Below are 144,179 nucleotides of genomic sequence, written 5' to 3' on the forward strand. Positions count from 1 at the left end.
AACTATTTGAAAGTGAATTTTTGATTTCCGGTCGTGGAGCTTTGCCTAGGAGTGGCAGCCGACAGAGGTGCAAGCGCACACACACGCGCGCACACACACCTCGTACACCTCAGTGTTTCGGCTCCAGTTGCTCTCACACACAGCATGGATGATCAAAAGAGGCCAACGGCTGACGACCATTATGCCAATGACACTTTGAGTAAGAGTCCAGAGAGCGCAGCGACATGACAGCCATTAGGGATTGAAAGTGGGACTTTAAAGGAGGGCTGAAGGACAACTGTCAGTGCAGAATCAAAGGCAGAAAGTGAAATCTTCATAATGTATTGCACTGGAAAATTCCTGCTTTAGCTGACTCTCTCAACCACTCACGCAAAAGTATCCCATACACGGCCGTGGCATTCAACTCCCCTAAAAAACATGAAATAGCCAGGAACAAAGGGTTGATGAGGGGAGTTCAGGGATTGGCACTCTGTAAATGAAAGCGAACAGCAGTGTGGGCCATTGTGCGGGTGGTAGACAGATAGATCATTAAGGACTGGACTGGGTTACATTCACAGCAGAGGACTACTAGCTAGCAACTCCAGCACTGCACCTCTGTTTCCCCCCAGCTTAGATCCAGCTGACAAATGTGACTGAACCAGTACGGCAGCACAATTATAGCTAATGGATCACACTCAGAGACAGTTAGAAGAGGACTGAAACTTTTTTCAAAAGCACCAGCAGATGCTTTGTGACTACACGTCCAAAATATAGCTTATTGTGTTTAATATGCTGCAGTACTTGAAAATCAATAAACTAGGACAAGACAAACTCCCTGTTTTCCAACTTTGATTTTTCCACTCATTGTTAAAATTGACAAAACAGAGGGCGGCTCTGTGTGTTGCTTTATAGCTTTCCATTGGCTAAATCAAGGCCTGCTGCTGGCACTGACCAAACCCTCTGCTGTTCTCTCAGCTTGGCAGAAAACTGCCTCTAATGTGTCTCTCTGTCGCATAATCAAGGATTTCACACTCTAAATCTTTGATCTGGAAGAACCCTCTCTGATGGGAGAACCCTCCACCACACACACACAGTACACACACACCCCTCTCGGATGTGTGATCTCCCTCCAATTAATGATGTCAAATGAGTGTGTTTACAGGCTCATTAGATTACTGTTGCAGAAGTAGAGCACCGCCCTGCATCGCCCACCGCACACACACATACGCATGTATGCACATCCGCACCAAGACTCTCTCTGTCTTGACATGGCCCTTGGAGGGAAGCCTGATGGCAAAGCACCAAAGTACTTTTGCCACCACAGTCATAGCTGTGGCCCTGTGTGGTAACTGAGCCATGATGGCACAAGTCTCCACACACACACACACACACACACACACACACACTAGATGTCCAACCCAGCTGGACCAGTTTGGAGGCTGTTCAGGGCCAGTTAAGCCGCAGCCAAGCAAATTCCCTGAAGTTCTCCAAGAGCCAAGAGACACAGGTTGAGGCCAAGGCCTGGGGACAGCCTGACAGGTGTGTGAATCTTCGTGCAGTTACAAAATGAAAAAAAGCAGGCACATGCATGGATAGATGATAGAATAAATATCAAATATGATGAAAAAGCAGCAGAGCTCATCAATTCCATCCAACAATTCTTCATGTTTCATTTATCAACCATAAATCAGTTTTCCCTTCACAACAGCTTGTTACCATGCAAAGCGGCATGTAAAAAGACCTCATGTGCAGAGCTGTGGACACCATGCAGGCTGGGTTCAGTACATCTCCACTGCCCCCTACTGGTATGGAGGTCAGCCACAGCCCCCTGCTGAGAGCGCCACGGGCCACGGGCTCACCTTAACGCTCGCCAAGGGGCTCACTCCGGCCATCGCTTTTCAACCAGAAGTAATTATAACACTAATGAGAAGAGCGTGAATCACAGGGTGTGGACAGGAAGACGGCTTTGACACGCTGCTTCAATTACAGAGCAGTCTGTCTTTGTAGAGCCCAAAGACGAAAGGGTTTGAGAGGAATTAGGAGGATGAGAGAGTGAGGGGGTGCAGATACGGCCTCTGTAATTCATATTTAATATCTGCATCTGTGTTTCACAGCACCTACCAGGCCACCGGTGACGTAATCACTTCCTTAATTGGGAAGTGATGATAGTTAATGCATGAGTCATGTGCAGCAACATTTCCCATTAGAAAGAAAACAGTGAAGTGAATCCACCAATAGCACAAACTATATGACTAAAACTATATGTTGTTTAAAAAAATAAAATAAAATCTGTTGTTAAATGCAGACTATGAGCATTATTTATTGATGCAGTGGACATATTTCACTAAGCTCTGTGAGTCTGGTAGTGTTTCTTCTTGAGGAATTTTGCTAAAGAAAGCATTATCATTTCCAGTGTGTGTGACATTGTGACCTCAGCTGGAGTGACATAACCTGTGGCAGAGAGTGCTGGCTCAGCAAACATCGCTCTAAACAGTCACTCAAAACATCACAACACTCAGACACCCCCGAGGACACTCAAGCTCACACATACACACAAACATACACACACATTCACAAACCAAGAAGTGACACTGACAGTGACAAATACCTCTTTCAGATATCATGCTCAGCCGGTCTGCAATTTCTCACACACACATACACACACACACCAGTAGGAAGTACACAAACAGGGGAGAAGTGGCACACACACACACAACGGCCGGGGCTGGCACATTACTATTCTATTGAGGTTTAGCAGCACTACCTTCTCCTCCCACTGGGAATTCGATAAGCAGGAAAATCACTGCATTTTTCACACACACATCCATGAATTTCCTCTTCAGCAACCTTCCATTTTCCAGTCCTTTCCCCCAAACTTTTCCCCATCCTGTTAAGAAAAAAAATTACTGGTGGCAAGAGTCCTCTCAGGCTTGATCATATTAGAGACATTTTTTTTTCTGGGCCTGTATGTTTTAGCCCGGGAATCTTTTTTCTATCCTCTGGTCCTCTCTTATCTCGTTACACACTCTTCAGGCTTTGTGGTTAAATTATGTATTAAGGTCAATGTCAAAACACGGAAGATGTGTAATCTGCAGGGAGTTTCCTTTTATTCATTATTACAGTGAAGGCTGAGCACAACTGTCAGCCAGCCACGGTTGTGCTCAGCATGGAAGCTTATGTGCTCAGCGGGGCCCCACCAAGCCTCTCTCCCTCGCCCTCCTCTCCCCCTTCTCCACCGATCCCCTGGCTCCCCTCCCCACACATACAACCCTTCTCCCCCTTCTCCTCCTCCTCCTGGATGGACCCCTGATAGATTTACCCAGCTAACCCATCTCACTTTGGGATCTCCCTCTTCTACAGCACCAATCTGAGAGCTGTCAAGTGCACCTATATGCCAATGTCATAAGTCTGAAGGAGAGAAATGTGCACGCCGGAGACCAAGGGGAGAGAGGAGGTAGAGGAGGGGAGCACAGAGAGAGGGGGGTTGCTGGGGAAGAGGAGGGTGTCATGCCATCCGTTGTAGTTTAGGGAATTTGTCTAATCTGGAATCATGTCAGGATACATGCAAGGCACTCCCTCTCCCCTCCCATGTGTATCCGCGCTTGTACGAGTGAACGAGAAGAAGAAAAACAAGAAGATAGAAAGAAATAGAGAAGCAGAGAGGGGTTGCCAATGTCTTATGCTCTTTGTTTCAATTCAAGGTAAACTGACGTTATGTGTTGACAGGACAGGCTATCATCTCCTTGGATTCTGCTGTCCTCCACAGGGATTTGGATCTGGGGGGTTCGAGCCTTCCTCTCTCCTGTCTCACGACAGCTCAACACTTGACCCCTTGTTTTCTCAATTGCTGTCAGTCAACGTCAAAGCCCCTTCTCTGTGTCAGATATGTAGTGACAGCTGTGGCACAGCTAGCTTTGAATTGTGCCGGACGCCGTTAACCTTACCGGGCTTACAGGTCTCTTCCTTTAATGGCTCATGGGGGCAGGAAACGGTTTGATAAATCTGGTCCAGCTTTGTTCCAGCCAGTGTAATTATCTTCCGATTAGATTAATTCAGTTAGGCCTCAGTCGCATTTACAATACTAACAGCATTCCTCGGAGGCGACCACTCTGTCATGTTAACCATTACACAATTATGTCTGTAAGTGATAATAACTGCTGTTATTATCAACCGTCCAACATGCAAAGACCCATAAATAAACACATGCAACAAAGGCAAACACATTAGAATCAAACAAAAAAGCACACATATGCCTTCTGGAGAGGAGAGGAGAGGAGAGGAGAGGAGAGGAGAGGAGAGGAGAGGAGAGGAGAGGAGAGGAGAGGAGAGGAGAATGAAACAGAATAAGAGAAAGGGCACAAGACAAACAAAGCGGACAATCAAGGCTATCACACATTTTTACCACTGATAGAGTGAGTGATGGAGAGAGGTTATGGTACTCAACGGCACCCAGACAGGGGAGCAAGGAGGCCAAGGTTGGCTTTCTTTTGAAAACCCACACATCCTCTCTCAACCTCCCTCCTCCCTGTCTCTCTCTCTCTCTCTCTGCAGCCCCTCTCCTGGTGGTTGTATCTTCTCTCTCTCAACCTCACGTGCTATGCTTAGGAAAATGCCTCCTGACTGGTGGGCCTAATTACTGGCTCTTCGCTGACCTGCGCCGAGCCGAGGCCTCGTCAAAACACTGATTCAACATGAGCCCCGCACCGGCCAGCACCTCACACTAATGAATACTAATGAATAATTATCACTGGCTGGCTGGCATGCCGGCCCACTGCAGGGACACATGTTAACACGCCCACTTGTAGAGCGGTAGGAGAAGCAGAGGCAGAGGCCCTTACCAAGCAAACAGGCAACTAAGCCCGTGCACAAGGCTATGCAGGAATATGCAACTCTCCCTGAAGGGAAGGAAAGCACAGAAGACCTCAAGGTTAAACAAAAGTAACACTGAGAGGACTGGAGTGCACTGACCCCTGTGAGGACTGTTTTGATTGTCATGACCTGTATAAGGCTTAATGTATATCAGGGCATGCTGTGGCAGTTGATATAGGTAAACTCAGAAACTATGAGCAGCAGCTTGTTTTGGTGATATGATGAAACATGTCAGCTGAAGCGTAGTGTCAACAATCAGAGCAATGTAAACCTCTACTCTGCTTCTTCCAACTGTACTGTAGGAAAGCTATCCTTCAATATGACTGTGAAGGGCTGGCGATTGGATTTCAAACAGGGATAAAGTGGTGAATAAAAAGGCTGGCATCCTATGACCCCCAAGTCAGCGATCATCATAAAACATCACAACATCTTGCGTGAAAATATGTGTCAACACTTTTTACGCTGGAATGATGAAATAATTTGAGCAACTAATAAATGTGGTAAAAATTGTCAAAAAATATTTAATATGTTTTAATTTCATTTGAAAACAGTGTATGCAGTAAACTGATCAGCATTCAACTGACTATATGTGTATCCTGTATATTTCCTGATGGGGCATCACTCCAGTTGGCAGTGGAAAGTAACAAATTACATTTACTCAAGTGCTGTACTTAAGCACAATTTTGGGGTAGACCTACTTATTTTACTCAAGCATTTACTATTTATTTGGGGCCATTCTGCATTATGAGCACCTCTATTATTGATAACTTCACTGATAATACTTCAATACTATTACTTAAAACTGGAGTGCAGTACTTTTACATATAAATGAATGTAACATTGTAACAAGTTACATTCAAGCTCTTACCAAACCAGTTCCCACAATGCTGATTAAGCCTATCACCACCAGCTAAATCTGTCTGTATTTCACAGTATACCGGAGTTTTAAATCTGGTGTCTGTGGTAACATTCCAATGCTGGCACACTGGTAATGATGCATTTTACAGCAACCAGCAATGAGTGGTTCGCCTGAACTGAACAGGGGAGTAAAACCTCGAATATACTTCAAAGCAGACGCATACATGGACAGCTGTGGACACCACCGTTGCAGACTACTTCTGTATTTTCTGGAGTCGGCTTGGTGGACTCGTTCAACACAAATGCACAATAGATCAGTAGGTGCCTTGGTGGCATAGTGGGAACATAAAACCGGGAGGCACGCGGATGTCCGCACACAGCCCACGCGTACACCCTCTGATGACGTATTTTCATTACGCGGATCCTAGTGGTCCCCTATATATATAATAAACAGTTTAACATTCTGTCCTCATTCTGTATGCCTTTGGTACTACTAACAACATTTAAAATCCATTTACATCATGAAGAAAGTTGAGGCTAAACTCTGCCCTGCATATAAAAAGCAGTAAGTAAGTTTAACCTCTATTACATTCCTGGTGTTAACTCATTGTCATAGCAGCGATATTTGTATCTGGCTGATTTTTGGATTAAATTACACTAAACTACCTCATACTGTGTGCCTGTGTGTGTGTGTGTGTGTGTGTGTGTGTGTATGAGTGTGTGTGGATGGGTGAGGGAGTGTGCACATGCTGGTTTTCCCCCTTGTGAGGAAATGTAAAACTTCTTGGTGTGTTATTTTTCTCCCCACCGTTTGTTCTTTTGATCTGTGTGTACATTATCTCCAGCTCTTTGAATTTCAATTTCACTGTCATGTAAGCTCTTTTCATCACAGCCGACGGTTGCAGCTCTAATAATATTCAACTTTTAGGTCACAGTGGAATGCTAATTAGATTGCTATTTTAATTAATATGTCCCTGCAGGTTTCCATATCAAATCAGTTTTAACACTGTATCGTGCACTTTGAGCCAATAAATTACAATGAAACCCCAAAATAAAACCACTTCAAAAAAGGAGGATTTTAAGGTGTACAGGAGCAGCGCTCGTTTGAACTGTGTTTACATAAATTTCTTATTGTTGCTTAATAAACAGCATAATATTAACCACATTGGGGTATGTTTGAAACTGTTTCAATAAGCCATAATGTATGTTTCTATTTTCTGCTAATAAATCCATACATGAACCTGCTCACAAGAAAAAAGCCTCAGCCCGTTATTTTCAAGGGCAGTACGGTGTTAAATGTGCTTTAAACAGAAGGCAATAAGTGTAGGTGTTGTAATATTACATCCTCTATGTGTGAATGCTGCTGCTGGTGGCATTTAAGGACTTAAAAGTGCTTCACTTTCCATCAGTGTGTCATTTGTCTGTCAGCATTTCTATGTGTGTGCATGTACATGTACATGCCTGTGTGTGTGTGTGTGTGTGTCACCCTGGATCCTTAAATGGCCGTTTTGTCCTGCAGCTCAGGGTATCCCATTTATCATGTTGAGAGGGAATGGAGAGGCCTGGGATATGAGCACCGCTGTATTCCTCTCATAATCAAAGGTCATACTGGGGTCCAGTGTTCAAATTGCTTTACTTCACTGCAAAGCAGATGCTCTCTCTCACACACACACACACACACACACACACACACACACACACACATTAGTTGTCATGCCAAAATTATGCCATGCCATATATGCTGCTTTGAAACTGGAATCAATCTATCCTGCTTTAGTTGTTCTATTTTTTCAGTGTGTAAGTTTTAGTGGCATCTAGTGGTGAGGGTTGCGAAATGCAACAAACAGCTAACTGTGCATTCACGTGATACTCCTATTTCCTGAGTTGTGAAGTTATTCTTCCGACTGTGGTTTGTTCGTGTGCTCTCAAAGGCTCATGCAGACTACACGATGTTCAGCATCGTTCACACTACACAACTTGCCTTCTTGTGACGCGAGTCTTGAAGTCGTTGTAGCGTTCACACTACGTGACTGATCGGGGACAGGGGGTCACATACTACACGAGCTGACAGCAGCTGTGTCACATGACGCTGGTCTCCAAACCACTTTTTGTCAAGAAAACACATGTGAAATGTGAAATGACACCAACCTACAGACGAAACAGCTGTTGTTTGTTATTATAAAGATAGCAATTATAAAGACAAAGAATCTGTGTGAAAGAATGGATTAGCACATGCAGGTATCAGGGATTGTCTGAGCTACAGAGAGAGCTGGAGGTGAGTAAAAAGTGTTTTGCAGAGAAAAAGTAGCTCCCTGCTCTGCCAGCTCCCTTCTCTCATAGGCTGGATGTGGATGCCAACTTAGCCAGATATTTGGCATGCTAGATATCTGGCAGATGTCGGCGATGTGGCAGTGATGTGTCGGGGAGCCGTTTTGATGCGTCATAGAGTAGTTCACACATAACGACTGGTGACCACCGATCGAACGCTGATTTATTCCCGATCACAGCCTGACGGTGGCCGAGCTCGCCGACCAGCAAATCGGGCTAAAAATCGTGTAGTGTGAACTAGGCTTAAGTCGGAATGTGAAATCAACATGGACACTACTACAAATATGTGTTGGATTAGCATTATCAGAGCTTTAATTTCTAAATCCAACAACCAAAAGGCTATGAAAACTTTCAACATATAGTCCTCTTTTAATATCTTTGCTAAATGGCTGTTGTGCTAAATACTACGTGTAGTCCTCTGTTTGTCCAAATTTCATGTCTCTTCTTACTTCTAATAAACCAGACTACTACTACTACTACTACTATTACTACTACTACTACTTCTTCTTCTTGTACATATTCAACGTAGTGACGAAACACGCTCTGTAGAGCAGTTTGTCCATTTGGGCTACTGTAGAAACATGGTGGCGCAACATGGCGACTTCCACAGTATATAGATAGAAATGTCTCATTCTAAGGTGTTAAAAACCTAACTGTTCATTATGTAAGGTCTTTATACACCACTGAAAACAGAGTTATGGATCTTGTATTGCATTTCTGTCGATAGATCCTCCTAAATATTACACACTGAACCTTTAAATTCCTTATAACAATGTGCTGTAACACAAAATAGCAAACACAACATCTTTCTGTGACCTCTGTGTATATACTTTATCTTTAATTCTTCTTATCTTTATGTTTTTTATAATTACCTTTGCTCCAAAATTATGATTAAAGTTAGGTTTTTGTCCAATGTTGTTAATTTCAATTACGCTCTTACTATGTCTCCGTTACTGTAAAAATTCTTTCTAGACCACATTCACAACCCTTTACCTTTTGCACAAGCTCCTTAAGAACAGGAGAACCAGGCTTTTTCACACTAACAAAAATTATATTCATGGATGGGGAGGGGGGGAGAAACTATTTGGATGTTTATTATACTTTAAAATGAAGTGATCCGCATTTCGCTGCCTGCGAGGTAATTAATGTGGGGAAATCTTGAATTAAAGATGTAAATCCTGACACTTTGGCAGGGGGGCCGGTAAGGGACAGTGGTCTCCAAGGTCTAGATTATTCTTAGCGTATACCAATTAACACCATGTATCTTCTTTTATGTTCACTTCAATTAAGAACCTTTACAATTTTTAAGTTCTTTTCTTCTCAGTAGTTAGAGAATGTCAGAGAGACTGATCAAAGGCATTAGCTGCCGTCCGCGCACCATAGGTAATGCTGCTTTGCATAAAGAAATCTGCATATTGCTAAGAAGGTTTTCATTTCATTTTGCATGAATTACAGAGCCAGAGATGCAGCACCAGATCGAGATGTGGAAGTGTGGACGCACACAAGATAAAGCATTGAGCACTGAATCATCAAACTTTTTTAAATCTGGGAGGATTTTGATTTTAGCATCATGGTGACAGCATCAACATGAAACAGGCTAAGACCAGTTGAATGAATAAATCAGATTTTTTTGTTATTTTCCTGTTGTTGTTCCAGCCGTTGGGATTGTTAAGGAGAGATCAGGGTTATGCAAGGCTTCTGTTACAAGCTGTCGCTCACTATTAAGAGTGTTAGTAATGTTAAAGAGTGAGCGCAGCAATGTTAGCACCCAATAACTCCAGCTCCTGAACTAATCACACCCTGATTTATGTGGGTGTTGGTACAACTACCTTACAAAGCTTTGCTTGTTTTCTAAAGCACCATCTTTTAATAGGTCTGCAAATCAGACTGGGTCTAATAGCCTTTTCCTCTAGTCCACTGCTTTTCGCATTTGTTTTTCAGCTCTTTCGTCCTTCTTTCTTTGCATTTCCTATTTTTTAGCCTCAGTTGCTTCTATCGTCAGAGGTGAGTCAGATGCAATCACATAATACATCCTGCACTTTTAAATAATTCAAAGTGACTTGTTTTATGTGCTTGTGTGTGAGTGCATTTGCATATTTGAATGTGTGTGCCTGTATCTGTATGTACATGTATTTGTCCACCTCTGCACAGCCAGTGTTGAAACTCTTTATACCACAGCGAATAGATGCGGGAAAAACAAACAAACAACCTGTTTGTTCGTGATAATCACTGCTACTTAATTCCATTACATTGTCAGCTACCAATAAATCAATGAGCAAATGAACTGACCGGCTATGAGGAATAGCCATTCAGTGAGCGTCTATATTGTTCTATTGATGTTCCACCAACGGTCGTCCCGGAGATATTGAATGCTCTTAAGCGAAGTGCTGACATCATAATAAAAGGCCACCACGAACTGGCCGGCTGTGCGGTTTGGGAGCTTCAGGCTAAAGAGATGGACGGCCTCTAAAGAAGAAGAAGAAAGGCAATCTTCAAAGTCAATACAGCAACCAAGTGCTCTATGTGGTCGCATTTATTGCACATAATGAAACTACAAATAGCCTCTTACAAAAAACATACACAGTGGATGTACTAATATAAAAGTAAGGCATGGAAATGGCACTATAGTCTGAATAATTATATGATAATGATAAATAATGTGTTCAGTGGTTTCGTTTGACACTAATAGTAGCCTTGACTTGTTTTGAAATCTGTCACTTTAAGTGAAGCCTTTCCTGATCCACAAGAAACTTTTTTTAATTTGTGGAATATATATTAAAATTGACATTGCATAGAGTTTATTTTTAAATCTACTCAAATGCACTTTCACCTCAGTGAGTGTGCATCTGTACCTGACTTTTCTGATGACTGTATATTTAATCCATTGTTCATGACTTCATAAAAAAATGAAGGGCTGGCAAATTCAAACATCAAAACATTAAGTTGGGCGCACTATGTCTGTGTAGCTGTGTGTTTTCATAACCCAAGTGTCTCAAAGCATTATTAACAAAAATCTTTTGCTCAGCCTTGCATTTCAGGGCAAATAAAAGAAGCATGAAGACGCTGCACTGGTGCTGATACAAAGCATACACAGCACAGACAGCCATCTAGTGTCAGAAAGAAGCAGATGCAGGAATCCAGTAAAAAGGGAAGGCACTTCATTTTAGCCTAGACACTGCGTTTACACCTTTATTTGGTTTTAAGGGCCACAAATTAGGGATGTTTAAGTTAGAGCAGATAAACAGAACAAAATATTAGAATCAACTAAGAGTTATTTGTTGTGTGTCATCATTACTCTCATGCGCTTTTGTACTCTGGAACCAGGCACACAAGGAACACTAATGGTCAGAACTTGTCTTTTCAGCCCACACAAAACACAGCGCACCCTGGTTTAGCCTAATAGCTAGCATGCTGCAAGAGCTTAACCCCTCCCAGGGATACTTGTTTTAAAATAACAAGGCATCGGCTCTTGGAGACTGTATCTACCTCTTTTCCAGGAAACCTTTCTTTGCTATTACCATTTGCCCCTTCTTGCATTACAAATGCAAAAAAGGTGTTTTCGTTAATGTATGCAACCCAAATAAACAAAAATTATAAACAAATGTGTGCTATTGTGTGCATATTGCGAGCATGAATATGTATTTGCTGAGCATTCAAACAAAGACACAAAGGGAGGCCCAACCTGTTGTCAGCTCAGCCCCTTTTTTCCCTGCTGTGAAAACCGTGCTCCCTTAATAATCACACATCATTATGACAATAGATGTTAGGCAAAACACATAAGCCATGCGCAAATCACACAAGAAGACAGAAGCACAAGCAGACAAACACACATAAATACTGTACACCATGCATTTCATCACAGCTTCATAGATTCCTTCACCTCATGTGTGAAGATCTAATTCTATCCTGTTTGAGATCTAAAAAACCTCTGACACATTTTTACAGTTTATCCCCTCGTCCTCCTTGCTCTTTTATAGGTCTCGCCCCCTGTAGTCATGCAGTGCTCCCTCAGACTTATCATCTAATTGCTTTTCATTGATTCTGTCTGATCAGGTGCTTAATGTTCATCCTTTCCCGCCACTGTCTCCAGAGCACTTCTGCCAGTCCTAATCTGGTAAATGTGCATTCTTTTCAGTGCTTATAAAACATCCAGACACAAAAACAGCGAGACAGCAGAGGATTGTTTTCATAACGTGTGAAAAGGTTCCATTGAAAAAAACCTCTGCAAAGGGAACACATGTAGTTGCATGAAACAGGATATCTCCTGGCCTGTTTTGTGTTCATATTGTAGCTTTAAATGTTTTAAATGCATTGTGGATGGGTTGCAACAGTGAGAGGCTTCATTACCTAAAGACAGAAAGGCAGTCTGTGTGTCTTGGACAAGTGGGAGTACAATAATGAGTCTGTTTATTTTGGAAGACAGACAGTGCGCTCATCTTGTAAGGTGAACCAGATCAAGGATTTGGGACAGAAACCCCAAGCTCCTCCTAAAGATTAAATGATGTCAGCATCAGAAGTGAAGGCCAATGTGTGTTGGCAGGCACTGATGGATAATACAGTTTGTATGACTATCAGCACATAACTCTGAATACATTTTCTTGGGCTTTATTTTTTTGTAATACCCGGAACCTGGACTACAGCCATGAGCCTGTGCACACACACACACACACACAAAATTCCTCCCATCTCTGAGGAGCTGTATCACAGCATCAGTTTAATATGCAGGCCAGTTCTTGGTGGTATCAGATCAATGGAGAGTTTCAAATCAGACAGCCGCTGAGATAGACAGAAGAGGCCCATCGTTGGCGCACATTAAGAGAACACTTTCTTTCCCCTCAAGAACACAGTTATTCCTTTTTGATGGAGCCATTGAGTAAGACCCAACTGTCTTGTGATACTCATTAAAAATATTAACTTTAAATGTGGAGAGGGTTTTTTCCCACAAATTGTGGGACTGGGTTACTTTGAAAATAATGGCCTAATTACAGAACTTAATGTATTATTATACTAAACCATCTCTTGAAAGATGTAAAATGGCAACTTTGACTGCTTTCTTTCTGATCCCTGTGCACGTCTTTCACAAAAACAAAGTCTGCTGTTAATATTTCCCCAAATCATTCAAGAGTAACCCTAAGTATCTGGCGTTATGGTACAAAATAGTGAGACATTTCCGTCACTTTTGAAGTGGATGTAAGGAGGCAGAACATGACAATAGAAGTCAAAGCTTTTATGGCTGTATTCAATCATTTCAAAGTGTTTTACCATATAAAACTAAATCATAATCAAGGAACCCTACAGTAGTGCCTAAAAACAACTCACCTACATTCTAGCTTACCTTGTAGTCTAGCGTTGCAAAATCCAAGAACTTGTATGATCTATTTCTCTCCCTTCATGTATACTCTAACCGTTTCATATGGTATAAGGAGACGCTCATCCGTGCTGTTGCCGACTCCCTTCAAGCCTTCCCCTGCCTTTTCCCGTGCATTATTCAGTCTTTTCCTGAAGTAACAGCCGCCCTCTACATGCAGGCACGCCGACCACTAACACACCACACTAATGTGATGTAAAAATGAATGATGAAATTCAAGGAAGCCAAATGAAAGAGAAACTGGTGTGTTTGTGTATGTGTGTGTGTGTGTGTGTGTGTGTGTGTGTGTGTGTGTGTGTGTGCGCATACGCAAATGCTGGCCCTGGTGTGAGCTTGTGTGTGTGTGTTCAAAGGTGAGGCCTTGGGTGATGGAGAATAGGATTCCCTTACCTCGTATAAGTACAGAGGAGGATAAAAGCCAGCTGTAATGACCTTGGTATAATGAAGGCCTTGCTGATTTCCATGATTTCCTTGCTTTCATGCCACAAACCTACTACTCCATAAGAGGGGCAAGAAGGAAAAAGAGGGAGCTTTGTCTGGCCAAACATTAGTAACCAACAACATTTGCCCAGAATCGAACACTAACTCTTGTTCCCATGTTCAAGTCATTATGTAAACGATTATTATCTTGAGGCAAATTAATAGATGAAACACATTTTTCTTAATGGGCTGGTCCTTTTTTTTAAGGTGACCAATTTACGTGCAATTTCCTTAATTCATGAAGTTATTTAGAAAGTGATGCAATGCTTGTTTCTTTTTATCTTGAAAGCAAAGGCAGCATGTTGTCTAGGGCTGCTCAGTGCAGCTAATATGGCACAACGAAATGAAAGGCTTCAAAAGAGCTTTTCCACTTGGAGCTGATGTAGTGCTGTGGCTGACCTCCAAATATGATTAGACTGCAGTAAACACAACAATAGCAAACAATAAACAACTGGTAATTGGTGTGATCCTCTGTTCCAACAAAATCTTTCTTGATTTGCTATGAATTATGAGCATTAATGTTTCTGCACGCCATGCCCCTCTGAGGATATCAAAAAGCTCCCGCTCCATCTTGATGGGTCTTTCTCATTAAAGGAGAAATGGAGGCCAATGTGGGAAACTGATTTACAGTACATTCATCAGTATAACTGGCATGAACTCACCTCTAATTCCTACTGTCTCTGTGCCTGATATAACATGATTATACTCAAATAAATGCTGTTTATGTGTGTGTGCATGTATCAGAAAGAGAGGGAGACTAGGAAAGGTGTAGCCCTGAAGCATCTCAAGTGAAGTGTGCCCTCTACAGGCAGCTGTTGTACATTCTACACGCGTGCCTATTTGTTGTATGTGTATCAATACTGGTGTGAGGAAAATGTGCAGAATTTGCAAAGCATGTCAAAGTTAAAGTTAAGATTTCTTGAGAAACAACATTTACCATATCACATACACACAACATATGAGTCTGTCATGTGTTTGTGAAGGCAGCTGTCGTTGACATGCTCACAACCAGGTTTTCCTGCATAAGCTATCCAGCTCCATACATGCTACCTCTTTCATTAATATGTGATGAGAGAGAAAATCTCCAAAGACCCCAAAAGGCAGAGGCATTGTTTCTCTTTTAAAGTCATCTCAGATGGAAGCAGCAAACTTCAGAGCATCAGTGAAGTGTCTAATGAAAGAAGTCTCCTCCTCTGCGGCTCCATTTCGTGCAGCGTATTAGGAATCTAAATGTTGACTGAAGACAGTTTGATTCTCTGTCTATGATTTTCTTAAGGAATAAAAACAGTGTAGCGTGTTTACAGTGTAGCCATGAAAGAGCTATGAGAAGGCTCATCACTACCCGATGCCATTTTGGGAGGCGGAAAGTGAGGTTCATACCACAGTTCATTTGAAAGCCATATCAAACAGAGAATATTTAAGACCAAGATCAAAGCAATTTCTGGTCAAAAATATCATGAGACCAGCTACATTCTTGTAAAATTGTTACTTTATGCTTACAGTTATTTCAACAATGTCTGGTTATTATTGGAAATCAGACACACAGAGAAATATCTACAAATCTATCCTGCCTCTTAACTTCAGAGTAGTAGTGTGCAATGTGCACAGTGGGTAGTGGCAAAGACACCTAAAGTGATATTTGAGGACCATCGCAGTGGCTCAGGTACATCATGTGTATAACATGCAACTGATGTCTGAAAGATTAAAACAGCCTAACAGCCAAACAGCATGTAATCCTTTTGTGCAACAAAGCAGAAAAATCCCTAAAAATAATCTAAAAGTACCTGGGAGGGTGTAATATTGTTAAAAATATTAAATTGCTTTTGGGATATCTTTGTGAGATGATTTTGAAAATAAGTATTAATATTTCTAATAAATTTCAAATGTCTTACATCAGCCTGCTTAAAAACACTTTCTACGCAATTATTCACTAATCACATTTTCAGTTTTACTTACATACCACGGGTGGCGATGGAGCAATGAGACCCAGGTTCGATTCCCACTGTGACCCAGCCACCATTGTGTCCCTGAGCAAGACACTTAACCCCTACTTGCTCCACAGGCGTGCAAACTCTGACATGCATACCAATTGTAAGTCGCTTTGGATAAAAGTGTCAGCTAAATGGAGATCTAATGTAATCACGTCTTTTATGGATAACAGCCAAAGTAAATATTATTTCCAGCTAAAACATTTAAAATTAAGTTAGCATTTTAGTGCAAAGCACAACATGCTGTAAATGAGATCTTTCACATTGATAAACAACTAGCTTTAAATTGGTTTTGGCCCTAATACTGGATCTCAGCGCAGTTTGGTATCTCTCACAGTTGTATGTTTTGTTCATTCAAAGGAGCTACAGACATTTATTTCTGCACAGTCTGGATAAGAGAAGCAGATGACTGGGGGAAGATGAAAACATCCATATAGCCCTAAATGCTCACTCATGACATGTAAGTTGTTGAGGGGGAGGTAAGGCAATGTCTGCATCAATAATACTTTGACATACATTCACAGTTTGCAGATTTTCAGCACAGATATTATACGTTTCAATTTGATCTTAAAAACAACAGTTAAGGTCATTTGCTGTAGTAGATTACACTGTTTTCCAAAGAACATTTCTTACTGTGTAGGAAATTTGACATGTGCAGTTGGCGAGGAGAACATTGCAGTTTATTGAATAGTTAACAAATTGTTAAAGTGATGAGGTATAAATACACCACAGACTACTTGATATACCCATGTTTTTATATTGTTCCTATCTATGTTTTTGTGTTTTTTTTTTAAAGAGGAATAACCCTTCTCTAAATGTACCAAAATGCTTATTCTCTCTAGGCTTCAAATAACCAAAATGTACTTAAAAGTATGAGCAGGTAAAGCATTAATTATCCATAAAACTTCATATTTGAATAAAACCATATAACTATAATCACAACTCAAAGTCTATTCTCCGTTTTTCTGCACTGAAACAACCGCCAACTGCATTTTGTCACATGAAAATATATATTCTCTACAAAGACATAAATCCCCAAATCACCACGCATTTTAAACTAAAATTAAATTTTACAATGATGTAACCTTTTGCTCCAGAACAGATGTCAAACCCTTGTGTGTACTTTTGATCTTTATTCTGTATTTATTTTACTTTTTAGTTTACAAAATTGGGAAAAATCTGTTAAAACTTTTAAAATTATGTCGGAATATTTGTAACAGATAATGGAGTTCATTTGTTCGGATGACAAAAATGTAACAACATTAGCTGTATAAAAGTTACTGCTGAACATCAGTTAAAAGATCAATTCAGATAAACATGGGAAAAAGAAGCTGAAACATATGTCACTGTGTTACTTTTATGTCCAATTTAAACAGGCGTTTAATTTGAAAAGTACCTATTAAATAAAACCAAAATTAGAGACAGGCTATTCAAAACTTTAAGTTTAGCACCACCAGAATCCCCAGGTTCACTTAAAGATATAAAGGCTGGAATCAGAGGATCTGCAACCTTTGCAATGACAACAATCTGGGAGTCGAGTATCACATTTTGTTTGAATGTTAGAGTGTAATAAGTAAAAGGAAAAGTAATTGGCAAAGTACTATTTAAACCATCCATCTATGTTTAAATTAATTTTGTTATTACACTTGGATAAGCCAAATGTTGTAGGTAAATGGTGCCTTCTTGAGGAATGTTGTTTAAGTAATTTATGTTGCTCCTCAAACGAATAAAATACAATACAAGAGAAAATACAAAAATCTCAAATCTGTATCTGAATCTGGAAACAAAATTTTTTTAAGAAACAAAGAGAGCAAAGTTGTATCTAAACTTATTCAATATAAAACAAACTTAACCATGGCTTATTGCCTATTCTACTCTGTGCATAGACTACGGTACTGTCCAAATAACTCTCTACAGCACATAGCTAAAAACACAACACTTTCAACTTTATTTACTCTCCTTATTAGAGAAGATTGCTTATTGCCTACTTCACAGAGCACCCATATAGCATAGCTGACAGCAGTAAGGGAGAGCTGTACGCATAAACTCCTCACTAACACTTTCCTACACTAACCAGCTGTCCCCCTGTGGTTTCAGCCTCGGCCAAACCTTTGAAATGTCCTTCAAGGCATGAAAAAACAACATGCACACTGCTTTGGGTAAAATTCTATTTGTATACTGTAATTACACTTTGAAAAGTTGCAAAGTTTAAAGTTTCAAGACCTTCACTTTTTCTCTTCTCATTTCTGATATTGATTAGGCTCTAAAACGCATGTTTCTAAAACACACTGTTCTAAAGAACAAAGAGGTTTCTCATTACGTGCTGCGCCTCAGACAACTTTGAATGTCTCAGATTTGATTCACTGGTGTTATCAAGGGAAGCAATCAGGAGAATTCAGTCAATAATTTTCACATGCATGCACATGCAAACACCATTCATTTGCTCTAAAAAAAAAAAGCTGCCAGCACTTTGAATGTGGTTATTAACAAAATAGAGGATTACGGTGATAGCTTTACCTAATGCCTTTCATGCTGAAAATACAGAGAAACATAACATATGGATAAAGTCCATGTCAGGTCAATTTTAGTAAGTCAACAGAAAACTGTTTGATGGTCTTCATCAAGAATAAACATTTTCATTCTTTGCTTCCAAAATGATCTTCAATGTATGCAATTCCATCCTTCATGTCACATGTCAGTCATAAAGTAAAACAAAATAGAAGCATTAGCAACAAATTATTACATAACAAATTAAACAAAAAAATTGATTGGAAAAAGTAGGAAAAAAGTAAGTTTTCCTCGGAGGTATAATTTGTCATTGCCAAAAGGGACAGATTAGTCTAGACAAAATTTGTTATGTTGCCTGCATCATGAGTATAATTACCCAGGAACACTGAATTCACAGAGACATAGAGTAATAAAGTTGTTGTTTTTGGTCACAATGCTTGTGTAGGGAAAGATAATCCAGGTGAAATTGTTATTGTACCATTATTGCCTGACCTTGTGATCATGAAATCTGTCTCAGTAATTTCCATGTTTCATATTAGCTACTCAAGTGCAACCAAAATGTGTTTCTTCATCTGGTAAATATGCATTAAATTAATAGTTGGTGGGTGAAGCCTGCTTTTTGGAGTTACAGAGTTGGAAAGTCCCATCCTGCTGAAAACAATCCACTCCATTTTTTGCCCCGGGTGACAAATATGGTGCATGTAATTTAAACTGACCTTTCCTTGTGTTGCTTGCCTTCTACACCGGGGATGCAGTGACGGAGCCATGATGTCTGGGACCACTCCTCCCTACAGTAATCAATAACAATGTCCAGCTTCATACACACCAGGTGCTCAGCCCAGCTGCTAGGAGGAGTAAGTGTACAAGGAGAGAAAAGAGAGTGGAATCAGGCACAGATGTGTCATTGTTATTCATGCAAAGACAGTCAGGATCAAATTCAGAAGAGGCTATATTGAACACACAGGACTAGTTTCCTGGAAATGAGTACTGCAATGATGACCAGTTCAAATTTGGATTGTGCATTGCAGAAAACAATCGATCATAAATTAACAAAGATAATGCAGATGATACTTATAAATGCAATTTATGAATATAATTGTGTTAAACAAAGTATGTCTCAATGCTAAAATCAAGAAGGCCCATTTCTGACTGGTACATGCAGAGGTGTCATGTAACTATCGGTAAGTACATTTAGTGTGCGGTACTTTTCCTTTTATTTCCATGTTCTGCTACTTTATACTTCTACTCCACTGTAGTTCAGAGGCAAATATTGCACTTTTTACTCCACTACATTTCTCTAATAGCCTACCTCTAGTGATTAGTTGTTATACAGATTCAGATTAACTATAAAAAATATAATCTACAAATAAATTACGATTTATTAGACGTTATGATTTTATTTATCCCTTACTGAAATTCATAACCTACCCACAATTATAGATAGTAAAAAAAAGCTGCAACATTAAAGCCATGTACACAATAATGCATCATTATTTATATATATTAATATACATGGCCATTCTGCATAATGAGTACTTGAGTAGGCTATATTTTGATGTTCTGTTACTTAAAATTGTGAATGCAGGACTTTTACTGTGATATTGCTATTTTTGCTAAAGTAAAAGATCTGAGTTATTCTGCCCCCACTGCTGATAATACAAACCTGCTTTTACCTAAGGAAGATTTCAGATAGAGGACTTGAAATAAGCCGCACTATTGCCACTTTTACTTGAGTAAACGCAATGAAAACTTCTTCGATACTGTTCAGTAAACGTGATAATGAAGTGGAGAGATATATTTGTACAATGAAGCGACGAATGAAGCGTTTTTAACAGGTGGGCAGTGAGTACAAGTTTCTGGAGGAGAAACGGTTGGGGAGCAGTCTGGAAGAGATTACCCTTTTTGCGGAAGATCTCGCTGAAGATCTCGCGTTAGCGCTTTGTGGTTACCAAGGGAACGCGAGCCTGAGAAGTTGACCAGCTAAATGAACACCGGAGATATACCGTTATTTTTGTAATTTACAGGTAAACAGACCAGCGTGCAACATTTTCGCATATGAAGGAAGTAATGTAGAGTCATATAAACTCATGTGGCATTACCGTCCATTCACTTCAAGGTTGGTACTCTTTAGCTAGTCAGCTAACGTTAGCTTGCTAAAGCTATCCTAGCTAACAAACTGCTGTTGCCTGCTCCTATCTAGTATTTTAATACCAACTTAACCAACTCTGTCGGCCTCTTTTCTAAGTAGTCCGGCAGCTTTAAGTGGCGCTAGCTATGTAAATACTGGCTTTAAGCAGCTGTGTTTCCGACAATGGAGTTAAAAATAGCTAACGCTTAGGGTCAAAGTGTGTTTACCACGTTTACTTTTGCCTGCGGACTAAGTCATTGACGTTTCGCGCTAAAATTCAATAACGTTAGTGAGTGTTGGGTATGTACTCAAAGCAAGGACGACTGAGCCATTGCACGCGTTGTTTTCTATCAATCACTGTATTTCTACTACGATGACCAGCTCCTCGATTGTACAGTGACCCCATTATTAATTGAGGTTGTGCTAGAGATACTGAACCGCTGTTGTGTAACTTTACTGTGATGTTAACGTTACTCTTATCTCTACACAGGTGTGTTTGTCAGAGAAGCCGATTAGTAATATTCTGTAAAAAATGCCGTCACCACAAGTCCTCCAGCCGGTTCTTAAAATGAAGGTGGACGAGCTCTTTCTCAACTGGTTGAGTGATCCTGCAACCCAGTTACTGCTCAAAGATTATCTTGACCTAATCAAAAGTGGACAACACAAGGATTTGAGCAGTGGGGACGCCCAGGAAAAAAGGTTGTTGACCTTCAATGAGAACAACAATGTGGCATCCCAGAAGAACCTGGCAGAGAAGAAGCCTGCTTCCTTAAGTACTCCCTCCAGCCCCCCATCTGCCAGTACCCTGCCTTCTGGCAGTAGCAGTAATACTAGACTGACCGGACCCAATGGCAGAGTACTACGGAGGTCTGTCAGCACAAAAAAGGTAAATTATCTATTGAGACAGTAAATTAATAGATCGAATAACATTTACATGGTAACTGAATGTAAAGCATTCTGCTCATTGCTCATGGCCATGGTTCGTGACACTCTTATACATATTCTTATGGAACAGTTTAACAGGTTTAAAAAAGATTTAATTTCTTAAAATATCATGCCACATGCATTTCATCCAAGGTTGCTGTTAATAAAATCAAAAACAAGGTGTGTCCTGCGGTTTCAGCCTTCTGAAGTACCCGTGACTTATGGGTGTGTTGCAAAATCATAGTCTCAGTGAGCTCTGTCTCTGTTTGATAGCAGGTATTTGGAGTAAATCTTAGGTGCAACTAGAGAGAGGTGGGATATATCATTATTTTGCAATGTATACGTAGAATATAATTAAATCCCAAATTCATAGAGATTTTAATGGTTATCTTGTGTTTTAGTAGACTTTACTCTTAATTACTAGTTTATCTGGCACACCTGTACAGTCTGATTCATTCCAATACAACGACCTGGAAGGAATTCCATATTTCTGAAGCAAGCACGATTAAACTGCTTGTTAACTTCATTTAAATCAAGGCGGTTACGATTTGTTACACCTGCACAAAGGAGGTGTCTTTTATTTATATAGGTTGAGTTAGCTGAGAACATTTCACTTTCAACCATAAAATTGAAACCTACCTTTTATATACATGTAAGGATGCACAAAGGCCTTTTCACAGAAAACATTTTATAGTAGAAAGAAGACGAGTGTAAATAATAAATTTAATGATGGCAGAATGCCTTTCAGCTGCTTTAGTTTCAGGATGAGGGTATAGTACATATTGGCAAACTGTCATGTCTCCCTGGGACACAGAGAACAGAGCCAACATTAATGTTATTAGAAACCTTTTGCTTTCCTTTTATGACAGGTCAAGCTTTCGGCTGTGAAAAAAAGCCTAAAAACGTAACAGCCGTTTCAGATTATGATAATGATAATTATGCTTTCATGGGTTTGATAACAAGTCTATGTTGTACCGGCACTGCAGTAAAGCCAAACATTGTACCTCTCTTAGCATAAATATCCAGTTGTAAATTGATTGAGTGGCTGACGTTATGGTTGATCTTTTTTGCTTTAACCCTGAGTTTGATTATACCATCTTTCATGATTGTAGCAACAATAACTGCTGTCCGCTGCAATGTTTTTTTTTTTTTTAAATACTAACACTAGAAGTACTCAAAGGTGAACATTTTTAAAATCCTGAACACAGCGGCTTTATTAATTTATTTAATACATCCTGAGTATTTATTTTAATTTCTAGTTTCACGATCTTGGCCCAAATGAATCCTCTGGGAACTTTAATTTCCTGCGCTGACCACAAGAGGCTGCTGAGTAGCCTACAGGATCAAAGGCATTGAAGGGCTGTCCACTCTGCATTATCATAGTGGAGCCTCCATGTCTGTAGGCATATGTAGTGATTATTAGTCAAATACTTTCCAAATGTTCAGGCCTCACCCATGAATTAGTGTGGTATGCGAGGTGGGAGTGTCTAAACCTAGCCTACCCCTGGCACCCTGGTTACTCATTTTAGCCTGTGTGTTATAGATGTTACTATGCTGTGACTGGGGACTCCACAGGTAAATTTTTTGATTTTTGATTTGCGCTGCTTTGATTATAGAAGAAATTAAGCCTCACAAAGCAGTTAGAAGACTCAAAGTGTTTTTGTGTGTTTTTTCAAGGACTCTCTCAAGATGAGATATTGTGAACATAGTGAGCGTGATGACAGTGAGACAGCAAGACAGCTGGGTGCACATGTTGTGTTAGAGACGCCACCTTCCGCATGTCATTGACATGCGAAAGACAGGCGCGAGGAGGCGTTCAAGTGGTCACTGGTGCGACATGTGTTCTCTCTCTGAAACACAAGGGCTGGAGAACTAGACCGAATGTTAGACTTAGAGCAAGGCAGTTGTGCCTTGAAGATGGTGATGAGGATTTTTATTTTTGCGTTATGGATATAATTATACCCAGCCCACATGAGCTTACAAGTCACCACAAATCAATATAAACCACATCCAGAATACATTTTCCAACACTACTACTACCAAGAGTCCAAAAATATAATGTTCTATAAACATAATCAGATTTTTATACCTTCGTGTCCATAGAAATATTTATGCATTACTTAAAAAGCATATATCATTTTAATCAACTAGAAAAGTAGAAGTAAAGACTAATTAGAAAGTCTATGCTTTCTTTTCCATTCATTTCAGACAAATGTAGCCAACAACAAAAAACGTTTGGAAATGAAACATCGGTTTTTGAGCTCAAGTACACCAGAATATCTCATGTCTAGGTGAAGATACAGACATAGTCTTACAACAGGCGTTTTGTGACCCGATGAGAAATGATTCATTGCTATAACTGAACACAGGAAGAAGGGGATGTAAGACAATAAGCTCTGCAGCAGAATGTTAGTTTCCTTTGGGGTTTTTAGATTTTAGTGTTTCTCATAAGAGTGATCAGTTGGCTTTGAATATTTACCAAGAGCTTTATATCTCTCTGTCTTGTCTGTTTAACACGAGCACTTAAGATGGAACAGTAAGAGGTTTAACAGAATGGATTTGAACTTTTGGATTTTCACATCCACGTCTCTTTCCTCCCAGTGACCTTTGGAGCAACTGTTGGACAGAATGTGTATTCTGTTATGATGTGTCATGGCATGTTGCCACACTGTGCCACACAATATTAAAGGGATTGTGAGATTGTATAAAGTAATACTTCTATTTTAAGACAACAAAATGAATTCCTGCATACAGATACATTCTTCAGAGGATTACTCAAAAATTCAATTTATGTCACACAGGTGCAGCCTGGAACAGCTGGTCTGACTTTGACATCAGACACTGATATAGATAGCCTTGGTTCTCTTGTGTTGGCATTAAATACCCAGAACTCTGCCAGTGAGATGAGGTGTGGCAGCACATTCATCCTGTGTTATTTAGTCTGAAACGGATTCTGTTAAATCCTGCAAATTGTCAGAATATGTGGTCGTAGATCTTTTATTTTCACTATGCACAGTAAATGTCAGCTCCCCTTGAAAGCTTGGCAGAAGTTTCAACATTTCCTTTGTGGTATGAGTTCAGTAGATCACACACACAGATACTCAATAGTTTTAGTAAAATAGAACAGTAGAAATGAATTTACTTTTGAGGGTTTGTTTTTTCTTCTGTTTTCAGCATCCACATTTAGGATCATAGGTTATTTCTCGACATGTATTTTTATAACATGCTTGGTTGGGCTCAGCAACATTGAAGCTATTTGAAGCAGGCATCTAAGGTCACGTTATGTTGCCTGAACTGTCAGAGAGAACCAGGTGTTGAACTGTTTCCCGCAAGTCCCTTTTATTTTGGAGTCCTGGAGACTTGCGAGTAGGGTTGTGCCAAAATATCGATACCATATCATTATACATTTTTCCATGATACTGTATCCATATTCCAGCCCATCATATCAATCCATAATTTATTTATTTTTTTTAAATAGCGCTTTGATGATTTGCTCAATGCTAACGTATAATGGGAATCTCCATTAATGTGCTAATGGACATTAGTATCGCGATAATATAATCTTAACATAAACAACACATTTTGCTTCACATGCTTAACATCCTGAGTGACATACTGTGCAAATTCTTAAAGTAGATATGGTTCCTGAGCTCTGTGTGAAATAAATAAGAGCTGCTACTCTGCTGCTTCAGCACTCTACACTGACTAGCTACAGCAACCCCAAAGGGTCAAAACTCAAACCCAGAATTTCCAGTGGTCTAAATATACAGCTAGATGGAGAAGGTATGTATTTGTATGTTGCATTTTCAAAAAATCTGTAAATTCAGTGAATTTACATTTTGATGTGCCTTTTATAAAGAAATGTTTATTATATTCATTTTTCATAGTTGCTCTAAGTTCTGTAATTTAATTTATAGACTGAAAAACATGTGCTGCAGAATTGTGCTGTTTTCTAACAGTTTGGATTTGCAGCAAAAAATTAAAGAAAACCTTTTTTACGGGCAATTTGTATTCATAGTTAGACAGAGATTGTGATGTATCATTTTAGGATTGTCTAGCAATATATCAATTTTCACAGAATTGCTGTATTATTGTTATCGTGAGCCGTGTATCGTATCATGAGGTACCCTGTGATTCCCACCCCTACTTACGAGTGTAAAATGTGTACAATTGCAAACCTTGGGTTTCGGCTAGAACTCAGCTGGTCTAGGCCTTATGTGAGATTGCACAAAGAAACATGTCTGTCATCCTATGCATTTTGAGAATATTTGGCATCTTCTACATTTATGAGATTTGAGCCAAATTGATGTTTGTTTTTTTTCACCTACCCTAGTTTTGTCATTAGTCTCAATTGACTGGGGGGGGTTGTACCAGGCTGTAAACATGTTTATTTCTGCTATAAACATGTTTATTTCTGCCAATCCCCCCATTTGAACATTGAACATTTTTTTGGAGCTATACTTAAGGGGCAGTTTGAGGAACTGCAGTTTTTGGCTTAATTTTTCTGCCCTGGAAGTTGCCACTTGGTTCTGACCCTTTGCTCCACTTCCTGTGCTATGTAAACTACAAAGATTTTTCAACAAACATCCATGATAATTGTCCAACTCTGCATTTGCATTATTACTCTTATGCAAGATAGCTGATCTGCTCACATCATGTTCTGCTTGCTGGCCTTCTCTGAGCCTACCATGTTGTTATTTAATCAGGGCCTATTTTTGGCCCACTTTCACATGAATCCCAAATCCCTGTCTGAAACATCTGATTGTGGTGGATTGAGCTGGAGCTTTCTGAATTTTAGTGCAGCATCGTTACTGTACCCATGCTGTAGTCACTTATGTGTGGATTCGCTGTGGTACATGTCACTGGTTCAATCATGTTAGTAATGCAGATACTGAAGCCCACATATTATTTGTGGGACACTATGAGTGCTTGTGTTGACAGTTTAGGGATGCCCTCTGGGAAGTTTTTATCGGTTTTGCCCCACCCTTCTGTAATATGTTTCACTCCATTGTGGTTGCCTGTCTGCTCTGCATGCTGTCTCTTGAATATCACAGTTTTAGAGCAATGAGAGAGTGCCTTTTTGTTAGAACAACTTCTGAATAGTCATCGGACAGCTGGAAATTCGAACATCTAGACAATAGTCACTAAATCCAGACAGTGTGTTTAATAATCTTACCTGTTACGTAATGAAGCGAACTTGACTGGACACATGTTTCTGTGTAAATGAGATTTATCAGTATACAGATTAGACATATTTGGGGTCAGCCTGAGTTGTCATGTTTTTTTGTTTGTCACAGTGACCCATTAAAGTATGTGGACACACTTTAGCAGCCTGTCTGACCGATAGTTGCCTCACAGGGTGATGGACAACCTGCTTGTAATGGCCTTAAGATGATTTTGGTTAGTGGTGATGCTCATCCATTCTAGTTCTTCTGTAAGAAGCCTACTTACAGAAACTGTGAATGTTGTTGCTGTTCACACCATGTGTGCCTGGATTGTAAAACACCAATGGGGCTGTTACCTCATATGTAAACCCCACATCATTATCCCTGCTGTGTTTATCTCTGTTTATGGAACACACTTTCAGATTCAGGGTTTGCTTGCTCCAACACAAAAACTGTCAGTTTTCCACAGTTTCATGTGATCTACCAGGTTTTATTTCGACCTTGGTGCTTTCCTTTCCATATTTGATTTGAATTGATGAGTATGAACAAAAAGCAGCCGGTGTGAAAAGCCATCATACATGCAACTTATCAAGCATGTACAGCATCCTGTGTGGAGGATAACAGGAACTGGGTTTGAGCAGAAACCAGTGGAAAACTGTGGACTTTGTGATCCTATCATCTAAAAATACTGTGGGTGTGCTTTCACTTTCTAACAACAACATCAACAAATACAGGTTTATTTATGTAGTCTACTGATGTGGACATCTCTGTACCGTTTCTGTTGAATTAACATTTACATCAGCAGGCGTATAGTAGGTAGGTGTGGGGCTTTCCCTGTGTACAGTCAGTGCAGTGAAGCTGTAGATCAGCATATTCATGGTGAATTGAGGTAATTGCCATCACTCCAGGACAGCAGCAGCCGGAAGCAGATGTTTGTTAGAGGACTAAAGATACACCCTTGTTTCTCCAGATCGAGTTTCTTGAATTACCGCAACAGTGCTTGCTGGTGCTTTTAATAGGTGCAGACTGGTTTGGTCATCATTCTTTGAATTTGACATGCCCAACCCCCTCTCTCTTTCCTGTCAACTATAATAAGACGTGGAATGGCTGGCAGTCCAAGCTTGCAAAGGGAAGGCAAAACAAACACCATCATTAATTGGAAAAACAAACTGCAGGAAAGTTGATTATATTTACAGTATGTCTTAGTTTTGTGTGTGTATCATCTTGTGATTTGACCTACACTCTTGTTATCTATTATTAAGTAGTCATACCTGGGTTTTATTTATTTGCCAATGCCTCAAGTGTCTGTCTGCTGTTTTTGTGATTTATACTTTCAGGCAGATTTAGTAACAGATGTAAGCAGATTTAGCAGAAGTAACATGTGGTTTTCATTATATTTCATCACTTCAGGGATTTTACTTTGAATTTTCCTATTAGCGTATCTATGTGCTGTCCAAAAGAGAGGGGGTCCAGTTTGCAGGGCTCAGAGCACAAGCAAAGATTCTCTGGTATTCGTCGTGTGGGAGCTTTTGAGAAAGTAAGCCAGTGAACATGAGCAGTGTGTCATTGTGGTATCGATGTGCATCCCTCAGTTGGCTTCTGTAGCTGCTGCAAGCTGCAACAACAGGTCTGCCTCTTTACATAACCTTCCATGAGTGCTGAAGGAATGCAAACTGGAAAGGGCAGATCCATTGCACACACACCCCTCCCATCCCACACATACACTAAGTGACTCCCATACACATACATCCCGTCACTTCTTATCTCACCAGCGGCTTTGAGGCAAGGGCTCCCTGACCCTGTGCAGTGTGGGTTTGTGTGTGCGTATGTGCGCATTGTATCGAGACTGGGACAGAGCAGCAGGCAGAGCTGAGATTGTGCGACTAGATCTGAAATGGGAGAGTGTGTCACAGTAGCAGCTGCTCCCTTGCATTAAGAGGCTCTCACTCTGACAGAGGACAATCACAGGGACACAAACGCAGAGGACTTCCACTGCCGCCACTGCCTTTTGCTTACATTGCTGACTGGTACTCAGTCATTTGTACAGTGAAGAGGATAACACTAGATTGAGTCTTGTGTTTGTGTATATGTGTTCCCCATCCTGTCTGGAGCGAGGATGAGGATGAGGGAGTTGTCTCTGCGTCAGGACCCTGACCTGAGGAAGGAGTTGGCTCTGCTGGCACGCGGCTGTGACTTTGTTCTGCCCTCTCGGTTCAAGAAGAGACTCAGAGCCTTCCAACAAGGACAGGCAGGTGTTTTTATGAGTATACACTGTACCACACAGGCTGTGCTGGCCTGTCAGCCAGTGAACATGTCTATTAATGTAGACTGGTATTTGTGGGCTTCATATCTTGGTATTCAGAGATGCGTTAGTACAAATTTGCTGTATTATAGGCTGCTCTTAAAGTAATGTACCTATTCCTCCCTGTTAACAATTATTCTTAACAAAGTGGAACTTTAGGTGTTGTTGGAGCCAGCTGCTCCTTGGATAAGTGAGGAAAAATGAGCGGTTACATGATTTTATTTAAAACTTTCATCAAAAAGCTTACACACACTAATGTGCCATATGAAATGCGATTGTTGTTCAATCATATACACTTTTGTTAGTGAACTACTTTTGCAGTTCTTACATTGTACAGAGAGATATGAAATGTGAGCCGTGGTTATTGGGTGATGTTTCATCTTGTGTTGTGGTATGTTTTGCTCAGCTGCTGTACTGTCGTCTTTAAGACCACATCATTGTGGATGTGCAAAATGTCATGAGGCTTAGCGGTTGTGCTCAAGAGCTCTGCTAGCGGTTAGCATGAAGCAAGAGAGAGAGGGGGACAGTGCTGGGCAGGGCAACAGGAGATGTTTATGTCCTTTTATAGCCATGGCTGACACCAATACATGGGACAGAGAAGAGCAGAGGATCAGCAGCATTTATCATTTATCAGGTTAAAATGAGCTGATTACCACTGGCAGAAAAAAGCAGCACATTTTCAATCAGTATTGACACATATACATGTAGAAGTTGACATGTCTAGATTTAGCCCCCTTATGTTATCATCTATAATTTTAAGGATTTAGATCATGTTTTCACCTGATGATTATATGTAGGCTTTGTGAAATCTAACTAGAGGTGAGAACAATGGGTAGAATGTGTTGGAATAAACAAACGACACAATGGTATTTTTATCTCTTAGCAGAGGACTGTGTGGGGTCTTTTTATGTGATTATTAAAGGCCATGGAGACTGATCCAGTTAGCAAATTCTTGAGTTATGTAAATAGTCTTTGGGTATGAGATGACGATTGAGAGTGAAGCATGCTCTGCTCAAGCTGTTTTTAGTAACACATTTGGATCCTAATGCATTCTGGCTATGAAAATATCTTCCTCTACAGCAAGACACCCAGGGTAGATGTTATCAATGAATATGATCTTCTCACAGTATGTCAGCTGTGCCCAGTTGGAAAATCATACTAGTTTGGAATCAAATATGTCATTACATTAAGGTGTGGGCCCAAAGTTGCATGACGTCATTGTTACTAGACTTTTATATATAGGTTTGGATACACTGGTTTCCAGTGCCATGATTAAAAAGCTTAATAGCATATGCTGTAAAGCCCTCACACATGTAGCTATTATTTTGGGTCATAGGCAAAAGTAGTTAAAAGGACACAGACACAGATGCTCAACCTCTGACATACAGGAAGGTTTCTGTATAAATGACAGGTGTGGCACTTTGGAATGAGTTGGTCAGGTACAGAGAGTAGAGATTTTACTCGAGCTAAGCCTTGTGTCCATTAATGACTTAAAGCTAACAGACCCTAAACCCCTACTGTAACACACACAATTCATCCATCACTGATGTTATTTGTAACACGTACAATTTATTGATATTTTTGATAGTATTGTCCCTCTCCAGAAAAATGCAGTCAATAAGACGGATGTGTTCAAATCTTTTACTAATTAAAGATCCAGTCAGTATTTGTTAAGCACATCATTTACACATATATTAACATGGATCATAACACTAAGAGTTTGATTTATGAATGAAATCTAAGCGTTCTGTGTTTTCTTGAACTGACTATTGAAAATATCTCCTTTAAAATGACTTTTAAAAATGTTTTTAAAAACTTTTGTGGTTGTCTGGTGTTTCCATATCTCATGTTGTTTAGAGCTACCATTTTGTTTACAGTTATTTTCAAGTAATGACTACTACTCATTTCCCATTAAGATACCAAAACAAAAAAGCCTTTACACCAATTAGTTGACATAACTTAGATGGTTAATTTATTTATGTATGTTCAAATGCTTGTGTGTATTATATAAAAAGAATTTGTGTGAAGGCATTAGCACATGCTGGAATGTGTGAGCTGTGAGGTGTTAGCTTTTGCTAGCATCAGTAGCTAACAGTTTATTTCTGTGTTTATCTCAGGCTCAGGTGAGGACGCAGGAGCCCGTCACCACAGCGTTGAGTGAAAGCATTCCAAAGTTTTACTTCCCACTGGGACGGCCGCAAGCCAACCTCAACATCGACAGCCTCATTTCCAAAATTGAGAAAATATTTTCCCAATTCCCAAATGAAAGGGCCACCATTGAGGACATGGGGCAGGTTGCCAAGGTGAGAATGTGATTTGTAGCATGGAGGTTTAGCTGCCACCCAGCAAATTATTTTCATTAGTGCCATTTAGTTACTGACTTTACGAATGTTTGCAGATTTTAAAACGCTCTGAAAATATTATCTCTCTCCCTGAGAAATGTGAGCAATGTCCTGGGGGGGAACCCAAGTGACGAGAGAAATGGCCGCTAGGTTTCCTCAGGGAAGTCTTTTAAAGGTACAATGTGTAAGAGATGGCCAGATGTTTTGTTTAAAACATTAAAAAAAGAAACTTGATCAATAGAATATGAAGAAGAAGATGTATTGTGTTGCAGATATATCTACTGAAGTTAGCAAGCTAACCAGCTAGCCCCAGCCACTCCTGTGTTAGAAAACCACTTGTGCCTCTGCGATCACTGTAGCGTCCAGTCTGCTCTCAGCCCAACATGAGAGGACAAAGAAGTAGTGCCCCAAGGGCTTGTCAATCAATGCTTCTGCACAAGCTGCTCTCCCTTGACCTCTCGTTCCTCTGCTACCTTTTTTTGTCTCTGTGCCACCATTTGAACTGTGGGAAGACTGGGTGTCCAATTGCTGTTGTCTGGGGACATACCGGAGGCGGGAGCGCCCTGAAGCGCTGCCCGCTTCTTTTTGGCACTCATGTTAACCAATTGGGCTGTTCAGACAGAGCTGTGTTGGTACAACCGCGAGCAAAACTGGCAAGAAAGCACACTGATAATTTATTAAACCATACAAATTATATATAATTTATGACATAAATGATCTGATTCTGATAAATCATGAAATATACGTCCCATGTTTGCCAATCCTTGATTTCTCTGACCTCTCTCACCGCCATTCTCCTGGAGTTTCAGTTCCCCTGATTCTTCCCCCTCCTCATGATGAAATAGCAAAGTCTTACCATCCACTATAACCATTGTGTTTTTAAATTTTATACTTGGGGTGTGATGAGAAACTGAGCCCACAAGATCGAGACAAAACAAGATTTTAAACATTATTTTCTACACCAATCCTATGGTAGAAATGTTTTATTTATTTAAAGGCAAACACACAATTCAGGTGGCAGGTGACAATGCAAAATCTAAAACTATAACAGAATATAATACACTAAGGCTGTCAGGCATTCTCACTTTCAGATATGTTTTCTCCTGTAGATCAACTTTTCTCATGTAATATCATCCCTGCTGAGTCAACACACATGCAGGCATGATTTAGTCTTCCCTCCTCTTTTGTGTTTTGTTTGGGGTAGTAACCTCTTTCAAGGTGCATGTGGCACCTTTTCACCTCAATGATAAACGAATTATATAAATTCATTTTAATTCAGTTATAAACTCTTGGACTTTAATTGCCCCTCTGGTTCAGCATGTTTTCTGCTCATGTTCAAAACTCTGTAAATTCAAAATTACAAGACTATAATTGAAAATTCATAATAATTGTTACTTATTATTATACTCTGCTGAGTATTAACGTTACTTTGTTGCTCTGCTGGTAGGAACGTAGACCCTTCAGACATTCTGGAAAAGAAAACTAACTGAAAACACTTCTGATGAGGCAGAAATCAACACATTCTCACAAATGTTAACTTCGGCACCTCTGATAAAGTGCAGCTCACAGTCCCAAACAGAGCAAGTTTGCGCCTCAGTTATTAGATGTTTATATTGCAAAAAATACCAGATACTTTACCACTCTGGCTGCAACTCCCAGCGCGAGAGCGAGTTCACTTGATTGTTATCACAGCGTACACCGGTGTCGCATCAGCTGGGCCGAGTTGATTTGCTCTGTGAGTCGTCGTTATCAGTTATAGATTTGTTTTTCACTGTGTGAGTCTCACAAGACAGTTTTTAACCTGATGAAAAATCTCGTCACATTTTAATCTCGTGGAACGACATCTTGTCACACGGCTACTTATTACACATATTATAGGGTATTATAAAGATCAGATTATAAGCTGTAATTATACATATGATTAGAAAAGAGCAGGGGAGCAGAATGACTTAAAGATCAGCCTGGCTGAGGGGGAGGAGGATGTGAAATGCCTCCTATTTGTTTGGAGCATGTGACCAGGAATTACACATTGTACCTTTTGTGATGCAACACTGCGCTACTTTTCATGTGTCATTAACAGTGTCGTGTGTTATTGTGTTGTTCCTTTCTGTACTAAAGATCACGTGTATCTTGGAAGTTTCAGAGCTTATTTAAAATGTTTCCCATCCCATCACACACTGCCCCATCTCTCCTGCTTCCTTGTCTCCCTAGGCCTGTGAGTGTCCCCTCTACTGGAAAATGCCATTGTTCTGCTCGGCTGGAGGCGACAGGACCGGCTTCGTGTCTGTTCACAAGTTTGTGGCTATGTGGAGAAAGTAAGACAATTGGTCCTTATTCTCACTGGACCAATGGTATACTCGCAGCTTAATGACTCATACAATGTCCTCCGAACAATGATGACCACTTGTTAAGATTGCTCTGCTGTCATGGCATTTTCCTTTTTCTTTTGTAAACAAAAATTATTGATCACAAGGGAATAGTTGCTGGCATATACAGTGGTTGAACGAAAACATCCATTCAGGGACTTTATGCGTGAAATTGAATAGAATACCATAGGGCTTTTGTAATGGTGGCTGGCGCTTAGCTGTGTGCTGTTGTATGCAATAGGCATGCTCTTGTATTAATGCTTGAGCCTCCAGAGAACTGGACAGATCTGGCCTTTGACTTGAGCTCATGACTGAGCCATTCTAAGATGAGAGGCCACAACAGACGCTTGCATTATTTCCCCGTTGCTACCATAACACTCAATGCTCGTAATCACCAGGCAGCGATTCAGAATCCTAATTTCAGAATGTATTATACCTTTGAGGGGAACAATTTCAAACGTATGCTCTTGAAAGAATGATAAAAAGGATAGCGAGAACATAAGGAGTGAAATGGGGAGTAACCTTGCAACCATCTGTTCTCTCTTTTCTTCTCCAGAACTCTGCAGACCTGTCACGATGACGCTTCTAAATTTGTGCACCTCTTGGCCAAGCCTGGCTGTAATTACCTGGAACAAGACGACTTTATTCCATTCCTGCAGGTACTGGCTGCAGCACACCCAGGGAGAGGGCTGTGCTTGGCAATGTGGGATGGCAAAATTGCATTGGCTTGGGCAGTGTGAACTGGAGTTAATTTTTGGATTGGCTTGCTGACGCAGTGCTTTTTCATGTGGCGGAGGACTAATTCAGGGACGTTACTATAAGCTGAAAATGTAGTGGAGGTGGGTGTACTTAAGGGAGGTTCCATTGGAGCAGACTCAAGCTGAGTAGAAATTCACCAGGGAGGATGGAGATGGATTTGGGTATCATACACACATAGCACCAAAATAATCCTAGAAAACATTGATCGATTTATCAAATTGTTTCATAAGAATAGTCTAATTGACTGTTTGGTTAGTCTTACCATGTGGACCTGCTGTGCTGGCAGTTTGTATTCTCATTTTCCCCTGACAAGCTGTTGGTGCTCCACACTAGCCCCGCCCTACACCTGATTCATTTTCATGCTGGCAGGAGCGGCAGGGCTGTAGTGAACACCCGTTAGCATACGAGCAGAGATGCCTTGTGGCACACACAGTTTAATTTGTATGGTTCCGCTCAGCAAATTGACTTTGACTGTTTTGATGAATGAAAGGCGGATTGCAGTGGAGTAGATTTGACTGTCCCCGCCTGTTTCCTGTGCCCTGTGATTTATGTGTTTCTCTATGATTTAATTTCTCACAGTAAGAGTCAAAGAGGCGCGACGGCTGCCCTGAAATAAGGCCTTTTAATTTCATTGCCGCCTTCGCATTTATGTCAACAATTTTTTTCCCCCAGCAGAAGGGAAGGGGTTTGAATAAAAAAAAGACATGGGCAAGCTTCTTGGCAAAAATATAGAATATATAGAGTTCATTTGGAGTACAGCACTCCCCCTGTGACTTTATGACATGTGGAAGGAGAGAAGGTTAAGAGCAGTCACTAGCAGACGTTTTTTCTCTGGCCTTCTCACAACTTTGCTGTCAAATCAGAAAAGCTTAAGCTCATCCCAAAACCGGTTGACCCAGTGTTTTCTGACTTCAAAGAAACATTTAAAATTGATGGCCTCTCCCAACAAGGCCTGGAGCCTTTTCTTTACATTTCAGAATTTATAAAGCATATGGCATGACAGTGATGTAGATAGAAACTGACAACTTCTGATGTTTGAATAAGTATGCATTTATATGCTTACTCTGAATGTCATGTGCTTTGTCTACCAAAAAAGAAAGACGTGTGGTTTGCCATTAAACTCACCTCTCAGAGTAACTGCAGAATTTAACTGAACATGTGTATTGAAATCTTTGAGTTGTTCTTTTGCATTTGTGTTTGTTAGTTTTGGGTTTTTTTTTTTATGGAAATGAGGCACAGACAATATGAGCTGACTTTACTTTATGTTTTCAGGATGTGGTGAACACACACGCAGGCCTGGCCTTTCTAAAGGAGGCACCGGACTTCCACTCACGATACATCACCACGGTATACTACCCTAACACAACTAGTAGCACATTACTATTGCAAAACTGAAAGTAGTGACACATTAAATAGCGCCGCATTAATTCATTTAGTTAGACATGACAACGCTGCCAACTGTTTTTCAGGTGATTCAGAGGATATTCTACAATGTGAATCGGTCATGGACTGGAAAAATAACAACTTCTGAGCTCAGAAAAAGTAACTTTCTTCAGGTAAGTGTCTCAAATTCATCTATTTTCTGTTACTATATGTCCCTGCTGGTCCTTTAAACATCTAAATCATACATCTCTTATGTTTTAAATACACTGGAATTTGAAAGTCATTAAAATTTCAGTCTTTATTTTCAGTTGCACAGTCACAGGTTTTAATAGAAACCTTAATGCCTTAATGCTGAACCTAATATAAATACTAACATTTAGTTATTATTAATTTATTTATTTTACAATAATCAGTTTGCTTGCTTTTTTCCAAAAGAGAAACCTGTGTTAATAAGAAATGACTTATTGGAAGAAAATTCCATTTCATATCAATTCAGGTCTTATTTTTTAATCATTTGACCAATCATTTCTATCTGTTTTGGTAACATTCTCGCCAATGTAATTGCTGGAATCTGGGAACGCGACAACGTTCATCTCCAACTGGACAAAACACATGTGTTGTCAGATAATGACGCAGGTTGTAAACAGTTTAACAGTTTACTCACATTATCTAAACCACTTTATTTGGAGGTAAAACTAAGAGAGAGGACACCTAAAATATTATAACTCCCCATTGCACTGAAACACTGTTTGCACGTACAACTCCACCAAGTGTAGTAGGTCTAAGGTGAACAAGGAAGTTGGTCTGTAAACTATAATAGAAGTTTACAATTTATAATATTAACAGTGTTTTGTTAAATAGTACATAAAAAAAACTTCTTTTTTTCTGTCCTAGAATGTGGCGTTGCTGGAGCAGGAAGAGGACGTGAACCAGTTGACAGAGTTCTTCTCCTATGAACATTTCTATGTTATCTACTGCAAGTTCTGGGAGCTGGACACTGACCATGACCTCTACATAGACCAGAAGGATCTGGCACAGCACAGTGACCAAGGTGCGGAAGCCAACTACACTAGAATGGACTCATTTTGAAATATGTTGCAGAATTTGTTGTATTTGGATAAAATGCATATCTTATAATGACATTCAGATTTGTTGGCACAGTCAGTAGGCTGAAACTCACACACAAACACATACTGGGGGGGGGGGGACATGTCTTTGACACGTCTACCCCACACACTCAACGCCACATGTTCTTGGTTGATGTACTATGAGTGAGACAGGGGAAATGAGACACAAGATCAATTGGAGAGCAGCGTATATACTCTGCTCCAATGACGCCATGTCTGGAACAATTTCTACTACTATATGGTCAAAATGATGACCAGAGGATTTATAGCATTGTCAAGATAAAAAAGAGCTTCCCTAGCAAGTCCGGATTTACAGTCTGCGAGAATGGATTACATGTGTTGTGAAAAAGCTGTACATTAAGTGAGAGCTTTTGTATAAGAGAGAACTTTTTGTGTCTGGATTGTAAGTAATCTTTTTCCTATATTTTTTCCAGCACTCTCCCATAAGATGATTGAGAGAATATTCTCAGGAACAGTAACAAGGTGAGTAAAAATGTAATAGAGTTTAAAGGATGCTTATCATAAGTAGTAAATAATTCTATTGAACAATGTTTTAGAAAAGATGCATTATATGGTTTTATTTCACCTCTGGTTTCAATTGTGTGGTTTATTCCATCAGAGACAGACGGGTGTATAAGGAAGGGCGTCTGAGTTATGCTGATTTTGTCTGGTTCCTCATCTCTGAGGAGGACAAGAAGACTGACACCAGGTAGCTGGACTCAAAGCCGCACTGATTGCATCTTCTGTTTCTTTACAGCCTTTGTGTCTTTTCTCACATGCACTTCTGCTCGCTGATCTTTCCCATTATCTGTGTGCAGTATAGAGTACTGGTTCCGCTGTATGGACATGGATGGGGATGGCGTGCTCAGCATGTACGAGCTGGAGTACTTCTATGAGGAGCAGTGCCAGAAGCTGGAGGCCATGGCTATTGAGCCCCTTCCCTTCGAGGACTGCCTCTGTCAAATGCTGGATCTTGTCAAGCCTGAGGTCGAAGGTCAGACCTGTTTTACATGAATACTCTCAAGAGTTCACACACCAGAGAGTCTTAATAGGTTAAATTTTTCTAACACACATACACATTTTCAGGCCGGGTCATTGATCATTAGCTGAGAGAACCGTTATAGATGAGAGACTGAATGCCTGATCTGGACTGCCTGCAGCCAGCTGTTAGTGTCATCTACACCATTAAATTCCCTCCAGCACTTAGCTTTTCCACTATGCCATTTAGAAGACAGTAGTCCATGGTGAGGGTATGCATATTTAGTATTGCTAGCCACAGCAAGAATGTGACTGTTAGTTGACCTGGTGGTATGCTGTACTAGTGGAGTTGTGATATAACGTAATGAGATGTAACAACCTGACTGTCTTTGAGGCAGCTGTGCCTCCTCCCATCAACACAACTTTTACAATGTTAACAGATTTAAAAAGGTCTGTTAAAATTTTACATTAAATGCCACATTCTTTTGGAGTTTTGAGGTCTGCGGTACAGGCAACAGGCCTACATTTGATGGCAAGGAACGTGACATAATATGCTGATCAGATGAGTCTGATTTTTATAAACAACACACAGAACGTCAAATCTTTTTTCTGCTCATTCAAAAGCAGAAAGTATGATCCATTTCAGACAGCGCATAATAAGTTATCTGTTGTGTTTAAAGTTAATTTTAAGATTTTATACTTTGAGAGCTCATTTACTGTATGTCTTATTGTAAGGTAAAACATCTTAAACTTTGAGCTAAGCAGCAGCATCTAAACAGCAGCCATGGCTCCTTTTCTGGAAGTTTCATTTGAAGGCTTAAAATTAAAGGTGATTGGGCTTTTGGTGTCAGTACCCCTGAGCTTTATAAGCAGTCACATGAGAAGGTTAGGCTGGCAACATCCGTGTGATGTTTAAAATCAGCCTTTCAGTTTATTTGACACAGGTTTGAAACAGATGAGGTTGATGACTTTTTTTCATTATGCAATTAATCATTTTATATCATTGATCTGATAAAAATCCAAACATTTGCTGGTAATAGATTATCAAATCTGAAAATGTTCTGTTTTCACATCTTTATAAATTGAATATGTTTTGTTTTTTAACCAAAACAATTTGAAGACTTCACATGGGGCTCAGACACAAGGATGATTCAGTTGGTGAAAAAAGTATTGAAAGATTCTTTGAATAAAAAAAAGAAAAACATAGTTGCACAAGTTTAATATACTGTGGCCCAGACAGTTTTTGGTTTGATCAGTAGGAAAAAGGCCACATCCTTAAACCCTACATCTAGAAAATGAGGGAGAGTGACTGACATTTACTGAGTCCGCCAAGTCTCAGGCCAATTTTGAAAGCTAGATTTGACGGCAAAGTCATGCTGAAAACCTTGAAGTGAGACCTCTTAAATACTTTAATAATACCCATGCCATAAATCATCTGTCACTAGTTAAGTTTGTGTGTGAAAACCTGTCTAAAGTGCATATTTTATCCCATCCAGGTAAGATCACTCTGCGGGACCTTAAAAGGTGCAAGTTGTCCCACATCTTCTTCGACACTTTTTTCAACATAGAGAAATACCTGGACCACGAGCAGAGGGACCCATTCTCTGTTATAAGGGTAAGGTTCAACTCTGATTGGATGTCACCAGATGTGAGATAGTATCAGGACTTGTTTTCCTGTCAGAGGTCAAGTGTATCATGAAACCTGTTGTGTTTTTAAGGAGGTGGAGACAGACGGCCAGGAGGTATCAGACTGGGAGAAATATGCTGCAGAAGAGTACGACATTCTAGTGGCTGAGGAGGCTGCCAACGATCCGTGCAACGAAGTGTAAGTCTGATTTGACCTGTGGGACTGTTCAATAAGGCTGAAGTTACCATCCTGGGGCCTTATTACAGAAACAAGCCACCTGTCTTAACTAAAGTTTCAAATACTATCTTTCTATTACAAAAGCACTTCCTTAATTCATCGTTGTGTCCTATCCTATCTCAAACCTTAACTTAAGAAATCCTAACTAGAGCTGTAAATTCGATTCTTGAATCGGCACTCGTCCTGTCATGCCTGTATCTGTGTTTAGAATATACACGAGGTTGCTTCTATCCATGACGGCTCGCTCACTTAACTTGTCACTGGCTAGCTAACTTGTTCTAATGGACAAGATGTCGATCAAATTCAAAATGAATCATTTTAGCAGTCGACCCATAAATATATAATTCCCGGGAAATTGTTGGGCTTCTGTAAATAACATCACAGAGTACGGTCTAGACCTGCTCTTTTATGAAAAGCGCTGTGAGATAACTGTTGTTGTGATTTGGCGCTATATATAAATAAAATTGAATTGAAAATTGAAAAATACATGATCAGGGAAATTTAAAGAATCGTCATACTGTTTGAAGTAGCCTTTCAGTCTTAATATTTTGGTGTTCATGTTGTTCCCCATCTTCAATGTAATGTAATTGCCATACAGACCTTGCTGCCATTTTGGCAGTTATTTTGAATTTAGGACAGGCTCTACATAATCTTAATTTATTATTCCTAATTTAGGCATTTCATCAGTTCAGGACGGTTCTTTAATAGCTAAAATACTATCCTAAGAGGAAGGATAGGATTTTTTTTCTTAAGTTAGCAGTTAGGAAACATGTTTGTGTAATACCAAAAATCCTAAATGTCATCCTAAACTGAGATAAGATGGGATTTCAGACTTAGGATGTTTCTGTAATGAGGCCTGAATTTATCATACTGCTAAAAGTATGAACTTCAAACTTGAGTGAAATAAAAATCTTTCACTTTGACTCTTACCCATAATCTTAAAAAAGCTATAACAGTTATTACATTTCTTAGAACTTAAAATTGCTCTTAAATTTAAGTGAGCTTGATGGCTGTAGTAATGGAACTTTCTATTGTACCTTGTCTTCCAGCTGCAGAATTTCTTTCCTGCTCCAGTTTAGTTTTCTTTTTTTATCAATTTCAGCCAATTTCTTATAATTTCATCTCCATTTGAATTCTATAAATATATTAAGATTGTTAATTTCTCATGGTAATTGCCAGTGGAGATAAAAAGGGATTCACACAAATAAAATTTACTTTTATGAATAATACAATTACATGTGTTTTTCCAGAATAATCACTGTGTAAAATGTATGGTCTTTTCGAAAGAATGAACAGCATGGCAGATGTAGGGTAAATCCTTGTCTCTGATTGACTCTTCCTGCTTGAAGCATACATATGATTAAACATTTGATCACTTAAAGTTTTCACTTAAAGCTTTTAAAGGTTATTCCGACACTTGGCAGCTGGTAGCAGCGAATAACTTTTTTACTCCTAAGTTTTTGCTATACAGCAAGTGTAAAAGTTTGATAAATAGGGGCCCTGATTATTGTATTAGCTATTATAATTACAAATATTTATCATGAATATGAATTCTGTATTAACAATATTGTATGGAGTCTATTGTGCAGTCAGACAGTGATGGTTTAGTACAAAGTTCAGTACTCAAAAAGAACATTGCAAACAATTTTCTGCCTAACTGGACAATGTAGTATAGCATATTGACCAAGCTTGATGTCCCGTTGCTAAGACTGGCCATTATGTCCAGCAGCAGAGCCCCTGTGAGAGTGAGTCAGGGGTAGATGAGGCTATTGACAGGTATGTTGTGTGGCGGTTTTAGGAACACCACTGACTTCTAAAAGCAGGCTGCTAACCAGAGCAGGTAAGACACTCAGGGTACTAGCAGGGTGTAAGTGTTCTCCTTCTCCTACTATTCCTCCTTCTCTCTAAGCAAGTCTAGGTCTAAACCCACTCCTAACTTCTACTCTCACCCCGGCAGTCTGAGCACACTGTTGACAGCAGATAGTTGTTTTGTCAGACAGCACAGTATCATGTATATGTAGTCATGTGTTAGAGCTGGGAGTCTGTTTTTGTACCAGACCATTTCTGTTTTTATCCTTCCTGCACTCTCTCTCCATGCCTTTATGTTTTGCTCCTTTGTCCTTTCCAGTCACACTGGTTTGTTGAAAATCTGTCTGTTTAGAGAAATAGTTCGACATTTTGGGAAATCTGCCTTTTGACTTTCTTGCCAAGAGTTAGATGAAAAAAAATCGACACCACTGTCATACCTGTACATGTTCAATGTAAATACGTTATATCTTGTTTGTTTAAAATGTAAAAAAAAAAAAAAATGTGAACATGACGTGGTTTTACAGGGGCTATCTGCCAGACTATTTCTTGGCCAGGGGCAGTAACTTTCTGGAGTCTTGTTGGTAGACTTGCAGAGACTTGTTTTTACACTTTGGTTTTTGTACAGATTAAACAAACACATTCATATATAACATCTTATTCAGTGTGTTTTAGAGGTGTTGGTAGGCTTATATTGTGTAACCTTTTGACAAAAACATGCTAGCAGTTTTACCTGTTTCCAGTCTTTGTGCGAAACTACGCTAAACGGCTTCTTGTGGTACCTTCATATTTACCATACAAACATTAGAGTTGTATTGATCTTCTCAACAAGAAAGAAGGAGAATAAATTATCCAAATGTCAAACAATTTCTTTAAAATGGGTATCATGTAGCACATTTAGAGTAAGTAGTACTGTTGGCTGTGTTGGACACACATATTTGAGTATATTGAAAAGCAAGCTCTCTCTCTGAGTGATATATTACTGATCTTTTCTCCATGTGTGTGTTTAGGTATGATAATCCTTTGAGCCCTATAGGGCAGCACATCTCCAGTGACCTGGGTCTAACAAAGAGACACTTCTTTGAGATCCCCAGTCCACACTGCAACCTGGACCTGGATGAATATGAATATGAAGATGACTTTGAATGACCCTCGGCCCTGTAGCGTTTTCTCACAAGCATGCTGAGCACCATGGCTAACACAGAGCGCAACCAGCAGTGTTAGTGGATGAATCGCATCAAGCCAGAGATTTACAGGTTCAGGCCCAGTACTCGTCTCGCGTAACAGGAAACACGTCAATAAACAGGGAGTGAAAACAAAACCAGAGGACACTGTCGGAGCACGGGTGGGTTCAGATGTGTTGGAGGAATTGACACAGTATCACATGTTTGACCAGGAAATGTGAAGCAGTCTGAGTAGAAGGAGGTTCTTCACATTACTACTATACTAGATGTTTTAATATTTTCACCAGCCGCACTTAAAGAAGTCATTACAACTGACTTCATGATGTCACAGGCAACAAATTTAGACCTTTGCTCCATTCCCACATGATAACACATCCATTTGCATGTAATGCTTTGTACAAATAATGTTTGGGGCAAGTGTTATTTCATCTTAACATCAGTACTGTGTAGTCACATGAGCTAAATCCCATTCATTACACACTGGAGCTCCCTGGATTTGTTGGACAGAAACTACGTTGATTAGATTCAGGTTTTGAACTAATTATCATCTGAAGTCATTGGCTAATGTTACATTCCAGTGATCATAACAGAAGGTTTTCTATACAACTGTAAATTCATTAATTTATGTTTGTTGAAATAAGAAGTTACCGTAAATGCCAAATCAGCCACCATTGAGCCTGCTGTGTACACACACACACACACACACACACATACACACAGAGTTCAGACTGCCACACACACTGTATATTGTACAGACCTGTATTCATTATGACATAGATTTACTGTATGTGTGAGTTGGGGTTATAAATTATTAGAGATGAATTTATAAATATCTGTAAATATTTATTCTGTGCTTGCTGTGTTGTAAATGATTGGGGAACGTGTTTTAGAATGTGTTATTTTCTATGTTATAAAGTACTTAATTTGAATGTGCTTTGACAGAACAAAAGGAACCAATTTTAAAAATGTTTTGCTTTTCTTTAAATTAATAAAGCCTTGGAAGAGTAAAGAGAATGGATTGTGCAATTTAATTTGATCTATCTAGTATCATATATTCACTGTTAGATTTTTAACACTATAGATGTTAGCTAAATACCACAGAAACAATCATATTTCCAGAATGTAAAAAGCACTGTGTTGGGGATTATGCTGTACGCAAACATAAATACAAATGTTGAAAGGTAATGAAACACTTTGAAATATCCCTCTTGTAAAATGTCTTCATGGGATTTAAGTGGAACATGGTGTAAAGGTATTAATGAAAACGTTCAGCAATACTACACCTTTGTACCATTGTTTTTATTTAGCTTATTTTACAATAATAGTATGTACTCTAACCTAACCATTTCCTATAAGGAGCAATAATAGGCAGGACAATAAAGCAGAATTCTTAATGTAGTGACATAATTAGACAAATTTTGGACCTCACACTTGGCCCTCAAATGAAAGTGGTCTGCATAAAATACTCTTGACGTTAGTCTGATAATATTTGAAGAATAAGATTGTGTTATTCTTTCTTTCTCACTGTTAACAAATCACATGAAAAGACATCTCCTTCCATTCCAATACTTCCATGCCCTGTATGTGGCCCCAAGCCTGTTGGTTTCTACTGAAAAAGTTAAATCTTTATTACCTGATCCCAAATATATAATGTTTTTTAATAAGTCAGTAATTTAATAAAACAGCTGGTTGGGGTTTTCAGCTGCAAATTAATACACATTTGGTGAGCTAGTCAGTATTTACAGCAGCATGACAGTGAATATGGGATGGAGTCACAGTAAACTAAAGTGCCCATGTGTTTTTGTACTGTAGGAAAATGTCATCACATTGTTGTGTTTGTAATCCTTTCTGGGTTATGGCATTCTCGCACCCGCAGCTGGTTGTCGCTAATCAGCTGCAGGTATAAGGAGCCCTCGAGGTTGGAGGAGAGGAGTGTCGGATCATGTTGGCATCGTGTGTGCTGTGCCGTATTGTGTCACCTGCTTGACTTTCCACCCCAGGAATTCAAATTAGCTGTTAGTCCCACATCCCCTGGATGCCACCGGGACGTAACAAGGCCTTGGATACACAGGTAAAAGGGTAACTAGTTGGACAAATTCTTGTTGGTTTTAGTCTTTCCATAGGATTTATTGACAGTAAGAAAAATTTTGAATATCACTAACTTATTCTTTAAAACTATGTCCTCATATTAAACATAGTATGCTGCATTTTCAACACACCTGGACGCTTGGATGTCTGCACATCAGAACAGAGAAAGACACAAAAAAAAAGGAACGTTTGTGATGGCCAGTGAGGTCGTGGCGTCTGGACAGAAGCACCAATTCTCCACAGCTCCCTCACGTTTAAAGTTCAACGTCCACAGTGTCATCATCCGCCTCGTTGCCCGTGCTGAGGACAGATCCCTCGAAGTTCAATCTTGTTACAGGATGTTCCACAGGGACAGCAAAAGGATCCACATCATTTGATTTTTCCTGTTGGCTGAGGAGTTGAGGTGTGTTTTTAATATGGACGAGGTGAAGATTTGCTGTATATCTGTCTTTTAAAATGAATATGAATCTGAACGTGAGAAAGGATTCCTGAGCCTCACCTTGGACTGAAGCTGGACCTGTGAACTTTACCAACTTTGGAGTCAGTGGGGCTGAACAGGCAAGGGGGCTTGCTTCCTGAAAAAGAAAACACGCGATGCAGCTGGTGCTTGGTGACAATAAGGAAATGAAAGGTATGTGCTTGATTTTGGTGTTTAGTGTTATACCATCCAGTTTTTGTTTGGAGAAAGGCAAGCGATTGGGCAGGTAGGGCTTCCTGTCAGAGCTAACATAGGACACGGCGTCCTCTCCTTCAGCAACAGCCAAGAGGGAAGCACGATAGTAGATAAGCGGCTGCCAGCACTCCTGCCTGAGGTCAATTATGTGCTCTACAGTGTGCTTTTGCAGGTATGAGAACCTGCACGTACAAGAACACTTTGTTTCAAGGTAAGGACATTTAAAAGCCTGTTTGTAACCTTGTACACTGTGTGCACCACTTACACTGTTTTCTTGTCTGGTTTGAGCAGTTTACTGGAGAACTCACTGAGGATGGTCAGGTAGGAGAGGTACAATGGAGTAGGTGTTTCTGGGGTCTGACTAAACTCTTGGAACACAAACTCTATGCCATTTCTGCACATTTTAAAACACAACACACGCAGACTTTAGGTACAAAAACCCACAAAAAACGACTCCCACGTAATGAGAAACAAGAGCCTGCGCTGACCTGTGGATCATGACGACGCACTCACGAAACTTGACAAGGTCCCCGAAGGTGAGGGCGAACCGCCTGGCCAACTCTTTGATGCTGGTGAAGGTCTGGACTCCTGGCTGAGCCCTACCACCGCTCTCCTGCTCTCGCTTGAGACGAACAAAAAGCTGAGGAAAGGGGAGGAAAAACACATCAGCATCATGCAGCTCGCAGATGCCAGTTTTTAAGATATGTATGGAGCAACTATACCTGCTGCAAACAAAGCACCAGTGTACGAGCACTCTCTATCTTATCTATCTGCCTGGTCCTGTACATGGTCTCCTTGATGATGTCTCCAAAGTTGTTATAGTACTGGGGACAAAGGGGGAGAAATAATATGGGTAGTATGTAGTACATACTAGCATTAAAGGAATACAAAATACGCTCATTTACTTTCTTGCAGAGAATTGGAAGAGACTGACGCCACTCTCATGTCTGTTCATCAAATATGAGCCAGCAGTCAGGTAGCTTAGCTTAGCATTAATGACTAGAAAGGGGTGTAAACAGCTAGCCTGGCTCTGTCCAAAGGTAACGAAATTCTACCAGCTCCTCTAAAGCTCACTAATAAATACATTTTATTTTAATCCATACAAAACTGTCCAAGTTCCAGTTTTATGACGGCCTATTTCTTTGTCGGGCGCAGTGACTTCCTGGAATCTTCTCTTGACCCATAACTAGTCCAGCACTCCTACTGCTCCTCATACAAACACAGCCTATACTTTACATTTTAGCTTTTGAGTGTATTAAACAAATGAGACACAACACGTTAATCAATGAGCTTTATTGTGTGTTCATAAAGAACACAAGGTGAATTTGAGAGGCAGCATGAATGCATAGACAGTCAATAGAAAGAGGCATTTGGACACTCCCACACACATTGCTAGATAGCTCACAGCTACTATCTCTACAGTCCGTTTATTGGCTGTTTGTGTCCAACACAAATGTGTTGCGCAAATGACGCAACACAGCTTTACAGGTGCTGGTAGGCTGATTTTGTCACCTTTGGACAGAGCCAGGCTAGCCATTTCCTCTGTTTCCAGTCTTTGTGCTAAGCTAAGCTAACCAGCTGCTGGCTATAGCTTCATATTTACCTTACAGTCATGATCAATCTTCTCATTTAACTTTTGGCAGGAAAGCTAATAAGCATAGTCCCCAAAATGTCAAACTATTCCTTTAAAGGAGTTAACCTTTACCTTCATGTAGTACATGAAGACCTCAGCTGCCATGCTCATCTCCAGCACCCCATGCACTATCAGCTTGCAGTAGGCAGCGAGCAGGTTTCTACGTTTGTGCAGGTCCTCCAGCCTCTCCACTTCAGAGTTTTCACTGACTGAGGGAGCCAGATGGAGTTGAAGCGTGGGGTTGTGCGATGTGAAGTGGTCGAGAACGAGAGAAGGGGAAGGGGGTGAAGTAAGAAGAGTGATTAATCATGAGAAATCATATAACAGAAAGAAAAGAACAAAGCAGAGGCGGGAAAGAGTGCTTTACTTAGTTTCAGAACAATGGCTTTAGCAGGTGGAAATCAAAGATAACATAAGACTAGAGTTATGGTTGTGACACCATGTGGCTTCAATCTTTCACAAGGCTAATAAAATAGGCTCCGAGGTGAGCCAGAGTTAATGGAATTTTCTCACGGAAAGAGATTGCCCTGATTTTATGATTTAACTCAGTGCCTTTGCCCTCCGAGTGATCTCTGATCCAGCAGCTAATAGAAAACACTGTCTATATAACAAAACCATTACCAGGCATATCCAATAAAACAATAGCTTTTCATTACATGTTCAAAAACCAATAATCCTGTATTGTATTTGGTTGAACATTTAAGAGATTCCCACCAGGGCAGCTATTGACGTCTCTGGACTATCCCATATTTGGACGCAATATGGCTCTGAGAGTAGAAGCTATTGTAAAGATAATGAAATATTTTAGTTACAGTCAGTCATGAATTAATTAATAACTTTACCTGCAGGACTTTATAAAGTGTATTTCAAACATGTCAATCTTGTTTTGCCCGTTTCAGAACAGACGGGAACATACTGCCGCCATCAATTTACAAGCTGCATCTCTTTGCATAACAAAGTCTTAACATCCTTTCATACAAATTAGTCAAGCCACTTTCAGTCTGAGGATATTAACAGGGCTTCCTTTGTAATTGAGGGTCAACTGTCAGGTCAGGTTGGAAATCAGACCCCATTTACAGTCAGCGAGCAGCTCTGCAGTGAGTTATTAAGCCATGTGTGGCCATGCATTTAACATCTGCATGTTTTTACCACGGGGAGCTGCTGCACTGAATCATTGCCTCTCTCAGAGCACCGAGAGGCCCGAGAAAAGATGCTGCGCTGCGACAGAGTGAGAGTGCCATCTGCTGTTTAGGACTGCAATGTGTTTACTCCTGGGTGTCCCACACACTGCCTGGGTACATGGATGTCAAACACACCACTACGAGAGCTGTGTGAGAGTGCAGTGGTGGAAAGTAATTAAGTACATTTATTCAAGTAGTTTACTGACGTACAATTTTTAGGTACTTGAGTATTTTCACTTTCTGCTACTTTATACTTCTACACTGCATGTCAGAGAAAAATACTGAACTTTTTATGCCGATACATTTAACAGCTGGAGTAACTTGCTACTTTTAAGATTCACTTAAAGTCCAGTCTCGGAAGGTTTTTAAGTTTCCACATCACACTTGTGTAGCCTAGCGACATGCGATATAACAAAATCCTGCACATATGTCCAAGAGTTAAACTGAGATTTAGCACAGTGACAACAGAGAAACCTTCCTCCTTCAGCAGATGAGTGTGAAAACAATCTTCTAGTTCTAATCAAACTCTGCACGAACATCATTCTGCAAAGTGAAGTTTAAACAGCCAAGTGAAGGAACAAAAAGTAAAACATATGTGCACATAGGTTAAGTAAACGAAAAAAATGATTCACATAAATTGAGGTCTCACCACTGCTCTGGCTGTCACAGTCTGCTCCAACAAAGACATGCATGCATACAAACGTCCACAGCGCCCTCTGCAGTTTGGGACTGGGTGTGTAAAGCAGTGGACCAAACGAGGTGGGATCCCACACGTGTAGCTGGTAGGAATGAGCCGTCAGAACGTCACAGACACCCAGAAAAGCCTAATATGGAAAAATGAGAGGACTTCAGAAATGCTAGAAGAGTAAACGGTGGCATTAATTGATCAAAACCTCAGTGTATGCTTCCCGTCTTACCTGCTGCCGCACACTGTGGTCAGAGTGGGAGAGACAGTTATGGCCCCTCTCACAGAAGAGACGCAGCTGGAGTCTCTGGACTACAGCTTTATCCTAAAACACACACACACACACTGTAAAGTGACAATAGAGCAGCATTCTGCCTGTAAATCTGTAAATGTAATGTACAAGCTTTGAAAGGGGAACATGGAGGCTAGTATTGTGCAGATATTCTTCAGAAATAATGGCCCTTAATATGAGCCGCTGTAGAAGTACAATCCCCCATAAAAACTCTGTTGGTGCACTTTGCACATCGACACACATTATCCTCTTGTTCATTACTCATCTCCTCATCTCTTTATTTGACAGTGTGTCGTCTGCGTCACCCGTTTTTTTGTCTATTTAATATTTTCTTTATCCATTAAGAAAGGGCTGCAACTAATTGTTTTCCTAATCTACTGATTATTTTATTGATTAACCGATAGACTACATTAGGTCAGCAATTAATAGAGGTGCTTATACAATCACACAAGTGACTTTTTTTTTTTTACAACTATAGTAAAAACATCAACATTATCTCTTTTCTAGACATTAACAAATGATTAATGTTTGCTCACCTGACACAGTTTTACATGGTATTTGTTTTAATTATATTTAGATAGAGATAATAGAGAAAGAACATGGACAGGACATCTTCAATTCTGCTTTTCATTCAAATTTCTTATTGTCCTATTCCTAACTCGTACTCGTTAAAAGCATCATCTTAGCGAGGGAAAAGTAAAGCAGATGTAACTCACTCTGGAGGTTAGAGTTTCACTACTTGTGTTGAGAGACCACAGCATGGAGTAACACAGACACTGAAGCACTTCCAGCAGGATCTTCAGACAAAGAAATGAAGAGAGAACGAGCCCGAGCTTTTAAATAAGTCCAAAAAACCTTGATTTTAAAGAAGCTAAAATATCAGGGCAGTATTGGTACCTCCAGCGGTGCTCCTCCCTGGCTGCTCTCCACTGACAGGAGAGGAGACAACAGCTCAAACAGGTTCCACCGCAGGAGGTCATGACAGCTAACAAAACATGAAGAGAAAAAGGTATGTACAGCCAATAAATACAAATTGCTGGCAGAATATTGTGGGCTCAAACTTCATCTTGAATGGCTCTCAAATCTCACTTGTGGAAAGCTCTGAGTTTCTTCAGTGTGGCTAAAATGTCAGCAGTTTTCTCCTCATCAGCAAAGAAACTGTCCCCCTACCACAGAGAAATAGGATATAAGTCACCTTGCGAAGTAAGAATTTTTGCATTCTTTGCATGCAACTGTTCCCAACCTTCTTTCTCTCATGACCTCTTAGATCAAAGCAATGTCTACTAACGTTAGTGACCAATCATCACTGTATTTGGCCTTTAGTGTGAACGTCATTATGAGCGGTTCAACCAAGGATTGATTTTTTTTTCGCAGATTGTTTAATTTAAAAATGTTTTTAGAGGTCTGAAGAAGTGAACGTATGTAGTATTTCATACCCCAAATAAAGAGAGAAATCTAAAATATAACATTATTTTGCAGTGTTTTCTAATTTAATAATTATAATAATAATAATAATCTGCTCCGCCATAGTTTCAAATGAACCGAAAATATTTTTACACATCTCATAATAACATTTCAGACCTCTAACGTTAAAGTTGTGTTTTTTGGGCGCTGCTGTGAGCTCGCACGCTAGCCGCCATTAAGCTAGCCGCGCCTAAATTTGGAGTGCACACGTATTCAAGCCTTTATGGTAAGTGAAGCGGCCCAGAACGATCTGACAGGCCGCTTCAGTGATTTTCTCTCTTCACAAAGACAAGTGTTGCAGTGTGAGAGTCCTACCTGAAGAGAGGCTGTGAAGTCTTGTTGCGCAATACGAGAACCACATACAACATTTATCAAACTGGGTCGGACTCATAGATTGTATATAAAAAGGTCGGACTGGATGAATTTAGCGCGAGGACACACATGTGACAACGTCCGGTTTTCAAAATAAGGCGTCTGTACAGGATGGAAATAAGATTAATTGGATTATATTCACAGAAAGTATAAAACATATTACATGTGTCCATTAAAAGTAAAACAATAAAATGTTAGGGAAATTACTTATTCTGTTTTCTATTCTTTGATTTAGGGTTTCTGGAAAAACTAAATTAAATACATTTGTTGACTTGTGTTGCTGTTTCATCACCATTTATAGCTCTAAAATGGGTTTATGATTAAATAGTTTATTAGAGCACAACATTGTTTACAAGCGTACAAAGTTCTTCTTAGATAGCCTCTTAATTTTGCACCAAATTAATGTATTTAACTTTAAAATGTACAAAATTTTCTAACGGGTGAGCATGCACCAAGGCCCACCCACCATAGTCTCTTAAAATCCTGTGGGAAACACTGTTTTGTGTAGTAGAAGTATCTGGTGATCCCTCTAATTTTTCTTGGGACCCTTTAGGGGTACCTGACCTCTAGGTTGGGAAACTAGCGCTGTGCATTTAGGCTCATTTTCAAATGTATGTCACAGTGAAGAGTGTTAAATTTCTTGGACACATCTATTTGTCACTTACCCAAATAAACAACTAAGAGAAAATAAAACAACCACAGGTCTAAATCCTGCATTCATGCATCAAAATGCTAGTACTGAATACTACAGAACAGTGTAACAGAACAGTGTAACAGCACCCCTTACCACGAGTGAATCGCCCAGCAGTGCTGTCAGTCGGTCCACCCAGAGCTGGACCAAGGAGTCTCTGGCAGCTCGGACCATATGGCGCCAGGCCGTCTCCTCCCCACACAGACTGAGGTACGTGCAAGCTGCAGCCTCCACAACAGCAGGGTCTGAGTGAATTTCAAGGACAGCGCTCATCTCCTCCATCAGGCGGGATACTGACTGAGGAAGAGGATGAGAACAAAGACTAGTTTTAAAATTTTGTGGCTCTACCCAACAGCTAATAATAATTTAGGCAAACAAAGACAGTATACACTACATTTTGTATAGATAAATAATTAATGTTATGATGTTTTGTTTTCAATTGATTGATATTCTTAAATCAGTTATTCATTAAAAATACCAAACATGCAGATTATAGCCACTCAGACTATTTGCTGCTAATCTCTGTTTTTATGTCTTTGCTTATTTGTTTTGCTTTTTGGATTTAACAAAACAAACAACTTCAAGATGTCACATTTTCATCATTTGGTATTGTTTTTGGAAATTTTATGGACTATATGATGTATAATCAAACGAGAAAAGAATTTGTAGATGAATCAATAATCAAAACAACAACAAAAACTGCCCAAATTAGAAAAGTTGGGATACTTTCTCTGTCCAACTTTGTGATTTTAGCTCAAATTAGCTTCATTTCACTATTAACACATCTAAAATTAAGAATTATTTACTTGGGTCAAACACTAAAGTGTTAATAGTGAAAACATTATCAATGATGAAGGGACTGTTCATTTTCATTTAATTCCTCATAATATTGTTTGTGTAAGATGGAAGGCTGAGATGCAGACCTGCGTGTTTTCAGCTTCAGGACACTTAGGGAGGAAATACTGAGGAATCTTCATCAGGGAGGCAGCAATGTCGCCGCTACTTGAAAACTGCACAAACAACATCATCAAAGAATAGACATTTTCAAATTGTTGTGCCTAGAATCTAATTCTGCAGCACAGAGATCTGAATGTTTTTAATACAGAATCAAACTGACTAATATATTGGCAATTATGTGTGGAATAAATACCTTGGACAGTAACTTAGGAATCACCACAAGGAGATGTTCAGTGAGCTTAGTACAGTCATCAATCTGAATCTTCTTTTCCCTGGCACTCATCACCTGAAACATTAAGACTTGTTTAGCAAAATATTAGAGATTCATGTGTCACCAGAAATGTCTCAGCTGGGGATGGATCTCCCACTAACCTTCTTTGCTCCGCTCCTTCCTGCCAGCACTGGTCCCTCTGAGGCCTGACGCACCGACGCAACCAGGATCTCCACAAGCACAGCTTGTTCTGCCTGAGTGAGACCTAAAAACACACACACAAACACACACACAATAATGACTGCTGTAGAATTAATGCATGTGACATGCTCTCTACAGAGATCCTTTTCCATAATGTTGTTAGACACTTAAAATACCCATCTGAGCCTGACAGTGGCAAAAACAAGCACTTTAGAGGACATATTGCCCTGTCTCGCTGCTGCCAACTGCAGAGCACTTGCCCAATACTGGACTAATTTCAACAAATGTTGTCCTAATTAGTCTCATAGACATAAAAATATGGGAAAATAGGATCCAGTTCGAAAAATACCAATGTTACCCTTTACAGACACTATTAAAAAAATATTTTAGTAAACAAATAAAGCTAGGTTCAGCAGCTTTGGAGAAACTAGCAAGAGACTTTTCCGATTTTATAAGTATCCCACTGAAAAAATCCCACCCCCTCCCTTCGAGCTTCCTTCCAAAGCCACTCCCCCAAAAAACATTTGGATAATGAGTGCAAGGGGAGCGTGCGCACAGGTAGGTATACAGGTGGGTAAGCGAGCCAGTCATTTCATTCGGTCTGTGCTAATTAAAGTCTTGCGACAGCCACATACCATATTTCTTTAATTTTTGTGTCAGTTGTTAGATTTATTGATTGCTATTGATAGATGTAAAGAGAATTTCAACAAATGCAACAAAAAATGCTTCTGAAATAAATTGCCTACCCCAGCTTTAAATTAAATTTTAAAAAGCTAGATTTGTTTAAAATGTTTTTTTAAAATGTAAACAAATTCATTTTTCATTAAATGGTGGCGTGCTCTGTTCTTTTTCACATCTAGGGCATCATAATAATATTCACAAATATGCTTAAGTCCTAAATAGGCACCAGGGGCCGTCTTACAGGAAGTTCCTATCTTAAGTTAAGATAGGAAGAGTCAAAGATAGATAAGATTTTTCTCAATTTGGTATTACAGAAGCAAATCCTAACTAACTTTAGGAATCCTATCTTATTTTACTTCATCTTATCTTATCTCAGGTTAGGAAATCCTAAATACTCAATCCAACATCGGTTATCAACTTTTTTGTCTGTTACCTAGCAACCGATGCCACTTTTCTCATCTCCCGATCTAAACGGCTTTTAATCGCTGTTTTTTGGGGGGGTTTAATGAAACAAACTGAAAAATGGAGCAGAAACAACAACTATCACTGGACTTAAACTCAGATGACTTAGAGGTGTCCGCCAAGAAAACCAAATTCACGTAACACTTATCTGGGGAGATTAAAGATAGAGAGTGGGCTAAAATTGCGGACACAGTCTCCGCCCCATATCAGGCATCCAGCGGAGCGTTGATGCTGTCAAAAAGAAAATAAGTCCATTGACAAGTGATACAAAGAGAAATTTAACAATCTCTTTCTATCAAAGACTTGAATTAGGATCATTTTGTTACATTAAGCCTTTACATGATGTTATATAATGAGACATTATCTAGCGTTACACTAGCCTACAGCCTTTCCACTAACGAGTGTTTTGTCATCAAACACATCGGTAGAATCAATTAAGTTCCACCTGTTGACATTTTGTTGATCTTTGTAAAAGCAATAAAAGAGCACCCATGTCGATTAAACGAGTTAACAAACACTACCTGGTGGAAAAGTAAAAGTTAGGACAGCTTAACAGTTCTCCTAAAGATAGGAGAGTTTATTTAAGATTTTCCGAAGTTGGATAATTCTGTAATACACTTTTCCTGTCTAAAGTTAGGAAAGGAACATTGACTTAGGAACTGTTAATCTGTAATGGCCTTTTTCCTAAATCAGTTCCTAACCGTTATGACCATGGTTACAAAGCAGTTAGGATAGGGTCTGCCGGTTATGAAGTTTCTGTAAAACGGCACCAGATCTAAAGAAATTCCTCTGGATATCCATTTTCAAATTTCCATCAAAACAACAAAGTTATTTTTCAAACTAATCCTTCGATGGTCTAAGAATTTTAAGGATACTTCAAATCACTTCTGCCTACTCCACCACAAATATCACATCACAGTTACCTGGACTGTGTGGGGAAGGATCCTGCAGCAGTATAGATGTGAGTGTGGACCAGTCCTTCAGCAGGGCTCCACCACAATCCCACAGACTGTCCACTAGGTACACCACATGCTTGTGCAGCTGAAAGCATATGCAGAGACTCGTGTTAGTCCTATGTCATGGAAGACGACACATAGCATCATGATCTGGTTATAAAGAGCCTTGAATTGAACCAGCAGGTGTATTTTCACCTCAGACTCCTGGTAGAACTGCAGTAGAGCCTTCAGCATGGCAAGGGTTTGTTGTTTATGTGCCTCCTCCTCATTTATTTGGTCCTGAGTATCAGATGCAGGGGCTACAGTGTTGAGAAGCCTGACAGAGACCAAAAATACCCAGGCAAACATTAATTAACAGCTTGTTTTGTTTTTTTTGTTTCTTTTTAAAGTGATGCAGGTCAACGTACCTTGAGAAGAGAAGCTCCCCTGCAGTGGCCGCAAGAGGGCGCTGTGAAGAGAAAACAAACTGGAGGAGCTGCTTGTAGTCCTCCGGGCTGAGCACATCGTCGGATGTTCTGAGGGGTCAGAAAGAGTTTGATGTAGGAAAATATTTATAAAATGAATCTAATATATTCATTATAAAATATATTGACTGACTTGGAGATGAGGAGCAGTAGTTTCATGGTCTGCACTGCCACTTCATTGTCCTTATCCAGGGTCATGGAGATCATCCGGTCCTGGAACAGTATCATGCATGAGAGCACACATTTATACAAACATGTCCGTGTAATTGTGCATTAATCATACTTTTGATCGTAACATTGAATCAACTCTGTGGAATGTGAAAAGGTTGTTTGTAGTTTCATTTGTAATGCCCGAAAAACACTGACTTCTCCTCAGAGCTTTTTAGCCTGTTTTTGTTGAGGTTTTTACAGGCTGCAAATTTTTGTCTCATCAACCGTATTTCCAGCTGCAAAAGACTGATTTTTGGCCACTTCGGACAATTTGTAAATACAACATTGATATATCATCACCTTTGATATGGCAAACTTAACATAACAGTTGCTTATTTACACATCCAGCAGTTACAGAGTGACGTTATCGTTCATTGGGAGTCGTGTTTCAGAACATAGGTCTAATTTTCACTCTCTTTAAGCTGTTTGGTATCTACCAGCTCCTGAGAGAAATATCTGTTTTTTTCACCAGCTAGTCACCGACTCTTTCTGTCTGACGTCTGGTGCTAAGCAGGTAGTGTACAGTGGGTTTTTAGAGCTTATTCACTGAAAACTGCTGCATGCTGTGACTGAAAATGACGCTATGAGAGCAGAGAGAGTGAACCACAACAGTAAAGTATTGGGCCAGACAGATGAGCTTAAACTCGCTATAAAGCCGACCCCTTTCACAGTCACATTGCTTTCAGAATGTGTGTGTGTGTTGAAACACTGCCATGAGAATTTTGATTAAATCCGCTTCAAGATTCATTTAGTAGCTAAAGAGCTGGATATTTTTTTCAGGAATTGTTGGAGACCAAAACAGAACTAAAAGAGACAGTAAATATTGGAGCTGAAACACGACTCCAAACTGTTGCTCTGTGTCTGCTGATTGTATGGGGCATAAACTGTTGATTTTTGATGGCTGTAAACCTGTCAACTTATTTTTATGTTTTTCTGCCCCCTAGTGGCCATATAGCATTTATGCAGCGTTAAGCAGAATCGTTTACCTTGAAGCGGCTGGTGAACAGGTCCAGTTTAGGGAGTAGCAGAGGATCTCCATACAAATCCTGTAGACCTAACACACACTTGAGACGCACATCTGGTATCTGAAAGATGATGTGCAGGTCAGTGCAGAGACAGTTTGTATGTACAGTATATTTTTTATGTTATGTCACACTATGATACATTACATGTTTGCTGTTGTTTACCTTGTCGTGCATCATCCAGCCAATGTATTTGAGGTAGCTATCATTGAGAAATACAGAACTGTAGAGCTTCATCCACAAACCCAACTCCTCCATGCAGATAGAGCGGATTTCTGGAAGCACATCGCTGCATGGACACACACCCCAAATCAGCTCCACACTAAATTAGATGATTGTTTAACACACATTGAAAGCTATGCTCATATCAACAATGCCAGAGAAACCTTTACCGATATCGTTTCAGAAAAACTCCTTTGAAGATGACGTCCATCATGCTCTCTATCTCCGTCCTCTTCTCCTGCAGCTTGAAGAGCATGTGAAAAGGCATACTATGAGTCAGAAATGACTTACTCACATAGAGCAAAGATAAAGTCCCTCCTCTCTACACAGCTAAAGTGACACTGGTCCTACCTCTGTGATCTTCTTCTGTATTCTGTCCAGTTGAAGCGTGCTTTTCTGTCTCATCGTCTTTGTCTTCTGCACCTCAAACAGTTTCTGGCTGTTTTCAATTCCAACGCTCAGGCTAAGAGCCACGCCCACCAGAGAGCTCAGCAGCTTCACCGCTTATCAGGGACGTTCACATCACAACCAAAAAGGACAGATTCGTTTATTGATCAGTGGTGGAATGTAACTAGCACATTTATTCAAGTACTGCATTTAAGTACCATTTTGAGGTACTTACACTTAATACTTCTACTCCACTAAATTTCTATGGGAAATATTGTACTTTTTACTCCACTACGTTTATCTGACAGCTTTAGTTACTAGTTACTTTTCAGATTAAGATTTTACATACAAAACAATTGATATGCTTATAAAATACAATAAACTTTAAACAGACACTTTTAAATATTAAACAAGTGGTTTTCAAACCCTTTTTTGCTTGTGACTACTCATATAAAAGAAGTGTCTTGCCATATATAGAGACATTTCCTCTCTAAACTTCTCTAATGAATTTCATTTAAATAATGTTCAAATTATCAAATATTTCACTTTTAAGTCCAAAAAAAAATTATATATCAGAACTTTGTTTTTTTTCTTCTTTCCTCCCCCATTAATCATCTCAAGACCTCTCAGATTTATCTTGTGATACCTTGGAGGGACCTGAACCCTAGGTTGGGAACCATTGGACAAAACTTGCTAACTTTATATTAAGTAGCTAAAATGAGCTTAATAAATAAAATATCAGCGACAAGGGCCCTTTCTTGCAGAAAACCTACTTTTACTTTTGATACTTTAAGTATATTTAGCAAATGCTACTTTTTACTTTCACTTTAATGAAGGACCTTTACTTGTAATTGAATACTTTTAGACCCTGTACTTGTACTTGTGCTTGAGTAAAGGATCTAAATACTTGTACCACCACCGGCGTTTATGTATCTCTGTGCGTGTATTTTCTCTTCCTTACCTGCTAGCGTGCAGGTGTGTCTGAAAGCCCGTACATAGGAGTTTGACAGCTCGGTGAGCAGTGAGATGAGGGTGTTCATCAGGTAACTGTCAAATATGACGCTGTGCTGACACTGAGCCACCAGCACCGACACAAAATCTTGGAACTCTGAGTGAAACCAGCGGCCGTACGGTCCAGATTGTATCAGAGGATACTCCACACTATCCTACAGTGGGGGGGGTCACATGTAAGTATGTGCATCAACATACTGTTTTCCTGAAAGAGACAGTTTTCCAACAAGCTCAGGCCCTCATTTCAGGATCTTCAGTAAAGTGAGACTGAGACACAGACTGTATGTTAAAGGGGTTGTTCCTGCAAAACAGGATTCATGCTTCCCAAATCAACCCTGAATAAATAAAAAGGTATTGCAACATCAGTGCTGAATCCAAAATCACTTCTAGTTTGCAACCTATCACTGAATGCAAAACAGGATTCATGCTTCCCAAATCAACCCTGAATAAATAAAAAGGTATTGCAACATCAGTGCTGAATCCAAAATCACTTCTAGTTTGCAACCTATCACTGAATGCAATACTATGCTTTTGTGCTAAAGATGTGTGACAGCTATGACACAACACATCCGCAAAATAATTATGAATCAAAACTGTCCAATATGTGAAATTATTACTCACTATTAGGTGAATTATTTTGAGAAAACCTAAGTGTGTATCTCTCTCTCTCTCCCTCTCTCTCTCTCTCTCTCTCTCTCTCTCTATATATATATATATAGCCACTTTTTCAAAACTCCTCACCTAGTCTGCATTACCAACATGCATCTCGGCCAAACACTTAATCTCACCTTCAAAAGTCACTCAAACCTCAAAATAAAGTCATTCAACCAAAACACTGGCAACAATACTCACTCAGAAAGCAAACATTGTCACTCATAACACACTGACCTCAAAACAACAGGAAGCATTATGTAAATATAATGAACTTTTATCTTCAAAATGTTATTGATTTTTTTCACATAAATCAGTATTTCATCAGAGAATACAGTTGTTCTCCGTCACTTTCTCAGATCAGAATTGAAATTCTACTTGTTCAACATCATCTAGTCACTTGTGCACATGATATGTAAAGGCAATTTCTCAGTCTTCTGAGAAATTGCACATGCTTTGGCACATTTATGCAAATGATTATATACAATTGTCTGCTGTAGACATAAGTTCATTGCGTAAGTCGATACTTGCAAAATGGTTGAACATGTCATAATCTGCATTTTTTCTACATATGTCTATTAGACTTTTTTTTGTAAATGTGTCCTACAGTAAATTGATGAAGATATCTGTTGCGCTGTGAATACAGTTTTTCTCTATTTCTTAAACACATTTCTTCTTTCTTTCTCAATGACCACATGATGTAGGCATTGAGAAATGAAGGGATTTGTGTGTAGAGTTTAGGTAAATGGGTGTGCTTTTTGAAAAATGATGTTATAATTTCAAAATTTAGGTCAAAAGCCTAATTATAGTGTTTAAGCAATGGAAAAAAACTGTAAGAATCTGTGGCCAATAGACAGGAACATCAACCTGAGGGGGTGTTTCCATGTTTCCATTTCTTATTTTGTAAATGTTCCGTTGTGCTATGCAGTGCTGTAAAATAGTCTCTTTTTTTTATTTTGTGCATCACAATGACATGGTGTCAACAAAACAGTAAAAGTGTAACTGTGAATCCTATCCCAATCCAACCCCTACAATGTTTAACTCTGTACTGCACAAGGCTGCACTTTTTCTGTATGGCATAGATCAATTTCAATCTATGCCATACAGAAAAAGTGCAGCCTTGTGCATTTTCAATCATTGTCATCCACACCTCAGCTATAGTTTACATACAAGTAGTTTTGCAAATGTTAAGGATGAATCTAGAAATGTACCAAAGCGATGGAGAGAAACTGTAAGAATAGCATATTTTTTTTTGAAAGTGCTTTTAACAGATTTTGACTCAGTGTGTTAGCATCTGAAAAATGTGCTGCAGATATATAGTGTTTTGCAGGTGGTAAGGTAGCAATGAGAAGAACATACACATACACTTCTGTTTCGCTGACTGTGTGAAGAGTTTTGACAGTGTGACTTTAGTTTTGACCAACACAGGTTAGCAATTGAAAAAAACTGTAATGAAAAGATCTGATATGTTGATCACTGTTCTAAACCTGATTAAATAAATTGTGGTGCAAAAACATTACTCTAATACAGGAAGGTGAAAGATGTAAATGTTCGGACAAATCTGTTAAACAGAGAGGTACTACTGACTGTATCCATGGGCCACGTGACTGTGAGGATCCACGGGAAGGCCAGAAACTTCTTATACTGCAGACCAGTGACCTGAAAAACACACAGTCACACATACAAATTTAGTTCAAAGTATAGGAACTGATGCAACACAGAATGACACGGGAAGAAACACAGACTGAGAAGACATCGTACCTCATCCAGCTCCTCGACCATCTTACTCATGACCTCACTGTCCTCTTTGCTCTGACACATCTCTGCTGTGACCACACCTGGGGCAGACAAGGAGGGGAACATGTTGAGGGGAACTGATTTTGTGTGTGTGTGTGTGTGTGTGTATGTGTGTGTGTGTGTGTGTGTGTGTGTGTGTGTGTTGTGCCTGCTTGCCTTTGCACCCAGAGCACTGGATGAAGAAGCTGATGAGATCGAGGAGAGAAGAGTCCCTGTCCATCATATAAGCCTCAATCCAATCATCAATCACCACCTGCTCAGACATCAAAGCATCAATTATTGTATTAAGCCCAAGGTGACATCCTCAAATGTCTTGTTTTGTCCACAACCCAAAGATATTCAGTTTACTGTGACAGAGGTGTAAAGAAACCAGAAAATATTCACACTTGAGAAGCTAAAATCAAAGAAGTTGGACATTTTATCTTAAAAATAAAGGACTCAAAGCGATTAATTGATTATGAAAATAGTTGGCGATTAATTTAATAGTTGACAACTAATCGATTAATCGACTAAACATTGCAGCATTACTGGACATATCACCTTTCTGTGCCAATACAGATGCTGGGCTCATTCTTGTTGTATTATTTGCATGCAACTGCTCATTAGCTGAATATTAATGTGCATGTAAACCTACCAACAGAATGATCGATCTTTCATTAATCAAAGGTGAACTACTGTTTTCTGTGTCTCTGACACTACTTCCGAGAAGAAAAAAAACTTTGACAAATGACATAAAATAAGTGACACTGAAGTAGAAGCAAATATATCACAATTGAGGGTTAGTTAGTCTCACCTGCATGGCACTCCTGCCCATGGTGACCACCTCGAACAGGGTGACGGCCTCCACCTGCCTCCGTTTACAGTGGCTGCCTCCTGCCCTGCCAGCACTGCTGCGGCTCGCTTTGGCACGTTTGCGCTTGACATTCTCAGAGCCCTTATGTGCTCTTTTCCTTCGTCTCTGTGGGTAAATAGAGATAAGTGCTAGTAACAATTTAGCTTCACATATGGTTGAGTTTACACCAGTGTGCCACATCCTAAACAGGCCAAATACAAATTTCTGAACACTCCTCCACCTGGGCACTAACGAGCTTAGTGAGCCGTCTTTCAACACACAATTAAATGGAAGATTTAGCTTTATCAATGAGAAACATTAACAATATTGATAAATATCTGGGGCTGCAATTAATAATTATACTCATGAATTGACTAATCCCCTAAATATATTCTGTCTTGTCTGTAAAATAGTAAATTATCTGTCAAACGGTCCAAAGCCCAAAAATATTCAATTTACAATCACTTACAATAGGATGAATAAATGCAGCAACTGACTAGATTATCAAAACAGTTGTTGAATAATGTTTTACTGATCGACAATCAACTAATCATTTCAGTTCTTATAAAATCCAATCAAACCCTGCAATAGGCTTTTTTCATTGTGACTTGTCAAAGTAGGAAAAGTACATGTGTTACTAATGAGTTAAACAACAATGGCTCTGTTCTGTTCAAGTGTCCCAGTATGGTAGGACAGTGTCAAATGTCTTCTGTGAAAAAGGTCAATAGTTTTGTTATAATAAAATACACAATATCACGCAGTAGGCATCATGCATTACCTGTACTTTCCTTGTTTCATCATTCTGCTCTTCTCCCAATACACTTTTATGGAGGAAACATTGCATGCTAAATGATCAGTAGAAAAATACCTACCACCCTCTTTTGTCTGTTCTCATTCCCTGACTCATCCTCTGAATGATTGACAGCCGCAGAGGAGTTTGCCTCATCGTGAGAGTTCTTACTGGAAAGTCAAAAACATGAAATTTCAGATTACATGACTGGAAAAAGAAAATTAGCATGCAAGGACGCAAACTATTACTTCTGCCTGGACGTAGCTGTGGGCTCTGGTATCATCTCCTCCTCAGACCTTCATACGGGGCTCAGGTGTGTCTGCATCTGGAAATACAGTATGCTCCGTGTTTGGTCTGAGAAGGAGAGAAAAAAAACAGGAGATATTTCAGTTTGTGCAACCAAAATTATGGAAACTTAATCAATATCCCTGCAGCTCCACAGACAGAGGCGGTTGCCATAATATGAATATCTGGTCACCATGTCCAGTGAGACGGGGATGCAGGGTGCCAGGCTTTTTCTAAGTTACTAATAATTCCCTGAACTAGACATGTGTTGTGTTAAAATAAATGTAACAAAGATTAAAACTGACCGACTGGTACAGACAAAGACGGCGACCGCTCCTAAACTTACCGTCTTTACATTGATTCATACTTCCTTGATGTTCATTGATGTATGATTCTAAATCCAAAGGCTGTCAAATTAATACAAACTCAAATATTTACTACGAATATCCTGCTTCTTTTCCCTCAGCTCTCATAGTCAAGTTGCCGGACAGCCTAACTCATCCTGATTCGCTGACGAACCGAAATTACCTCGTGTGATTGGTGATTCTAACACGTCACTCTCACGTTTGTCCCGCCCCTGGCGGTTGTGACAGACAGAAAGCGAACTGTCGGGTTTTCTGCATACCTCAGCGCTCTGCACACATCTGCAGGAAGAGACGCGTCAGACGCACCAGACGTGAGCTAATCGATTAGTTATTACAAAGTATTGATTTTATACAGCACCAATAAACAACAATACTGCTCACAGTATTGTACCTTTAATGCTGTTAGTTTGGTTTAAAATGTTTTAACCTAGCTCTCTGGTGTATTTTAATTACCCAGGCCAGTGGTGGTTAATTCAGAAGGGAGCTGTCGTGGTATTTTCTGATTTAACGTATTGCAAGAAATTGACAGCAGGGGGCGCCATTTACTCAATTCCCCACTGTGACCCATCCACCATTGTGTCCCTGAGCAACACACTTAACACCTTGTTGCTCCAGAGGCGTGTGACCTCTGACATAGCAATTGTAAGTCACTTTGGATAAAAGTGTCACCTAAATTAATAAGTGTGTAAATGTGTAAACAATACTTACTTAATAATTCTCATTATGCAGAATGTCTGTGTTATATTATTATAAAATAGCAACTCATTCTAACTGTTTTATTTACTTACAATATATTATATATTGTATTTGAGTCTTTGGCAAGGCATTATATTCTTAACTGCTTTTTTTATTATTTTTTTATTACTAACTTTATAACTTTATACTATATACTTTATATTATATTATATACTTTATAACTAAAATCTACTAATGCACTTACTGGAACTCTGTCAGTCAGATAAATATAGGGAAGTAAACAGTATAATATTTCCCTCTGAAATGTAGTGAAGTAATGAAGAAAATAAAGCAGAAAAGGAAATATGCATGTAAAGTATCTAATTTGTACTTCAGTTCTTACGTAAATGTATTTCTTGGCAATTAAAAGTTTTAAGGTCGATTCTGATGTGTTATCAAATCTAGAAGCCCTTGAACATTAAAATCTAGTTTGTGACACTGATACTGGGCTTACATAGTCTATGTTTCTTAATTAATTTGTGGTTCATTAAGTTACCACTGTGTACTTTCCAAAATAGGTATATACCATACATAATGCACAGAGAGGAGACACAAGGAGTTAATCAGGCCCCTCAGGACCGTGCTTACAGGCCTATCAGCCACAATTGAGGGCCAAAAGTGTCAAATACAGGTGAAACCTCGAAAAATTAGCATATTGTGCAAAAGTTCATTTATTTCTGTTATTCAACTTAAATGTGAAACTAACAGACTCATTACATGCAAAGTGAAATATTTCAAACCTTTATTTGATATGATTTCAATGATTATGGCTTACAGCTTATAAGACCCCCAAATTCAAAATCTCAGAAAATTAGAATATTGTGAAAAGCTTCAGTATTGTAGGCTCAAAGTGTCACACTCTAATCAGCTAATTAATCCAAAACACCTGCAAAGGGTTCCTGAGCCTTTAATTGGTCTCTCAGTCTGGGTCAGTTGAATTCACATTCATGGGGAAGACTGCTGAGCTGAGAGTGCAGAAAACCATCATTGACACCCTCCACAAGGAGGGAAAGCCTCAAAAGGTAATTGCAAAAGAAGTTGGATGTTCTCAAAGTGCTGTATCAAGGCACATTAATAGAAAGTTAAGTGGAAGGGAAAATTGTGGAAGAAAAAGGTGCTCTGTAGCTCCAGACCGTAGCTTGGAGAGGATTGTCAGGTAAAGGCCATTCAAATGTGTGGGGGAACTTCACAAGGAGTGGACTGAGGCTGGAGTTACTGCATCAAGAGCCACCACACACAGACGGGTCCTGGACATGGGCTTCAAATGTCGTATTCCTCTAGTCAAGCCGCTCCTGAACAACAAACAACGTCGGAAGCGTCTTACCTGGGCTAAAGAAAAAAGGGCCCAAACCAAGTACTGAGTACATATGCATGATTACACTTTTCAGAGGGCTGACATTTCTGTATTTAAAATCTGTATTTATTCAAAATGATTTCATCTAATTTTCTGAGATTTTGAATTTGAGGTTTTCATAAGCTGTATGCAATAATAATTGAAATTATATCAAATAAAGGCTTGAAATATCTCACTTTGCATGTAATGAGTCTATATAATATATTAGTTTCACCTTTTAAGTTGAATTACTGAAATAAATGAACTTTTGCACAATATGCAAAATTTTTGAGTTTCACTTGTAGATGTTTTAGTAGAACATGACATAAAATGTGGGTTACACTTTTTTTTTAATTAAGAACTTTTTGTTCATTATAGTTATGAAATCACAATTTGATTAAACATTGATTTATTTGGGAATATGCACCATAAAGACTATAAAAACAAAGGCCTTAAAACTTAACTTGGGTTCCCTCTACAAATGGGGCAGATTAGGTAACTTAAGTTTATACTGTACAAATTTATCTAAATCTTGATTTGTGCACAAAACCAAATTACATCATCTTTTTCCCAGCTGAGGCCGGTCCTTTTGACATACTGGTACTTTACTTGAGTGTATCCATTTTATTCTACTTTATACTTCTCCATTACATTTCAGAGGGAAATACTGTACTGTTTAGTACATGTATTTGACAGTTATAGTTACTAGTTACTTTTTACATAAAAAAAAAAAAAACTGATATGATGCAGTAATATACACTCACCTAAAGGATTATAAGGAACACCTGTTCAATTTCTCATTAATGCAATTATCTAATCAACCAATCACATGGCAGTTGCTTCAATGCATTTAGGGGTGTGGTCCTGGTCAAGACAAGCTCCTGAACTCCAAACTGAATGTCAGAATGGTAAAGAAAGGTGATTTAAGCAATTTTGAGCATGGCATGGTTTTTGGTGCCAGACGGGCCGGTCTGAGTATTTCACAATCTGCTCAGTTACTGGGATTTTCACGCACAACCATTTCTAGGGTTTACAAAGAATGGTGTGAAAAGGGAAAAACATCCAGTATGCGGCAGTCCTGTGGGCGAAAATGCCTTGTTGATGCTAGAGGTCAGAGGAGAATGGGCCGACCGATTCAAGCTGATAGAAGAGCAACTTTGACTGAAATAACCACTCGTTACAACCGAGGTATGCAGCAAAGCATTTGTGAAGCCACAACACGCACAACCTTGAGGCGGATGGGCTACAACAGCAGAAGACCCCACCGGGTACCACTCATCTCCACTACAAATAGGAAAAAGAGGCTACAATTTGCAAGAGCTCACCAAAATTGGACAGTTGAAGACTGGAAAAATGTTGCCTGGTCTGATGAGTCTCGATTTCTGTTGAGACATTCAGATGGTAGAGTAAACAGAATGAGAACATGGATCCATCATGCCTTGTTACCACTGTGCAGGCTGCTGGTGGTGGTGTAATGGTGTGCGGGATGTTTTCTTGGCACACTTTAGGCCCCTTAGTGCCAATTGGGCCTCGTTTAAATGCCACGGCCTACCTGAGCATTGTTTCTGACCATGTCCATCCCTTTATGGCCACCATGTACCCATCCTCTGATGGCTACTTCCAGCAGGATAATGCACCATGTCACAAAGCTCGAATCATTTCAAATTGGTTTCTTGAACATGACAATGAGTTCACTGTACTAAAATGGCCCCCACAGTCACCAGATCTCAACCCAATAGAGCATCTTTGGGATGTGGTGGAACGGGAGCTTCGTGCCCTGGATGTGCATCCCACAAATCTCCATCAACTGCAAGATGCTATCCTATCAATATGGGCCAACATTTCTAAAGAATGCTTTCAGCACCTTGTTGAATCAATGCCACGTAGAATTAAGGCAGTTCTGAAGGCGAAAGGGGGTCAAACACAGTATTAGTATGGTGTTCCTAATAATCCTTTAGGTGAGTGTACTTCTTAATTATTAATTAATTAATAGAAGTATACAAAGTGCCTAAAATTGGGTCCACATTGATGAATTACATTCGTTAGTGATAAAAACAGAATAATATTATATTCTGTAATAATGTAACACTGTGAAAGGAGCCATTCTGCATAATATGTACTTTGATTTTAAAAGTACCTTTTGCTTAAAATACTTTTAATTCAATACTTGTACTTGTAATGTAGTATTTTTAGACCATGGTATTTCTGCTTTCACTTAAGTAAAGGATCTGAGTACTTCTTTCACTACTGGCGTTCACTGATTTGACAACTAGCCTAAATCTCTGTGAATCCAGTGCTCTTTTAACTTAACATTTCATTTTTTATTATACCACAACATTTATTGGAAATGTGTCTAGTTTGCTGCATTGTTGTGTTCCTACACACATTGTGAGGGCAGAGGAGCCTTTGCAAGTAATTACACCCGTTAAAGGTGGGTTAGGCGATTCGGGAGAAATCCTACACCATGACATATACCATCATATAGAGCAAACGACGACACAGCAAGATAAGTTGTGGGTTAGTAAGCTGTTGTTAAAGCTGCTGCTGTGAAGCTAACATGCAGATATCCAACATCCCAACAGCAGCACATCTTGGCAAGCTACAAAGTAAGCTGAATGTCAGTGGGTAAGTCACTTGACGTTACCTGACACACAAATTGAGCCACTTTGTTTTACATTTACAGAGCCAGGGCTGTGTACAAACACTGGATTTGTTTTTTTCCAGCACACACAATGAAGGGATAGCTGGACCGTGACAAGATATTTGCTCAATTGGACAAAAAGACATGCATTGGATTAGAACCGCATATCCCACCTTTAAAAGTCTATTTTTGGATGTGATCACATACCTGAGATGTCTGAAGTGAGGACTGGAGAAAGCAAACACATTTTCCTATTGCATTCAATTTTATTATTCCACTTTAGCCTAAAAAAAATTATAACAGTAGTGCAAGGAGGGATTCAACAAGCTTACATTCATTTCCAAACAACTGACTCACCATGGGGACTAATATGGGCCACATCCAGGAGAACAACATAAAAACCTACGTGATCTGTAAATGAAGTAAGCTATCCAAAATCCCACCATCAATCAGTTAAATCAAATTGTGTAGCACCTTTTCATAGTAATAATAACGTCAGTTCGTTTAGAAGCAGAAGTCACTGCCTGGAGAAACCTGGTGCGTCAGGATTCATAGATACAGAGGCGTTGGTCCATGTGAGTCAGGACAGGAACTGTGACACGAAGGTCACGACCTGGTGAAGGTCTTCGGTCAGCTCCTCCGGTAGTGATAGCACCTCTGTTGTTATGCTTTGAGTTATTTCTAATATCCTACATAGAGAACAGTATATGGTTGTTATTGCTGCATTAACGATCATCTCTACCAACTGAACATTTGGATTTTAACTCACCAGTTGATGTAGTGAGCAGCCAGCTGAGGTTCATGCCTGGAGCCTTCCTCTACCGCTAGACACTGTTTCATCTGTTTGAAGTTGGCCTCGATGTCTTTCTTTATCTCAGAGAAAGCCTGAATCCCTCTAAAAGAGCTGGTGACTTGCTGCAAAACAGCAAGGTTAAAAGAAAGCACAAAATGTATAGTGGGTTAAAAACAGAGGTTTATGCATGATAGAAAATATGTTTTTTTTCCTCCTTACATATATAACAGAGAGCTGGTGGGCGATGTATTTATGACTCCCAAGGTGCCTGATATCCTCTTCTAGCTGTTGACTCAGCACCAGGAGCTGGTTCAGTTTGGCAATGTGGAAGAAATATTCTGCAAAAGAAGCATCGGCTCTCGTTAGTTGTGTTCATTTGGGAAACCAGGAGTGTGTTGTATTTGTGGTGTGATTAGAAAGCCCTCTTTTGAAAATTTTGTGGTCATGGTTTGGATTTTAAAAGTGCATATAGAGAACACACATTTTCACCTTGCTATCCCGGTGGTGAAATAAAATTTGTAAAAACACTTAATGACAAGTAAAAGTGGATTCAAAGACAATGAAACAGCTTTTTCATGTGTTTTGTTTTCCCCTTTTACGCGTCGTGTGTATTCTTTATGTAATGTCTTATGATGAAACCACAGGCAAATTTGAAATTTTCAAATTATGCAGAATAATGGCCCCTGTGAGTGTTTTCACTTGTTAATATTGATGCATTAACATGTAAGAAGCATTTAATGCCATCAAAAATCAAGCTGGAGCCCATTTGAGTGAGTTATTTAATCCACAACAATGCATAATTTTCTATAAACCAGAGGTGGGACCAAGTCATCATTTTCCGAGTCAAGTCTCAAGTCTCAGCACTCAAGTCCCAAGTCGAGTCCCAAGTCCAGACCGATCATGACTGGCAAGTCCGAGTCAAGTCTCAAGTCAAGAACCAACAAGTCCAAGTATTAAACTTTGAGTTTCAAGTCCCAAACAAGTCATTATGCGCTCTTCACCAAATTTAAAAACCATTTCAAAAGTTAAGTTAAAAATAAAAATAAATGTACTGAATGAAGCAGCCCTGTATCCTGTACGCAGGATAAGCAGTTGACAATGGATGGATGAAGCATTAGCCTGTAAAGAAGGCAGAGGTGCAGTTTCACACAACAGATGTTCTATAATTTCATAAATTAAATTAAATGTTCATGTAGGGCTGCAAATTATTTAGGTCAATGTTGAGATCAAACTTATTTAACAGGATTATTCATTGCCTGAGGAAACATTAAACTATTGAACTTCTAAAATGTAATACTTTCTTTTTAAAAACTATTATACATGCATTACTCCAAAATCTCATATAGCCCATGAAATAAGAAACAATAATCCAACATTATTAACTTTAAGCAGTATCTACAGTACAAGAGGACGACAGCAGCACAGTTTCCCCAAGTTGACAGCTTTGGGTGACAGATGGGTCACTGAGGGGGCTATGTGTATGTAGGTGTGTGTGTACACGGAGGGGAGCAGAGCAGGTGACAGGTGAACTACTCGAGTTGACGGAGAAATACAACCGTGGTGTTTTGTCTGGAGATGCAGTGACAGAAACCAGCGGTGAGAAAACTATATATCGCTATGACGTTAGAAGATGCAGACACCGTGGATATTTTACAAGCACCAATCAGGTAAAGCAACACTGAACACACCTCACACACCTAACCCAGCCTCAGCTGTAAAGGAAAGAGGTGCGCTGTCTTTATAAAACAAAACGAGTGTCGTTGTGAAACAGCACCCGGTGCTATTATCGTTTTATCTTAATTAGCCTAACTTGTTTTTATAATTGGTGGAAGCAGCTTCACACAACAGCTGCGGCAGTCTCTCTACACTGTTTCGACCTGACCTTTCTTTTCTCCATGAGATGGAGGAATTTAGAAAGTTGTGTGGCGCTGCGTCAGGGCCAAAGCTGTTGCGCATGATTTATGCGTAAAATTCATCCAGCCAGAGGGTCCGATCACGAACGGTTCACAGCGCGCCGGTAGTAGGCCTACTACACAACCCATTGTAGGTACCGGAGAGGGAGTGGCTCGCTGGGGCGTACAGGGCCAAGGACAAGAGATCGCGGAGCGGCTGGCCGTGCTTCGGATGGTCGGTGATTGTTCCCTCTTGCTGGAGGAAGCTACACGCTCCAGTCTAATTGAGCACCGCGCTATGTTGACGCGCTGCGCAGTTTTTTTTTATATCATAATTTTTATTTGGGCATGGGGAGTGTCAAGTCAGCTCAAGTCAAAAGGCTCAAGTCCAAGTGAAGTCACGAGTCATTGGTGTTAAAGTCAATAGTCGGGTCGCAAGTCCTCTTTGATTTTGTCAAGTCGAGTCTAACGTCATCATTTTTGTGACTGGAGTCTGAATCGAGGTCAAGTCATGTGACTCGAGTCCACACCTCTACTATAAACCATAAAATGTTTTCTATGTAAAATCGTAATCTGCAAAGTATCTTGTAAAGTAAAAGAAACTACAATATCTGCCATCAAAATGTAGTGGAGTTTCAGTATAAAGCAGCATAAATGGAAACAGGCTACTTAAGTAAAGTACAATTACCAAAAAAGTATGTGTCCTCAAATGAACTCCCTCTTTTCTGGGGATACATTTATATCCTCCTCAGCTGGATCTCTTACCGTCCATCAGCGGCCTCTCCAGCATGTCCACTGGGCTGCCTTGGATAAGGAACACCTCTACACGAGGAAACATTGCTGATAGACCCACCATGTCCAGGTAGTCCTGAGAAAACACATAAACCCACTGACCTCTGGAACAGCATGTAACAGTTAAAACAGTCTTCTTATTTCAACCACATTTAGGGGGGGAGCATGCAATTAATGTTCTGGTATTACATGACATGTCATAAAGTCAGGTTCCTATTTTATTTGGACAATAATTATTAGATGTGATACCTCCAGCTGTGGCATAGGCTTTGGTAGATGTTCAAGGCACTGCAGCATCTGGTCAAGAATCTCTGATCCTTTAAGAATGTAGCAGAAAAACATCAAACATATGGGAGCTATCCAAGTCCAATTAAAACATTATTTTGTCATACTGACCTTGAGCCTGGAAAGTGTCTGACTCCTCTGGGCTACAGCCTTGTCCTAACTGCTCCTGGAACTTCAACATACAAACTATGAATCACAGGATAAAAAGAGGAGCACCTATACAGAATCATGTAGGACAGACTCCACACTGGACCTGAAACCAGTTTATAAGTCCTATGATGTTGAGGCATCTCATGCTCATGCTGGCAATGACTTGTGTCAAATGCTGCTTTTGAGTGCTGTTGTAAATGTCACAATAAGGGACAGTCTCACAAGGGCATATCAAAGAATGGGAATTTGACACATGTTGAGGAAGGCAGAGCCTAAAACCTGCAAAGAAAATTTTGTTTTTTTGGCCTAAATATAAATTTTCAGGACCTGGCTGGTGGCACCAACTAAAATTAAAGGCAACAAGTAGAGTAGTTTCCCTAATTTGTTTTGCTGAAGTGGTAATGTTCTGATGGATTTCCATTCAATGATGTAAATTATGGCGTAAAACATTTTAGGAGCAGCTTTATTTTGTATAAAACTAAAGAACAACTGCTGAAAAACAAATGATGGAAACTGTAAGTGTGTCCTAATTGTCGTAGTATGGACATTCATTTGTACATCAGCCCACATACATACAGTCATCCAGCATGATGCATGGCCAACGTTAGGTGATGTAATGAAGATACTGCAAACCCAATGCTAATTGACTTTTGACATTGTGCATTAGTTAATGCATTATACTTCCAAGATGCACGTTCATTTACATTGGTTGAGCTGATGGAGATGCACATGGGGCTAAATCATTTTTGGGACATTTACTTAAATGTCACAAAAACACTAGGGAGAAAGTGGAGGAGATATATGTGAACTTTTGTCAACAATGGTGGGAAGTATTGCATTTAGTGCTCAAGTCATCCTACCTGCTGCATCTGCGCCCTGATGAGGAGGTCCAGCTGCCCACAAAGACACAACATCTCCAGGCCCACCTGCTCTGGACTCAGCTGGACAGGCATCAGAGGTCTCTTCACCTGTAGCTCCACTGACCACACAGCAACCAAATCAGTAGGCCTTTCTGAGCCCCCTAGCCCCGTTTTCCCTCACCCCTTCTAAAACGCAAACAAACAGGGGCACCACCACGTCTATGAAACAACGTGCACAAGTCATCTGTCCTACAGGTCCCCGGGAGGAGGATGGAGATTAAGGACTGAAGAGGAGTGGGCAGTGTGTTGAGACGGGCCAGTCCCTGCAGGGCGCATTCCTCCAAGGTGCTATTTAATTTTAACGCCTAACGATGCCACAACCCCAAATTAAAACGAGTGTGTATAATGCTGGGACTTACCTTTGAATGCTTCGTGATAAACGCACGGCTGACAGATCGGCTCTGATGTTCTTACTGCCATTTCTGACCGCTGCGATTATCTCACTATTCTCCTAAATGCGTCCCGCTGATAAAAAGCCATATGAAGCTCACGAGACCTATGACAAAGGCCAGGTTAAGGCTACAGAAATATATTTTAGCGTTTATTTAACTATCTATCGTAAGGTGTTCGGGTGCCAATCGTTGAGGCAGGGTGAATAAAAGCCGACACAATGTTTCTTCATCCGTAATTCTTGGTTTCCTTGCAGGTGACGACGCTCACACGCAACCGCAAGGTGAAGAATACATCCTCTACTCCCGAAAGATCCATGTATGAGGAAGCTTGACGTAATAATAATAATAATAACAAACAGTGCCCACGCCCTTGCAACAACAGCCGTGCAGTCACAGTCTGTGATTTGCAGTTTTTAACGCCCCCCCCCCCCCCACCACACACACACACACACACACACACACACACACACAGACTGAGGAACTGCCTTTCTGAACGATGATGTCATGTTTTAGGGACGAGGATGCTGGAGATGCAGCCTGCTGTGTTTAACCCAGGACCACAGACACACCTGACTTAAGTGGTGGAAATGAACCTAGTACAGTAGTTAAGTGCAATCTTTTACTCAAATATTTCTGAAAAAATTATACACGCAACACTTTTGAGTGTATAATTTTTTATAAAATAAAAATATTGTAAAATAACCATCACAGTCCAAAAGCCAAAGATAATGACTTTACAATCAAATAAGGGAACAAAGAACTCAAATCCTCACAATTATTGAGAAGCTGGAATTGGGAAAAATATTGGTATTTGTACAGGAGAATTTCTTCAGCTTATCAACATAGCTGCTGATTCATTTTCTGCTGACTATTTACTTAATTGTAGCTCTATTTCTTATTTTATTTCTTATATTTATGTTAGTTATGGGATTAAGACCATGTAATAAAATAGGATGCATTATCACAAATTAAATTGCAAAAAAAAGATATGAAGCAACTACAATTCGCTCTTCCTCCACCCACTACAATACTGAAGCACATTTACATAATAATGCATCAATAACAATCTGAAATAACAAAAAACCCCACAAAATTTTCACAAGAAAATTAAATGTGGTTGCTGCTAATAGGTGTGCAGTAGAAATGGCATTAAATGAAAAGTGGCATTTCATAAACTAGAGCTGAAAGAAGTTCGTTTTAAATGTAAATACTGAATGAAGAAGAGTTCATTCAGGTGGAGCTGGGAGAACAGTGTGAAGTTAGAGTATGAGTTCAAGTCTACAGAGCTGAAGAGGAAGCAGTTCAATGTATAAGAATAAAGTATAGCACTCTGGGGCTGATCTGCATGAGTATTTACTTTTGATAAACTATGTATACATTTTGTTGCCATTACTTCTGCAATTTCAAAAATAGGACATTTACACTTTAACGTATTTAAAGTATTTTTAAAGTGTGGTGTTGCTACTTTTACTTAAGTAAAATATTTGAGCACTGCCAGTGGAAGATTCTCAAAGCAGAAACCAACTCTGGGCTTGATTTATTAAATAGCAAAGTCAGACAGGATGTCTCAAATCCTTCAATCAGGACTCAAAATGGGTCTTAATAAAATACAACTGGCTTATAAAGTTTGTCACAGTTTTACAGTATCCAAAGTGAAAGTTTGAAATAAAAATGCAGAGGTCTTGACAAAGTAAAGGCAAGAAGACATTTAAATAGTGTGCTAAGGGATATATCTCCTGATACTATAATAATATCAGTCTGGCGTTATTAAAAAAACAAAAAAAACAAAACTGAAGACAATTCTCTAGCAAAACTAACTGACCTGATTCTTTTCAACACTCAAATATACAACAATGTACATATTTTCGTAAACAACCTTAATTTCAATAGATAATCTTGTTTACAAGTGCACCTGGAGGAAAAAATAACATTTATATCCTTTTGCATTGTAATGCCCCCCCCTCGTCCATGATCTACCTTAATGGCAAATTTTGTTTGTACACTTCTATCAAGAATAAAGAATGTGGTCCACAGCTGTACATAATTTCACTCCCTTTCATAACAGCAATTATACATAAGGTCAACAGTCCAGTGGCTAAAGCAGAGAAGACACATGCTGGATTTTTGACATCTTGGAACCACAGGTGTTACTCCGTTTTCTTCTTATCTCAGGGATGGACCCATCCTCGGTCTGAAAGGGACTCTGTCTGAGTTCCAGTGCTGGCTCGCAATATGTTGTTTCTACTGACGAGTGCCGGGGGGTAGAGTGAGGTTGGCCATTAGCTCATGAACAGAAGCAAATATGGTACATTCACCTGAAAGATAAAATACCCAGTGTTAGCAAAGGCATTTTGCATCAAGTATAGATAACATAACTGAATATTCAGTTGATACCAGTTTCAGTTTAGCAAATTTGATACCACTTTTTCAGTGTAGTAAATTATTCAGTGTTCAACAGCACGCGAGTCTCACCCGGTCTGGCAGGGTGCAGTTCATTGAACCTCTTAAGGATATTAGAGACCATGAGCGCTGCTGCTCCCGAGGAGCTGTGCTGTCTGGGGATGTCGGCCTGCTGAGTGAGGCCTGTGGCCATGTCGTACACAATGGGAACGATAATGCTCACTGGCTCCTGGGGCACTGGGATACGCTGGGTCAGCTGAAGCTGTGAGGCAGAACAGACCAAACACACAGGGTCAGGTTGGTCAAATTATGCTACACAGGTAAATGACTTGAGTCCTGCTTGTGGAGAGCTAATGGTGAAGCTCTGCTAAAACTTACAAAGAAGAGCATCTTGGACTTCAGCACCACAGCAATGGTTCCAGGAGGGGCAATGGGGGGAGCACTGGGAGGGATGGTGAGACAGAACTGGACATTCCACTTCAGCTGTGCAGCCTGGTCAGGGAACTGCAGAGAAAGCCAACATATTATATAGTACTTTTCAAATACAGAAGCTATTCCAAGTGGTTTATATCAAAGGTAAATCAATATATTAGACCACAGCTGGAGTATCTGCAAGTGTAATGTGTGCATCACATCTTCACAAAAATTACACAGCAGTACAAAAGGCCATTTATAAGGGGTGTATGGTGTACTAAAGTGGAGGGGACCTTATTCAGTTTACATATTCAGATAATCATAAAGTGTAGTAACATTTAGGAAAAAAATACAAAGGGCATATTTAATAGATTGAAATACATAAAACTGACGAGGCTCATACACATTTATGACTCAATACATGTAACACAACCCCTCTACTGTTTAAAAGAAACAGCTACCCACCAGTTCGAGCTTCATGATGCGCACACAGTCCCTGAGGATGTTCGTGGGTGCCCCCAGCAGCTTTGTGAAAGCATTCAGAGTGTTGTACTTAAAGGGAGGACCAGCAACCTACAAAGAGGACAGAAGAAGATGGATCAATGGGATAACAACATGAGCACAGGCAAGAGTTCCTATGAGTTGCTTAAATTCTTTTAATTGAAGCAATACATGCTTAAAGTTTTTTGCGATGTAGTATAGTAGGTTTTTGCATGTATAGGTCAAACTCAACTCTGCATGTACATATGCCTCAAAGGTATGTTTTCAATAATGTAGGAATTTAAGTGGATGCTGCTGATACTTACCCGTGTCTCAAAGAACTTCTCCAGCACCTGAAGCTCCTCCTGGGACCAGGGTCCTGTATTTTCTGGAGTGACTTTGAGCTGCAGTGTCTGGTAGTTCTTTGGGTTGAGAGCCACACGGCACTTGAGCACGTCCGTCTTGAACATGATCACCCCCGGCTCATTAGAGTTCACAATAGATAACTGGAAGAGAGTTGACAGAGTGATGAAAGTAAGGGGTGTGCAGAACACATAATGTAATTTGAGGTGGTGAGGGGGACACCCCAAAGAATAATCTCTCCAAATTATCATCATGACTTGTGCAACACTTACGTTGGATTCCTGCTGGATGATCCTCTGTAGGTGCCGTCTCATGATAACTGAACCCAGAAAGCGTTCCAGAGGCGAGCAGAGGTAGCTTCCCGCCAGGCCTGGCACCAGGCAGGGAGTGACCGAGGGGAGCAGAAGCACATGCAAGGCATTGTGGGAGAGGATGGTAGGAATGGAGGCAGCCCAGGGGCGCTGAGGTAGCTTGCGGGGTGGAGGCATACTGGAAGGCATGACTTGTGAACCTAAACCAAAGAAAGAGAGGGAGAGAGAAGTAAAGAAACACTTAGTAAGTATTAATAGAGATAGACTAGTATACTTATAGCAAATGTATTCATGTCTGTGTTTATGCCGACCCATAAGTAACAAGAAATTGCAGTATAGAAGGACCAAACTAGGTTTAAGACACTGTCACCTAGTTTGTGTTACATAGGTTCATTTCTCAACTGTAATATGTCCCACTCAGTATGTATCATGGTCACAATAACCAATAAATAAACAAATATAAGGGATCAGTATCAAGATTGTTTACTTATGTTATTTGTTTGTTAAAAAAAATTTAATAAAAGAAAGAAATCAGCGTTACATGCTTCTTAGATTTTTTTAAACCTTCAATTATTTATGTCAGTATTCTCCTCAAAATAAACAAAACTACGAAAGCAGTACTCACTGGTCGCAGCACGCGGAGAATGAGGGTCGGGGATAGGCGAGTGCAGTGATGGGTTACCAGGGGACATGCCATGGATCCTTGGCCCAGGAGAAGGCCCCGAGACCTGGGGTGAGCCTGGCCACTGGCCCCTATGGCTGGGGGACACCATGGCGTATGGGGAACTGGGGTCCAGAGCACCTAATGTGAAGGAGACAAAGCCATCAGCAACAAAACACTTATTGTACAAAGAAAACAGTCAGATGAATACACCCCTGTGTGCCCACTAACCACAAGCCTTTTGTTATATTCGTGCTAATGTCTGCGGCCTAGAAGTGCCTACTGAAGATGTTCAGTTCAGACCATTCCAGCCCTTGCCCAGCAGCCCAGAATTACCAACAGGCCCGCATTTACGGCCACCCTGCTGCTTACCGTGGGGACTGGCAAAGCTGGTCTGGCCCATGGCTATGCCAAGAGAAGACGGAGACGGGGTGGGCCCGAAAGGAGAGGGTGCCCTCAGAGCTCCACTAGGGGAGCCAGAGGCATGGATGTTCCCTGTACACACACACACATACCAAATGGCTCGTCAGACTCGGAGGTTGACAAGTTCTCCTTGCGCGCACACACACGCACATACGCACGCACACATACACTAAAGCAGGGCGGAAGGGCTGCAGTCTGGCTGGCGGGCTGAGATGGAGAGGAATGGAAGGAGCAGGACTTAATGCATACTTTGTTCCCTCTTGGCTGGGACGTGTGTCTATGTTGCATGAAAAACACAACTGACCTCATGGTTTAACAAAAATTAAAATGGGCACACATGGTTGCTCTTCCTATTATATCTGGATATGATTTTAACCTGATAACATTTACACCTGGTATTTATGCATCTCCAGTGTCCACACTGAGATCTGTTTGCTCTGTCCAGCTCAAACAACCAGAACATCACATCCTGTTGGCGCAGGTCCACAAGATGCTCATAACCATAGACTGTCTGAATGGTCTTTGAGCTGGCTTTCCACTGTGTGTTGTTTTACTCTATGGATTACGTCAATGTTCTACTCTCTCTTCAGCAGTGTGACGTTGTAATAGTTCAGCCCGAAAGTGAAACTTAAGTTCCTCCTGGCATTGTTTTCTGCCACCGGTACATATCCCCCCACGTAGATTTTGTACGTGGATTGTCAAAGCATTTATATTTACGTTTATGTTCAATGTGGTCACAATGTGTCCCTAACCACCTCAGTGGGGGTTTGGCCGATCGGATCACAATCAATCTTCAATCTATCTTGCGTATATTTACATTGTACTTTCATGTGGTCAAGCACTATTCGGCTACAATCCAATCACCAAAAACACATTTTAATGCCAGGTGTAAATGGCCTCTGTGACATTCAGACAATTTGCTCTTGCAACAATAAACATGTCAGCAGGGCGGTTGATGAGAGCAATGTGTTATACTCAAAAACAATGATTTGTTGGTCATAATCCTGTATGGTGGCTTGACAACAATACAGGATATCATCCACTCACACATATTTGGACAAATACTTAATTCCAAAAGTTGCTATTACCTGGTGACTGGGTGGGCATCATGGATGGTGAGGGAGTTACATTAGCATGATAATTTGGCGGAGGTGATGTGAGAGGAGGGTAGACACCTCCCGCACCCCCTCTCATTGTCTGTGACTGCTGCTGAGCTTGCAACTGGTTCATCAGACTGTCCATCACGTCTACACCCACCGGCGAGGGTGGGTTATCATCTTCATTGACAGAGCGTCTGCGAGCATCCTGATTACTGTCTACAAACATATTCAGGAATGTCTAGACAAGGGAAACAGCAGAAGGACAGAATTTAATGTACAGCTGAACCAAATATATTTGAGTTGTTGATCATAAAACTGCGTATATGCATTACATTTGCTTACGGAATACAGTTGTATTCTTTTAGTTGTGCTGATTAGAAAAAGACCCTTCCAGTTCTCAACAAATGAATTTAAGACCCTTTCACTCTAGAGTGATGACAAGCATACCTTGAGTCCAGGAGCAGGGTAGAAGCCCTCTACAATCTTAGTGTTGTCAAAAAGACTGTAGGCTCCATCTCTGATGGCTACCACGCCACGGCTGCGGCAGTAAATGTCGATGCAGTACATGTTCCGGAACGCCAGGCGGATGTGTGTGGATGACTGCGGTAAAATGGAGAAGCACTGGTAGGCAGTGTTGGTACGCTGGGTGAGGCCCAGCATGGGCACTGTTGGTAGCTTGTTGATTGCATTCAGAGGGGCCTGTGTGTCAGAGAGCACCTGAGGAAGATGATAAATAGAAACCAAGTTACCAAGGAAATAACACTGAATACTAAAGTAAAAGCAGATGTATGTGATTAGAGAAATAGAGAATGAATAAATGTTTGCAAGTATTTAGAGCAATGCGAGAAGCATGAATAAAACAAGACCACTGATAGGTAGTTCAGCACAAGAAGGTTAAATGAACACATTTAAGAGGAACCTTAAAAGATCAGATCTAACAAGTGCACTTGCGCATCCTATGGCTGCATTATCATAACTGTGCTACTGCATACCTGCAGCAGCTGCATCACATTTGGATTCTTGTTGAACATCTCCTGGAGCTGATGGAGGATGATATTGTGGCAGTTGGAGCAGCCAGAGTTAGGCCCCACAGTGCCCAGGGCAAGGTGGAAACGGTGGCTGCTGGAGTTCCACTGGATGGTCACAGAGCTGCCCTTGGTGGTCCCGTAGCACAGCACCAGCTTACGGTAGTTATACAGCCGTACCTCTGAGAACATGCTCAGGTAAGATGGCATCTCTGGACAGAAGCAGTCATAATGTGCAGCTGTATCAGACTGGTGTGTTTCTTTTGCCAAACATTAGTGACAATGGTATATGGAAGCCTTAAATAACTACGTGCAAATTTCTACACACGGTTAGGACAATAAAACACTATTTGTATCACTTTGAAAATACATGCATCACTTCAGTGTTTCCCACATATAGACTTTACTTGGGCTGGCTGCCCAGTTATATTTACGGCCGCCAAAGTATATTTGACCCATTTTAGCCTTTTGCAGAGACACAGAGAGAGAGAGATGTTATCTGGTATTACGTTACAGGACATGGACACGGTGGGTACTTTACAAGCACGGACCAGGTATAGGAACAGTGAACACACCAGTCCAGATGTCATTTGGTACCACTTTGGTTATGATTGTTTCAAAAGTCTATGTTATTAACCAGCTTCCTACACGTGTCACACCTGCTGCTCTGAGAATGGAACTGTTGATGGACAAAGTCAGCAGAGCAGACACATAAGAAACCAGAGGTGTAGGTAGTGTGGAGAAAAAAATAACTGAATGGAAAGCAAGGTGATCAGAGTGAGTGAAACATATCATACTAGATATAGAAATATACCCCCATGGCCCTATCCCTGCCACGGTTACAATAGTATTCTGTTGGAAACACTGCACGTTCAGTGCAAATCCTACACCTACATAAAAATGTTCAGAGACGCACCGATTGATTTAGATTAACTGAATTCATCCAAAAGCAACACAGTCATTCATTTACACGTTAATGCAATCTTTGCTTTACAGATGACCATGCACATACCTGGCAGTGCACGAGAGAAGTTGAGGACGCACTGGTAGAGCTGACTGATGGCACTCCAGTCATTTAGAAACATCTCTACCACCTTCTGCCCGCCCACCGGCTCCGACAGAGGGTTTTCATAGGTCAGATACACGTGTCGCGTGGAGGCTAAAAGAGGGGACAGATTGGTTAATTTAGACACTGGGCCATGTAGCAGCTGCAGACAGCTTTCCATGTTAACATAAAGGCCAAACTTGCACATAACGGTTAATGCAATCCATCCTATTAAAAACTATGAAAATGTTTTTGGCATACAATGCTTTTATAATGGTATGCCCAATTGCTGAATTTGCTACACCGAGTATTTAGTTTGTAATCAGGTGTGTGTTGATTGTAATTAGTTTGATAGTTTTACTTTGCCATTGGGTTAGATTAAATGGCATGATCTTTTATGTGATTTCTATTCCCATTGTTGCTGCTGCATGATTTGGACAGGAATCTCTTAAAAAATATTTTTAATCTCAATTAATTTTTTTATGGATAAATAAAGTTTAATAAATTAGATAAATATGGAAAACTCTGTAAATGGTGTATACCTTGCTCCTTGCTGTGTGTGCTGTTGAGAGGGCAGTTGGCCAGCACCAGTTCAGCCACCCAGGTTCGGTTGTTCCTGCCCTGCAGTCGGAAGGTGCAGTCCAGTAGGGACCGGTCTAAAGCTCTCCTTGTCTCCTCTCCTACACCTTTACAGGGAGGAATCCTGCAGGATAAAACAATTACCATTAACAGTCATAATGGTTTATCATACTTTGAAGAATATAGAATTACATTTGCTGACAATGTGTGTGCGTAAATGCATGCATGCAGCTGCATGTATTACTTCAGTAGACGTATCGCATGACTGCTGCCATCTCCCTCCACTTGGACACCTTGGTTTGGGATCTCCATGTTGGACAGCTACTCAAAGACGGACAGACATGCAACATTAGCCAGAAAATACAAGACTCGGATTGCCATGCTTCATATTTTAGAGAGACATCTATGACTGGCATGAATGGCTCAAACTGTCTTAAGTAACATACTTCTGTTCTGAGGCCAATGAAAGGCATGTTGGTGTCACACATCGCTACTAGGTGAGCCAGCTCTTTGTTGAAGGCACACATTTCTCCAGACCGCTTAGGCTTCTTCGGCTCTGGATCCCCCTGGTCCCCAGATATCTACAAAGACACAAAAAAATTGTGCATTGAAGTTTAATTTATCCAGCTGGTCACATTTACTTTTTCTTAGCAATGGCTTGTCTCACATTCACAAAAGAAACACATGTACACAAGAGGAGGCTGATCTATATACGCAAAAGCTGAATTTATTCTTGTATGATAGAAGGTTATGTTGTAGCATCCCAGAGGCAGAGCATTTTATAATAATATTAGGCAGGAACTTTAACTCAGCCAGTTTTTGGAGGTAGGGCAGAGCATTTATGGTTCACTTTTTTCCACCCATATTTTCCTAGCCATTCCAAACTGCCTAGTTCTAACCTGTCGGACAGCACCACATTTATTAAAATTCCCAAAACACAATGAAATATACTGCATTTCATCATACACAAATGAAAGTTTGGTGTATGACTACTCTAGCACTGAATACCTTTCTCTTAGTCCCAGGTCGTGCCCCTCTCCCTGTTGTGGTGTCTTGGACAAGGTGTTCTATGTTTGGTTTGAAATTCTGCAGGAGCTGTGCGCACATTGGTGGGTCCTCTCCTTCCAGATGAGACACAGACAGGAAGGAGTACTTGTACTGCAATGCTGTGGGACTGCTAGGCACTTCAAGCATTTCCACCACCTATAAAAAAAATAATTTTAACAGATTTTTGAAATCATTTTGGTTTAGCTGTTTTCAGCAATATCTTGGTTGAGGAACTCACAATGTAGTACTGCGGAAGACGTGTGAGCTTAATGAAGAGTTTGTGCTTGGACAAACTGCCGACAGGGTGAGAAGCCGAGTTGGACAGGTGAAGGACATCAGTGCACACAGTGGGAAGGTGTTTCACAGACTGTCGACAGCGCTGCTCCCCGAGCCAGAACCTTGCCAGAGAGAAAGACAAGACTCTGTGTCTCACTGAAATCCAAGTTGCAAACAATCCAGGCTTCATTGCTTCATATTCTTATTCAGCATTCACATTATTTACTAGTGCAAGACTCTGGTAATTCTTCTTAACACCCATCTTGCCACCTACTTAGCCAAGTGTTGCTACAGCTACTGACAATCAATCCTGACAAGCTAGAAGCAGGCGTCTACTGTTGACTCTAAACTGCCTCCGCTATCTTTGGCCTGTGCCAAAACATACTTTATACGGTTAGCTGTAAATATACGTTGCATGTTCATATCTATTTAAAAATTTAGTTGAGTTGGACTACCCGCGACCCTGTACGCAGGATAAGCGGTTGATGATGGATGGATGGATGTAGCTGGACTTACTTCAGTTGTTTGAGCCAAGAAATGATGCGCTTCATATCATCGTTAATGGTCTTTTCAATGTCATCCAGCGTGGATTGATCTAGAGAGAGAAAACACCAGGGTTTTATGTTTAGAGCTGAGCATACAAAACCATAAAAGTAGAGTCAGAGATAAATAAAGTATGAATTTAAATCACCCTACCAGTAAAATTGTTAATTCCTTTATTGTTATACAAAACCAAACGCTTATAAAAACACAACCTGAACAAACATCTTTAATAGGATATAAGACAACCAACAAACAAGATACAATAGTTATGTGTTTATTACTTACCTAATCCATACAGCATGGGATGGAACATGCCAGAGTGCAGGTCAACAAAAATGTGTAAGCACTCCGAACGACCACAGGGCTCAAGTATTGGAATAACAAGTGTGGGTAAAGCAGTCTCGACGAATGCTGAAATAAACAAACACACACTTTAGTGTCTCTTTTCAATTTTGAAAATGACTAAAAACCATGGTTACAGTACACTGACATAAAGTGAATGGGGGATGTGTGAAAGACCACATCTCTATAAGCTAATGGGAATTTTGAAAATACAATCCATCATAATTAAGATGATTAATTGCATGTTACATTTTAATTTTTTCAGGCTAAACAATGCCTCTTTTTTCAACTGTCACTGACACAAGGCTGCAGCTGCAGAGACCACAGAGATTTCTGTGCATTTGTTAGTCAGTATATAGCTAAGACTGAACTGTTTTAATAATGGGAAAGTGCATTAAATACAAAAGTAAATATATACAGTTGTCACTGGGATTGCTGGTCTTTAGAATGGCTTTCAGCTCCTGTAGCTTCTGATGGGACCGGGCATGCACACTGTCGATCAAAAGTTTCTCCACTGACAGATGGTCAATCTAAAGAATGAGTGAAAGAAAACACACATTGTTACATTGTAAGATAATTGTACTTTCAGCCATACTGCCCAATGTCTTTCATTACACTAAAAACGTTTTAATTGAAAACATGTCCACCTTACCTTCATAGCCCTCTCAATTAATTTGGAGTCACAGGCAGGGAGAGGGGGCTCATGAAAAATTTGCAATGGCTTAGATCCATCTGATTCGTCAATCTTGATGGTGACTTTATGTACTGACGCTGTACCCGTTTTCCTACCCAAAACCTGTTGGCTGGAGGAACAAAGAAAAAGGATGACAGTGAGTAGGAATTAAAACGTATAAATGCATTCTGCCATTTTGAGAGTTCTCTCATCATTTTATGATGATTTTATGATATGATGTTTTGGAGAACACAGCGTTCTTGCCCATACATGATGGCAACTTATAAAGTCTTACTTCCAGACGGTGAGAGTTAGGTATTTTGCAGGCATATATCTCTCCTCCTGCACCAGGTCTCCCCATCTTTCTCTAATCAACATCAAGGTCTGAGAGTGGAGCACCTCTAGCTGCAGTGACAGACAGAAGGAGTCTGGGAACAATACGGTTAAAGAAGACACACTGTGGGAAAATACCATGTCCAGCAGGTGAATACAGATAAAGTACTATACACATCTTTCCATTAACATTCAAAACACACTCACACACATATCCTCAAGACACATACACTCTGTTGGTAAAAGGGGTATTTGTGCCCAACACAGACATCTCTTTGACACGGTAAGCTGCACTGCTAGCATTAGTGGGGGAAAGGCAAAGCAGAGATGGACTGATTAGCATTGTGATAAGCACAGTCGTGCTCAGCTCGCATGCTTGATCAGGGTCTTTGATATTAGCATGAATGCTAACAAGCGGTTGTTTTTCTCTACATTTTGCCACAAACTGATGAGTGACAGGCCTCTGACTGTCTGATCAGAATAAATATGTATGGGTTACAAAGCATGATGAATGGTATAATTATCACTGCCTGACAATACAAATGTGAGGTGATTGGTTTTGATGTCAACATGATGGTACATTTGTATTTTGTGATAATGTAGTTTAGTCGTAATCTTCCAAAAGTGTGGAGACACAAAAAATGTAGCAGTTTCTAATTAGAGTATTGATGGGTGTTAGAAACACACACCTTCATAAGAAGTTCATTACACCCCCACATGACCTGACTGGGTGACAAGTCGCAGAGAGAACAGTGCTGCCCTTTCCCTGTCAGTAACAAAAGGAGGTTGTGTTGTTTGAGAATTAATGAAACAAGAGGGGGTTAAGAAGGATGTAAGTCTGCAGCTGTGTTACTCATTGGAATGCTGCACGCGTCTGCTTGACCAGTCAATACTCTATATGCTCCAACACACTCTCCCACACTACTGCAGTAGTTCGCATCAGCCTGGGAAAAAAGCCATGTGGTTTTATGCACAATTTACACTCAACGCCTGTGTGCAGATAAACAAACAAAGATAAAGAAAAGGATACGCAAGCAGTTGTACATGTCCTGTAGGGGTTTTTCATCTGCACACAGACGTGCCTGGACCAACTCATGGATGAAGTTCACCTGCAAACTGTGGACCAAGGCTCGGCCATCTGTCAATATGGAGGGGGACGGAGACAAACCAGTTGAGAGGGAATGGGGAAGGGAAAAACAATAGCAATTAGGGCTGCACAATATATCGTTATAGCATCATCATCACAATGTGCCCATGTGCAATGGTTTACTGCATTAAAGCTCAAGAAAGGATGGTTTTCACTCAAAAAAAGCCTTCAGACTAAAAAGACGTTCTTCAGCTTATTTATTTTTATTTTTTATGCATTTTCCCTACAAATTCACCCCAATAATGGAACAGAGGATGCTTAATTCTTTTCACACAGAGCAATTGAAGTCATCTGGTGAAAATTCCTGTTTCTTCATATCGCAGAAATGTCAGATTTTTCCAATATCGTGCAGCCCTATAAGCAATTAAGTATATTGTCAATGGCACACACTGTGGTGTGTAGCAGAGCTGAATGAGTGCATGCCTTACCTCCAGTTTCTTTGTCTTCCACCAGAATCTCCAACTTCAACAGCCGCCAGGGAATATCAGGGTCATCTCCCATCACCGTCAGAGTGGCCTCAAACTCTCCTTCCACACGAAACTTTACACGCCCATTAGCTGCACAAATATACACACAAGCAATAATCCAAGATCTTCAATTTACCAGTACAGCAGTTAAAACAGACCATAGTGGTTTTACGCAGGCTGCTTACCAACTGTGAGATTTGCTAGCTGGGGTGGTAAGTCTGTGGTGACAAGGCGGTGTCGTAGTATCTGATTTAGCTGGCTAAGGGTGGTCTGCTTCTCAGACTTAGTGATGGGGTCTGGAGGAATGATCTTATCCTACACAAATGGACACAGAAACAATTGTGCCGACATAGAAAAGAGAAAGTTTTTTAAAGCCATGAGTTTGATCTCCCAACATCTTCTCATACAAGACTATAGATCATCAGTCTTAACACGCAGAGAAGGAAGTTTAACAGACTTACTCGTATACATGTGGGCAGGCGAGGATATGACCCCGTGGTGAGAACATCAATGGCAAAAGGGATGGCAAAGCTGGGCAAACGAGCATGTACCAGGGCATCTCTCGCCAGTGATGCAAGCCTATCAGCTGTATCCACAAAGAGGATGGTCTGCTGATCCAAGAAGCTGGAAATCATCTGTTACGAAGGATACCGTAGAGAGAGGTGACAGTAAGTTGATTTGTGCGTTGCTGGACACAAAGCAGTTTACAAAAAAAAGACATTAGCGAAGTCAAATAACACACAACATACCGCACACTTCTCAACTTTCCCTGCATTGCTAGCCCACTTCACAAGGGCCAACAGACGCACAAACAGCTGTCTGGTACGACTGGCAAACTGGACGATCTCAATTTTCCTGAAAAGTAAAACAGGACATAAATGCTTAACATATGGCGGGCTAAAGGGGTGAATTGATAAATAAGTGAATAACTGAATGAAATTCAGAGAAACATACCTCTCCATGTCTGTTTTTCTTGGAAGTCTAAAAGGGAAAACATTGAAACGTTTAATTATTCCTATTGTCTTTATCCTGAGAGTAGAGTAACAGCACAAACTATGCACCCCTGGTAACGTTAGGACCGAGCTTTTATTAATGGTGCAGCAAATAAAAAATCCTCAGTTACTAATTGGGTGGTAAGGTACTAAAACGAGGAGAAACTAGCTTTGGGATCAACGTTGATGTCGCCCCACATAAACATGGAATATCTTGGATAACTAACATTTTACCTTATACATTATAAGGATCTTTAGGACATATAGTAATGTGTTGTTTACCGGTACGCCCCCTCACATAACAGTAGTTATCTGTGCTTTCCGCTTTGTTAGCACTCTTCCTCGACTTCAATATGAAAAGCATCTCCTAAATTATCGATTGGTTCTAACTTCACGAGCCAATTGGCGTTTACTGAAGTGGTTGGAAGAAGCGCATCCTTTTGCGTTTACTATTAACGTTAGCTCGATAGCCCGCCGGTTAGCTTCAAGGCCTACGCCGCTAAAATGTTACTTACAGTTCTGCCAGCAGGGTAATTTCGTGGTAGGTCCTCTGGAGAAGAAATTCAATTAGCAGGCTCAGTCGGACCCCCTGTGTGGCCGGGGTCCCGGGTGGTGGTGGCTGTGGACCCGAGACCACCGGACCACCGAGTGGTACGAGCTGCCCATCTGACCCAATCTGCACCGGAGCCATTTTACAATGACGATACAGACTAGTTAGCTACGGCGATGCACACTCAGCGCTACAACGGCAAACTAGCGAGCTGTAGTAGCAAACTCCGTGTGAAAAGACTTTCTTCGTAGTCTCACAACATCTCTTCCACGAGACGAATCTCGCGGCATTGACGTTGTTTTCCTTGTTCAGCGAAAAAAACTACACAATTACACCAAATTTGGAAACTCATTACAGAGAAGTCAACGCCGCTCAGCCGCCATCTTTGCTGTCGGGGATTCTTACTACATGTCCGGTGGGAAAGAAAACCCAGACAAGAGTCTTGAGGAGTGAGAATCATGAACGTACTCATTATTGTGTTTCACGCCAGGCCACTGGTTCCCAGACTGGGGTAACTAATGTGACCGAACTATTTGTTTAATGTCTTGTTTACAGTGCCACAGAAGTTAACTTATATCAGTCATTTATTCATTAACATATTCTTATATGTTGCCCTGGTAAAGGATGATATGTAACTAATTAACAAAATGACAAAAGTCTTCAATACAATTAAGAACAAAATACTACATGTTATGATATATTAACACAGGCACTATATGGTAGGATACAACCCGTAGTCAACTCAAGTCAAGTTCGCTTATATAGCCCAAAATCACATATCTGCCTCATGGGGCTAACAGGCTATTATTTCTTTAAGTCACAATTTAAAAATTAGTTTTGTTCTTTATGCTTCATTATGGATTTAATTTTTACAAATCAATTGACAATAAATGCCTGTTTTGTTCACTGTACTCAGACTAATACCTCTTTTATGAAATGTAAATGTTTATAGTAAAATATTATCATAGAAAATATGGTAAACTGGTGTTTAAATTTGCAGTAATACTCCACAGTAATGTTTCTGTCTATATTTTACCACAAACAGATGAGTGACAGGCCTCTGACTGTCTGATCAGAATAAATATGTATGGGTTACAAAGCATGATGAATGGTATCATTATCACTGCCTAACAATACAAATGTTAGGTGATTGGTTTTGATATCGACATAATGGTATGTTTGTATTTTGTGATAATGTAATTTAGTCGGAATCTTCCAAAAGTGCGGACACACAAAAAAATGTAGCAGTTTCTAGAGTATTGATGGGTGTTAGAAACACACACCTTCATAAGAAGTTCATTACACCCCCACATGACCTGACTGGGTGACAAGTCATAGAGATACAGTAACAGTGCTGCTCTTTCCCTGACAAACAAAAGGAGGTTTTGTTGTTTGAGAATTAATTACAAAATACTACATATTACAAAATGTTGACAGAGGCACTATATGGTAGGATACACCTGTAGTAAACTCAAGTCAAGTTTGTTTATATAGCCCAATGTCACAAATTTGCCTTACGGGGCTTTACAAGCATATATTATTTCTTTAGGCCACAGTTTTAAAATTAGTATTGTTCTGTATGCTTCTTTGTGGATTTAATTTGTACAAATCAGTTGACAAAAACGTCTGTTTTGTTCACTGTACTAATTGCTCATAGCAAAATATTCTCATATAAAATACAATATACAAATTTGCAGTAATACTCCAGAATATTAATATATGCTGTGCAGAAAAAAAAACATGGTATCAAACTTACACTCCCAAAACAATTACAGTAGAAAAGATATACTCAAAAACACTATTACAGTACCATACCATAAACCACATTTACAGAGCAGTTGTACTTTAAAACACACTTAGCCTATTGTAAAGCTGTTTGACTGTAAAACAATATGAAATTAAAGGTGCTGTAAACATGTAATGGAAGAAACCACAGGAAGAGCAACAGATGTAAAGACATGCTAAAGGTGTCATGTGCACACAAACATAGTAAAATTATAGACAATCAGGTTGACAAATTTAGAGATAGATTGTAACCATAAATGAGGAATATGGACGTCAAGCAGCTTCCAGGATAGGACCTGACCCATGATGGTGTGTTATCTTGCTCAGGCCTACCTTGAAAAGAGACGCTTGGGTTAAAGTGTTATATATATATATATATATATATATATATATATGATTTTAGCTTCTACCAGTGGTTTTCTTAGAGGTCAAAGTTTATCTGTATTTCAATTTACTGCTCTCCCCACCTACAGGCAGCGAAGCCCATTCTCAGAAGAACCACTTTGTGAAAAAGGGTTCATTAAAATAATTTGTATTTCATTTAAGTCAGGGAGCTCATACTTAAGACTAAAGCACAGTCAGAGCACAAAGAACCTACTGTAGTGCAGAAGGGAAGAGACTTCACTGGATTACTCTATAGTTACTATTGAACTTCTTTTTGCTGTCTCATCAGAGATGTAATCAGATCAGTTGTCTTCCTGTTTAGAATTTCATCTAATCCTTCTCTGTCGAATATCCATTATAAAGAGCTGTAGAGAACACCCTATGTAGAAACATGAAATACATGCATTACATACATTTGCAGCGAGTCAAATTAGTTTACTCTCACGACTTCCTTTGCCTCATTTTGCAGATAAGTATCATATTTGACCTTAGTGGTTTATTCGGTCAAGATTATTATGTTTTAGGAACATTGCATAAATAAGCCCAAAGATGTCACTTTTAGCAGATATATGAAGCCAGCAATGTTACAGATTCATGTCTGAAAGGGTTTATATTGTTCCCATATAGGCACCCACCACCTTTAGGGCTTTTAAGGGTGCAGGAGTATTGTGCATTTATGTACACAGAGGCACACAATGCATTGGGTATGGCAGAAAAGGCTGTAGAAAATAGAGAATCTAACATTTGAACCACTTTACATTGTAATAGAATCAAAACAAATACCTTGCAGTAAATACCATATCTGTAAATCTCGAATTTGTGATTGCTTAAGGTGTCAATCCACCTCCACGAAGTTAGAGCCTTTAGTTTGTGGTGTTGTATCTTAGAATAATTAACCTTAATCCAGCTCCATTGGATCATTATTTGGCTGCCCACAATCTCAACTACAAACCAAAAATGTCAAATTAAATTGTGTTTATTGCAGGGCTATTTTATATGACACTGCACTGTGCAGTTGTTTCTATTTTTCTGGTCACCTAGTGAATTTTCAATAATGTACATTCAATACTGTCGAGCAACTGAGTGACTAGAGTGCATACATTAGTAAAAGTTAGTCATGAGTTCTTTATATTTTAGGCACTTGGCTGACTCTCATCCAAAGCCATTAACTGTGCATTGATAAGGAGTTTGGTGTCTTGTTAAGGATGTGGGAACAAACCTGTGAGATTAGCTCCCTGTTTATTACAGATGGTCACAGAAAGCGGAATTTGTTGTGTGAAATACCTTACAAACCTAATGGAACCACATGACCCTAGCTATAATCAAGACTATATCACCACCTGGGCAAAGCAGGCAACTGCCCTGGGGCCCCAGACCCCCAAGACCCCTAAAAAACCAAGCTCACAGTCTGGCAATTGATAATTATTACTATAATAACTGTAAGTAATAGCAATGTGCAGTGGAAGAATAGGAACAAAATGTTTTACTGAAAACACTGTAACTTTGGATTTTACAGAATCAGTTTGACTTGTATATAGATGCTGTTTGTTCTTGGTTATTGTTGCTTTTTGTGTATATTTACATACACACATTCCCGACATCTATCTTTGTTAAGCTTTGTTGTCCTTGTTTTAAGATGTAGGTTTATGTCTATTTCTATCTTCCTGTAAAATTTTCTTGTTACGTTAAGTTAAATTCCTTGCATGAGTATATACACACATTTGACCCTTTTTTATACAGTCTATGATTTGGCCAATAAATCTGATTCTTATATCCCCAGTACTAATCCACCTTGGGTTGCTAAAGCCTCTCTCACATACGCATCAGATACCCTTTTTAATGTATTTTACACAGAACAGACTGTGGATTGTGTCCCAAATCCCTCACATTGGAATCACCTTAAGAAAGGATCTCTTAGTGGCCAGTATGAACAAGAGGAATAATTGCAGCAAGAAAAACGTGTTTCAATGTTGAAATGGGCACCTAAAAACAAAAAGTGTGACCCCTATCCTTTAACCCCACCATGACCACAATCTTTCCCTAACATTAACCAAAGTGTTTTAGTTGCCTAGCCTGTTCCATAGGTAAATATTTTTTTTGCCATGAACACAACATTTCCATAGCCTAGGCTACTCAAAAACTTTTGGGTATACAGTGTACGTTTGAACTTTCCTGTGTTCTTTTACTTTCAATTTTTATGACATTACTTATTCATTTATGACCACCCCGTGCGATAGGAGGCGATGTAGTCAAGTGCGTCAGGTTGCTCGATTTTTACGGTTTTAATCAAACTACGGATTGCAGATCCTTGCCGGAGCCGGAGTCCCTTATCAGAATTGAGAGGGGTTTTCGACCCTTTCCATTCAGCGGGTGTTGTGCTTGCTGATCTGACCACGGTGCAAGCTAGCTCATAGACAACGCTGACTGTTGGGAGTTCACATAGTCGTCTGGCCTGTTTTTTTACTGAGCAGCATTTGTGTCCGACTGCGCTTCCGCCATGTTGAACTGAGTCAAGTTGTGAGTGACTGCTGGGACCGAAGTGACAAGCCCCAGAAATCGGACTAGATAGAGTTAGGGGGCTGTTACCGCGCCGGTGACGCAGGAAAAACACCCAGAAGCAGAGGAAAAAACGTAGGAATTAGATCTTTCTAGTAACAGGTTTGGGTCCTGCGAAACTGTCACATATTTAGGCCACGTTTATGTAATATACGACGACACCATCGTTCAAGGCTGGACGTAGCCCGTGAATAGAGGGGGAAGTCATATCAAATTCCTGGTGAGTTGTTAGCTAACTAGCTTGGTACGCTGGCTGGTGATTGTTAGCTGGCTAGTATTAGCGTCAGCTGGTGGTGGTGGATGCAAGGTAACGATACTGCATTTTGGGTTATTTGTGTAACTCAGCTGCGGGCTGTTTTTTTCTCTGTTAGCTCCTGCTTATTGAATATTTGACAGTGTCATCGCGATTAATTTGCAATTCATGGTTTTAACGGTAGTGTAGTCTGATTAGCTTACTGAAGCCAAGCTAGCGCTAGCTACCCCGCAAATGGTTCTCGACACTGTCTACAGACCGAGAAGGACTATTTCCTTTAAACGTCTCATGTTTACAAGTTATTGAATTTTGGTTATCCTCCACTCACAATTCATATACTTCATTAATACTAGCATCACCAAAAGCACACTGCTGTTAACATTTTGTTACACTTGGGCTTCCAATGTGTTATTTTCGATTTGTTTAAGCTAAGTTATAACTTAGCGTTAGACGGTACAGGTCTGAACACTCAGTTACATTGCAGGAAATAGACGACTCCCCTGTCACTAACATATTTTACGTTATCTAAGATTGCTAGCCAGGCTAACTTATTTTGAACGCTAAAGACTGCAAAGTGACGTTAAGCTTAACCACAGTGTGATGATTTTATAGACTAGTTGTCGAGTCATATCAGCAAGCCGCTTGTCAAAATAGAAACGTTACCTAGCTGCACCTTTCGGATATTCACTCGCACGTAAGCTAACGGCTAGCTAATATTAACTGTTTATCTAGATTGCTCCTCGTTAGCATGCTAGCACGGCCGATGCTCATTGTAAATGGCGTTACAGGAACATGGTTGGTTCAACAATAACGCCAGGGGAAAGTGATGTTAGACCGATAATGGTTTTTAGTTATTAATCAAACTCTCTGTTTGCTGAAGCTCATCCGTTGTGTAGCAAAGGTTTGCTGGACAATTATAATGTCAGGCCCGACCGAATAACGAGGCCTTCATGTCTCAGCGCAATGGGCTTTGGACGACAAGGCCGTCGCTGCTCTGCTGCTGCCTGGGCGGATCGCCTTGCAGGCTAACCTAATGTTAGTTGCCGCAGCTAGCAGCAGGCGTTAACCACCTAAACCACCAGCTGTTAACGGTTGTTGACGGCCCTAGTTTGTAATGATAGTTACGTAATGTCACTGTGTACTTTATGTGCACCTGGGCTGTCTAATTCTGAAGATATCCCAAGGTAACTCACATAATGTTAAATGACTGAAACATCCGTCAATAAGAGATTTTTTTTTATTTTACGCTAACGTTTCAACGCCGGTTCAGTCCAAAAAGGCCGCATTTGTATTTAGCTTAGTGGCTATCGTTGCCGTGTGTGTTTGTCACTTTTTTGACACTATACATAGCACACAACAGTGTGTTTTTGTGCGTCAGGAAAGTAACCCACCCCATTAGTAGATGGGTAGCGACTGAGTGGTTTCGCTGATGGTGGCTTTAGATACGTGAAATGACATTTGGTTCTCTGCAAGCCAAACACACTCGCCAGATTTCCCCTGTAATAATGTACTGTAATGTAACGACAACTGCAATGGCAGATGCTGAAGCAGATGTCACTGGCCACCTGTAAAATAGGAAATAATCTAGTTTCAGTACCCTTAAACTAAGAAAACACTGTAACAGTAGATAAGCCAAACATAGGTTTCAACAGTTTCACCCTATTCAACTTAATGACTGCTCACTAAAATGATTTATGGTCACAAATCATCCACTTTAGTACACCCTTGTTAACTTGCTGTAAGGCACATGAAAAACAGACTGTTGGTTTTAGCTGTAACGTTAACAGCAGCAGCAGTTATGTTTTTAATGACTATGGGTTGTCTTGTTTGTATCGCATTTTTGTAAAATGTGCATCAACCTTTATACATTAATTGTATTCTTATTTGGTGTCATTTGTTGATCTGGTAAACTATTGGTGTTGCTGGGCAGAATACCGAGTGGAGATTGGCTTATAGAAAGTAAGAGACATTGAGATTAAAATCACCCGTTGACTGATGTCCTTTCAGCTTAATTTTACAGAGGGTCAGACTTTATAATGTGATTTTCAACTTCACTGAACCTTTCATCTGTTTGAAGAGCATAGAGGATGTCTTGATTTTTTTCTTCTTTTTTTTCTATTAATTTGAAAGACATATTCCTGTTCCCTTCCTTTATGATGCCCTGCACCTTATTGACTCTGATCACAGGTATTGCAGGCTTCATTGCCAGTCTGTAAAAACTTATGACCCTTTCACAGATTGAATTGTAAAAATACATTCAAATCAGGCTATATTCTGGGTCAGAGTCAATGCGAAGTGTTAATTTTAACAACAAGAAGACCGAAAGGTGTGGTGCGTATTGCCTAGACAGAGGTGCATAATGTAATTGGCATTCAGCATATTAAATCTTATCCTGGGACACTGACTTTTCATCTGGCTATGGCAGATTTTTAACAGTTGTGGTTTGATTGTTGTCCAGCAGTAAGTCTTTGTAAGGAACAGGATCTACTAAATAACCCCCTAATAGCTTATTTTCTGATATTAGTATTATACTTCAGCTTTTCTGCTGCTGATGTGAAGGCATGTGTGTGCTTATGTATTTGTCTATTCTATTATTGTACAGTTATCCTGGCCAAAAATATATCTTTATTCATGTGGCTGCCACTTTTTTAAAACATTAACAGATTATATTAGTTTTATTTCTGCACATTTTTGGATGCTGAAAAAAAGCTTTCCATCAAATTGTATTTAAAAGTTGTCTGTAAGCTGAGTTTTGAAAACTTAACATTGTATTTGGATTTATTGTTGGTCAGACAGTCTAGTGCTAGACATTTATAGGGAAATTCCAGTGTCATAAGGCTGTATCTTATCATTTTCCTAGTTTTGTTGATTTATCCCTATTAGTAATTACATACCACTCACTAAAGTTAATTGCTAAGATTTGGGAATGCTGTGACATTGGCAAAAAAATAATTATTTTGTTTTATTTTTTTGTTATGCTTTTATTTGGCCGTCACAGTGTAGAGAGAGACAGACACTGTATGATTCGCAACAAAAGTCTGCTGGCTGCAATCGAACCATATCAGTCGTAGTGATATAGTACGCTCCTTAATCATTAGGCTAATGCGGTGTTCCGATCATGCAGGTTTTAAACAAACCTCCAGACTAGACAAACATATTTGGAATACAAATTGAGTGCAAACGTCCAACTTCCTGGTGTAACTTTGACCTGCCATACTTAGCCCAGATGCACAGTTTTTTCTATGCAATGAGGGACTAATACTAACTATACAGGTTTTGTGACCAAATGAACTGGTTTAAAGGTTAGAATCTGGCCAAACTGCCAGCTTGTTTGAAACAGTCTGATCTTCTATGGCCCTATCTGACAGAAGCATGTAGCAATATCACCATGCTCCCATATCTTAGCAATTAATTTGGCGAGCACAATCTATAAAAATAATGGCCAAAACAACAAAAATAAGACCCAGGTTGCAATCAACAGAACTGGCGAAAACTAAGGTATTCAGAGAAAGAATGACCGTGTTCAGAGACTGTTCCAGGTGTCTTGTTAAAAAAGGTGGTAATTATTACTCTTAAAATAACACATAGTTTATAACTAAGGATACATCAGTTGAGCAGGTGGTAATCAGAATTTGAAAAAAATGCATTCTTTTTTCAATATGCCAGTGCGAAAAAATAAATATAAAACACTGTTCTCACTTTGAAATCCATCATGGCTGCCCTATCGCCACTCTACAGATGAGTCTGTATGTTCACATCTACCCTTGTACAGATTTATGATGGCGATGGTGGGACTTCAGATGGATTCAAGCACAGTATCTTCTGCCCCCGACTACAAATTTTCCTTGTCGACCAGCCGTCATACGATTATAATATTATTTTAATTATCTTAGACAATAGTTTAAGTCCCAGAGCTGAGAAAGAATGTTATAAGTAATATTGTTAACACTGTGCTACATTACAGAGAAATAGAAACAACAGGTGGTTAGTCGGAAAACCCAGCAAGGAGACTGAACATTTAGTTAATTTATTTCAAGTTTCAACACAGTATAACATCGCACAAGTCTCATTGTTCAAAACATGGGAATAAGTAACTTCACAAAAACAAATACTCACAGACCTCTCAACACGATAGATGGTGTATACTTTAAATTAACTCCCTACAAGCTCACTCCTCTCCAGTTTCACGCCTCTCCTGTTCCCGCCTGAACCCACCGTGACCCAGTCCTGGTCAGAGCCGCTGTAAGTCACCTCGGTACTGTATTCCCTGTCATCAGACTGGCCACTATTGGTCTTAGGGGCCTTAGTTTGGTCCCTGTACGGGTTCACTGGGAGGCTGCTGAGCCCAGTTTCGTTGCCTGCTTGGCTCTGCTTCTGGTGATCGTTCCGGCACCACTCCCTGGCAGCATTCTTGGCTCAGTCCCTCACCCCGGGCCTGAAAACTTCTTCCTACCGGCGGTCCAACGCTCCTGTGCTAGTGGCGTAAACAAATACAAACCATCTCCGGTACTCGAAGCTCCCAGTCCGGGTAGAGTTGGCTAATAGGACTGCTAACTAGCAGTAGTGCCGTGGATGTATAAGAACAGTCTCTGATCATGGATGTGTCTCTGATAATACATCCATGAGCAGTGTGCGCTGGTAGGTGAGAAAAGGTCTGTGCAAACGTCCCCAGATACTTTTGCCCTGGCCCTAACGACAAGGCGCAGCTCCTGAACCGAGTTTGAGGTTGTTGGGTTTTTTAAATCTGCGACAAACTGATCAATGAAAACTTGCTCGACTGAGACTCTTCTCAACAACGGTTTAGTCGACTATGAGGGGGCAGCCCTAATCCTCTGAAAGCTTAGTTCAAAGCGACTGTTTGGGGGCCTGTGTTAGCACGATGCAACACAATTTCAGAGTTTAACTGAAACTACACTTATGATTCTTATCAGAGTTTAATTTGTCTCTAGTTTTGACCAAAGTGTTAAAGCATCTCATCCAGTTTTGCAGTGAGACATTTGGGGCAGCATTATTATTGTAAGACTAGCGGTGGTGGTTGTGACACCCGGCACTGCAGCGTTGTCTCCTGGTTGGCAGTTTTACTTGATGTCTGAAAGAGATGTAAAATGTCAGTTATATCATCCGACCTTCTATGCCTCTATGTATTCATTTGGAAAAGTGTGGAGGACATATCAAGAATTGTAAAGATTGTAAGATGCTGACTTTGTTAGGTGTAATTAAGATGTAATGAGTTGGAAAGAAATCTTTGATTGGTGCCGGATATTCTAAATCTAATTTAAATCAGTGATCCGTATCAGCCCTCCAAAGCATGCCTGGAGCATCCTAATTCATAACATCTAGTTGGTCACTGAACACAGGGCTTTTGTTTTGAGCTTGTGAGAGAAAGTGGTTAACTACCAAGCACATCCCAATTCAGAACAAGTTTATTTAGATACTCATTTCTGCAGTACAAGATGAACACCACCTATCCTGTTTTGCTTACAAGTAACTTAACCAGCCTGTTGATGTTTCTGACCTTTACCCCTCTTCCCTGCTCCAGGTTATGCAATGGTCTCAGCGGCACATCCAGATCTCCAGGTGCTTGTGTCCCTCTCTCGTGTGTTCGGGCTCTCTTCCCTCTGCTCCACAGCTGAGGTGGCTGTGATTTCCCTCCTGGCCAGCGCTCCCTAAGAGGCCAAGATTGCCAAGATCTGCCCTGTGGCGAGCATGACGGCCACCACGCGTGGCTCTCCGGTGGGAGGTAATGACACTCAGGGCCAGGGCCAGGCACCTGATGCTCAGAGCCAACCCCCACTGCCACAGAACCAGGTCAGCATCATCTTTTCAACTAATACTCATTAGACCTGTCCTTACTGTCTTTTAATACACCCATCATATTTTGATCTTGTTTCCCTTTTGCTTGCTACTGCTTTCATCCAATTATGTTGTATTTTAAATGACTGCGCTTTAAACTTCCTCTCTGACATTAAACACATGTAATTAAATTAACCCATGAAGAGAGAAGGAACAGAGTGTGTTTTGACATCTCTCTTTTTGTTAGTCCAGACACTGCAGCACAGTTCTTTTTAAAACAGATATTTTTCGTACCTAACCACACACAAATGCCAAAGGGAACCAAAAGGGAGGGGAGGAGGGAGCGGAAAAGAGAGTGAAGGCGAGGCATCAATGAACAGAGCCTCCTGAGTGATGGATAAAGGATGTGTGTGTGTCTTTGTGCGTGTGCATGTGCAGGCCTGTGTTGGTTAGAGATGAGACGTGAGAGGCAAGCTGCCTATGTAGGTCAGCCAAGCAGAAGGAGTCTTCACCACACACCCCCACATTTCATATTTCTCAGTTATGTATCTCTCTTGACTATGTGTATCCCTCTTTTACTCTCCCATACACAGCTGCTCACACCACCACTGATGTTAATACTCAGTCGTTAGATGAGGAAAAAAATGAAGCATGGAACGGTCTTATTGGTGCTGAAAAGCACATACCTACGTTTGTTTCTCAAACACTCTTCCTTCCAGAGTTTCTGTTTGACAGCACCATAACAGAGATACACCCACATACTAACACATTTATACTTCTGAAACAACCACATCAACCCTCACTTTTTGGTTTCCTCTAGGTAGATAAGGATGAAAAGAGCACACGCTGTAAGCCAAACACTATGTGTATAATGGCTTGTTTAAAGGCCTTTTAGGAGAGACACCTGCTTCTTTATACTGTTGTGCATATACACTTAGTGATTACAACAATAGAAACCCTGCCCTCACACAAGCAGTGGGCCTTGCCTTTCCATTGCTACAGTGAGGAAAATAAGTATTTGAACACCCTGCTATTTTGCAAGTTCTCCCACTTAGAAATCATGGAGGGGTCTGAAATTGTCATCGTAGGTGCATGTCCACTGTGAGAGACATAATCTAAAAAAAAATAATCTAGAAATCACAATGTATGATTTTTTAACTATTTATTTGTATGATACAGCTGCAAATAAGTATTTGAACACCTGTCTATCAGCTAGAATTCTGACTCTCAAAGACCTGTTAGTCTGCCTTCAAAATGTCCACCTCCACTCCATTTATTATCCTAAATTAGATGCACCTGTTTGAGGTCGTTAGCTGCATAAAGACACCTGTCCACCCCATACAATCAGTAAGAATCCAACTACTAACATGGCCAAGACCAAAGAGCTGTCCAAAGACACTAGAGACAAAATTGTACACCTCCACAAGGCTGGAAAGGGCTACGGGGAAATTGCCAAGCAGCTTGGTGAAAAAAGGTCCACTGTTGGAGCAATCATTAGAAAATGGAAGAAGCTAAACATGACTGTCAATCTCCCTCGGACTGGGGCTCCATGCAAGATCTCACCTCGTGGGGTCTCAATGATCCTAAGAAAGGTGAGAAATCAGCCCAGAACTACACGGGAGGAGATGGTCAATGACCTGAAAAGAGCTGGGACCACCGTTTCCAAGGTTACTGTTGGTAATACATGGTTTGAAATCATGCATGGCACGGAAGGTTCCCCTGCTTAAACCAGCACATGTCCAGGCCCGTCTTCAGTTTGCCAATGACCATTTGGATGATCCAGAGGAGTCATGGGAGAAAGTCATGTGGTCAGATGAGACCAACATAGAACTTTTTGGTCATAATTCCACTAACCGTGTTTGGAGGAAGAAGAATGATGAGTACCATCCCAAGAACACCATCCCTACTGTGAAGCATGGGGGTGGTAGCATCATGCTTTGGGGGTGTTTTTCTGCACATGGGACAGGGCAACTGCACTGTATTAAGGAGAGGATGACCGGGGCCATGTATTGCGAGATTTTGGGGAACAACCTCCTTCCCTCAGTTAGAGCATTGAAGATGGGTCGAGGCCGGGTCTTCCAACATGACAATGACCCGAAGCACACAGCCAGGATAACCAAGGAGTGGCTCTGTAAGAAGCATATCAAGGTTCTGGCGTGGCCTAGCCAGTCTCCAGACCTAAACCCAATACAGAATCTTTGGAGGGAGCACAAACTCCGTGTTTCTCAGCGACAGCCCAGAAACCTGACTGATCTAGAGAAGATCTGTGTGGAGGAGTGGGCCAAAATCCCTCCTGCAGTGTGTGCAAACCTGGTGAAAAACTACAGGAAACGTTTGACCTCTGTAGTTGCAAACAAAGGCTACTGTACCAAATATTAACATTGATTTTCTCAGGTGTTCAAATACTTATTTGCAGCTGTATCATACAAATAAATAGTTAAAAAATCATACATTGTGATTTCTGGATTTTTTTTTTTTTTAGATTATGTCTCTCACAGTGGACATGCACCTACGATGACAATTTCAGACCCCTCTATGATTTCTAAGTGGGAGAACTTGCAAAATAGCAGGGTGTTCAAATACTCATTTTCCTCACTGTATATGTCCCTATAGAAACAGGTGTATATAACAGCAGTTAGTCCCACTCTTGCTTTGCAGGTCAACAAGTCTGTTCAATCTACATTTTGCTCTTACAAAGTTTTTGATCAACAAAAACTGACTGAAAATTTAAAGGTGCTATGCAGTCAACTTTAATTATTTAATATATGCAAGAATACATAGGCATTAGTAAAATTATAGTAGTATATCTAGGGATGTAGTGGGGCAGACTGGTGCATTGAAATTGGTGCCCAGTCAGGCATTTTTGATCGATTGGTAACAGCTACATAAAGCAAGGCCTAGTTCTGATCCTTTGTTTGCTTTGGGTTTACTAATGATCAGAAATGCTCCAATAAAACACTGCAAGTGTACAGCCTAGTTAGCTTCTGACCAGCACACAAATGAAATAAACAGCAGACTGCATTTTTAGTAAATGATAATATCGGTGAGTGTTGGTGAGCTAACAGGCAAACTGCTAGGTAGGGATGCACTAAATGTTCGGCCACTGAAATTAATTGGCCGAAAAAATTAAAAAAAGCACTTTCTTTGTTCGGTCAAAAGACCGAACAATTACATGTTGACATGTCGGCAGTGTGGAAGCATTTTAAAGTCTCTGAGAAAGATGCAAAAATCGCCTTTTGCAGACAACGTGCTGCAAAATTGTCTCCTAGCACATCCACTCCATTTGTGGCTGACTTCTTAGAAAAGGCTACAAACGGTCTGAACTGAGTGTTTCTGTCAGTTGTTTATGAGAAGGCGGTTAAGCTAGCCGCACCTACATTGGGAGTGCACACGTATTCAAGCCTTTATGGTAAATCCACTGAAACGGACCAGTGCGAGCTGACGGGCAGGTTAGCGACTTTATCCTGTCACTTTCTCTCTTTACAATGACAAGTGTTGCTGTATGAGAGTCCTACCTGAAGAGAGGCTGTGAAGTCTTCATGTTACGCGATACGAGAACCACACAAAACATTATTTATCAAATTGGGTCGAACTTGATGAATTTTGCACAAGGATACATATGTGACAACTCCGGTTTTCAAAATAAGGTGTCTATACAGGATGTAAATAAGATTAATTGGATTATATTCACAGAAAGTATAAAACATATTAAATGTGTGCATTAAAAGTAAATGGAAACATGTAATTTACTTTACTGGACCCTCTTGGGCCTCGGACCCACCCACCATAGTCTCTCTACATCCTGTGGGAAATACTGAGTAAAAAGCACATTTTGACTATTTAATTTATGCAATGGTTTAAAAAAAAAAAAAAGGCTAAATAAATGGAAAAGGTGTGAATGTACCTGTTCAGTATTCAGGAATTTTTTTCATTAAATTCGGTTTCGGCTTAGGCAAAGAATTTTCATTTCAGTGCATCCCCACTGCTAGGTTTTAAAAAATGGTTGCTTTGTCACCATTTCAGCTTTTCTTCATCAGGGATGATGCTGTGGCTTGAAAACTGCATATGAACGTGATGCTTGAGATCACTTTATATATTTATAGTCAAGTCATAGTAGGGTTGGGCGATCGTCTCTATTTTCATATTGTCTGATCATGGGATTTCATGGATTAGCGATCTAATTGCCAGGGGTGGTGTTACGTTGCAGGAAGTCAATGAAATGCCAGCATGGACTTATTAGCTTTAAGATAAACCACCAGAAACATTTGTAAATGCCATAGACTGTAAATAAAAAGGTAAATGCGCTGTACATTGTTTGCCACATAATTACCGTGTAACTGTGGCGGGGAGAAGGATGGTGCAGTCGATAGCAGCTATGTACAGCGTGTCCACCTAGACAACACAGCTGTATTCTAACGTTAACATATCCGTCTCCAACATTGACAGTGTTGCGTTAAGAAAAGGGATGGACTAACTTGTCAGAGTTAACTTTATTGCATTAGTTTTTCTATAAACACATGGCTCCGTTTCAGTGTGTTTGTGAGAGAGGGGGGAGCCAGCGAGCAAGCGGAGGTGCTGAGTGAAACTATGTGCTGCACGCAGCTCCACAATGCATTATGATTTTATTCATTGAATGGGAAAGACTGCGGTGTGGTGCAGATTTTAGAGACTGTTTTATGTCATCTTAGTTCTGATAGTGAGTTAGTTAAAATCACCTTAATATCGGGGTATGAAAAACCAATCGCGATCATCCCATCAGTTGTCGATAAGCGATCCAATCACCAATCTGAACAACCCAAAGTCATAGTTCATCATAAATGGGCACAAAATCAAAACATTGCTTGTCCTTGTGTTTGAGTGGTTTAATACTAAACTTTAAAAGCTTCACTCCACAACTAATAAGAAAATAATGATAATAAAGTGTCTCTGTTTTTTGTCTGTTCAACAGTTATCTAACTCTAACATCACCATAGACTTATAGTCTTGTTTATTACTAAAGATTGTTACATAAAAAGCAATCAGTAAAGTATTACTTCAATTTCAATTACATTTTGCACACTTTAATATTTTTCTGACAATGGATCTATACTAAATGTTTTTTTTTATTTTAAGGTACTTTTGTTTTTTGTACCTTGTCTGACATAGTATTACTGTCAGATTTCGGTTATATGATGAGGTCAGTAGGCATTCTTTGATTTTGATTTTCTTTTGATTTTCCTAGACATCATCTCCTAACTCATCTAATGAGAACTCTCCAGTGAGCCCACCAGATGAGCAGGGCCAGGGGGATGGGCCCCCTCAGCTGGAAGAGGAGGAGCCCGCCTTCCCTCACACTGACCTAGCCAAGCTGGATGACATGATCAACAGGTATTTACTCACATGCAGTCAGAGAGGCTGCATCCTTCGTCACTCCCTAATTCAGCACATAAACAGAACGTTGTCCATCTCATAAAACTGATCCTCTATAGCACTGTTAGTGGTTGAAAACTCCATTGGGTACCTCTTATGCGAGTTTCACTGCAGATTTGCAATTAAAGTGAAATTTAACCTTTTTATAGCAAAAATATCACAGTTTCACTGTATTGCGATTACAGCTCTAAAATGCATAATTTAGAGATGTATGGGTAAAAAAACAACTTCTTCCCTCTGAACACAAAATGTTTTATTTTTAAGCAACAACACATAGTGCTATGGCTAAGAAAAACATCTAATAATGCTATAAAAATCGATTTATTATGATTAGTTCAGTGTTGATGCACATATTCACATAAGGAGAGAGTGTGTGTCTATCACACTCACATCTGTTGTACAGACGTGATTCACAAAGGTCGAAGTATAAATTGGATACCAGCTAAATGTATTTATTGAACTAAAACCCAGAAATGTAGTACTCTGCTAATGCCTGCTCAATAAAGCAATGTGAGGGGTGAAACAAGTTGATGTTAGCTAGTTAAATAACCATGTTATCTGCCTCTGTAGCAAGTCAGTAGTATTTATTTCACTACTGCCAAACACACTTACTCTTAGCTTGTTGCAAATGTTCACTTCAAGATAGTGTTACCTTAAATTTAGCAAGAGCGACGGGTGGTGTTCCAGTAAATGGGGTGGTATTTGACGGTATAGCATATGGCAGACTTTGTCTTTTTAGCTGGGGAAAAATGTTCAGAGGTTCCCCTCTTTCGGCCATCCTACACATAGGCGACTGACTGCTCGCACCAACCGGGGGAGGAGTCATGTTACTCTCTACGCTGCGCACAACCTGCGGGATTCCTGCGCTTGCCGTCTTTGACAGACATAAAAAAAACAGCTGATATCGCAGCAATGGTATAACGGAATATTTTAGTCGTTTTGAAACCTTGACTTTTTCATACTGGTGGATACCTTGAAACCAGTAACCGGCCCATGCCTACTTGTGTCTTTCCAATGACTTTATGTGCCCCCATAAAATTTGCTTTACATTTAGTCAGAACACATCACAACAGTAAAAGGTAAGCAAGGTAAATTGAGCTCCTTTGGGTGCCCATAGACAGATTACCCATGCAATCCATGTTTTTTACACACACAGTGATTTCTCTGTTGATTTACATTTTTTTTCTTACAGGCCTCGTTGGGTTGTTCCAGTTTTGCCAAAAGGAGAGTTAGAAGTCCTCTTGGAAGCTGCTATAGACCTGAGTAAAAAAGGTAGGAATATACAGAATGTTCTTTTATGTCTGCAGAGCTGTATTTGTTGATCAACAAATCCTCACATTTTATAAACTAGACCTGACAAATGTTTACCCTTTGTGCTTGATAAATAACACGAAAATAGTGGGTGATTTATTTTCCGTCATTTTATGTCTACGTGATTTGCCCAACGAAACTTTGCAAAACATGTTTAATTCACAATGACCTATAACAATAAAGCAGAAAATATTTACATATGAAAGCCTTTTCCACCAAATTATTCCCTCTGTACTGAACCAAAAATACTTTACTTTTACTGTATCTGCACAAATTATAGTATTATGATACAAAAATAAATATTTTGTGAATAAGTGACCTTCTTCAGGTCTAGATTGTAGCACTACCCTGCCTATTATATCCAGACTGAAAAATACTGAGAAAACTTAAGATATAAAATGCTAAGTCCAGATATTCATCTTATTAGACTGATCAGGCCAAAAAAGTAACCACAATTTTGAAACCACGGCAGAATATCCCCTACCAGGGTTTTTCCTTGCATACAGAATTAAGAGGCGGCTGCCTCCATCAACAACCTCTCAACAAAACTCTGACTGGTATCTTCCTGGTGAACACTATTTTCTAATGAGAATTACACTTTGTGGATTTCTGTCATTTGTAACTGCAATTGCAGCTGATGTGGTGATGCAGAATGAAGAAAATACAGTTTAATTTCTTAACACAAGTTGAAACAGACATCTGTAGAACATGACAAATAATTTAAATTAGGAAGTAAAATAAACAAAATTTGTTATAAAATTATCTGTCTTATAAAACTCTCTTGTAGAGAGTATTACTTAAATAGAATTTTTTTTTTTTTCAAATGCTGAAGGAGGATCCTGAACTACAAATGATTTTATTTTATTTTAAACAACTTGATATTTGTTAACTGTAAATGAATGCATTAGCTTTTATATTGTATTTAATGTTGAACAGGGTACCTTTTATTTTTTTTAATAAAATATGCATTCTTACCATTTTTAAACTGAAACCTTTATAAATTATCTCTAAGATCTTGTCTTTATGGTCCTTTCTTTAATATTTAGTCTTAAAAAGAACATAACATAACTTAAACATAACTCCCTGGTGTGTGCAGAGACCCGTGTTAAGCTTTGTACCTCCTTCATGCTCTTTCATTTCACTTTGTTGCACATTTTAAATGAAGGATATGGTTTTAAATGAGGGATATCTTTCCTTCCAGGACTGGATGTGAAGTGTGAGGCATGTCAGAGGTTTTTCCGAGATGGTCTGACCATCTCCTTCACAAAGATCCTGACGGACGAGGCAGTCAGTGGCTGGAAGTTTGAGATTCATGTGAGTTTTCATTGTTCTGTATTTCGGTACTTGAAAAACAAGCTTCTGTAAGCAAAGGAATCAATGATAACAGTCCTCCAGAGTTTTTCTAACTCTAACTAAATTCTAATAATCAACCCATGATATATTTTAAAAAATAAGGTTGGTGTATGTAACACATAGCAAAGCCAGATTTTAGAGATAAATCCACACAAGGATTTTGATGTTGCTTTGAGCTCCCACAGAACAAAACTACCAGTTTACATAGGTTCACGGTTTTAAAGAGAAGGGTTCAAAGGTGTTATGAAAGGTTGACAAAAATCTATATTATTGTCAGGTGGTGTGAGTCAACATAGTCACCTCAGCTTTATTTATTTTTTGACATCTTTGCCCTTATCTCATTGGATGCGTGCATCGTTCAGACCTGGGTAGTGCCTGTTAATTGAGTTTCCTGTTTGGTTTTCTCAGAGCTGAGGGAAAGAGGCAACGCCAGCAGTGATCAATGATCTTTTTGTCAGAAGTAGCTGAGGCTGGCTGTGTAATATTAGGGAGATTGATCTCTGGAACCTTTCACGGTTAACCAGTGAGACAGACAAGAATGTAAATGAGCAAAATGTCTTTGTTTCTCCTGTCACCCTCAAAATAATCTCGACTAGTTTGATATTTTATTTAAATATAACCTTATTTGTACATAACACAAGATTAATATTTTTTCATAATCCACAGCTGCTGTAATTATTCTAATTAGTCACTCAAAAAATGTTTTGCAACCGGATTCTGTTTTGGTATACTGTGAGTCGATCCCATATCGATTGCTTCTATCTGGCTCCTTGAGATCTGTGAACCAGTCAGCAGCCATGCAGAAGGGCCAGTGGATTGTCATTTTATTAATGACATGATTAGCAGGCACAGTTTTTATTTGTTTACACAGAAATCTAAAGTTTTCACATCAAATATGTTGATACTGTAAGATGCCAGTAAAGGCAACAAATTGTGAGTCTTATGAGTAAAATGTGAGACTTTACAAGTTAGGTCTGTGGCAGCTGCTTTAGAAAGGATCGCTTGCTTGAAGGGTAGCAAAAGCCATGAATAATATAGTATTTCTTATATTTCCAGGAACATTTTATTAATATAAAGGTGTCAGTTATAACAATCAGTAAAAAGAGCTAATAGCACATAATAATCTGAAGCTTTGACCCACACTGTTTAGTCAGATTCAACTTGCTACTGTAAATTTTTCTTCCATGGAAATGTTTTATGCCATGGTATTACTGTTAAAACATTCAATTTAAATGACTTGTACTGTAACAAATGTCTAAGGAAAATTCAGCAGAGCTTCCATCCTTTCCTAACCTGTTTGTTTTTTTTAACATACTGGGCCTCTGAATTAAACTTTAAGAACTGCAGAAGAGTCCAGGAGACAAAAGGCTAAAATAAGGGAGGAGATGTGAACGTAAGCTGAGTTGATGGTTAATGTGATCTTGCTCACTTGTATTTTAAACACAATGCATACATTTGGTGAAGCTTTATCTTGATGGTATTATGTTCAACATTGCAGCCAAGTCTTCAATTCCACAGCATTCAGCTGTTTAGGTTGGAATTGACTTAATAAAGTTCATTTTATTTGAATCTTTGGTTCTACAGTTCTGTTTATTTGACAAGATTAGCAGGTGACATATTTGCATACTGTTCTGTGGAATGCGTCAGGGGATTCAGTGCAAATTATGTCAAACTGTATAAACCTTCTTGTTGTAATAAGTCAATATACTTGAGCCCACCAAGCATATAGCCCATGTGTGAAAAACACTGTATTTCTGGTACTAAACCAGTGGATCGCAGTATTCCTGAAGGACATTTTCTTTGCCTTGAAATTCTCTTTATCAACCACTCTTTTGCTTACTTCCTCTGTCTCTCGTAGTCTAATGGTTAATATATTACTGTTTTTTTTTGTTGTTGTTGTTTTTTCTTCCCATGATAATGTCACAGAGGTGTATCATCAATAACACACACCGGTTGGTGGAGCTGTGTGTGGCCAAGCTCTCTCAGGACTGGTTTCCTCTACTGGAGCTGCTGGCCATGGCCACCAACCCTCACTGCAAGTTCCACATCTACAATGGCACACGGCCCTCTGAGACTGTTCCCGCTGGGGCACAGCTGGCCGACGACGAGCTCTTTGCCCGACCACCAGACCCTCGCTCTCCTAAGGTGAACCACCGATGATGAAAATTGTACCCATAATATAATGTTTGATGAGGCTAATGGTAGACTATTTCATCCTGGCCAGGTTTGAATTTTTCCTAAAACTGACTTTTTTTCCCATTTTGCATTCTGAATGTCTGCTACACTTTTGACAGTCTAGATGTGTATGACATCACTCAATACATTTATTGTTATTATGTTTAGGCGTGTAAAAAAAATTTAAATCATGTTAGTAGCAACAGGTTTCTTCCTCCAGAGGACAGTCAGCCTGACTTTTTTCATCCTTAACAGAATCCATAGAGTGGCATTTTAGTCTTACCCTGAGGGCCCGTATAAAACGAAGAAAATCCCTCTCTGGAGTAGCCTGATAATGAAAAATATGGAACTCACTGTCCATAAGACACTTAGTGCTTGTGTCAGAAAGCAGATTGTATAAAAGAGAAGGTGGATACACCAGAGAATATGAATTTTACAGTGAAAGAGTGATGAATACAGCGTGGGCACAGAGTCAGTTTGAAAAGTATTGCAGCACCGCTTGTCTGTCTGCCTCTGTTGGCAGGGTGCCCGGGGCTACTTAAGGTTCCACTGTACAACTGTTAAGTCAGATTTTGATACTGACTTGTTTTTGTTTTGTTTTTTTAAAAGTTAAAAATTATTCAGCCATTGTTAAATATTAAACAAGAATGTAAACGTTTTATTCACTTTATTTTATTGGCTAAAAAGAAGCAATTAAATGTCTGGTCAGATAGAGCTGTCTGTCTCTAATACTGTGTCTCTTCCACAATGATTTGGATGTCTTTCTCAAATGACTCGCAAGGAGAAAGTAAGGCAAGGCAAGTTTATTTGTATAGCACATTTCAACAAAAAGGCAATTCAAAGTGCTTTACATAAAACATAAAACATTATAGGGAAATAAATAAAAAAAAGACATTGAAATACAATTTTTAAAAGGGTGAAATAGAAAATTAAAACAGGATAAAATACATTTTAAAAGAGTATAATAGAAAATAAAAGCTGGATAAAACAGGATGGTAGAAGTTACAGTGCTGTGTAAGATATTAATCTACAGCCTTAAATTAGATTTTATTAAAAGCAGTGGTAAAAAAAAGTCTTCAGTCTTGATTTAAAGAACTGAATTTCAGCAGACCTGCCGATTGAAGCTGAGCATTGACTTTTAATCGTTCTTCCTTGGCCCCAAAGAATGACTTCAGTTTTATCTATGTTTAGTTGAAGAAAATTCTGGCACATCCAATGGTTTTGTTCAATACAGTTTCTCAGCGCTTATATGGGATCATAGTCCCCTTTTAACATTGTTGTGTAAATCTGTGTGTCATCTGCATAATAATGGAAACATATTTTGTTGGTTTTCATAATATGAGCCAGTGGAAGCATGTAGATGTTAAACAGAAGAGGCCCCAGAATTGATCCTTGGTGAACTCCACAAGTCATTTTTGTTAGCTCAGAAGTGTGATGATTACCTATAGACTCAAAGTAGTCAAACTAGTTTAGTACTGGGCCAGAAGGTCCCACCAAGTCTCTCTAGTAATATGTTGTGGTTGACCGTGTCAAAAGCAGCACTGAGATCCAATAATACTAAGACTGAAATGGACATAATATTGTGGCAGGGTCTCACGCTCATAGTTGTAAACTTAGTTAAAGGAAATAAAAAAAAGGAAATTTGTATATTTTGTTTTTAATTAATAAAATTTTGAGGGGATTTGTCAGTTATAATCCCAACATGAAATATCTTTTAAGAAATTGAGAATTTGTGAAACCATCTCTTGGTCAACAGATTAAAGGCAACTTCTTTCATGTGTTTTTCTTTGTTTTTTTAATTCACAGGGCTGGTTGGTGGACTTAATAAACAAATTTGGCACGTTAAACGGGTTTCAAATGTTGCACGATCGCTTCATGAGCGGCCAAGCACTGAACGTCCAGATCATCGCTGCACTTATCAAGTGAGGCTGTTATTCAATTAAAATTCACAGTATTCTGCAACATGTAACATTTTATGGGCTAGCAAAGTGCTCTGTGTAATGATTTTGTATTTATTATGATTGTGTTTTCTCTGCGTTACAGGCCTTTTGGCCAGTGTTACGAGTTCCTCACATTGCACACGGTAAAGAAGTACTTCCTTCCAGTCATCGAGATGGTTCCTCAGTTTTTAGAGAATCTCACAGATGAGGAGCTGAAGAAAGAAGCCAAGAATGAAGCCAAAAACGACGCACTGTCCATGATAATCAAGTCTCTGAAAAATCTGGCCTCTCGTGTACCAGGGCAGGAGGAGACCGTTAAGAATTTAGAGATTTTTAGGTTAAAAATGATTCTTAGGTGAGTATTAAAGGTTATGTGTTTATATCAGTTCTTATCACCAAAGTAAGGATTTTGTTCAAATTTGAGTGCAATTATCATACACATTTAGTATGATTTAATGATTTAATTGATTTAACTCTCAATTTTTATCACCAGGTTATTGCAAATTTCTTCTTTTAACGGCAAAATGAATGCACTAAATGAAGTTAACAAGGTGATCTCCAGTGTGTCCTATTACACTCATCGGCATAACCCTGAAGAGGAGGAATGGCTGACTGCAGAGCGCATGGCGGTAAGCCTCCGCTCAGCTCTTAACTTTTGAGCTTTGTGTCAAAGATTTGTCTAAAGGTAAAATCCACTTCTCCCTTCTGTGTGTCCTTATCCTACCATAGGAGTGGATCCAGCAGAACCACATCCTGTCCATTGTGCTGAGGGACAGTTTGCACCAGCCGCAGTACGTAGAGAAACTGGAGAAGATCCTTCGCTTCGTTATCAAAGAGAAAGCTCTTACAATGCAGGATCTGGACAACATCTGGGCTGCACAGGTATACTACTATTCTAATGATTCATTGTTTAGTCTATAAAGTTAAAGTATCCAAAAGACTTTCACATATGTAGACTATTTCTAATGATGTCACACAAAGCAAGCTAAGCCAGCAAATGTTTTTTTTCTGTATTTACATAATGCTACATTACAGAAATAATGTAAATTGTTACTTTACATGATATATTCTAGGTCTGCTGATTATATTGAGTATTTTAGGATCAAAACTGGCAAAATTGTATAAAGCCTTCAATGAATGCAATCTTCTTTAGAATACAACAAGACTGTGCTGCTACTTGACTAATTGTGAAATAACATGACACAACATGAGTTAAGTGCATGATTCTGCCGTTCTGTGATAATAATAATAATAATAATAATCCTTATTTGTAGAGCACTTTTCAAAAACAAGTTACAAAGTGCTTTAACAAGTGTAAAGAATAATACAAGAAAAACAAGATAAGAGCATGAAAAATTAATATAAAATTAGTAAAATACAATAAAATAAAAGGGATAAAATACAGTCAAATAAGATCGGGAAAAGCTCTCCTATAAAAGTATGTTTTAAGAAGGGACTTAAAAGTTCACTGACTCAGCCGACCTGATTTCCTCGGGCAGGCTGTTCCAGAGCCTCGGGGCCCTGACAGCAAACGCTCTGTCCCCTTTAGTTTTCAGTCGAGACTCTGGAACAGACAACAGACCTCTGCCCGAGGATCTCAAGGTACGTGCTGGTGCGTATGGGACTAAAAGGTCAGAAATATAACAAGGCGAGAGGCCATGAGAGCTTTAAAAGTGATCAATAAAATTTTAAAGTCAATTCTAAAACATACTGGGAGCCAGTGTAATGAAGCTAAAATAGGAGTAATGTGGTCATATTTCTTTGTTCTGGTTAAAAGCCTGGCAGCTGAGTTCTGGACAGTCTGGAGTCGATCAATAGATTTTTGGGTTAAACAGGTGAAAAGGCTGTTGCAATAATCCAGGCGTGATGAGACGAAGGCGTGTAAAATGGTCTCGGTGTCCTTAAAAGTTAACATAGATCGAATTTTTGCTATATTTCTAAGTTGATAAAAACATGATTGAACAAGCTTTGTGATGTGCTCAAACCAAACACCAAGGTTCTTTGCCACAGGCTTAATGTGATTTACTAGGGAACCAGCAGATGGCAGTATTTGATTTGCCATCTGCTGAGACCCGATGACCAGGATTTCTGTTTTGTCTGAGTTCAGCTGGAGGAAATTATTTGACATCCATTTTTTAACTTCACAAAGGCAGTTGTTAAGTGAACTCAGCATTCCAGGGTCTGTTGATCTGACGGGCAAGTATTTGTGTGTCATCAGCATAAATATGAAAAGAAATGCCATGTTTATGGATAATATGTCCAAGGGGAAGCAGATACAAGGAAAACAAAATGGATCCTAAGACCGACCCCTGAGGCACACCATATTTAACTGGACAGAATGAGGAGACATAGTTGATTACAGACACGCAAAACTTCCTATTTGACAGGTAGGATAAAAACCATTCTAGGGCAGTACCAGAGATCCCCACCCAGTGCCTCAGTCTGTCTAACATGATGTTGTGATCAATGGTGTCAAAAGCAGCGCTAAGGTCCAGGAGTACCAGGACTGAGCACATGCCTTCATCAGCAGACATTAAAAGGTCATTGGTGACTTTAAGCAGGGCAGTCTCAGTGCTGTGGTACTTCCTAAAACCAGACTGAAACTTTTCAAATATTTTGTTATTTTCCAGTACAGTGAGCAGCTGCTGGACACAATTCTTTCTAGAATCTTTGCAATAAAAGGCAGTTTTGAAATTGGTCTAAAATTATGTGGGAGGGAGGGATCTAAACCAGGTTTCTTTAAAAGTGGGTTCACGCAAGCCGTTTTAAAATAATCAGGGACACAACCAGTAGATAGGGAGCTGTTGAAAACAGAGATAAAATGGGGCCCAACAGAATCTATTACTTTCAGTAAAAACTTAGGTAGGTATTTCATCAAGTGGGCTGGAGGACACTCTCATTTGTGATACTGTTTTTAAAAGCTCAGACAAGTCAATGGGATAAAACTGGTTAAAACTCTCTTGTTGCTGGTGAGGAACCTCTGAGAAAGAGGCAGTGGGGGTAATAGAGGCTCTGATTGACACCACCTTATTGGTAAAATAAGATAAAAACAATTCACAGTCATCATTACTTCCAGCTGAGGCACAAGGAGGGGTTGGGTTTACCAGCTGATCCACAGTCTTAAACAGAAACCTGGGATTGTGTTTATGTGTAGTAATGAGTTCAGAAAAATAGTGTGTTCTCGCATCCTTAACCATGTTATTGTAGTTAATTAATAAATCCTTCAGACTGAGGTAATGGACTTGGAGACTGGATTTTTTCCATCTGCGCTCTGCTTTCCTTTTTAGGCTGTGAATGCTGTCATTTATCCAGGGTTGCTTACTAGCTTTAGACGTAGGCCTAACCTTTAGAGGAGCAGTAATATTTAGTGACGACAAGCAGATATGATTGAAGTGATTGACCAGATTGTTGGTGTTGGAATAAGACAGGTGTTGGCTCTGAAAGAATGCGCAAAAAAATACACTATAGGGACAAATTAGTTTCTTGTAGTTCTAGAGAACGCCAAATTATAATAGCTTGGAGCAATTTTGTTAATATTATGTTTTTCACTGGAATGAGAGTACTTGTTGAGCAACAAACCTTCCAAACAATTGCGTCAGTCACGTTTTTTTGCCAATTGTGTTTTTAGACTGGAAATGATCCTAAGTGGCAGCTTTTCATTCTTCAGGCACAGGGCTTATATCACTTGAGTTTGTGCTACCGACCATGCCAGTACAGGTTGTGCCTGTGCACCTACTGCACAGAGAAAGGAAGTAGTCTGAAGAGGTCAAAATTCCTCGTGTAGTGTATGGGAACAACTTAATTGAGAGATTATGGCTTTTCAGCCTCACTGCGTGCGTGCGCCCGCGCACCCGATGACATCGTCCATCCCGATGTTTCATTGTAGACATTGCCCAACCCTAGTGTCTTGTTACCCCAACAGTCAAGTTGTTGTCTCTGTATATCTGCAGGCTGGTAAGCATGAGGCCATTGTAAAGAATGTCCACGACCTCCTGGCCAAGCTGGCATGGGACTTCTCACCTGAGCAGCTTGATCACCTTTTTGACTGTTTCAAGGTGAGTAAGGGTTGGATATTGTATCAGTCACTCAATCACAGATTATAAAGGAACGTTGGACACTAATGTTCTGTACCTTTTCATTGGAACTTGTTCTTGTGCAGGCAAGCTGGACCAACGCGAGCAAGAAGCAGCGTGAAAAACTGCTGGAACTTATCCGGCGCTTGGCTGAGGATGATAAGGATGGGGTGATGGCCCACAAGGTCCTCAATCTGCTGTGGAACCTGGCACACAGCGATGATGTGCCCGTAGACATCATGGACCAGGCTCTTAGTGCTCACATCAAGATATTGGATTATAGTTGCTCACAGGTACATGTTGGAGTGTTGTTGGTGAATATGTTTAAAGGTGAACCGCAGGCAAAATAACAGAGAAAAGGCTTACTGAACTTATACTGATGATTTTTAATTTTCACAGGATAGAGACACACAGAAGATTCAGTGGATAGATCGCTTCATAGAGGAGCTACGAACCAATGACAAATGGGTGATCCCTGCCCTGAAGCAAATCAGAGAAATCTGTAGTCTCTTTGGAGAAGCCCCTCAAAACCTTAGGTAAGGTCATGGTAAAAATCAATTTTATATTACGGGATCACATACAGGATGCTTCTAATGTTGGCAAGTATGAAGTGTTTATTTGGCATAGTTTTAAAGTACTTTATTCTGAAGTATTTGTTTGTTTTGCACACAATGCATGGACACACGTAAGAAGGGTTAGGGAAGCAACAAGACTCTTAGTTTTCACATATTTGACCAGCTGAACATTCCTGGCATTTTTTTAATCGCACAACAGCTGAGGCATGTCAACTCTTAATTTAGCACCCAAGAGAGCAATTAGCCTAACAGTTTAGTGGCACGTCAATTCAAGATAACATCAGAGTAGTTCATCCCAGTGCATTAAATAACCATCAGTGCTAACAGGGCTGAGCAATACTGACCCTCCCTTCCACTTCTGCCCCATGGCACCTTATTTTGGAAAATATGTGTACGGTAGACAATGGCGCGAGACAACTTTTTTTAAATCTTGTTTAAACTGTACCCTGGATTACATATATGCTGTTTGTCAATTTAAAACATAATTTTGTATGTCAAGAAAGTCTCTCAACATGTTATTGCTTTAATGCTAGCTTACGTTCATTGCTTGGTTGCTACTAGCTTGGTAACTTATGTCAAGTTCCACCACAAATGTGTCTCACCTGGTGTGTTTAATCCAGTGACTCTTGGTCCTTTTTATCCCATCACCTAAACATGTATGTTCTTTGATTTTAGCTTCAGTAGCGTTAGCCTCAGTCATTGAGAGAAACCCTTATAAAGTCACATGCGTGGTCTTTGTAATTGCTAATTTTCCCAGTCTTATATGTCAACAGATTTACGGCAAACTGCGACTTTCTTGACAAACAAAATTATATTTTAAATTGACAAACATATGTAATTCAGGGCACAATTCAAATTGGATCAATTAATTAGTTGCCTCTCTACATTGACTAAATAAGGTCTCATGGTGGTCCACCGGAAGCATAGGGCTCTCTATACACCCACACTTTACTTTTTTTCCTTTTTTTTACTGATGTGAAATATCTGTCAGTAAACCGAAAGCTCTCAACTTCCTCATTTTGACTGTTTCAGTATGTTCTGAAAACATGAGGCCCTTTATCAAGCATCGCATGTATTTGGTGACGCTTTCATTTGGTCAGCATGGTTTAGTAAAGTTAAGCCTAGTTCACACTACACTGTCAGCTCGTGTAGTATGTGACCCCCTGTCACCGATCAGTCACGTAGTGTGAACGCCACAATGACTTCAAGACTCCCGTTACAAGACGGCAAGTTGTGTAGTGTGAACAGCACGGCCATCGGCCAACGCTGAAAGTTGTGTCTGCACGAGCCTTTTAAGGAGCTGCACCTACTTTATTACAGTATAACAAAGCAAACTCTGTAACTGCAGTTGAAATATGTTGATAGACTCAAGTCCAACCTTAATCACTCCAAACTCATATCTAAGCTCCATTACATCCAACCAGTTGAAATGCCTACTTCAGTGTACAGCAGCCTGGCTAATCATCTGTATAGTCTGGTAGCTAGCTTGTCTTGTAAATGTTCATTATATATTGAAGTTAGTCTTTGTTTTTGAATCATAGACCTTTTTCACAGTAGGCATTCTGACCCTTCAGAGTAAGAAAACATTTGCACATTTGTTACTAACAACCTAAACGGCAGCTTTGTTCTTTCCAAATGTCCCAGTAAGCTGTGAGAGGAAGCTGCCATGCACTTTCACCGATGCAGCTCAATAGAATTCAGCCATCATTAGTTTTGTTATCTACACTTGTGCTTTTCTTGTGATATGTCAAAATGTCTTCACTGACAAAAGCCCATTTGCTATATATGCTGAGAAGTGCAGGTTAAGCATAATTCAGAACTTGTTCTGTCACTGAATCATGTTGTAAGGACTTTAGTTGTCAGGTAGAAGTTAAATTCTCACCAGGGTCTACTATGCCAACAAACATCAGCATTAATTTAACATTACCATGCTCAATTTCTGAAATTATTGTAAGATTTATTTGAAGTCAAATTGTTAAGCATTAATAGCAAATTATTTGATTTGAAATAGTGTTTTTTCTAGTCAATGTAGAAAATATGTAGTATACATGCCTGTTGTTTTTCAGAAAGAAAATGCCAATTAACATACAAACGAACTTAGTGGGGTAAGTTGAGTGCTAATTCCAGGGTTCTACCTATTTCTGTTTCACGTCAAGTCTAACTTTCTCTTTGACATGTTTATAATATATACTATGTAAAATATAAATCTGTCATGAATTCGCTTAAGCAACTCTTTCTTGGGTTTCATCTCAAATGACTGATTCCTCATCCAATCACCTGTTCAAAGTCCTGCACATGTGTAGTTCAGTCAAGCAAGTGACAAGATTAAGACAAGATACATTTGACTAAAAGCTAAATTTAGGTCTCTGCGCTTCAAAACCTAAGGTGATTAGGTTTAAGAAACTGAGAATTAGCTCTAAAGAGATCCATAGATCAATAGGATTTAAAGATGTGGTCACAATCATGTAATATAAAATATTATATAATGGAATAGTATTATTTATTGATAACCATTTAACAGTTATTATATTTATTCTTATATAATTAGTTTTATGTCATTTGATTTCATTATTAAGTAATAGAATTAGAAAATTACTTGATTGTTTGTATATATGATAAAACAGATTCAGGTTAGATAAAATCAAGGTGTGGTGTTTATGAGGCATGTCTGATGTGCATAATTTCACTTGGCACTTGGTGGGAGGTTCTGTGCAGTTTCTTAGCATAACACATGTCATAGTGCATACATAGAATTATCCTTTTAATCTAGACAGTTGTGCAACTAAATGAAAGGTCCTTTGAGATGGAGCCCCATTCTTTCTGGTGCCAGCTCCTTTCAGCACAAATCATTCAATGCAAAATATCAGGGGTATTTCATGCCTTGGACCCACGTATTCAAATATATGCTAATAATATTTTCCTGTATTTGATATACATGTAGATATTTTAGTTGAGATATGTAGTACCAGTATAATGTGTTTTGAAAAGTAGTTCTAATCATCATACTCTAGCCACTGCTGATTTTTATTTTTTTATGATAATTTGTTAATTCAAACTGATTTTACTATGTTGCAGATTCCCATATGATTCTTTGTAGTATGGTGGCTATCAAAATTGAATCATGGATTACAGGCTCATTTGGTTCTTGAGTTTAGTTTTCAAGCCAAAAACATTTATGTGGGAAACAAGGCAGGAAATGGCCTTTATTGATATGACTTCTTCTGCTGGTTATTCTATGACACACAAACACACAAATACACCAAGAGCTGCTTTCTTTATGTCCCTGATAGAAAAAAAAAATGAGAAATCAGTCATGCAATGTTTCCTAAATCAGAAATAGTGTTGCTAAAAGTATATAATGTCAGCTTCATTATCACTTTTTAGTCTCTCCTTGCTTCATCACTGAATTTCTGTTTGTCTCCCTTATAATCCCTTTGTTCTCTCTTCAGTCAAACCCAGAGAAGTCCTCATGTATTTTACCGCCATGACTTGATCAACCAGCTGCAGCATAACCACGCTCTGGTCACGCTGGTGGCCGAGAACCTCTCGGCCTACATGGAGACCATGAGGCAGTTCTCCAAAGGTATGTTGTCATGGCCTGAAACGGCACTCTGTTTTAGTCAGACATTTGATTGTCATGGGAACAGCAGTTGGATCAGGGATGTGCACCATCTGCAGTCTGACTGATGAATATGTGTGTCTTTTACAGAAGAACAAGCTGAGTTTGACCCCCAGACAGTCAGGCCAGGGAGCCGCTACAGCCATGTCCAGGAAGTACAGGAACGACTCAACTTCCTGAGGTACAACATTACCTTAAACATCTCGCACTCAAATGCATCATATGAACAAGGGTATTGTAGTTCCCTAATCTCTCATATGTTCACATCAGCTATAATAAATTGCCAATTCATTGCTACTTGATTTATCCAATTACTATCATGCCCATTCAAAGACAAATTTGGTCATTTTTTTAAAAAGTAGCTTCATCAATAGCGGAGAGAATGTTGAAAAAGGTGTAAGCCAGAATATCAGTGTTAGACAATTACAAAAAACAAAAAACAAAAAAACAACAGCTATACCGTTGCATTTGAGCAACAGTTGGCAGTTTCTTCCTAGTTGGTTTTCATCTCTTACGATTTTACATTGTCAAAATTCGAGGTAATATTTATGCATATATACTGTAATGTAGAAAGGAAAATATATAAAATACTGTTTAGCCGCTGAGCCACTCAATTGAAGTGCCTTGTTCAAGTACAACCGTGGGTAATTGGGGAGGAGCAAGTGGGTACCCACATCAGCAATTATGATGCAAGTCTGGGACCAACTACATGACCTTCACAAATCAGGTTTCTCTACCCTTCAGGCAACCAGTGTCCACTATTGATTTTCTTTCTTGTTTTTGGTGGCAGGTTCCTGTTAAAAGATGGCCAGCTGTGGTTGTGTGCCCCTCAGGCCAAGCAGATCTGGAAGTGTCTGGCTGAGAATGCAGTGTTTCTCTGTGACCGAGAGGCCTGCTTCAAATGGTACCGTTTGATTTAATCTCTTCTTGCCTTCGACTTAAAAGAATGAATTCCCTTTGTCGCAAATGTCTGTTTTGAATTCTGTGTTATTTTCCTGCTATTCAATAGGTACTCTAAGTTGATGGGTGATGAGCCAGACCTGGACCCAGACATCAATAAGGACTTCTTTGAGAACAACGTTCTGCAGTTGGACCCATCTCTGCTGACGGAGAATGGCATGAAGTGCTTTGAGAGGTTCTTCAAGGCTGTCAACTGCAGGGAGGGCAAGCTTGTAGCAAAGCGGAGGGCATACATGATGGATGACCTGGAACTCATAGGCTTGGACTACCTCTGGAGGGTGAGGAGATTTGTTGCAACAGGCACACATAAAAAGTTTGTTTATTTGGGAGGTTGGTAGATTGTTGAAAGTGTCTTTCAACAATTTTCTTTTCTTTTTATGCTTGCACGTTTGTTATAGCTTTAAGAAACAAAAATGAAAGCCTTGAAAACTGAAAAGAGATATCTATTTAGTTACCTTGAGCACCGCTTAAATATCTAGAAATATCTAGCACTAACAGACAGATGTCTGATTTTAAGCTTTTAAAATCTGGTTAGATCATTTTTAAGTTCATGTGTATTGCAGAGAGGGAGAGCAGTACTCAATTCAGTCAGCAGAATCCCTTTCTGTCTTCAAAAACTTAATTAAAGAAGTAATATGTCTATATCCCTTGATTTTTCTCTCTTTCTGTCTCAAAGTGTCATTTGTTATGCATTCATATGTTACTTCATATATTTGCAATCCCTGGGGTACATGTGGAAGTTTTGAGGTACTTCTTCTTGAAGGCTCATTTGTACATTGCTTTGGACAACAGTGTCTGTAAAATGAATAAATGTAATTAAATACACTCACACTCTCTGCTCTGAGATACATTTTAAATTGTTGATATAATGGTCCTAACTTGGTTTACATGGGAGCAAAAGATGCTCTGCAGTTTTGTACCTGAGTGTGAGATTTTGCTACTGTTAGCTGTATCTGTAGCGTCATTGGAGCTGGCAGACCGCAACACAGTGCATTCCTCCAGATTCACGCGGTGTTAAAGTAAATGCTTCGTCATATTGGGCTGCTTCCTCCATTGCGTAAAATGTCCTTACTGCAGGTGTTGCATTTTGCCATCAATATCTTTTTCAGTGAAGCTTAGCACAAACCTTTGAGCGTTTGCTGCGTTCTGCCATGGTTTCTTCTCGCGGGTTTTGTTGATTTGTTGACTTGTTGACTTGCGTAACCATATGATGTTAGGACTGTGTAGCAGGTTCTGGCAGTAAGTGCAACTTTTATGGATTGTAAAATGCTCACTGCAGTTCAATCGGGACCCCGACTGAAATATTCAGAAAGTTAGAGGATAAGCAGAATCAAAATGTGTCCTGGAACCTGAAACTGGTTATTGATGAACAACCCTAGCTCTGACTAAGATGGAGAGCCCAGCTTGGAGAAAAATTTGACTTTTTTCCATTTTTGTTTTCTCTTCCAGGTGGTAATTCAAGGAAGTGATGACATCGCCAGCCGAGCCATTGACTGCTGAAAGAGATCTATACCAACCTCGGACCAAAACTACAAGTCAATCAGGTACATGAATGTTCTGTTTTAGTTAAGGTAAAAGTTTAAACTGCTTGTCTTGTTTTTGTTTGTTTTTTTGTTTTTTTTCTATATTTTTCTAGTTCTTATCTCCTTATTGTCAGACTTATCATGTTGTACTGTTTAGAGGTCAATTCAGACCATTTAAAGTCATTTGGTGTAATGACAAGCTACTGGGCTTCATCGTTGTACTTGTTTTGTCTCCCTTTTAGGTTGAAATTCATGAAGATTTCATCCAGTCATGTTTTGACCGTCTGAAGGCATCCTATGACACCCTGTGTGTGTTGGATGGAGACAAAGACAGCATCAACTGCGCCCGTCAGGAGGCTATCCGCATGGTGCGAGTTCTCACTGTGCTCAAAGAGTACATCAATGAGTGTGACAGTGACTACCATGAGGAGAGGACTATACTGCCCATGTCAAGGTACAGTAACAATGACACTGTGCTTCATTTATCATAAATAGATGTAAACATATTACTGTACACGACCTGAACATAGACTGTAAGTCACCAAAGATGCCTTGCTGTATCATGAGTTTCAGATGGTAAAATGACAAAATCAACACCCAACCCAGAAGCTACAGTAAGCTTTTTTAGCTTTTTTTTTATAGGTCACACATAATAATTTATATACCTTAGCTCTCAAAATTTGCTTAAGTGTTGGCCAGCGTAAATGAGGACCTCTTGTTTTCCCCTTTGAGTGTGTAGGCTCCAGAACAAGGCAAGAGTCTGTTTCATGCCATTCATTTCTTGCCATGTTCCACCCAGTGAGTTACAAGCTATATGATTTATATGGCGGCATGTAGGGCTGCAGCTAACGATGATTTTAGTACTCGAAGCTTCTCCAGATTATTTCATTGATTCATTGATGCATCGTTTAAGAAGTACTTCTACACGGTCGTGCTGTTGCGGTAGGGTAGGCCACATAAGTTTTGTTTTACGGTGGACGGACTGTAACATCACAGTTTTTGTTGTTTTCTTTGAGCTTGAAATAATCCCATACATTGGACACTTTCTTCTTCGTCCCTCGCTGTTTTCTCTCTCTTCCTCCACTTTGCAAACAGCTCCATTATAATCACGTCGTGTTCACATAGCGTAGCGCGATGAGCGACAGTAATAAATGTCCGTGCGAAACAGTGCGCTATATAGTTGGATTAAACGAAGCATCGATGCAAAGAATTTGTGTTGATGCTTTTTAGTAATCGATTTAATCGATGAATCGTTTCAGCCCTAGTGGCATATCTTTACTTTACTTCTTTCTTCTATTTCTCTTGCAGAGCTTTCCGTGGGAAGCATATCACATTGATCGTCCGTTTCCCCAACCAGGGGCGTCAGGTAGATGACTTGGATATCTGGTCACACACCAATGACACAATCGGCTCTGTTCGGCGTGGCATCCTAAACAGGATAAAAGCTAATGCTGCACATACCAAGATAGAGCTCTTTATTGGTGGGGAAGTTGTTGATCCAGCTGACGACAGGAAGCTCATTGGACAGCTCAATCTGAAGGACAAAACGGTGAGAATGTTGAAGAATGATGCTGCCTCTTCTACTTTAAGTGATCCTAACCAGTCAAACGCAACACTGGTCGTTGAACTGATTGTTAGTTTTGTCACACATTAGATCAGCATTAACTTACTGTAATCTCTTTTGTGTAGCTGATCACTGCCAAGCTGACCCAGGTGAGTGCCAACATGCCCTCAAGCCCAGACAGCTCCTCTGACTCATCCACTGGCTCTCCAGGTAACCACGGCAACCACTACAGCGATGGGCCCAACCCTGAGGTGGAGAGCTGTCTTCCTGGTGTGGTGAGTTTGTAGCACAGTTACTGTTAAGTGCATAAACTGAGCTATTTCCCCGTTTCCTCCAAACACTTTACTTACGCTATGATAATAAGTTGTTTTGTTTTAATTAAATCAATAATTGATATGTGACAGATGTTGTGTATGATAATGTGATATTTGTTAGCTAGTATTAGTAGACTCTCTATCTCTCTATCTATAGACAGACAGACAGACACAAGGGCTGGGGCTATTCAACGACGTAATCGATTACGTAAATACGTCGACTCGCGTTACGTTAGGGGTGGGAATCTGGATTACAATTCAGAGGGCTGCTATGCGATTATAAAATGATTATTGATGCATTTTGATGCATGATTTTTTTTTTTTTTCTACGATCTCCAAATTAAAATCCAAAAGAAACATCTCCTAATTAGCTTAAAAGGATTTGTTTGCATCCCTAATTTATTTCATTAACCTCAGCTCCATGGTCCCTCATTTCTTTAACAACCAGTTGTCAGACTCCTCTGAAAACTGAAATATAAAGTAAAAATGATCAGGATGTACAGTATGTGTACAGGACAGAGCTGTACACCAGTGTAGTCTAACCTTGTTCCTGACGTTCAACCCTTGACAAGTAGGTAAGTTAGTAATGACATACAGCTGAGCTAATTAATATTACTCTGCTACTAATTTAACTAAAAACAGCCAAAACACGTGCTGTAGAGGAGAGATGTTAGCTAGCGCTAACAGCCTTCACTTTTCCAGCAGTTGGGGAAACAACAGACTTTTATTAAAGGACACACTGTGATCTACATTGCACATTTACTACCAGACAGAAACTTATTGCTAATATTTTTCTCTATCTTTCACTGTCAAGTTCTGTTGCTCGCTCTCTCTCATTTGCTAGGCCACACACAGGATATGCAGCTAAGCGTTGAGTGTCACCATGCTCACACAATGTGCGAGTTAAAATCATTATGCATTGATATTAATGATTATTCTGCTATGTGCGCGCCACAGACCGCTGCACTTCTGCGAGTTCCACCTGTTGCGTTCGGTTAACATTTAAATAATCGAATTTATGACATTTGTTAGTTGAATCAAAATCTTTCAAGTCTGCATCACGATGCATCTAAGAATCAAATTTTTTTTTACAATACATTATGTGTGTCGAAGCATCGTTGCATCCGGTGTTAGCAGGGATTCCCCCGGACAAGCTCAAGCTACAAGAACGCGCCTTCGACCGTCTAAAGTCTGGGAGCATTTTAGACAGACACTCAATAACGTGCTGCTTCATGAGCTCTGTGAATTGTAAATAGCTTCACTGCAGCACTACTGCTGTCCACGAATCCTTTCAGTTGTGTGTGTGTTTGTTTTTTTTTTTGGGCCCACACTGATGCAGAAATACATTTGATTTTCATACTGCGTTTCTCAATATTGAAATAAATCCATGTCAGAAACATTTAAAGTTTCAAGTAAAGTAGCCCAATTAATGTCTGTTATTATCACAAGACATCAATGACGTGAAAATTTGATTCATTTTAAGATATGCTGCTATTGTCATTATTCTAATGTGCTTCATCAGGATGATTAAATAAAATATTATTGATTAGACATGTTTTTGATATTTATTTTGGATAAATTGGTATGTTAATCGAGTAATAGGCAACTTTCTTTCTTTAGAATACACAAAATTAGTCGTTAGATTAATCGAGTAATTGAAAAAATAATCGATTAATTAATCGATTTGAAAAATAATCATTATATACAGCCCTACCACAGTGTGTTTTGTGTTCTAACCCCTGAATTGAACATGCAACAGTGTGTTGTTGTGGTTTGATCAGTATGTGAACAGCAAAAATCTTACCTCTGCCCTATTTCAGATTATGTCGCTGCATCTGCGCTACATCTCCTTCCTGTGGCAGGTAGCTGACCTGGGCTGCAATCTCAACATGCCACTGCTTAGAGATGGAGCTCGAGTTCTCATGAAACTCATGCCCCCAGGTATACATGCAGCTGTGCTTTCAATATATTATCCAGCCAATTTACTTGATGAAAACACACCTACACAAACACACATCGCAAGCAATGATAGCTCAACTGTCATGTTTGGGTGTTGTCCTTAGATAACACTACAGTGGAGAATCTGCGAGCTGTGTGTCTGGACCACGCCAAGCTTGGTGAAAACAGCCTCAGTCCCTCACTGGACTCGCGCTTCTTTGGCCCTTCACCCTCACAAGTGCTCTACCTTATTGAGGTGGGTCTCAGTGTGCTCATGCATCACAAGTTGTAGTACTTAATGTGCCCTCGTAACCACTTTTTTGCATTGTCAGCGTGACTAACCTGTGATGCAGTAATGTGCCATTGTGTGTTGATCTATGTATAAACAGCAGTACTACAACTTCATTAACAGTCATAGTATATAAATATGTGGCCCATCTCACAAGATAAACTTGACTATAGCTGGATAATTGTGTTTACTCAGATGTTTTTATATATATATTATATAAAGAAGGTTTCTTACTATTCTCATCCATGCTCCAGGTTGTTTACGCTTTGCTGATGCCAGCCAGTGCCACTCTGGGCGAGGATGCCAGCGATTTCCAGTACAACTTCTTGAAGAGCGGTGGGCTGCCACTGGTGTTGAGCATGCTCACCAGGAACAACTTCCTCCCATCTGCGGACATGGAGACACGGCGTGGGGCTTACCTCAATGCACTGAAGATCGCCAAGCTCCTCCTTACTGCTGTAGGCTTTGGTCATGTGAAAGCTGTGGCAGAGGCCTGCCAGCCCAACGCTGAGGGAAATATTCCTGTCTCACCGGTTAGGCCACACACGTAACTTGCACAGAGACATACCTGTATGACTGGTTCCTCAGTAGTTGATTGCCATATCACTTACATACCTTCATCTTCCTCCAAACCCCCATCACCTTCCCTGCATATCTACAGATTAATCAGGCCACTCATGACCAGGCCCTGGTCCTCCAGAGTGCCCTGCAAAACATCCCTAACCCTGCATCAGAATGCATGCTGCGCAACGTAGCCATCCGCCTGGCACAGCAGATTTCTGATGAGGTTACAGAAAATGTAAGAGAATGGATTTTTCAACTTTTTTTTTTTTATATTAGACAATGTACTATTGCAGAATTGAATTTTAAAGAATAGTTTTTTTTTAGAGGAAATTTAAGGTTAAATGTCTGAATAAATAAGCTAGTAATAAAGCTAGATACCCACTCTTTAAAATGTTATAATTAATGTAGCGTTGGTTGTACATAAAGAATAAATGTATGTTCAAACAAACACTGGACGACTAGATGAAAATCTTTTTATTGAGTGCTGCTGTCAGTAATAATGGCTTTTATGGAACAATCTTTTTCACCAGAATTTCTTCCAGGCATCAAAGTACATCCCAGACATTTGTGTGATCCGAGCGGTGCAGAAAATAGTTTGGGCATCAGGCTGTGGTACAGTGCAGCTTGTCTTCAGTTCAAATGAGGAAATCAGCAAGATATATGAGAAAGTAAGTTGCTCTTGAATTTTGCTCTTTGAGGGTTTTGGGGTTTCAGTTGTGTTGAATGTTGTCCAACAATCAGGTATAATTAATCGAATAGGAAGCAAGAGCACATTAGTGTGACAGTTGTGCAGCATAGACTTCCATATGTGTGTTGTAGAACCTGGGAGGCTGGACAGTAAAACCTCCTGTCCCTAAAGGTCCTTAGCTTTGAGCAAGGTACACACGAGAAACAAAGAGCTCTTGATGGGTTTAGTGGACTTTCAAGGGAATAGCAATTTAAAAATTGCAGTGCTTTATGCACTATTGCATAATATCTTTCATCCTCTTGTTAGACAAATGCAGCAAAGGAGCCAGATGGGGAAGATGAGCAGGTGTGTTGCGAGGCCCTGGAAGTGATGACACTGTGTTTTGCCCTGATGCCCACGGCTCTCGACACACTCAGTAAGGAGAAGGCTTGGCAAACCTTCATCATAGACTTGCTGCTACACTGCCACAGCAAGTAAGTACACCAGGATACGTTCCAACCAATTGCTGAAACATAGATGTACCGACTTATATGGCTGCGACATCGTAATTTTTTTAGTTCTGACAGAATAGCACGATGGTTATGTTGTCATTTGTGTTAAACAGATCTGTGCGTCAAATGGCCCAGGAGCAGTTTTTCCTCATGGCGACAAGGTGCTGTATGGGCCACCGACCCCTCCTTTTCTTCATCACCCTCCTCTTCACTGTGCTGGGGGTGAGTGGTTCTATGCCTGGTTTTCTTAAAGACTCATCATCATTTGTCTCTCCTTTCTTTTTATTAAATGCATTATAGTGCATCACCACAGTGCCAGACACGTTAACAGTTAACTGCTTACAAGATCCTAATTTCAAATTGTCCATGTCCAGAGTACAGCCAAGGAGCGAGCCAAACATGCTGGAGACTACTTCACTTTACTCAGGCATCTTTTGAACTATGCCTATAACAGCAACATCAACCTGCCAAATGCTGAGGTGCTGCTCAACAATGAGATCGACTGGCTGAAACGGATAAGGGTAAAACTGCTTGTTAATTATATGTTCATGATCAGTTTTTAATACCTTTTTGCCAATATGCCCTCTCAAAAAGCCTGGTTTTTAGCGTGTGGGGCAGAGTTGATGGTTCGTAATGTTTGCATTTACTAGGATGAAGTTAAGAGGACAGGAGAGACTGGTGTGGAGGACACCATCCTGGAGGGCCACCTTGGTGTCACCAAAGAGCTTCTTGCCTTCCAGACACCGGAGAAGAAGTATTATATCGGCTGCGAGAAAGGAGGAGCCAACCTCATTAAGGTACAATAAACAGATTATACCTGAAAACCGTCCGTTCTCTAATCTTGTCTCCTTTCTCATAACATTACTAAGAAGTAATATGGCCTTTCCATCTTGTGTAGGAGCTGATTGACGACTTCATCTTCCCAGCATCTAATGTGTACCTGCAGTACATGAAGAGTGGGGAGTTCCCCACAGAGCAGGCCATCCCAGTGTGCAGCACCCCTGCTTCCATTAACGCTGGTTTTGAGCTCCTGGTGGCACTGGCTGTTGGCTGTGTCCGCAACCTCAAGCAAATAGTCGACACCCTGACTGACATGTACTACTTAGGTAGGGAGACATCAGTGTGGCAAATTCACAGATGTATTTCATGGACTATTTGTAATCTACCACTATTGTGACTCTCCTTCCAGGTTGTGAGACACTGACAGAGTGGGAGTACTTGCCTCCGGTGGGGCCACGGCCCAACAAAGGCTTTGTAGGTTTGAAGAACGCTGGGGCCACCTGTTATATGAACTCTGTCATTCAGCAGCTGTACATGATCCCTCCAATCCGCAATGGCATCCTGGCCATTGAGGGCACAGGCACTGATGTGGATGATGACATGTCAGGGGATGAGAAGCAGGAGAATGAGGTATGGTGAGAGTTTGTGCTGTTCCAAGTGATCAATAGATTAATTTATACAAATCATCTGATCATCATTTAGCTATTACTCTTTAGTCTTGTTTCCCCAGTGCAGTAGCAAAAAGTAATGAACACTTGTTGTTTGTGTTTCACCTGTATGTTTTGTCTCCACAGAGTAACGTGGATCCTCGTGATGAGGTGTTCAGCTACCACCATCAGTTTGATGATAAACCCTCCAGTAAGTCAGAGGACAGGAAAGAGTACAACATTGGGGTACTACGTCACCTACAGGTCATTTTTGGACATCTGGCTGCATCCAGGCTGCAGTACTATGTGCCTAGAGGATTCTGGAAACAGTTCAGGTATTTCAAACTAAAAGTAATGCTGATTTGTATCTGCATTTTCCCTGTTTAGAAGTTGCCAATGTCTTAATGCTTCTCTCCGTTCTACCCTTTCCAGGTTATGGGGAGAGCCAGTGAACTTGCGAGAGCAGCATGATGCTCTGGAGTTTTTCAACTCTTTGGTGGACAGTCTGGATGAAGCTCTGAAAGCCCTGGGCCACCCCGCCATGCTCAGCAAGGTACTGGGAGGGTCCTTCGCTGACCAGAAGATCTGTCAGGGATGTCCCCACAGGTGAGTGCAGTCCTTATCTGTGCATGGTTGCTGGAAATATTTAAACAGTTTCAGAAATATAAACTTCAGTCTACCTAATTGATCATTTTTTGTGTTGTCAGGTATGAGTGTGAGGAGTCATTCACAACGCTCAATGTAGACATCAGAAACCACCAGAACCTGCTGGACTCCATGGAGCAGTATGTTAAAGGAGATCTGCTTGAGGGGGCCAATGCCTACCACTGTGAGAAGTGTAATAAAAAGGTAAGAATGGAGCACCCATCTGGTCACCAGCCAGTGTTAGAATGTGTTACTCTTCTGTGGAAATATAGAGGCAGGAATGGCTGTCCCATGGTTTACTGAATAGTATCTGTTTTCTTTTTCTCATTAACTTCTTGGAGATGTATTTAAATGACAATCTGTAATGTTTGCTCTCAGGTGGACACGGTGAAGCGCCTGCTGATAAAGAAGCTGCCTCCTGTCCTGGCCATCCAGTTGAAGCGCTTTGACTATGACTGGGAGAGGGAGTGCGCCATCAAGTTCAATGACTACTTTGAGTTCCCCAGGGAGCTCGACATGGAGCCGTACACTGTAGCTGGTGTGGCTAAGCTGGAGGGGGATGACGTCAACCCGGAGAACCAGGTCATCCAACAGAACGAGCCATCTGAGCCCACACCTCCAGGCAGCTCCAAGTATCGTCTGGTGGGAGTGCTGGTCCACTCAGGCCAGGCCAGTGGTGGACACTACTATTCCTACATAATCCAGAGGAACGGGGGTGATGGCGAAAAGAACCGCTGGTATAAGTTTGATGATGGTGATGTGACAGAGTGCAAGATGGACGATGAGGAGGAGATGAAGAACCAGTGCTTTGGAGGGGAATACATGGGCGAGGTGTTTGATCATATGATGAAAAGGATGTCATACCGGAGGCAGAAGCGCTGGTGGAACGCCTACATCCTATTCTATGAGCGTATGGACTCACTGGACAAGGACAGCGAGCTTGTCAAATACATCTCGGAGTTGACGATCTCCTCCAACAAGCCACATCAGGTCAAGATGCCTGGTGTCATCGAGTGCAGCGTTCGCAAGCAGAACGTGCAATTCATGCACAACCGAATGCAATACAGCCTGGAATATTTCCAGTTCATTAAGAAACTTCTGACCTGTAACAGTGTCTATTTAAACCCTCCTCCAGGTATGCATCATTTTGTGTGTGTGCTGCTAAATGGGTATTGAAATGCAAAACTAATTCAGTGGATCTTATGTGTCATTGTATATTGAAAGATTAAAAAAACTAAATTAGTCTAGGTAGCCACTTAGCTTCAACTCAAACCTTCGTTGGGATGTTACAGAAGCAGTGGATAAACACTTGAATCATAAACTGCAACATAAATGCACACAAAAGCTGGCTGTTGCAATGGATATTGTCCTGGTGAACACAGCATTGTTTGTTTTGTTTTTTTGCAGTTCAATTTTCCACCCTGTGTAGCTTTTTTTTACCTATTTTATTAAATCAAATAAGTTGAGAACCTCCTTTTTAGTTTCAAAACCTGGCCAAAAAAATGTGCAGATACAAAAACAGACAACAGATGAAACAATATTAAGGGTCAAATAAGCTAATAAGAGACAAACCAGACAAGGTGGGTAAATGCATCAGGGATCGATAATATACCTTATAAAACGTACAGTTCAACCCTTGCACAATTGTGTGAGTGACTGTAAATGTGAGGCATGTGATTTGTTACAGCTGCACAGTATCGCTCTTCCAGTTATGACTGCATATCCAATAACCTCAGAGGGGGTATCATCATATCTCTACTGTAGATTTCAAAGCTTCTCTCCAAAATTTAGCAGCTGCCATTATAATTTTATCACTAATATCTGGCTTGCTTGTTAAAGAGCTACATTTCAAAGTAATGCTAATATACAGCTTCCCAGTGGAAAGAATTGGTGGTCAGTAGCGTTGAGCATTGGCTGCCGAGAAATGCACTGCCTCTGTAATGCATTATTAATCGAGCCAGAGCCCCGTAATGTTCCACAGGAAAATAAATGTTTGAGGGCAGTCATCAGCACAGCACTTGATTGGTACAGAATGATTCAGATCTTGAAGAACATGTAGTGAATAGATGGATAGCACGTTTTATTTGTTACCTTGAATCCCCTTTAAAATCCTTTTCAGCAGCAGCAAAGTGAGTTTTTAAAAAAACAACCTTTGTTTAGATTTTTAGACAACCCGGCTGCTGATACAACACATTGACCCAGTATGTCAGTTTGATCTTATGATTTGATATTATTGATTGGCCTTACGCAGAGAAAGTTGTGACGCTGTGGTCTCTCATTCTGAGCTGACTGCTGCTGCGTTATCTTGCGTTTTGTTTTTTATTGTAGTTTATGCAGGATTGAACTAGGATGAGACACGATTTTCTGCCATTCAGTTTGTTTCACCTCGCTATTTATAGTACAGCCAGTCAATAGTGGAAGAGTCACGCATTATTCATTAGGTTGACTCTGTAGTCCAGCACATTAGATTTCACAGGAAATAATGATTATGAGGTTAAAGAAACATCTGTGTCAGAATTGTAGCCCACTTTGTTTATGGTCCCGAAATCAGGGAACAAAATTAATATAGAAAATCACCTTTAAAGCTTTAAGTCTCCTCTATAGCCTTATAGTTATTTTATTTAAAATCCATTGTGCTTGTATACAGAGTCAAAACAAAGAAAACTGTCACTAAACTACATTTATGTATGCTGTGGTGATTATCACTATTGCTAATAAGTGAGAAGATACGTTGCATATATTGGAAGCAACTATTTTTCTTTTGTAAAATTTAGCTTTGTTCCCTGGGTCTAGCTTCACAGATTGTTGTCAGCTTATGGTACTGTGACTGTGTTTTGTTAATCATTACTCTCTTTTTATCAGGACAAGACCATCTTCTGCCAGAGGCAGAGGAGATTGCTATGATAAGTGCTCAGCTGGCTGCTAGGTTCCTCTTCAGCACAGGCTTTCACACCAAGAAAGTAGTACGGGGTCCTGCCAGTGACTGGTAAGCTCTGTCTGCCTCTTTGTTTTTTGGGTTTCTGTTTTATCCATTTCTATAAATATTTTCCTTGTCCTTCCCTCCAGGTATGACGCCCTCTGCATCCTGCTGAGACACAGTAAGAATGTACGCTATTGGTTTGCACACAACGTTCTGTTCGCTTACCCTAACCGCTTCTCGGAGTACCTCCTTGAGTGCCCGAGCGCTGAGGTCCGTGGTGCATTCGCCAAGCTCATAGTCTTCATCGCTCACTTCTCCATGCAAGACGGACCCTGCCCTTCCCCCACCGCCTCGCCTGGACCCTCTACTCAGGTCGGTGCCAGACTTTACTGTGCTCTTTTTTTTGGAAGACGCTTTAAGTTGTTTTGATTCACACGTTTCCTGAAAGATACTTTAGGTAGTTTGTATCACTGAGAGGTTTCTCATCCTGCACTTTTTTATTGATGTAACCCTGCTGTGGTTTATTGTTTTCCATGTTTGTACATCAGGGCTGTGATAACCTCAGTCTAAGTGACCACCTGTTGAGAGCTGTACTCAACCTGCTCAGAAGAGAGGTTTCTGAACATGGCCGTCACCTGCAGCAGTACTTCAACCTCTTTGTCATGTATGCCAATCTTGGTAAGGAGCACAGAGCAATCACAACCCCTGTCATGTACATCTGTTCCTCAGTGAATTGTACAAGCAAGCTTTATGCAAAATATTTTTTTGTTTGGGACTTAAAGTGCTGCTTTCTTTCCTCCCCCTGCCGTCACTACTATTACCACACACAGGCCTGGCAGAAAAGACGCAGCTGTTGAAGCTGAATGTCCCTGCCACTTTCATGTTGGTCGCTTTGGACGAGGGTCCCGGGCCTCCCATTAAGTACCAGTATGCTGAGCTAGGCAAGCTCTACACTGTGGTCTCCCAGCTGGTTCGTTGCTGTGACGTTTCTACACGCATGCAGTCCTCTATCAATGGTGAGTGATTTACTCTGAGGCAGTTATACATGGTGAAATGGCCTGGGATGGTTTGGTGGTGGGGAGAGTTAGAGCCCAATGAGGATTTTCATCCTTGCTCAGGATCTAGTGACTGACCAACCAGCCACTCTGAGCCTTTGTCTAGTGTAGGCAGAGCTTGGAGCTGAGGGCTTTCAGAGATGACTGATGAAAAGCGTTGTCTGAAGAAAATATATGTATATATTTGCCTCTAATAATTGCATGTATTTCCTTCTCTACCCTCTCCAGGTAACCCTCCTCTCCCTAACCCGTATGGTGACACCAACCTGACAGCTCCAGTGATGCCTGTGCAGCAGCTGGTGGCAGAGATCTTGTTTGTGAGGACCAGCTACGTGAAGAAGATCATCGAAGACTGCAGCAACTCTGAGGAGACGGTGAAACTGCTTCGCTTCAGCTGCTGGGAGAACCCTCAATTCTCCTCCACTGTGCTTAGCGAGCTGCTCTGGCAGGTAAATTACTAAATGCTTCCTTAGACCAACAGATCATCCATAATTCTGCAGGTGGCTTACTTGTATGCGTCCAAAAGATCTTCAAATTATATACGTGTTGTGTGCCTGCAGGTGGCATACTCCTACACCTATGAGCTGAGGCCTTACCTGGACTTGCTGCTACAGATCCTGCTCATTGAGGACTCCTGGCAGACACACAGGTCAGAACGATAGCTCAGTGTGGAAATTATGAGTGCTGCATTGTTTTGAATGCGTTCAGAGTTTCAATTTCTCCTTCCCCTGTTTGGTTGTGTAGGATCCACAATGTGCTGAAGGGCATTCCCGATGACAGAGATGGGCTTTTCGATACCATCCAGCGCTCCAAGAACCACTACCAGAAACGAGCCTACCAGTGCATCAAGTGTATGGTGGCTCTCTTTAGCAACTGCTCTGTGGCTTACCAAATCTTACAGGTACACTAACAGATCTCTCTTTCTCATGTTGTGTCATGGATTACATGTCATGGACTCAGTTTCTGATTTGTGGTTTGGAAATGCCAGATAACAGGAGGTTCTACCTTTTTTGTGGTCCCCAAAGTTGTCAGTCCTGTTACTTTTTCTTGGTGAAGAGCATTTATCATCTCCAATAATGTTTATTTGTAGATTCTACACTCACTACACAGTTGTTGCATGCTAACCAGCTGCTGTCTCTCCCAAACACTAGCTAACATACACTCAAGATTCATTGATTGAATAACTGTCTTTCTGCTATCTGAGCACAGCACCAACAGTCAAATTACTTGTTAAGAAAAGGAAACCGTGTACCTCATTCATTCATACAACAGGCGAAGCTAATCAGCATGTTGTTCTTGTGCATACAGAGTAATGGTGACCTGAAACGAAAGTGGACGTGGGCAGTGGAGTGGTTAGGGGACGAGCTGGAGAGGAGGCCATACACAGGGAACCCCCAGTACACCTACAACAACTGGTCCCCTCCAGTTCAGAGCAACGAGACCTCCAATGGCTATTTCCTGGAGCGTTCGCACAGTGCACGTATGACACTGGCCAAAGCCTGTGAACTTTGTCCCGAGGAGGTAATTGCATTTGCATTGTACCCTTCACTCACACACATGCACGCACACTTTTGCCTCATGTCCCATTAACAGTATTTTCCAGTCGATTGTGTTTTAGGAAGCCAAACCATACCAGTAAAACTGTAGGACACTTTATGTAGGTATACATGTGCCAAGTTAAAAAACACCTGAAGTTCAGAACAGCTGCTTAAAATCAACAGTTCTGTCGGACTTTTCTGTTGAAGTCAAACATCAGTATGAAAGGGGTCTTTCTGTTGTATATATGAAATCAAGAAGGCCTCATGAATATTGGAAGTTACCTGTAAACCACGGTAAAACATCATGTTAACAATGGTGTGCAGTGGTGAAGCTAACAGAAAAATCCCCCAGAAATACTGTATGACTGAGCCAGAGGAGTTTTAACAACCTGATGTTTACCACACCACAGCAACACAACAACTCCATTGAATGGCAAAACATGGCCAGCTTTTAACTGAGTGTATATATGTACAATTACTAGGTTGACTAGAATATTTATTATCAACACTTTCAATGATTGATTTATCATTTTCTCTATCTGATGTCATATATAATATATTGAATATGTTTCGGTTTTTGTGGCTGTTTTCCTGACATTTGATAAAATAAGTGATTTTATAGACCAACATTATTTTAAAATATGACATTTAATAGACTTGGACTAGAATGATAGAATGATTAATCAGTTAATTGATTGAACCCGTTAGTTTAGTGTCGCCAGCAAGCCATTAAATGTAATTTTCCTCCCTAAGTTACAGCTATGATATGTTTACTGTGCTGAATATGTTTTGTATTGATTCATGGCTGCAGTTCACAATGCATACAAATATTATTTTTTATTTATTTTTTTGTTCTCACTTAAAATAAGTTACTTGTATTTTTATGTTGACAAATCCAGTCAAATGACACACTTCTCCTGTAATATTCCATACACAGCTCAAGTGTACTCAGGGAAGCCCAGGGAAGGTCAGTATTCCAGGCACCACAACATAAAGGAAGGAAATGAAATCAAATTTGATTAAAGAATGAGAGAAACTATGAACAGTTGGCCAATGTATAGGCCTCCAACACAGTTAACAATGTTTAATTAGAATTGCACATATTTGAGTTTCCTGTAGCTTAGGTCGTCAGTGGCAGAGGTTAGAAACATGTTGAGTCCCCATAGTCTTTCCCATTTTGTTGCTCAGTTTTTTTTGGACTCTTATGGGATACACGTTATATAAAAAGTTAAGCACAGGAGGTTATAGTAGGTTATGTTTATACAAACTGCCAGAATGCTTTATAGACAGTAAATGAATTAGCACTTTGAGTTGTCAACAGTTTTATTCCCAGTATATAACCCCTTGAGATGTGTATTATTGTTTTTCTATCTTGTATATGTAGCAAGTATGTTAACTTTTCAAGTTATGAACATGCCCATGCTGTGTTAGCAAGTCAGATTGTGACAATAGACAAACAACAAAGTTAAAAACAAAACAAAAAAAACTGCCATCCTCCATCCTGTTGTCCACTCGTAAAAGAAAAGGTAGACAGGCTGCCTGTGAGATGCCACACAGTGTAACTGGCATAAGAGATCATGTTATGCAGCTGCACACAGTGAACAGATCTTTGTTCTCTTGCTGTCCAGTGGTCCAGCCCGTCCCAATGATCAGCCAAAGCAACGTCACTGACATAGCCAGTCTTCCATCTCAATCTAGTGCTCTTTTCTGAATTTTTGCTTCCTCTTCAACTCACGCTGCCAGCCACCTGCATCTGATTGAAGTATTTCAGACATAGTGAAAGTATTTAAACTGTAAGACAAGGACTGTACTATAAGCAAGATTGTGTTCCCTGTTATGCTGTTGCAGCTAATATACTATGTATTTATAGGCATTAGTTGTTAAACTTTTGACATGATGTACCAGCAAATAAATTCTGAATCTGAATATTATCACCTGTTAGCTTGGAGAACTAATCATTTACAAAATTAGGACACTATCTGACAAAACAACCTGTAACACAAGGTTGTCGATCACTTCTTGATTTCCATTAAATGGGATGTAGTTTGAAAACCCCACGTTTTTTGTATATTTTGAATAATAGCTCGATTCAAAGAGTTTGAACAACAGAAGGATGTTTTTTGTGATGGCATTTATTAGTACAAATTTGTGTTAATAGCCTGACAGGTTCTGTTTTCCCACTTATGACTTCACAATCATCATGTCATAATGTGTTAAGTTGCACATGTTTAAACAGAAATGTGATTTACTGTCACATAGTTATATGATTAAGAATTGTTAAATGGGGTTATTTAGTATTTTTCTTAACATCAACAAACGACAACTAAAAAAATAAAAATAAAAGGCCTTTTCCTTTGAAAACGGCACACTGAAACCACCTCGACAGCAGAGTTTCATGTGCACCTTCTGTTAGCTGTTTTTTTGCTCTCAGGTGTAGAACCCACACACACATAATGAAAATTGAAAATGTAACAGACATTACCACAAAATCTCCTGGCAGAAGCTTAACATTATACCCACTGTTTTGTTCAGATAAAGTAGCAATTCCTGCTGTGCATATATTTATTTTTATATATATATAGTCTCTAATTTACTTTGAAAGTTGAAATTAATTTGTGATAACATTTATCTCATGTCTGCTAGGAGCCTGATGAACAGGAAGCACCTGACGATCAAGACTCTTCCCCACCTGAGGACACCTCTCTGTACCCTCATTCTCCTGGAACTACCCAGTTTCAGCAGGTAGTGTCTCAGGGTCCGGTTGGCCTCGCGTCCTCATGACAGTCAGCGATCTTGTAAAAGACACTCTGGTTGCTTTCATGCAGCCGGGATTTCTGATTGTCGTATTTACTGTTTGTGACACAGCTATTATAGCGGAGCAGTGAGTGTGAGCATGGAAGTGGCATCAATTCTCGTAGCCAGTCTTCCATTAGCCCTGCGTTACTTCAGCATCCTAAGTGTTATTTCATGCCCGAGTGCTCACATAACCAAGGCTCAAGTTTATAGTCAGTGTTCCTGAAACTACTTTTGTACAAATATTTGAATATTAATATAATTCATTTAAAACAACCAAAATTCCCACATTCTTTCATCACACATTTAAAAATTAACAAAATAGTAATGATATAATAAATTTTCCTCTTTTAGCCTTGAGTGGTGTTTTGAGATGTTCCTTCATCTTATCTGACCGTCAGTGACCGGGCAGCATAGTTTTTCTTGACCTGAGGAGAATCAGGCAATATAGAGAAGGCCGCAGCTTCTGCTTGGTTAGCTGTGATCTTTAAGTCCTTCGAGGCCACACAGAACATAACTGTTCAAGGATTAGGATCATTAAGGGATAAGGCTGGAAATATTCTATATTTGTGTTATTTTCAGCAAATCCTGTTAAAAGACCAAAGCAAACATTGCATTATTTTAGTCTCTCTGGGATTTTTGTCTCAAAATCGCTCATGTTCATGATGGTTTTTTTTGTCAATGGAGCTCAATGACACAGAGCAGTAAGACACATCGGGCTGTTGATACACAGACTAGTTAGTAGGGATAGTTTATTATTGGTTATATATTACTGGATCACAACTGCACACAGCTGATGAGACGATGTTAGGAACAGCGTCTAGAAGTCTTCCAGCCTTGGACAAGCTTAAAACACGTGGCAGTGAGTGCTAAAACAAATTCAGTACTTGTAAAAGTTGAAGAATTTCGTTTGCAGTCTTACTGATTTTTTTAACTTTCTCCTCCTGAACAGAATAACCACCCCCATGGGCAGCCGTACACCGGGCCTGCTGCTCAGCATATGAACAACCCTCAGCGTCCGGGTCCTGCCTCTGCCCCGACTCCAGGCCCCACCCAGACCCCCACACCAGGCCCTGGTCCCACTCCCGGCCCAAGCCCGCGAGCACAAGAGAACTGGGAGAGCACCGAGGAGGTCGCCCCTGCCCCTGCCCCGCCCCTGCCCCGCCCCTGCCTCTGCCTCTACCCCAGCGCCTGCCCCGCCTAAGGAGTAACATCCCCTCCCCCCTCTGCTGTGCCTCGAGCCGCCATTGTCCCGCTCTCCTTCCTCTCATCCTTCGGTCAACAGAGCTCCTCGTCGGGCGCCTCTCCCTCCCTCTCTCTCTCTCTCTCTCTCTCTCTCTCTCTCTCTCTCTCTCTCTCTCTCTCTCTCTGGCCCCAGGGCAGGGCAGAGCCGGGCCTCCCATCCCCTCTCCAGGCCACATCTCTCTCCCTCCTGTGAGAGGCGCTCTTCCCTGGCCTGGGGCTGCCTGACTGTGCGGCAGGAGCCTGCCGGCGGCTGCAGAGGCGAGGGAGTGGACAAGAGTTCTAATAAAGAAAAACAAATTTAACCAGAGCCGACGATGCTGATGCGCTTGTCTACACGACGGAAAGGTGTACATAGTATGTTAATGTTTTTGACTGTTCAGATCCCCCAGTAGCATAACTGTGTGGTTTGCTGTTGGGAGATGTTGCAGATATTATGAAAAACAAAATGGATATTATAAATAACAAAAATGCCCAAAAAAAACTGTAAGAAGACAACAACTCCTCTTTGTTTTATCACCCATGCTCAGCAGTAAAGTAAGTTCTACATCGGACGGTTACTGGTCATTCAACTGTAGAAGGACGCATTGTTATTATCATAATTATATTATTATTCTTAAGCTCCTTGGCAACCTTATGACCGATGCCAAATCAACTCACGAGCTGTGGTTGGTTTTAGTGTGAGATATGGAATGGTTGGGTGGACTTTTACGGTGTTTGGTTGATGTGAAAAAGCAGTGATGCAACATTGTTCTGAAACTCATTGCCTTTCTTTTTCTTTTCTTTTTTTGTTTGTTTGTTCTGGTAATTAATTCAATCCTTTTTCGAAGCTCTAGTTAATATGCTGTAACATTTAGCATGGCTTCTCATCAGAATAGTGTAGCCCAAGGGAAGACTTGTGATCATAACAACCTGAAGCTGTTCTTAATCCACATCTCCAGAGGGGTGTTGTTACCCTTAGGTTTTTTTGTTTTTCTTTTTTCTACTCATCTACCCTATCTACAAATGAGGGCGATATTTTGAACCAATGTATGAATAAGTGGCTTTTCAATTGCACATTATAATCCTCCACCTTCACATTTGGCAGTCAGTTGTGGTGGGATAGACGGCTTAGCTTTCATATTTAGGAATTCTGAAAAATGAAACATATGCAACAGAATTGCTGCACTGGTTATCTGGTGTATAATAGACTGTGTGGTTTGCTTCTGTCTCTTCAATAGAGCCTAGTCGTAGACAGACTTGTTGCCCATCGGCTTCGTTTCTGCCATGGAGCTAGTCAAGTTTTGGCGTCTGGCTGTGGTTCGGGATGAAGTACCTGATCCCGACCAGCAGCGAGACCCTCGCCCTCTATCGCTCCTTGGAGAATAGGTTCCACAGCAGGGTTGTACCGTAAGAATAGCGGCTGGTTAGTCATGTTGCAACTTGAGCTAATTCTGTAGGAGTAAAAAGGTAAACATCAGTAAATACTGTATTTAATTGGTAACTTGAATGCATGTATTTTTTGATTTTTTTTTTTTTTGTCTAAAAACATACCAAATACTCCTGCAAATGAAAATATTCTGCCCATCGTATTATATTTAAATATTTTGCTCTTATTTTATAGAATTTATTTTGTTGTATTTCACTAAAAATAGAATTTGATTTAAGAGGAACATTTTTGTCCTTGTGTTATTTTTAAAGAAGATATTGACTGTACAGAGTTCTGCGCCCTGTTTTTTGCCGACTTTTGTTTTGGCCATGGTGTGACGTTGAATTCTGGAGCTACAGTCGCGATGTGGACTTTCACTTTGTGAGGTTTTTTGTGCACAGAAATATAACAAAAAAAGCATTGCGCCCTTAGCAAATAAAGAACATGGAATCTTGCTTGTGTGTCATTTTTACTTGTGGACAGTAAACATCTGCTAAACTTCACCAACCTTCATCCCGAAGGTGTCCAGTTTCACACACATTGGCCAGCTAAATGATACCTAGAAGTCTTACAAAATGCATTCACATTTGCTGGTGACGTATTGGCAGGCTTTAAAGTTTTGTTTTGTACAAAGGCGTGAAGTTACGACAGCATGGTTTGTTGATTCTGCATCAGTTAAACGGGTGAGGACAATTTTGGTCTTGAGATCCTCATTTGAAGGGGCACTCCACCAACTTTATACCTAAACTACTTCTACTATGACAGCAGTTGTACACTCAGTTCAATATGTTTTGTATCTTTTGTGTTTGGCCCTGAATTGTAGGGAAATAAAAATATAGCAGAAAATGGAAATAATGTGAGTACAAGTACCTTAAGTGTTTTTAACCAGTACTTGAGTAATTGTACTGCTGTGGAACAGTTAAGCTATCCTCATTGATGTTAATGGGATGGACAAAATTATAGCTGTAATAAAGTTCAACAGCACCACAAGGAGCCTCCATAAGGAGTATTCCGTTGAATCAACATAAACCGAATATTATAACCTTCAGGATTTATTGCAAGGCTGTTGTATTATACTATTAGTTTTAGCTAGGTGTGCTTAAACTGACAACCAAATGTAAAGTGTTTTCTGTTGCTGCAGAGGGTTCATCTTGACTGCATTTCTTTTTTCTTTAAAGGGTAAGTTTGGTATTTTGCAACCTGGACCCTATTTTAATTTTTTTTAGTGTTTATGTGATTAATATAATGGGACAAATGTTTTTTAAATTGCATTGAGTAAGCAGCGTAATCCGTGTGGGCAATTGCACCCTGTCAAATTACTAGTGTGTCAGACAACAGTCTTAATATCTCTCTCATCAAAGCCACCAGTCTCCCTTGACAAAAAAACATATTTTTCCCCTTTATGGTCTACTGCTGCTTGATCGGTTTGTGTTATTCAGTGACTTTGTTGTTCTTAACCATTTTAATGTCCCATTTTATTCCATTTTCAGGGACATGCTTTTATTTTGGGTTTCTACTAGAAACTTTGCATGCTTTAATGTTTTTTTTTTTTTTTTTAAACCCCACATTATTATATTTCTCATACTACCCACTGCTTCAGCACCTCTATTCACCTGTCTGAACATTGTTTAGCTCGGTTTGGCCCCCCTCACTAAAAAACCACTTTCTTCTGAGTGGCCAACTTCCCAAAGCCAAGCAGAGGGGCAAGATGAATCGAAGTGATAGGACCCGCTATTTAAGACTAGGCCTCACTGATTACTGTACAAAAACACAACTTAATAACTTTATTCACTGCTCCTGGTGAAACTGGATCAACTGCCTCAACTTTCGGTGATTTATGGAGTTTGTTTGTTATTAGTTACTTTAGCTTAGCGTTTCTCAACACCGGCCCCCAGGGGACATTCAGAGGATGACGGGACCGCTGGAAGGAATATTTTGGAAAGGGGGGCGCTGAGCTGGTTCTGGGGAGACGGGTATGGCTGATAGACTGTATATAAAAAAGTATGGCTGCAGCCTGGAGCCTCGTGCCTTCCGCTAGTTTCTACATTTCAAAATAAAAGCTTGCGTCTTGTTCCCTATTTCTACCTCGTTCTTTGGTGTTTTTGAACTGATAAATGAAGACTGTCATGCTAATGATAGTGCTATTATAATGCTGTTCCAGCAATCTGGCAGAAAGATAGTTTTAAACGTAGTTTCAAGTGTCAAAATGGAAATTGCGAATTATGTGTGTGTTACACACTCCTGCACAGTAGATGGCGGTATGCACCTAAACGTCGGAGTCACGGGTGAGTTCATTCATGCAATCAATTAAAAACGTATAAACTCTTAAATTATGATTTTGGCCATAGATATACTTTGCATATTTCTGGGTTTTATTGTTGTTTTATTGAGGACCCCCAGACCCCCTCAATTTAATATCAGTGTTAATTATTATCAATAGTAATTATAAAATTCATAATAAATTTGGGCTATATATAATTTATATATCTGTTGCTTTATAGACATACTTTGGGTAGGCAGCAATGGGGGGGGGATTTCTGTGCTGGGCTAAGCCCCCAATGTTTCAAGAGCCTGGAAACGCCCCTGGTCTGCAACATTAAAACCTGCCAGTTTCCTCCACTGCGACTGAACGAGACGGTGTGAATCATAACTGTCCTTCTCTTCAGAGTTTATGTCAGCTTCTTGAGACGCAGCTCCGTGCTGCCTTCTTGGGAACGGGAAGTCAGAGTAGCCCATGATCTGTAAAATTTCACCCACATGACGTTTACTGTGTAAACTCTGGAAAATGGACCCTCTTATTCTTGATATAACCGTGGAAAAATATCCTTCTCTTAAAAGCGTTATTTTCTCTTGAGTTATACACAGTGAACGCCTTTCTAAAAACGTGTTTAAACAGAAGTTCAGTGGTTAATAACTGAATTAAAATGAATTAATTTATCATTGAGGTGAAAAGGTGCCACAATCACATTTAAAGAGGTTAATTCCACAAACAACAGATACAAAGAGGAGGGAAGACTAAATCATGTGTGTCAAATAAGTTGATCTACAGGAAAGACATATTATAAAGCAATAAAGAAGGCTGAGAGCCTTACTGCAATATATTCTGATAGGTTTTTTTATATTTTGAATTGCCACCTTCCACCTGAATTTTGTGTTTCCCTTTATATAGATAAAACATTTCTGCCATAAATTGGTGCAAAG

At 40.1% G+C, this 144,179-nt stretch overlaps 5 protein-coding genes and 1 long non-coding RNA gene across 12 annotated transcripts; 2 read left to right on the forward strand and 4 right to left on the reverse strand.

The window, feature by feature from the left end:
- Positions 1–18,316: 18,316 nt before the first annotated feature.
- Positions 18,317–19,394, reverse strand: LOC119903724. The gene is made up of 2 exons (XR_005444558.1): positions 19,095–19,394; positions 18,317–18,551 (listed from the first exon to the last, which is right to left on the reverse strand). It is a non-coding gene; the product is annotated as an uncharacterized LOC119903724 (long non-coding RNA).
- Positions 19,395–20,300: 906 nt separating this feature from the next.
- On the forward strand, positions 20,301–43,720 carry ppp2r3b (protein phosphatase 2, regulatory subunit B'', beta). 4 transcript variants are annotated; one of them, XM_038721020.1, is made up of 15 exons: positions 20,313–20,494; positions 20,997–21,392; positions 31,015–31,200; positions 33,451–33,554; positions 34,162–34,264; positions 35,637–35,711; positions 35,834–35,920; positions 36,642–36,798; positions 37,309–37,357; positions 37,494–37,583; positions 37,693–37,868; positions 39,349–39,467; positions 39,571–39,677; positions 41,515–41,556; positions 42,533–42,648. In XM_038721020.1, exons 2-14 carry the CDS (start codon positions 21,039–21,041, stop codon positions 41,531–41,533), a joined length of 1,626 nt encoding a protein of 541 aa, XP_038576948.1. In that variant the 5' UTR covers positions 20,313–20,494; positions 20,997–21,038; the 3' UTR covers positions 41,534–41,556; positions 42,533–42,648. The 4 variants fall into 4 exon arrangements, with proteins under 4 accessions (XP_038576947.1, XP_038576948.1, XP_038576946.1 ...); XM_038721019.1 differs by lacking the exon at positions 41,515–41,556 and having other exon boundaries at positions 20,301–20,402; positions 42,533–43,720; XM_038721018.1 differs by lacking the exon at positions 41,515–41,556 and having other exon boundaries at positions 20,314–20,494; positions 42,533–43,720.
- Positions 43,721–43,984: 264 nt separating this feature from the next.
- Positions 43,985–63,428, reverse strand: si:ch211-269e2.1 (cohesin subunit SA-2). 2 transcript variants are annotated; one of them, XM_038721016.1, is made up of 32 exons: positions 63,271–63,428; positions 62,888–62,993; positions 62,722–62,809; positions 61,811–61,975; positions 61,174–61,270; positions 60,982–61,058; positions 60,808–60,879; positions 58,520–58,724; positions 57,523–57,674; positions 57,342–57,415; positions 57,115–57,238; positions 56,914–57,012; positions 55,851–55,930; positions 55,661–55,768; positions 55,449–55,569; positions 55,221–55,338; positions 53,115–53,218; positions 52,936–53,028; positions 52,709–52,795; positions 51,882–52,082; positions 50,348–50,424; positions 50,156–50,243; positions 49,975–50,055; positions 49,199–49,291; positions 48,931–49,105; positions 47,173–47,309; positions 46,190–46,291; positions 45,956–46,107; positions 45,733–45,861; positions 45,459–45,649; positions 45,294–45,369; positions 43,985–45,184 (listed from the first exon to the last, which is right to left on the reverse strand). In XM_038721016.1, exons 2-32 carry the CDS (start codon positions 62,920–62,922, stop codon positions 45,049–45,051), a joined length of 3,537 nt encoding a protein of 1,178 aa, XP_038576944.1. In that variant the 5' UTR covers positions 62,923–62,993; positions 63,271–63,428; the 3' UTR covers positions 43,985–45,048. The 2 variants fall into 2 exon arrangements, with proteins under 2 accessions (XP_038576944.1, XP_038576945.1); XM_038721017.1 differs by lacking the exons at positions 49,975–50,055; positions 50,156–50,243; positions 50,348–50,424.
- Positions 63,429–68,244: 4,816 nt separating this feature from the next.
- On the reverse strand, positions 68,245–73,625 carry si:ch211-218d20.15. Its single transcript, XM_038719745.1, has 8 exons — positions 73,190–73,625; positions 72,771–72,889; positions 71,872–71,932; positions 71,725–71,792; positions 71,449–71,551; positions 69,011–69,129; positions 68,768–68,913; positions 68,245–68,687 (listed from the first exon to the last, which is right to left on the reverse strand). Exons 1-8 carry the CDS (start codon positions 73,248–73,250, stop codon positions 68,579–68,581), a joined length of 786 nt encoding a protein of 261 aa, XP_038575673.1. The 5' UTR covers positions 73,251–73,625; the 3' UTR covers positions 68,245–68,578.
- Positions 73,626–74,722: 1,097 nt separating this feature from the next.
- Positions 74,723–89,230, reverse strand: med14 (mediator complex subunit 14). Of its 3 annotated transcripts, none has more exons than XM_038721023.1 (29): positions 88,359–89,230; positions 87,806–87,832; positions 87,601–87,706; positions 87,313–87,486; positions 87,037–87,166; positions 86,813–86,941; positions 86,268–86,375; positions 85,200–85,332; positions 84,884–85,034; positions 84,650–84,761; positions 84,175–84,300; positions 83,863–83,941; positions 83,309–83,468; positions 83,032–83,226; positions 82,470–82,604; positions 82,268–82,344; positions 81,987–82,147; positions 81,412–81,558; positions 80,367–80,581; positions 79,822–80,091; positions 79,363–79,612; positions 78,224–78,346; positions 77,816–77,992; positions 77,152–77,390; positions 76,843–77,022; positions 76,502–76,609; positions 76,001–76,126; positions 75,695–75,884; positions 74,723–75,537 (listed from the first exon to the last, which is right to left on the reverse strand). In XM_038721023.1, the coding sequence occupies exons 1-29, from the start codon at positions 88,532–88,534 to the stop codon at positions 75,464–75,466; spliced, it is 4,278 nt and encodes a 1,425-aa protein (XP_038576951.1). In that variant the 5' UTR covers positions 88,535–89,230; the 3' UTR covers positions 74,723–75,463. The 3 variants fall into 3 exon arrangements, with proteins under 3 accessions (XP_038576951.1, XP_038576950.1, XP_038576952.1); XM_038721022.1 differs by having other exon boundaries at positions 80,367–80,611; positions 88,359–89,229; XM_038721024.1 differs by lacking the exon at positions 78,224–78,346 and having other exon boundaries at positions 80,367–80,611; positions 88,359–89,227.
- A 3,657-nt stretch (positions 89,231–92,887) lies between these two features.
- On the forward strand, positions 92,888–141,433 carry usp9 (ubiquitin specific peptidase 9). The gene is given in 49 exon segments (XM_038721025.1): positions 92,888–93,338; positions 98,911–99,179; positions 104,386–104,531; positions 105,766–105,845; positions 107,086–107,198; positions 109,164–109,382; positions 111,219–111,334; positions 111,456–111,707; positions 111,846–111,981; positions 112,082–112,234; positions 115,303–115,407; positions 115,512–115,718; positions 115,825–115,961; positions 119,450–119,583; positions 119,710–119,800; positions 120,410–120,523; positions 120,629–120,857; positions 122,029–122,071; positions 122,074–122,123; positions 122,345–122,556; positions 123,411–123,651; positions 123,792–123,941; positions 125,801–125,921; positions 126,044–126,174; positions 126,462–126,740; positions 126,869–127,006; positions 127,302–127,439; positions 127,766–127,932; positions 128,064–128,172; positions 128,325–128,471; positions 128,601–128,747; positions 128,849–129,056; positions 129,140–129,360; positions 129,525–129,712; positions 129,810–129,983; positions 130,085–130,226; positions 130,401–131,157; positions 132,885–133,008; positions 133,089–133,314; positions 133,491–133,620; positions 133,773–133,958; positions 134,226–134,446; positions 134,558–134,646; positions 134,742–134,898; positions 135,306–135,518; positions 136,473–136,502; positions 138,179–138,277; positions 139,281–139,477; positions 139,479–141,433. Coding segments are annotated over 48 exon segments (7,830 nt in total). The 5' UTR covers positions 92,888–93,338; positions 98,911–99,077; the 3' UTR covers positions 139,540–141,433.
- Positions 141,434–144,179: the final 2,746 nt, after the last annotated feature.

This window comes from Micropterus salmoides, unplaced genomic scaffold, assembly GCF_014851395.1.
Source record: "Micropterus salmoides isolate LMB-PRFRI ecotype aquatic unplaced genomic scaffold, ASM1485139v1 Ms_hic_scaffold_15, whole genome shotgun sequence".
Lineage (NCBI taxonomy): Eukaryota > Metazoa > Chordata > Actinopteri > Centrarchiformes > Centrarchidae > Micropterus > Micropterus salmoides.

Coding starts and splice junctions, on each gene's coding strand:
- si:ch211-218d20.15 (XM_038719745.1), bottom strand. CDS start 73,250: ATGGCAGTAAGAACATCAGAGCCGATCTGTCAGCCGTGCGTTTATCAC. Junction 72,890..73,189: donor TTATCACGAAGCATTCAAAG/GTAAGTCCCAGC, acceptor CTGTGTGGTCAG/TGGAGCTACAGGTGAAGAGA. Junction 68,914..69,010: donor ACCAGCTCTCTGTTATATAT/GTAAGGAGGAAA, acceptor GCTGTTTTGCAG/CAAGTCACCAGCTCTTTTAG.
- med14 (XM_038721022.1), bottom strand. CDS start 88,534: ATGGCTCCGGTGCAGATTGGGTCAGATGGGCAGCTCGTACCACTCGGT. Junction 82,345..82,469: donor TCATTGGCCTCAGAACAGAA/GTATGTTACTTA, acceptor GTCTTTGAGTAG/CTGTCCAACATGGAGATCCC. Junction 77,391..77,815: donor TTCTCCGCGTGCTGCGACCA/GTGAGTACTGCT, acceptor TCTTTGGTTTAG/GTTCACAAGTCATGCCTTCC.
- ppp2r3b (XM_038721019.1), top strand. CDS start 21,039: ATGCCGTCACCACAAGTCCTCCAGCCGGTTCTTAAAATGAAGGTGGAC. Junction 34,265..35,636: donor ACTTTATTCCATTCCTGCAG/GTACTGGCTGCA, acceptor TTATGTTTTCAG/GATGTGGTGAACACACACGC. Junction 35,921..36,641: donor GAAAAAGTAACTTTCTTCAG/GTAAGTGTCTCA, acceptor TTTCTGTCCTAG/AATGTGGCGTTGCTGGAGCA.
- si:ch211-269e2.1 (XM_038721016.1), bottom strand. CDS start 62,922: ATGATACCAGAGCCCACAGCTACGTCCAGGCAGAA. Junction 60,880..60,981: donor TGGTCGAGGAGCTGGATGAG/GTACGATGTCTT, acceptor TGTGTTTTTCAG/GTCACTGGTCTGCAGTATAA. Junction 46,292..47,172: donor TCTTCATGTACTACATGAAG/GTAAAGGTTAAC, acceptor CTTTGTCCCCAG/TACTATAACAACTTTGGAGA.